Raw genomic sequence first — 144,179 nt, 5'->3', positions numbered from 1 at the left:
GCCAACATGTAAATATTCTAGCACGTTTAATTTCACTGGACGAACTTCAAGTTGTAAACTACATCACATCTACTAAACCCTGTGTTATCGAAGTATTTCATGTAATATCAGGACTCTTCAGTTTAGCTGGTATACGGTAGATCTAGTAGTTGTTGAGACACTACTCGTACTGTCAAATTAATTGAACAATTTTTTTTATGTTTGAACTTATTTAAATTCGTGAATCGTGACATTAGTCAATGTTATCAAAGTTATTAGCCACTAAACCTAATGCCAGGATTTATCAATATAATACAGTTTATTTAAATAAATATAGATCTATAGATCTTCTCTGATGAAATTCACTTTTGTGTAAATGTACCAAAACAATTTCAGTATTTGTAATTATTGTTTCTATTTCAGTGACAAAAAATCCAAAAAAATCTCTGAAGAAGTTTTTCCACCGTTTACGAAAATCTGTTTCTCGTGAAATGGAGAAATATTATGTTTCGTCATTTTGAAGATCTAAACGATCATGTGACACTGAGGTAACCAATGTGTGACGATCTGTAAGTATCTGGTTTTATGATTTTAGTAGGATACTGAATTTTTATACTGCGTGTATAGAACGTGATGTATTGTATTACAAGAAGCAAATTTTAATTCATTAATTGTAGCTATTAACAAGTGATCAAGATATGGCCTTACTGGCCTTCTTTCGGCCTTCAAAAACCAACGTTACTGAGTACATACGACTAAATAGTCATTTTTCTTAATGAATTGTTTAGACGAAGGTTAAATACTAAAACTTTGGGGTTAAGTGGCTTTTCGGAGAATGCTTGGTGTGTTTTCTGTACTTTTCTGATAATACTGGAAGTCGTACTGACTACTTAGATATATTTTACCTGGTGAAATGACGATATTTGGTTAGTAGTCAAGTTATTACATAAAGTGTTCTTTATACAATAATCATTATCTGATCCACAAAATGGTATTATTAGCATGAACATTATCGGGGCACCAGTGATCTAGAAAAAACTCCTTTTGAGATTATATGTGTAGAGAAAGATAAATTCTAACTTACAATGGATATTTAGTTGGTGTTTTTGGTTTTAGACTATCATACATTTGAACAGAAATATGTTAAAGGTCGAGAGTTCACAATTTTCCTCACCCTTCTGGAATGTCTCTGAATAGATTTATACTGATATTTTCAATTGAAATTACTTACTGGATTTATCTACATTTTGGCTCAAATTTTAGACACTAAGAGACACTTGTTTTATAACCATGCGGTGTTTTTGTGTTTTTACCAACATCCGTGTGGCATGACACTAATTGGATACTTTAACTTTTAATCCATGTTAATATAAAAGAAAAACAACAATCTGTACTTTAAGTACAACTGTTTTCTCCCCACGTGACGTATCAAACCCCACTCACGTCACTCTACACCGGAGGATACTAATAACATGATATCAATTCTCAACCGCTCTCCGAATACACGGCGGCTCTTTTTTATTACAATTGCGGTGTAAGAGAGCCTTTGGTGATGTTCTGTTTTAACCATTTGCACTATTATACTGTAGGGTGTTATCTGTCTGTCTCTCAGTCAGTAAACACTAAAATGATGCCATATAAGGTGTACTTAACGTTGTAATTTGTACTGTCGTGACGTTAGTGTAACGTGCAGATGCTATAAATCACGAAAAGAATTATAAACTGTACGATACAACACAACATGACGTATGAACTTGAAAAAATATTTTTCTTACTCTTCATTTTGCTTTTATCTGCTGTTGAAAGGAAACACGTTAGAGGTCGTTTCACCAAATATCTAGTTTATTAATATATTTCGTAGGTTCGAATTTAACGAAAGATAAAAGGAATATATATTCAACTTATTATTTTGTAGTTAATTCATTACAGGGAAAACAAAACTAACCTGGCAAGTATCACGGTATAATACCTCAGAAAATAAGGTAACAGATAATTTCAAAATACAATAACAACTATTTCTAACTGATGATTATGCCTTACCAAAGGTCGAAAGGATGAAATTATTAAAAGTCAAAATTTACCTATGTAAAAGTTACTGTTATTGTATTTTAATATTATTTATTCAACCTAGCAGGTTTCTTAGCAGATAGCAGTGGCCCGACATAGCCAGATGGTTAAGACACTTGACTTGTAATCTGAAGGTTGCTAGTTCGAATCCCTGTCACACCAAGTGGTTTTGCCCTTTTAGCTGTGGGGCATTATAATGTGATGGTCAATCCCACTATTTGCAAGAAAAAAAAAGGAGGCCAACGGTTGTCAGTGGATGGTGATAACTAGCTGCCTTCCCTCTAGTCTTACACTGCTAAATTAGTGATGGCTAACGCAGATAGCCCTTAAGTAGCTTTGCACGAAATTCAAAACAAACAAAAAAACAAACCTTATTATTTAATTAAATTATCCTTAAAGACAATAATATCATAGAATAAGTAAAATTAAAAGTATATGTCAGTATTAAGTTCCTAAATAAATCCCACACATTACATCTAATGAAACATGAACACATAACTGTTACACTGATCTAAAACCACTGTATTTATACTTATGGCCTGAAAATAAATACTAAGTACCAAATACCAGTGATCTATTGTTAACACTGTTGCTACAAATACAAATATTTAAAAACCAATTATTAAAGATGTATTTATATGAAAACGTTTCACAACAAAATCATTAACAATTATACTATTATTATCTCTTTAGATTTTTCTTTTGCCATCCAAGTAAGTCTGACAGAAATTAAATAAGTATTATGATATTTATTCAATCTGCAACCCTATCCCAGCATATTTGGACTTGGATAGAAGATTGTCACAGTACGTTAGAGATAACAACTTTCCTGTTGTTCTGCAGACAACTGACCTGTCTCTTGAAGAGGTTCAGAAATTAATCAGTATCTTATCCAATGCACTTTCTAATTTTACTACCTTATTGGAAGGCTTTACTCCGAAATTTAATATACATCTCATTGAACATGTTATCCAGCAGTTAACAGAACTGACAAAAATATAAACTGAAAAATGTTTGTTCTTTGACAGTCATCATCAGATTGAAAATACTCGAAAGAAGAGACCAGATATTTCACTGTTAGCTTTTATCGGTTTGAAACATCTTTGTCAGCCTCTGCATGGAGATGTTGAGCTGTTGGATCTCACTGTTATGAGAGCTAGCCACACCATACACTGTTTCCAGAATTCACACACCAAAAAGTAACTTAATGAATTCAGTTAGGAAAGCTGTGGAAGCAGTAAAGCTAGTTCCTTCCCAAAGATGGTAATCAAGAGCAAAAAGTTCAAGAAACACATGTGATGAAAACGATTCTCCAAATCTATGTGGTAGACAAGAAAATGCACTAAACAAAGTAAAGCTGGCTAGTTTTCCAGTTGTTTTGTTAGACAGAATGGATGTTGAGGCAGCTCAAACAAAACTACAAGAAATTAGTGTGCATTAGTGTGAAGTAAGGAATAGGAGCAGAATTGAAGAACACTCTCAAACTCCAAACCATCATACTCCAAAGAAAAGTGTTATTTCTTCAGTTTTGAAGAGAGCAATTAGCACACCTTCTGGTGTGATTAGCAACAAAACCTTTCAAAATCCTCTTGATGTCAGTGATATTCCCTTTATTGAACCAAATTGTGAGAAAACAAAAGACAGATAAGGGAGAAGACAGTTCAACTCCTTTGATTCTTCTCCACCTACACTCTCCAGAAGTCCTTTGTAAGCCTTGAGTGTCGCATTTGAAAACGTGAACTTAATATGAGAAACAAGGAACCTTGGTTTTGAGTTTATTGTGTATGTACATATTTCATGTGAATAGTGTTTAGAATGGGGACACCTTAAAGATGTCTCACTTATTAGGGTTTAAATGATTTTTAAAATTCGTGCCGATATTAGATTGTGTATTTTTAAAGTGTAATATTTGACTTTATAAAAGTGTAGCGTGAGGGAATTTCTCAGTTTTTAAATAAAATTACTTTGAAATTTGGTTCTCGGCCTGACCTGAATTTTCAGTTTTGTTTATTTATGCAGATTACCCTTACTCTTTCCCTGCTACTTGTCTCAGATTCCTGTTGCACGTTTCCTCACTTATCGACATGTTCTTCTTAAGCCTGTCCTTATTTCTGAATATTTCTCAGTTTTTTTTTTTGTTAACTGTGTTTTGTCTGTAATAGTTCTGATAATCTTCTTCATTCTTTTCATCTTCTTACAGATTTACTTAAGTTATTGTATAATAATTTGTCACTTTCCCCGCATAATCTGTTTACTCTCATCATGATTCTTCGCTATGGCCCATTTATCCTATCTTATTTAGTCTTTTAATAAAAATAGCTTGTTTCTGTCATATAATAATTTTAAGGCCAATTATTCTTGATTTTACGTTGTTTTTAATGGTGTTAAAATATATCACATGTTATGACGTACACATAAGCGTACAAGAAATGTTAAGTACATAATCTGCAGCATATATTTGAAATTATACATTGTAAACAAATTTATTATTTTTCCTTTACAAATCCTCTAATACGAAAGTATTAAAACTGCAAACCAAAAATATATTTCTCATTTTGAATTTTTCATTAATATTCTCAATATGACAAGAGTAGGTGTTTTTTTTAATAATTACACCACCATCTAACTCGTCAGCTGTAGAGCACAGTAATAGAATGAAGTACATCTAGTACTTTATATTTACAGTTGAAATTCAGATATTTTCACAAGTACCGTCAATACATCATATAACTTAATAACTGAGATTGAAGATTGATTTATTGAATGTCGGTGAAGTGATCCAATAGGTTCATATCGTCCTAGTCAACTACTGTACTGGGTTACTCACTTTATGTGGGAAAGATCAGTTTAAAGTGGAGCACATTGCAAAAATATGTATTTATATTTTAAATTTACAGATGAGATGCTATCTTAAGAATGCAGCTTCCTTTAATTTAATAGCGTAATTTTCAATAGAGCCTGAAGTTATGCATTTGTAAAAAACAAACAAACAAACACAATTATAATGCCAAAACGCAAACCAAGGATAACTATTTTAACAGTTTGTGTGAAACTGGTAAGAGTGAGATAAAACATCTTCCAAAGCTAAAGAAATTAAATAGAAAACCTTAAAAATTAACTAGAATTGAAGTTGCTCGTTATCATCACTTTTACACAAAGTTAAATCCAAATGATAACCTGACATTAATATAAATAAAAAAGATTTAACCTGCTGTAATAAAAACACAAGTTACCAAAATAAAAGTTTAGTGAAACATTACTAAACGATAATAGTGTCCTAACTTCAACATTGTCTCCAAACAAAACAGGAACAGTCATTTTTTACATGCTGCTTATATTAATCATCTTCCATTACCCTGAAACGGGCCTCATTCAAATAAGTACTAATAAAATCCTCAATCTTACATGATTAAAACAAAAAATAGACTTGGTGTAAATCTAACAGTAACATTTCATGCTCATTCATAATTATAATACATTACTTTATACCAGACTTGAAAATGTTTTCTCTATGAATTAATACCTCGCATATCCAACTTCCAAATGCACGAAAACATCAGCGGAGGCCACGACCAAACTTTTGTTGTTTTTTATTATTTCTCTGTGTAAGACTAGTCATTACCACTAACTCTTGCGCTACTCTTTCACCAACGAATAGTTGAGTTGACCGTAACATTATAACGCCCCCACAGCTGAAAGGGCGACCATGTTTGGTGTGAAGGGGATTCGAATCCTCGACACTCAGATTACAAGTTGAGTGTTTTAACCACCTGGCCATGCTTCAAACGATCTCTATTAATACTTTGAAGTACGAAGTTTTACAAGTTAGCTGTCATTAACTGGGAAGAAATCAGAAATGCAAAAACGGTTATCAATGAATTCACTAAAGCCATTAAAGAAATAGTAAACGAAATTCAACACAGCTATGAAAGACGTTGCCTACGTCGATCATGTATCAACGTGACAGGACAGTAGAAACAAACAGAAGAAGAATCCTAATCAAAAACCAGAAGAAGTGGGTACAAATTGATAACATGAGAATCATTCACCCCGCTTCTAGAAGTTACGATATCTTTACTTTTAAAAGTTTCCAGAGTCACGATAGAAAAAATATTTCTCAGAAATTTTTAATCTCTGTTTTTTGAGAATACTAAGATTATTTAAGGATATGGCTTGTAGCTTCATGTAACAATTACTTATTTGATAGCATGAATCCATTTTAAAACCCATACAAGTTCAAATTACACAAAAGTAAAAAAAAATTAAAGAAAAATGTAATTAAACATACAGCTTTGATAATGATAAGTGGAATTCTTTGTAATCAGTGACAAGTGGTAAATTAGGTTTCAAGTTTTTATCATTTTAAACAGCTTGTTTGGATGAATAATTCGCAACAATAAGTGAAAGGCACCAATTTTAAATGTTCTAGAAATTTCAATAAAAATATAGTTGTATGATCAAAAACACCATCCATAAAATACTCACCACAACTCTTGTTTTCTTTTATCTTTTTTAATGGTCACAATTTATTGATGAGGTTTGGATTTCATTGAAACAGATATTTCTAGGTGACTGTTGATAAATCACTTGGTTTCAGATACTTTACTTAATATTTTAAACAGATTGGTTGACTGAATGATTCACAAAAATGAATTAGTTACATTAATGATACATATTATTTACATTCCTGTATAAATGTAGGATTACCGGAGAAATAACATACATTTAAAAACAACGTACATGTACTATCAAGATGATTTTTAAACTCTAAGTCAGTTTACTAACATTATATTTACTGCGATATGTCTGCGGACTCTCACCGCTAGAACAGTAGAACTGATGTAGTGAGGGGTGAAGAAGAATATGATGAAATACGTTTTAGACGTACTCTTTAGACTGTGTAAAAATACCTGGATTTCATTACCAAAAGAGCTGTTCTGAACTGTATTCTCGCCGAGAGCAAAGCGCAGAATGCTCACTGTATAGAATTGTACTTAATTCAGAAATCTACACTACAAAATAAAAATAATTGTGAAAAAAATTATTAATTACTAGAGTAATTGAATCTTTTAAATACTTATTGCAAAAAATCCAAATCTGTTTTTTAAAAAACGTGTAGTTATTTTAGTTTCTTAATTCTGTTTGTCCGGTCATACGCTACATTGTTACATTTCGAGCATTTACTCTGTAGTTATTACATGTGTGTGGACCTAAACATTAATTCAAAATATATAAAAAAAATATTTTTATCCAAGACTTTAGCATCTCATACTTTGAGGGCTAGGCTACTCATACCATCAGCATAATTAAACTATTATATAAAAAAGTACTGTTACACTGGATAAGTATATCGTGATATGTTTGTTTTGTTTTCAGTTTTTCGTAAAGTTACACAAGGGCTACCTGCGATAGCCTCTTCTCAGTATAGCAGTGGAGGGAGGGTAGTTAGTCATCACCTCCCAGTGTCAACTTGCTAACGAATAGTGATATTGCACGGCACATTATAACTCCACCATCTCTGAAACGGCTAGCATGTCTAGTGTGACGGAGATTCGAATTCAAACCGACTACGTGTTCCGACTTTACGCTTGTCTATCTCTTTATTTGCTGTTAAGGTACTTGTGCACCCAGCATCTTAACATGTCCATGTCATTACATTACATAAATAATGTAAGCTTTCGTTAATGTATTTTTTGTTACTGTGACATTTCAGTTTTTGAAACGTTCTTTTACATTTCTATAAATGTTTAATTTAATAAATACCGTCATAGAAACTTCTCTTCGTCTTTGAAATGTGTTCATGGTTCGTAGAGTGACATCCTCATAACTTATGTATTGTTTTACTTTAATTATGTATTTGAGAAAAGAAGCATCATTTCGAATGAGAGTTTGGTTGTTAGATATCCAGCTCCTCTAATCGCTACAAACTTCATAGAACAACAAGCTACCACTATTGCTATCAGACTGTCATATAAAGTTAAGGTTTTTTCTTTGGAGTCTTCAACAGAATGTACTTCGTAATCACGAGAAACCTACTTGAAGTAACAATGTATTTCAATACGGCTAGTACGGGTATTAAAACTTTTATTAAAATAAAGTAGACAACAAGGCTTCGAACTTCTCAGGTCATCTTCAGGTAAACAAAGGGAATTGGTATATTTCTGTATATTCTTTACAACTATGTTTTTGAAGGCTGACTTAATTTCTGTGTGTCCCCTTCATTATACACATACATTTCATAATAATATTTTGCTACAAGAAACACAGTATTAAAGCTACACAAGTTACTAGTTCTATCACCTTCCATAAATGCATGATATTTAGACATCACCAAGGTTTTAACATACACTGTTTTCAGACTTCTTTTTGTTCCTTTATCTTTATCAAACCTGTGGATCATTCATTAAAATTAAACATCAATATGATAAGTTGTACCTGAGGGTTTGAGACTGGACTTTAAATTGCTGTAAATTTTGTCATAACAATGAAGATGAGTGTATATACTTTTAATTATTGAATTCATATTGTTATTTAAGCATACACGACTTTCGAATCATGCAATTCACCCCAAAACCTAAGATTTTGTGTGATTGAAAATTCGCGCAAAGATAGTCCAGAGCTATCTGTCCTAGACGTTCCTAATATAGCAATAACGTATTACTGGAAAGCAACTAATCAACATCACCAACTGACAAATTGTGGGGTTTCTCGTTTACAAAAGAACTGTTGGATTGGTTGTCAGTTATAAAGCTTCCATGACTAAAAGGGTAATCATGTACGGTTAAGTGGATCCATGCTCTCAGTCCACAGATTACGAGTCGAATGTACAGATTCCCAGGCTGTGCAAGGCCCTAAAAACACAATAATTAACATCACAGTCTGTTGGTAGTAACGACAGTACGGTCAAGTTGATGCTCATGTGATGTTTGTAGCGGTGAGACGAGTCGACTGTTTAACTCAATTAAAATTGTCATATACAGTAGGAATGAAATTATTATTAAAACAAGAAACGTTTTATCAGTTTCTTTGTACAATTGAGCGATATATTATACTCGTAATATGATAGGTTGCCATGTCGGAGATATTTAGTGATTCAGGTTTAAGAGACTATAATTTTGAATCAAAAACCAATAGAAAGGCAATCAGTTCACATCATTTACCGTATGAAGAGTTATCTTAAAGAAAAAGTAGGATTGGCTGTAACTTTTATGACGCACACATAGTTAAAAGAACGAAGAATGGTTAATAGCACCGTTTCTCAAACACAAGACCCAAACAAAATAAGAACATGGTGGCCATTTCGGTCATAAATGCGTTATAATCTAACCTTTAGTTTGTTACGAATAGTCCACATGTTGGCGGTGATTAATGTTAACTAGTTGTTTTCCCTCTAATCTATCACTTCAAAATCAGGGTCTCCTGACACAGAGTCATCACAGAATTAAAAACAACCAATCAATCTCACAGGTATGGATTATGTCGCTTCTTTACAGACCCTTCATATCGAAAACGTAATTCTCTAGAAAACAAAATGCAAGAAAACTCATGGGGTGAATTACCCATAATAAAACTAGCTATTGAATATGTTCCAAAAAAGTGCTCCAGCCGCAGGTGGTGAAAAGAAGCCTCTTCCATATTATCTGCCTTTACCAGAAGTCCATTGGGCAGCTCTTCCGCAAACTGCCTTTCAACAGGCTGATAAGAAAAATAGCTCAGGACTTCAAGACTGATCTGCGATTCCAGAGGTACACCGTCACAGCTCTTCAAGTGGCCAGTGTGGCCAACTTGGTGGGCCTCTTCGTAGACACCAACCAATGTGTCGTCCATACTAAAATAGTGAGAATCATGCTTTGCGCGAAATTCAAAACAAACTTCTACAAAACATCTCTACCTTTCACGGAAATTATGGCAGAATATACAAACCCTACAAATACCAACAGTCTCACAGACATAATAGTTAAAATCATATTGAAAAACATACATAAATTTCTGCCGCAAATTTTAACCTCCATCATAAACTCCACTAAACATGGATAACTTTACAGTTCTACACATCAATATCTAGGGTGCTCTTGCTTCCGAGAAACATGAGATTGAAGATACAACAAACTCCATAAAACCAGATGTCATTATAATTAGTGAAACTCTCCGCTATAACTACCATCGATTCAAATTAAACTGCTACTCCATTATTAGGCATGACAGGAAGGATAATAGAGATCCAAACAGAGGTATTTTATTATTGTACAGGACTGAACTAATAGTTCAGGAACTTAGTATCCCTTCCAGTAACGAATCTATAGTCATCAATATAAAAACGCATAATCATACAGACGTTACTGTGGCGGGCATCTACTGCTCGCCTAGTACAGTGCTAGATGCAAATCTTTTACATTCATTGTATAATAGCAATCCCAATCTTATTATTACCAGCGATCTAAGTAGTAAACATATAGCATTCAACTGTCGAAGTACAAACGCAAACGGCAATATAATTTTTGGATGAATCTAACATGACTTTATTAAACGATGCAACACCGACACATATCTCGTACGCACACGGCACCAGTGAAATACTGGACCTATGCCTATGTTCGTCTAATATGAGTCGCAAATTCGTAAACTTTCATGTTGGTCACGATTTGGACAGTGACCACTTCCCAGTTTGGTGTATCTTCAATCTCAACCCCCACTTAAACAAAATTGAAGTTAAAGATCAACTAAATTACAACAAAGCTAATTGGCCAATTTTTCAAACTATCTTAAATCAAACCTTACCTACCGAAGTACTACATATTGCCGCGGACGCATCAGATATAGATGCATACTGTCATATCATCTCTGAGTGTCTAAAACATGCAGCCAACAACTCTATATCGAAACAAAAACACTTCACAACAACTCACTCATGGCAACCACATAAAGACATAATACACTTAATAAAAGACAGACGTATACTCCGCAGACAGTACATACAAAATCGCAACCCCACACTTAAAACAAAGATCAATACTATAAGGAATAAGATACGACATTTAATCCGACAACAAAAACAAGAAAACTGGGACACCTGTTCCGATCTAAATCACAAAACTGATCCTAAACAATTCTGGACACACTTAAAAAGATTTACGAATACAGGAACAACAAACACAGTATATCCACCACTTGAACTGGATGGAGAAACAGCATACACTAACACAGAAAAAGCCGAGATATTTAAAAACACATCATGAACAGATACTTCTATAATACAGTTAATAAATTTATTGATCACAACAGAAGCATTTATACATCTATATATTTTCAGTCAACACTATTATACACCAAGAAAAAAACAAAAGACTGGAGCACTCATCATCTGATTAAATATATCACTGTAACGGAAGTCGAAACTGCTATTAACAACACAAAAAACAAAGCCCCTGGAGAAGATAGTATTCAAGCTATCCTCCTAAAACACGGCACTCAGAGATTATATGAACACCTAACAGCTTTATTTAATCTATCACTATCAGCAGGATATATCCCCGTTTCTTGGAAGGAAGCAATAATATTAATGTTCCAGAAAGAAGGAAAGCCTGCGAATAAACCAAACAGCTACCGCCCGTTTAGCTTAAACAGTTGTATTGGCAAAGTATTAGAGAGGATAATTAGTAATCGTCTGTCAGTATATTTAGAAGAAAATTCAAAATTACCAGAAATTCAAAACGGATTTCGAAAATACCGCCAAACTTCAGACCACCTGATTCGACTTACAGAATCAATTAATGACATCATCAACAATAATGAATGCACTGTAGCTTGCTTTCTCGATATTGAGAAAGCGTTTGACACAGTGTGGCATAATGGTTTACGTCATAGGTTACATGAAATGGCCTTACCCCAGGAAACTATTCGCTGGCTGTCCAACTTCCTGGAAAACCGTAAGTGCAAAGTAAATGTAAATGGGACCCACTCAGGGCCCTTTTCACCCGAAGCAGGAGTCCCGCAGGGAGGGGTTGTTAGCCCTATATTATTTATCATGTATGTGAGTAATATGCCTCTGTCGGACCTAAATTTAGGTTTTGCATCACAGTTTGCTGACGATGTAGCAGTCTGGAAAAGTGCCCCCACTCTTTCAATTGCAGCAACGAACCTACAACCAGTCCTAAATAACATCGAAAAATACTGCCAGAAATACAGAATCAAAATCAATATTCCGAAAACCCAAGTGATATTATTCAGCAGACTCAATAAGCTGAAAAAAGATCCACCAAAGCTCTATATGAATGGATCACTTTTACTGACTGTTACTTCTGCTAAATTTCTAGGTCTAACCTATGACTCAAAATTAACGTGGTTACCGCATATTAAAAATATACTGATACGAATCTGGAAAAGAGCAAACTATGCAAGAAGTGTTTCAGGTAAAATCCAAGGAACATCACCAGACAATATACTTAAAATCTACAAAACGTACATTAGACCCATAATAGAATATGCATCACCTGCCTGGATTAACATAGCACCCACACATTTACAGAAACTTTAACGTATACAAAATTCAGTACTAACTTCAGCATATAAAGTACCACGTAGCACCTCAACCACATTCATGCACAAGTATGCAAACACAGACACAATATCTGAAAGACTCTTGCATAATTCTCTAAAATATTTCAATAAGAATTGGCATAAGAATGACTTAATGTGTGATCTCGACAAATACCACGTACATGATGTAAATAGTCCTAAATACCTCTCCCCTTTTAACATGTATTTAAGGAATGTTGCACAAGCTGGCCACCTTGCACTAGACACTTAATCCTTGTTTATCTTTTCATGATCCTAAATTTTCTCATTATTCTTATTATTTTTATTTTATTTATTATTATTATTATTTTATTTTACGTTTAATTTTTATTCTATGGTTACTACTAGTAGTACTAGCATTTTCTCCATGGAGAAAAGCAACAAAAAGAGAAAAATATATAAAAAATATATATATATATATATGAAAAATAAAAAAAAATAAAAATGAAAAAAAGAAGGAGAAAAAAATAAAGAAAATGTATTAAAACAAAAAAAGGTAAAAATTACCAAAGGAAGAAAAAAACAAAAAAACGTGTGCGTCCATGCATGGACTGTGCCCTGAAATGGGCCAGAGTATGGTGTTATACTTTTACTCTGGCCCAAGTTATTATAAAAGAAATCCTGAAAGACAGACGTTCGGGAGGGAGGAAGAGGTCTAATGCACCTGAACCTCCTGGGTATTTAACATCAATACCCAAACACGAACACAGCGAAACTCGAACTATACCTTTCATATTTAATCTTGTACCCTAAACTGTGCTAAAGTGAAAGATATCAGTATTCAATTATTTTTTTTAAAGTAGACCAAGTTTCACTGTATCACCATCTTGTGGTTTAGATAGGCAAGAGATTAATTAAATTCTACCAATACTGCACTTGGTGAAAAGACGATCACAGATATTAGACGAATATAGATTTTTGAGCAAATAAATCGTATTTCTTTGAAGTTCGGTATATGGAACAACCTCTATGTCAAGCAAGTCTAGGATGTGACGTTTGTAAAGAAATTCTTTGAAGATATGTTAAACTGTCCAATCTGCGCTTGGGGAAATGAATGCAACCACAAGTGTGATTTTTATGCTCTTCAAACGCTAGAGACGACTCAATGCGGCATAACTTAAATCCCAAACATGTAAATAAACAACCTTACAAAGTTTTCATCACACTGTAACTTATATTACCAAAAATACTAAGTTTTAAGATATAGTGCTCCATTTTAAAAGCATATTTACAAAACAAGTGTACCTTATAGACTAATTTTTTTATATAATATAAGCAATATTTTAATATGACGGATGAGATTAATACATTTCAAGTTTAAAGTATCTCGATTAGTTGTAACAAGCATATAAGATTAACTTTTAGTTATGAAGATTCGAGACAAATGATAAATTACAAATAAGTTATTGAAACGCAGTAGTGGCATTATGTGAACGCAAAAAGTAAGAAAAACAAAATAGTTTTGGTTAAATATGTTAGAAACCGGATAGATAACAATGTTTCATTGCTAAAAATATTTATTTACGCAGTAGGGTGACCTCTGTTTGAGAGCTATATTTGTCTATAGCGACATTTGGCTCATGATAGGTATTTAATCTTACAAAGTATTTCATTAAGCTTACATTAACCTTAAAAAACAGACAAATGACATGTATATGCTCTTCCCTGTAAAGAAGAAAGATTGGGTTATCAATTTGTGTGCGAGAGAAAGTCTGTTATCGCACGAGCGATTTTCTAAATTTTGAGTAGCTTCATGAAGTCTGCGGTAAAAGAATGAGTAAAACTACAAATACAAATAGTACTTAAAAATACTGTTTACTTTTTAAACAGGATAGAAAACAAATACGTTTAAGACATATGTTGAGACGATGTTCTTATATTTTGCCTTGATCAAACGAGTTAACTTGTGTTAACTATATCACACGAAAATATTTCAAACTCACCTAGAATAGCGGATGTAATGACGCACAGAGGTTTGATTTCCCATCACCTTCTGGTAAACGTTTAAAACTTTCACGCTCAATCCTGGTTCGAGATTTTCAGCTTACTGCAAAACTTCTCTGAGCAATTATCATATGATATGAAAGGATAAAAATATATGAAGATAAACACTTGTACAAATTATCTTTAAATTTTTTGTTAATTTAAAAGTAGTTTCCAGCTTTAGAGAATATGTAAACATAAAATGTCAACCGTAACGCTAAAAGAAAACTATCATTTAAACTTTTATTAACAGAATGTTATTATTTTTCGTGTTACCTTTCGCCATTGGTTCTCCTTCCATGACCATTTAGTTCATTGTTAAATACGAAGCTTTCAATTTTACGATTTCCACTTCACTGTGCGACTGATTAGTCCACACCACATAAACGAGCGACATTCATAACAACATATTTATCAAATATGCAGACAAAAGCCCCAAAACTTTGTGCATGCAAATTGCTTGAAAGAGAGAGAAAAATTAAAACCGTTTGATGTGATCCACTTCAATAAACGATTGAGGGAAATCTGTAGCTGCCACTCAATAAACGTCATGTTCGACGACTGGCATGAGATGTAAAACTTCTTGACACAGAGCCAATTTGCAATAGTAAAAGGGAGTTGTTCAGTGGTGGCATTAATCTTTATATTGAAAATTGTGACACTCTAAACACAGCCCTGAGGGACTCCAAGTTCCTGTAGAAAAGAACGCAAAAGTGTCGAACCTACACGACTTTGAATCGTCTACCCATTAATTTGTTCAATAAAATGAGTTTGTTTTGGTTTGTTTGTTTGTTTTTGAATTTCGCACAAAGCTACTCGAGGGCTATCTGTGCTAGCCGTCCCTAATTTAGCAGTGTAAGACTAGAGGGAAGACAGCTTGTCATCACCACCCACCGCCAACTCTTGGGGTACTCTTTTACCAAAGAATAGTGGGATTGACCGTAACATTATAACGTCCCCACGGCTGAAAATGCGAGCATGTTTGGCGCGATGGGGATGCAAACCCGCGACCCTCAGTCGCACGCCTTAACACGCTTGGCCATGCCGGGCCTATAAAAATGGGCAAATTGCCACATAATACATATAAGTAGAAGTCTCGCAAAATGCTATACATCTTCGTTGTATCATAAGCCTTCACAAGGTCTAAGAATATTGGTACAAGATGTTTTCATTTCAAAAAGGATTCTCTGATCGACGCTGGTGAAGCGATGTCGTCAGAACTCACGCTGAGTGAGCGAGAGAAAGTTTTTTTATTAGAGGAATCAAACAAGATGAGCATTAACCAGTCTCTCTATGGTCTTACAGAGACAGTTCGTCAGAGCAATTAAATGGTAGTTTGAAGGGATCTTGGGATTTTTCCTAATCTTAGAGAAAGGTAGACAACAGCCTGGCACCATGCACCAGGAAAGCATTCTCCTGCCAGATCCGGTTAAAACAACCAGAAGAATAGCAAGAGAAGCAGGATACAGACGGCGAAGCATCTCGTAGAGTATATCATCTGGTCCGACCTATGTACTGCCAGACGAAAAAGGACCAATTTAAGTTCCACCAGTGTAATAGGACTATTATGGTCATGGAGTTGATTAGCCCAAAAAGAAAGAAGTGATAACTCGGCCTAAATCTTGATGGCTAAGAAGGTGGAGGATGAAGCAGAAGTGCTAGGTACCCGGCAAAAGCTTTCACGGGAAGTTTCAGCGATGCTCCGGGCATCAGCTATTCTCCAGCTATGAGAGAGCAAGATCGAAAGGAGGACAGAATAATATTACCCACTGACCTTTCAATTCTTGTCTCTTATGAGACGTCTTACTTGCCGAGCATGTGCACGTGTCCGCTGGAAAGCAATGTGGTTCGAAAATGTGGGATACCTACGAAAGGTATTCCAAGTCTCGTTTTTGAGCCTTTCGTGCCATATGACAGGAAGAATTCCATTACGGATAAGGATATCGTGGGAAACGTGTCAAAGATTTGGGAATACATTGAGCAGCTGCTTCTATAATACAGTCAGACACTGCTGTCACGCAGTCATCTATCGATGGCTTACAGATGATGAAAAGATCAAATTGGCTTGATTCAGCTTCTACTGGGGTACGCGGGACGGGTGGCATTGATCACGACCATTCTCTCTCAAAATGATAGGGAAATTATCAATGCATCTTGAGTTACTCTCAACCCTCCACGGAAAGTAAGAGAAGAGTGAAGGAGATAAAACTGAGAGATCAATAGCAGTAAAAGACTGACTAGGTGCATGTAAATATGTATAAGAGCTAAATAAATATAAGACCCCTCCCATCAATATCGGTACCTCTCCAGAAAGAATTATGTCAATTAAAGTTCTTCAGGATTTAAAAGGGAGATGGCAGCTGTTCAAAGAGAGCATCAAGGTCTGATTGATCATAGGTCTCTTCAAGAGACAAGTAGAGAGAACAGACAAGGATGGTAACACAAGAAAATACAGATGGCTACGACTTCCATGAGTGAGTCGAATGGTAACATGCTGAACCAACCAACAGTGTTACCCCTCCATTTACTCGTACGTCACTCAACCTGTCATTTCTGTATAAATAAAACTGCCGAAAGGTGACTGTATCGGCATGTTTCAGATAAGTTTCCCGTAAAAAAAGACATACATAATGATAGGAAGCAATCAGTGCTTTGTTGTCATCCAGATTATAAAGTAAAACTCGATAGTTCCACTGCATCAAAGTGGTCATTTTTATTTATGTGTAGGCGAATTGGGTGGAGAGCTTTTCTGTTTTTGATAACGTTTTTTTCTTTATTCCAGGAAAGTCTATCGGTCTCCAGATCCTGCTCTGGGTCGATTAGGAATGTCCCTGTCGTTAGAAGAAGAATCTAGCGACTGGGAGCATGAACGAATGATTGTTTTGCGTTTCTGGGACAGAGAAGATATATCCCAGGAAATTCCCGTACCTGAGACCAAAGAAAGTGGATCTGTGTATTTGCTGGAATTAATGATAGGAACAGAAATGGGTGTTGGCGTTGATTCATCAACTTTCTTTACCATAGAGGTCAAAATACTTTTCATATGGTTTTAGAACGATTTTTTAGAGGTACGGAGAGATCCGTGTGCACTCCCACTGTAGTAGTGAAACAAAGTGCAGCAGCACACGTCCAAGGTAAAGTGGTGGACAATAACTTTTGAACCTCAGTGTAAGTAAGGCTTTGAATCGTTTTCAAACACTGAATCTCTTTTTCCTCCAACGACTTAGAACAAGAGCAAAAGTGGGACAGGTGAGAACCATTACAATTAACGCAATGAAGTCTGTTTCACACTTATAGGCATTGTGGTCCTTGCCACCGTAACGAGCACGCGTCAAGGACATGATGTCTTTAAGTGACCATACTGCTGACATTGGAAACATTTGAGAGGATTCGGAATATATGGCCATACTTGCAATTTAGATAACCTATCTTGATGGTGGCAGGAGGACGCAGTGATGTAAATGTCAAAATTAGGACATTGGTCGGCATCATAATTCCATCTTTGCGAGTGAAGATATGCCTCACTGCATAAACGCCATGGGTGAAGAAATCAGTGAGGATCTCTGACTCGGGGATGTTCTTCAAATTCCTCTCAACGATAACTCCTCGTAACGAATTCAAAATAGCATGGGGAGTAACTTCAATGAGTATATTCTCAATCACCTTCGAATGCAAGAAGGGTTCGCTATGTTTAGGAGTGGATGTTTCCAACAATATGTTACCAGAGTGAAGCTTTTTTACTGACTTACGAGAGCCAGCAAGTTTTTCTAGTCTCTTCTGAATAAAATGGGAGGCATTTGCCCTAAAGGTTTGTCTGAAAGAGAATGTAATATAAGAAAATGAGGTACAACTGTTACAGAGCTTGAATATTGCTGCTCAGAATCTTCAAGACGTGGTTCTTTAACTATGGACTGTTTCTTTTACCATTTTATATAAATTTTTATTTGTGGGATCCATAATAAAGAAAGAATATTTTGGTGCCTACTGACCCCACCCATCATGGAGCCCTACAAGGGGACGCCTTATAGTGCCAAACAAGACCATGTAATAATGCCAGGGTTTCGTGAGCACGATACCCAAACACCAGCATCGGATACAATGTCCACAACACTTTTGGAGAACATCCAATACTGGTACCTGGTTGGCCCTAGCCCAAGTGACACTGCTGGGCCAACCCTATTACATACCACAGAATCACTTATACTCACGTGACCTGTAAGGATTCAAATTGTCACCATATTGAGTGTTAGTAAAGATTTCTACAAGATAGTATATTTTGGAGGTTTCTCTACCTCAAAATGACATAAGGAAAATTGTCGTTTTCATACGTAAATCTCGGATTATGGGATACTGCACCAAATAGGGTTTGATTTAGTAGTACTATATATAAGCTCATGTCCGCCTTTGTGATATTAAAACATCATTCCTACCTGCTCTGGCAACCAGGAAGTTTAATAAAAACACGATCACATATAATGTGAATGAATATCGTGTTTTAAATTGTTTACTAGGTTTGCTTCTATTTTTCTTGTCTCAGTTCTTTTTTTATAAAACATTTCATCACGCTATTCTACAGCTTATTGAAATTGCTAATAAAATAATTATAGAACACCACAGTAACAGAAAAACAAATCATGTACATGTGGTATGACTTACTTTGAACCTGGATCCTACTAACTAGTATAATTCGTATATGAGGTGTTGTTGATGTAAGATCTCACAGTCAAGATACGTTAGCGTTACTTTTTCTGATTCGGTGTTTCTATAATATGTTTATTATAAAATATGTAAATAATTTTGCTAGCATAAAAAGGAGAGATGTGGGTATTTTTGATAATCGCCAAGTGTACTCTAACGGTCAATTAAATACTAAATAACAATATAACAAAACCTCAATTTTTTTATTTGCAACTGATCAAGACAGATACTTTTAGAATTCAGGCATATCTGTCTGTAATTCTAAAGTACTAACTACTTGAAAGGCAGGCAATCAGCAGCATCCGATCTCACAAATACTTCATTCAGCTTTGACTCCATTCATTGTGTTGACTGTCATTCCTATAACACACACAAAGAGCATTCATCACTATTGCACTTATATTCCTGGATTATTAATAGAATTATCCAATTTTTATATGTGTTGTAAACCGTCCATGACTGTGAAAAGTGTGCGAACTTTACGAAACTGGACAATAATTATAGAAAACAATAGAAAGAGTAGATTACGTTTCGACTAATTAGAATACTACAATCCCTGGCTGTTCACACATCCGTAAGTGATGACATGATAAACCTCTGTTGATCCTAACAAGGCCTATATATTCTCACAGTTACCGACCAGCGTGCACAAAAGGTTAGTTTTGAAACTAAAAGTCACTAATTGTGTAACTCCTCACAAAACTACTAGCTTAATTCTACACTGCTGTGAACAAATGAATTTATTGCAAAACTGATAAGATACCAGTCACTAATAGTTTTAGATATGTCGCATCGAACGATGTCTGCAGCATGACATACCTTAGGTATACCGTTATAGTCTTCTGAAACTGACTACTAGTATGCGAAGCCGATTCAGCTCAAGAACTGGACTGACGATGAATGGAAGTCGTGTTCATGTAGTTAGAAAGCCAGAACCTAATGTTAAGCTAGTGTTGGAGATTCCCACACTATTGTATTCTGTAACCGAAAAGCTAGAATGTTCTTGTGAATGTTGCAGTACTCTTTAAAGAATCTGATTGCAGGTGTACGGACACTTCTGTTGCACACTGGTCAAACACTAACTCAAAACATGATAGATGGTGCTTTAAGTTTTTAGTTATAAGAATCTGAGTTAATAGCGTTGAAGTTTATAAACTTTGCTCAAAAATACTTTGTAACATCTTACATCTTTCTATAACTGAATAATCACTTAACTCTGAATCCACTTCTAACTATATAATAAAACACAAAAGCTTCTTCAGTATAACTCCTATTTATCCGTAATTGAATAATAAAGTTACAGCTTCTTCAACATATCATACATTTTCATATAACTACACAATAGATAAAAATTTGTTTAAAACATAAAGTAGGTTTATTCTTCAGTTATTAAAATTAACTAATTCACCTATTTTATATACAATTAGCATAAAACATCTACGGCCTTTCAAGGACTCTTCATGATTCACAGAGGACCCAATTTATTACTTAAACTCCTTCATTACATCAAATTACTTTTATATCTGTAGATACAGTACATAAGAAAACAAAACCGTTTGGACAGCCATTTGTGTTATCTGTGCACGTAAGTCAAGTTTGGTTTCGCTGGCTTCTGAGTGGGTGTATAAGCACAGTTTCTAACATGGCGCACTCAGGATCCGGGAAGGAGGACAAATAAAAAAATACATGCCAGATTTACGTAGAGTGACCCTCGAAACTTACTCTTAAATCTATTCAGTTCGTGTTATTACCCTCTCATTCCCTCGAGAACTAATAAATGTTTGGTAACTAGACGTTATCACATAAAAAAATGTAATAGTTGGAAACAGTTAAAAATTCAGTTTGTAACTAAGATGACAAAACAATGAAATTCTACATATTTTGTTTCTCTTTTGTTTGTAGTAAGTAAAATTCTACTAAATGGCTAAATGTGCTGTGCCCACCACATATATCGAAAACCGGAGTTTTTGCGTTGTAATGTTTTAGATGGCCCAATATGGCCAAGCGTGTTAAGGCGTTCGACTCGTAATCCGAGAGTCGCGGGTTCGAATCCCGGTCGCACCAAACATGCTCGCCCTTTCAGCCGTGGGAGCTTTATAATTGACGATTAATCCCACTATTCGTTGGTAAAAGAGTAGCCCAAGAGTTGGCGGTGGTAGTGATGACTAGCTGCCTTTCCTCTAGTTTACACTGCTAAATTAGGGTCGGCTAGCTCAAATAGCTTTCGAGTAGCTTTGCGCGAAATTCAAACCAAACAAATGTAACGTTTCAGATTTACCGCTGAGCCACTAGAAGGGTATAAAATATATTAGTTGTGGTAAGCCAAGCATATCTTGAACATGTTGCCGAAACTAAAGTTTGAAAACCTTTTTTTGGTTACCTGATAACCTGATGTAGATCTGTAGTTTTCAACTCTATGTAACAGGTTTTTAAGGTTTTACCTTCAACCAGTCAAGAAAGAATGCCAAATCACGTGACAGAAGCATTCTTCTTGTTCCAATATGGCCAACACAAGTAGTAAAACATTTTGTGAGAACATTTTGTATGATATGCTAGAAGATTTATAAAACGCCAAAATCTGTGTCTTAATAATGAAATATTCTTAACAAATAATTCAGCTTTATTTTACAACAAAAATAAATCAAACTTTAGCCACCAGGTTTAACTGTCAATTTGTTTTTCGTCTGAGACGTTATCTCACGGATGTTAAAGAAGACTCTACCAATAAGATTCATAATGTTAATTAGGCAAGACAGATGATTGATCACTTAATATGTTATTGGGAAATAAAACCTTTATTAAACTATAATATAGATTTTATAGGTAGACCCACTGAACGTAGTGGTGGAATTGTTGTATATACAAGCTCTGACCTAAAGTATAAATCTAATTTTAATTGTATTATTATCACTTATCACATTCAATTATGTACATTTACTATAGAATAATTTCATACCGTTATTTATATTTATTATTCATCTTCTGATAAATATAACGATTTTGTCGTCGTTTTGGAATCACTTGTTGATAAATCAATTATGATAACTCTGAATTCTCTTTAATTGATGTAAAATATTTTCTCAACCTAAACAAGCCATTTTTTGCATATATGATTAAAATATGATTTTTCCAGTTCATTTGGTTAGTAGGGCTGCTGTATCAACACTTGATAATGCTTTTATAAATTGTTGAGATGTTTCAGTTAATTATGTGTTAATACTGTCATTTTCTCTATAATTAATTTCATCTACGTTCATTACAAGACAATAAAATACTTGTTAATGGTAAAGGTGAAAAATTTTAACCTTGCTTCTAAGTTACGCTAATTATAAGTGGAGAACCAATTGTTGATTCAGATTTTTCCTTTTTTTGTAGAGCATCATTGTAAACTTCGTAATACGTTTTCTACTTGTTGGAACTATTAAATTGGATGGTGGCAATTATTCTTGTTGGATGAACCTAAATTTATTACCTATGGTTAGAAGTAAGCAAAGACTATCATCCCTTTGAAACATGCAGGTAATCTTTAGACATACAATTAATAGTTAGAACTAAAGGTGCTTCTTCAGCATCAAGTACTTACTTGAACAGACGCTTTCAAGATAATAACTTTTACATGTGAGGAACCACAAATAAAAAAACACTTGTAAATAAACACGGTAATGTGGATATAATACGTATTTATAACGCAGGTTCTTGTGTTACTGATCCTGTTGGTGTTGTTCATATTTTAATGATTGTTTTACCAGGCAGAGTGTTACTCCTACTAAACAAATTTAAGGAATACGGACCTTTAACTATTTATCAGGCCTATGTTCACCACTTCATTTGTATTACAAGAGATATTATAAGACTTATCATTGAAATAAATGTGTTAACCTCTTCTAAGAATAGATCATATTGGTTTCGTTTTAGAACACCACATGTTACTGAAGGTATAGCGACGTGCGTGGATTTACTCCATAGTAGAAAATATAACGACTTATCTAAACTGATTATGAAATTTATAAACAAGGATATTGCAAGAATATCTAATCTGCAACGTGTAAAATTATCTTATAAAAATAACAGTTTAACTACTCAGTCTCTGTCTGTTTGTTGTTAAACACATAACTAGCGAATGGGCTCTTTGTGCTACGGCCGCCAAAGGTGTCGAAACCCACATTTTAGTGACACCTTTGGCCTGGCATGGCCAAGCGCGTAAGGCGTGTGACTCGTAATCCGAGGGTCGCGGGTTCGCGCCCGCGTCGCGCTAAACATGCTCGCCCTCCCAGCCGTGGGGGTGTATAATGTGACGGTCAATCCCACTATTCGTTGGTAAAAGAGTAGCCCAAGAGTTGGCGGTGGGTGGTGATGACTAGCTGCCTTCCCTCTAGTCTTACACTGCTAAATTAGGGACGGCTAGCACAGATAGCCCTCGAGTAGCTTTGTGCGAAATTCCAAAACAAACAAACAAGTGACACCTTTTGCTGAGCCAGTAGGAAGCACATTTGTCATTAAAGCTATACTTTTACATTTCCTGGTACATATTGAAGGATTGAAGATAAAATAAACATAAGACAAACTGTAAAAAGTTGTGTTACAAACAAAACTTGACATTGTATAAAACTTTTGCAAGTTTTTGTTTTTCTAGGTTCTAGAAGAATTAAGAACAAAGACGCTCAAGCGATTATTAATGTTAATAATAAGAACAGGTTATGTAAGTCAGTACTCTGTTAGACTTACACTATTAGTATAATATTAATGTTAATAATAAGGACAGGTTATGTAAGTCAGTACTCTGTTAGACTTACACTATTAGTATAATATTAATGTTAATAATAAGAACAGGTTATGAAAGTCAGTACTCTGTTAGACTTACACTATTAGTATAATATTATTGTTAATAATAAGGACAGGTTATGTAAATCTGTACTCTGTTAGACTTGCACTATTATTATAATATTAAATAACATCGCAGTTGTGTTTTCTAATATTTAATGTATCAGTTTGCAACCATACCATCTCCTTATACAAATAAATTTTAAAAAGTTTTAAGTTGTTTTGACTTAATAAATCGTTTTGTTTACCGAAAAACTACAGAGAGGTCTATCCGGCGTTGTATCCGCCAAAGTACTGTACCCATGTTCAAGACATATGGACGAGATATTGTGCTTTGATTCGTTTGTTTTGAATTTCGTGGAAAGCTACATGAGGATTACCTGCGCTAGGTGTTCTTAATTTAGCATTGTAAGACCAGAGGGAAGACAACTAGGCATCACCACCTGCCGCTAACTCTCTGGCTACTCTTTTACCAATAGGATTGCTTGTTACATTATAATGTCTCACGGCTAAGAGAGCGAGAATATTTGGTGTGATGGGGATTCGAACCTGCGATCCTCACATTACGTGTCAAGTGCCCTAACCACTAGGCCATACTGGGCCTACCCTCTTTTGATTTGCCTATTTTCATTTTGGAGTTACAACTGCGCAGTTTGACGATGTGAAATACAATAATGAGCCAGCAAAGTTTTAGATGCAAAAAATCGATAGATGTATTAAATATGTCGTATATAATTTTATTTAGGTAACTCAAGAAACTGTTATGAACTCTAATAAAATTTCTTTAGTAAGTGTGAAGCCCCAGACATTTGTCCATTCGGTAGAAGTGATAGCTAATGTTCACTGCCGAGGTCATGGTCGGAGTTACGGCAGAGCTTGGTCTGTCCACTACCGTTCACAAATCAACAGGTGTGGGGAGGCGGGCTCTACATATATGTATATATGTGAGCAAGTTTATCCTGCTAAATTCTTTCACATCTAACTTCAGGTTATTCGATGTGTTTACTCTCCCAACGGTGTAAGGTGCTCTACATCCATTTATAACAAAAGTAAACCGATATGGCTGTACTAAGTGTCGACTATACTCTGCTTATCCTGTTTATAACTTAATTCATCTTGTTTTAGATGTGTTTGGTTGGTTTAATTTACATTATGCTCACTTTGTCGTGTGTCACTTTCCAATACCTGAAAAAAATATGTTCGTACATTACTTACAAGTGTTCAGTATTTCTGTATCAATATAATTAATACCTGGTAAGTGGCAATACATTCTCTGGTAAACAAATGCTTACCACAATGTATGTTTGATCTAACTCACCAGTTTACGAACAAAAGAAAGGATTACTGCTCCAATCCTTGAACAAAGAATAGAAGTGCTAACCCCATAGTTCAAATATCAGTGGAGAACACTTCTCTTCAATAAACAAAACTGATATCAATGGCTAAGAACGTTTTTCCTATCACAGCGAGTGAAATCTTTGTCGCCATCGTATCTGTACAGGAAAAGATTAAAAACGAGAAAACAGACATAAATAACAAGATAGCCATTAAATTACACTGATAAGTTAAATACATATACGACATCTTAAAACTTCCCTTGCATAATGAAGTTTGTGGCTCTTACAAAGTTACTACAGGAAGGTAAACTAAATACACATTCATATATGACTAAATGCTTTACTTTTAAGTTAACACTCGTTTGAAATGCTTGCTTGTTACACGTAACATGTAGTTGGAAACATTAAAACTCTGGTAACAATAATGATTTATGATTTTCATAAAAACAAAGGATTTTCAAGAAATTTTACACAAACGTTCCGGAACAACTATTACCAGAACACAGAAAACACAGGTAATTGCGAAAGATAATATAAACATCGAATATCAAGCCATAGTATAGAAACAAGATATCAAAAAAATATTAGTAGTAAAAATATTTTGTTACTAAAACAATTATTACACTTTCTTTAGTTATCACCAAAGATCGTGTAAAACGTGTTTGCGTTTTATTTGATGACGTATAAACACCGGTTCTCAATTTGTTGTTTTTTTTTTGTGGGAGTTAGTTTCACTCTTTATCAAAATATACACATACGTACAAAACGATATATACAGATTTGACATATAATCAATGTATTTTTTAAAATTTCTTCAACCAATTTTGTATACTGAATAAACGTACAAAATTGGGCTGACGAGTGTATTTTAAGCAAAGCCACATTGGAATATCTGCTGTGTCTTCCGCAGGATTCTAATACCCAATTTTAATATTGTAAATGAATAGATTTATAGATGTCGCACCAGCCGTAGGAGCGTTATAATGTCGCGACAATTCGTTTGTAAAGGAATAGTCTAATACTTGACAGTGGGTGGCGATGACTAGTTGCCTTCCCTATAGTGTTACACTGCTCAATTAGGGACGGCTAGTGCAGGTAACCCTAGTGTAGTTTTGTGCGAAATTAAAAGAACAACAACAACACACACAGTAGAAGACACTGAACTCAGGGAAGAATTAATATTTAAGAGAAAGAGAGCCTAAATTCTGACAATAAATATTAACAAGTCCTCTCTCATTTGTTAGATTTATAAGATGTTAAAATTATTTTCAGATACAAGAAAAAGAAAAACATCTAGAATATTAAATATATTACTTACTGCAGAAACATAATTCGGAAATGAAAATGAAAAAAAAACAACAATTCTACTTAGAAAAACAAACACTCGCGTTTTGTATGCCGGTTACAACCATCGCTGAATAAAACCGAGTAATGTAAAAAAATGACAACTTCGGAACAGCTGCGCCTACGTAGCTCAAGATAACAGACAGATACAGGAAGCACACAAAATGTTGTTGCTGTCAGTAGATTCATTAGAAGATTCACAAAGAATAGGAATTATAGTTAACTGTGTAAGGTAAGGTCACCCTTAAACATCACCGAACAGCAATGTGGACTTGAACTTCTGCTGCAGAATTAATCCTATGATCGAGATGCAGGACGTTAAACTATGTGAATGTTTCGCGCATTATCCTACATCTGTACTTCTTTATTCCGTCCAACTTGTTTAGGGGCTAGAAAACACTCCACTAACAATCTTGAAAACAAAAAACACGTTTATAATGGAATTCATGGTATGTGATACAGTTGATGAAAATTGATTATGATGCATCTTAAAGAGAGATGAGAACAATTCCGTTCTTCAAGGTCAGTTGTATCACTTATTATGTCATACAAGTCATTACAAATTCCTATAGATCAATGACATTGTAGTTCCACTGCTAACGTGTTCTTTAAGGATTGAATATTCGAAGATTCATTGACACACCCAGTGACTGGATGAAGTTGACATAACATCAACTGAAAACTATTAGTGAAATTACATTTATATTGGACTGTGCTTTATCTTATATCCACCATCCAATAATAATATTGCTTACGTAAGCTTTCCAACATTTTCCTCTCACCTCACTCCTGCTGTTCATTGGTTACGAGCATATTAAGATACACGTTTGGCATCATTACCTTTCATCCGTTGCCTTCCTGAGAAATATAACTGAAACAGAAATTCGAGTGCTTCCTGAACAGATACTTCGTGCTACATAACATCAAATCTTGTTGTCAGGACGAACATAGATAGTGAAAACGATGATAAGAACATTAAATGATTGCTTCAATGGCGGCTCTAACATATTTTTTGCAAAATAGTACAGAGGTATCCAAACCTTTCTGGACAAGAGCGAGAAGGTAGATCTTATAAAGCTTCGCGAACCGGAGGTATCGTGTTAAAATGAAGTAGGGATGTAAACACGATCAGAATACATCATCACTAATTTATTTCTCACAGCAGCACATATTGAAAATACCTACAATGTACAACAGTCTTTTTTATCATTGGTGAAAAGCATGAAACTAATGTTTTTCTGACAAACTTACACTTAATTGAGGTTAAAAATTAGCTTTCTATCATCAAAGTAATTACAAATGCTCATCAGATAAGGTTGATTTTAACTATATATCACGTACTTCATCTTTGAAAATGTATTACACGTATCACAAAATAGGTTGTGTCAAAACTAAAAAGAATCCAGCAGCAAAGAGTTTTAAATGAACATTGATCACTTGGAAAGCATTTATAGAACTCTGTCTGTTTCCTTCTTTTGTATTTGTTTTCATCATGTCGTTAGATTGTAGATCAGTCACTTCAGGTGGCAGTTCATCAATAACACAATCAAGTGAGTTTGTAACTCTTCATTTCTGTTACACTCGCATCAAGGTCAGAAAAATGCTCCTTGAACTGTAGTTTTAGGTTACAAAAGATATCTGTGGCAAACTTGCATTTGAATGGGGATCCTGCTTCTTGTTTGGACTTTTACAACATAGCAAATGTGTAAAGCAAGACCTCATCAACCGGGACTCAACAATAATTAGTTTTTACCGAAATGCTTTCATCTCGGTGTATATACCACACGCAAGCGTGGTTTCGCCTTGTAATTGAAGATGGAATTCATTCAGATACATGGTCAAGCCTTCAGAGAAAACCAATTTACAAACAGTAATAGCTGATTGCTATTCTTTTGCTTTAAGAAAATTCCAATCTCATTTCTAAGATCAAAAAATCACAACATGACTTTCCAAAGTTAAGTGTGGTGGGGCGATTGGGATAAGATGCTTCTATTTCCACCAGAAATCCGCAAATGACGATAGTTGAATCCAAGAAAGAGAATGAAATTCACTGTTGAATCTACTTGTTCCATGACACGTAACAGATTCAAATATTTTACATAAAGTGCCTGCTGATGAACAGTGCAGTAAAGAACAATGTGTTTGGAACAACCCACACTTCAACAGCTTTGTAAAATTACCCAATTAAACCTTTTCTTGCACCACACATATATTTGCCATCATTTGCTGTAACACACTTCAATATTCCAGGTTGTACTGAGCTAGTGATTTTTCGACCTCTTTGAAGATGTTCTCACCTGTGGTTGTTCCATGCATACAGTGCATGGAAGCTAATTCTTCAGTCACTTCAAAATTAATATTGACTCCGCGAATAAATAACAGCAGTTGTGAAGTGTCGGACACATCTTTGACTCATAAAGGGCAATGGAAGAGCACTTGAACTCTTTGGCCTTGTCTTTCAGCTAAGACACAATATTGCTTCCAATGTTCTCGACTCTAAGCGCAACCATATTTGCCGAAAGGCTAATAGCCTTAAATAAGTCTACTTTTCTGGGCACATTTCTTCGGCTGTTTCAGTCATACATAATTTAATTAGCTCTCCATCGGTAAATGGTTTTCTTGCTTGGCTAACAGGTATCCTACTCACAAACTTGCTCTTGTTACAGCTTCATTTTGGCTTTCTTCCTCTTAAATAAAGATGTTGTGATGATAAGTTACGTTTAAAGGTTTCGAATTTTTCTGAATGTAGCTTTCCTGTGAAGCGAAAATAATTTGATGAGTGCTTGGTTTTGTAATGTCTATGAAACGGAATAGTCAGTTAAGAAACAGTTTTTAAATAAGTTGATACTTGATAAAAGAGACTATTATAAATCTTAATAACAAAACATAGATCAGATGTTTACTTATTTTTATATTTCATAGGTACAAAGATTTAGAACAAGCTTTATCTCTATACGTAAATCTATTGGAATTTTACAAACAAATCCACACAATGGCATGTAGTAATTAAAGAGTTTTAATAAATTTTTAACAATGCTCGATGTAAAACAGCAGAATAAAAATTTCCAGTGTTATACTTAGTTATAGAAATTGGTAACTTTAGACGCATCTTTTCACATATGTATTAATATAAACAACAGGCAGACATAATTAATATTACATTGCACGTAGTATTTTGCTGTAATCATGTCATTGCGCCATTGTACACTGATGCAACTCAGAAATTGCATATCCACTTTTCTTCTGAAGCATAATTTGTGCACAAATGATCAAACTGGCGGACAATAGACCCTAAGGACGAGATGTAGACCAGAGAGAAAATAACCATTTAGTAGTACCTGCAATCACAAGGGCTTTTCCCAATTTCGGACTGAATAGCATGACTTCCTGCAAATATTATAGCTCAGTTTCAGCTCATAATACAAAATGGTATCACAACATTAATTTTGAGACTTCCCATCTGTAATTCAGCATATTTTCGATTGTTCTCTCCCTGACCAACTCAATTTGTAGTCATTTCGTTGTCCTGGAGGCCCGCGATGGCTAAGCGTGTTAAGGCGTTCGACTCGTAATCCGAGGGTTGCGGGTTCGATTCCTAGCCGTTCTAAACATGCTCGCCTTTTCAGTCGTGGGGGCGTTATAATGTGACGGTCAGTCCCACTATTTGTTGGAAAAAGAGTAGCCCAAGAGTTGGCACTGGGTGGTGATAACTAGCTGCCTTCACTACTAAATTAGGGACAGTTAGCGCAGATAGCTCTTGAAGTGCTTTGCGCGAAATTCAAAAACAAACAAACAAACAAACAATTCGTTGTCCTGGTGTCAATTTGATTTCGTAATTTGTGTTACTATTTTTTCCTATCTTTAGCCAGCCTCACTGATGGAAATTCCATATTCCTACAACTCTGCCACGAACCGATTTAGAGCTTGGTATAGATTTATAGATAAGTAGTAATCATTACAAAGATATCGTAGGCAAAATTTCATATTTTTTAATTTAAGATTTGTTGAACGATTTGCTCATTCTTTTTCTTTGCGTCTTGACAATCCGTTGTGCAAAGTAATTATCATTTTACGATGAAAAGTAACTTTATGCATCAGAAAATTGTAAAATTTAATATGCAAAATATTTATAACATTATCAAAAAGTTTTTAGAGAAAACTATTTTATCTGAGACTAACATTTTCAACACCTCTGAACGGGTTTGTTCGATTTGATCGACTTCGTAACCATTATAATTAGTTTGAAATATATACAGGCTCTGTTTTTCGTTCTAAAATTACTATACATTATAAAACAAAATTCAAACTTTAGCCTGATCCGCTTAAATCTCACCACATTAGACATATATATATATTAAGTTATTTATCTTTCATCTGTACTCGATTAACAACAAAGTTACAAAAATTGCAATTAGGTGACGCACGTGAACCCTTGTTACTGTACCCTAGAACATAAATCTGCCTTTGCAAAGTGACCTATGTTGTCTTTTTTTTTTTTTAAATACAGTAAAATTTCTGTTACAATTGTGTTTACAAATGAGTTCATAAGATTCAATCATTTTCTTAAAACACAGAACAGTAAATAAAGAAAGACAGAAAACAATTACCTCTTCTAGTTACAAACTAGAATTCCACTATTATCTATCAAGCTCAGTAACTAAGCTGCACTTTGAGCTAATAAAATACGACTTTTCACGCTCACCAATATTTTACATCGCAGCTTAGAACCTACCATGAAAAAAAGAATATTTCTCAGAAGCTGTGAAAGCCAGTATGGGATATTTTGAGCATTCGATTGGTTATACATATGCCATTGAGTGAAGTAGGTGTAATAAGAAAGTTCTTTCAAAAATAGAAGTGGGTGGGGATACTTGTTAATTCAAAGAAAATAAAAGGAAAGAAGGTTCTTATCTTATATTCTATTTTTTCAATATCTGTCATTTAAGTTTATACGCTATAGGTTTGTATTCGGACATCAGAAACATCTTATTTGAATCAATACTGCATTCAACATACCATCTGACACATTTCTTTTTTTATATTTAATTTCAAATTAATGGTTAATACTAAAATTGGAAATAAAATCTACAATATGATAACAAGTTTATTAAATTACATTCATAAAATACTAATTAAATAAGATATTGAATGCGAGTTTACAACCACAATGACGTGGCCTTCTGCTTAGAAGAAGAACAGATATGTATGTAATCACATGTCATCGTGTGCTCTAATCCTTTATCCAAAAGATATGCATCATGTTAGCTCAGTTATACGTAGTGCATTGAAAAACAACATGTAACATGTTCTTGGGAAAGGTATTTTTTTTATATTTGTCATTCATTGTTTTGTGCATTGGCAGTGTGGTAGAAAATAGATTTTGTTTTCAGTGCCTCTTAAAGTTCCGCGGCTATTGAGGATTCCCTCTTTTGTTTTTGGTATACACCATTATTTAGTTTTAAAACACGCTTCATATTCAGACCAATGGTTTAATTAAAGAACTAAACTGTAATTTGTTCTCTCCTTATCAATAAAAGTGTTAATACCCATACCAGCCGTTCTGAAATACATTTTTATTTCAAGTGGGTTTCATCATCATGAACAAAATGAAACTATTTCTTTTGTCTCATTCATGAATGAGGGTTTTTATGGTTTCTCCAGTAAACGCTTTTATTCGAGTCTTGTATCTTAATTAAGTTTAAAACAAATTCTCCTCAGAAGTAAAGATATACATTTGTGGTCTTAAGCCAGTAAAAATGGCGTTTTGATACTGGTGGTGGACAGAGCACAGAGAGCCCATTTTGTACTCAACTAGAAACAAATCAATGTGGTAAAAGTTTCGTGTGTATATACATATATAACTAAATTTTATGTTGTGATATATTTTCCTGATATATTTAAGTTAAGATTAAACGATATTACAATCTAAATTTCGCCACTCAGTGGCTCAGCGGTATGTTTGTGGACTTACCATGCTAAAAACCGGGTTACGATACCCGTGGTGGGCAGAGCACAGATCGTTCCTTGTATAGCTTTGTGCTTAACTCAAAACAACAACAATCTAATTTAAAAAAAAATCCCTTTTATGAGTTTGATGAAAGAATTAATTAATTTATTAATAATTCATGAAAGCGCTGTCTGTGGGCAACGTAAACTACGTGTTTCGTTTTTTGGATCAATTTATTACATTGAATTTCATAAAAATGGATTTTATAAATGCAATCGTTATAAAATATATCTTAAGGTTGGGTCGTTACCAGCACATTGATAAAAAAAAATTATTTAAGACTTTAACAAGTGATGGGTGCAAATCATACATCTTAGTTTAGAACGACAAATACTTTTAATTTATAATTGGTCTTCACAATCAGAACGGTTCGTCGTTATACGTGATATAAAAGAACAAATCAAACATCTCAGGCTTTATATGTAGCCAAAACTAATTTTGAACTATTTATCAAAAATGGCAAGCAATAAGTAGCACCCAGCGCTCAGAAAACTTTGAATATATATAGGGTTCGGTTGTCACTGTGATAAAGCCTTCCAGGTGTAAATACTGGTTGGCGAAGATCAAACCTTAGACTTTCTGATCCATACGTAAGTAAGAAAAACAACAAAAGGATAAACTTATAAGCATCAAATGAACAAATCTATAAATAACAAGAACGTATTTCTTCGAGCCTAATCTCATTCAGAACTAACTTTTTGTTACTTTTAATTATGTAATGAGTTTATTTTGAAGTATCATATAGTGTATCTCTAAGTTTAGTGTTGATAAATTTGTACTTTATTATTTCAACCTTTTTAAATGTTAATTTAATTTGAATTTTGTTATAAAATAAGGGAGGAGAATGTCACAATGAGTTTATTATTGGTTTGTTAAAAGTGAATGTTCTGTACATAATAAAACTATTAAATTAGGAATACCAGATGTTTTAAGTTAAATACCTATGTACATTCTAATGGATATCGACTGTAATATATGTTTTATTGTGTTTCTTTTGCAGTTAAAAGTGATGTCTTACATGCTTGCTGAAATAAAAATAAAGTTGTGCGTGTGATTGTACTGTTGTAATATTTCAAACTGTTCAGACAAATGAATTCATCTGTGCCTCTACTATGTCTTGTATATTTAAAATTGTGTAAAACTGTTTTTCCAATTTGTTTAGACCTTTAACTGTTCAGTATTTAAGAATATGGTAGTATTGCTTGTGTATATTTATTAATGGCTGATATTTGGTACATTACGTGAAGCTTAATTTAACATAGGTAGATATGTGTAGAAATAGAAATATATTTAGTAGCATGTTTACAGGATAAAATAAAATTCCTGTGTATTATATTCAAACATTAAAAACACAAAATTATATTAATAAATACAGTTTTGTAAATAAAGTAAATTCACATGTACAAATTCTGTGAAATTGTTGATAACTTGTCTCTTTTATCTCACTAGAGGAGCATTTGACCCCTAAGGAAGTGTAATGCCTTCATTGTTAAGTGTCTGTTAGAGTAAATGAGATCATTTTGTATATAAATGTAGAATATGTTGTTTATCTATATAATCGGTATGAAAAACTTGTGTTTAGGGACTGTTAGGTTTTCAGCCTCCAGCAGTTATAGGTTATAGAAGGAAGTAAATTTTACCAAATTGTAGACACTTCTTTCTTAGTCATTTAGGTTATCATAGCTGATGGATAGACATCTATATCGTTACATAAACTATTTGATAAGTAGTACAGTTACATCTATATCGTTACGTAAACTATATGATATGTAGTACAGTCACATCTATATCATTACATAAACTATATGATATGCAGTACAGTTACATCTATATCGTTACATAAACTATTTGGTATGAAGTACAGTTACATCTATATCGTTACAAAAATATTTGGTATGTAGTACAGTTACATCTATATCTTTACATGAACCATATGATATGTAGTACAGTTACATCTGTATCGTTACATAAACTATTTGATAAGTAGTACAGTTACATCTATATCGTTACATAAACTATTTGGTATGTAGTACAGTTACATCTATATCTTTACATAAACTATATGATATGTAGTACAGTTACATCTGTATCGTTAATAAACTATATGATATGTAGTACAGTTACATCTATATCGTTAATAAACTATTTGATAAGTAGTACACTTACATCTCTATCGTTACATAAACTATTTGATAAGTAGTACAGGTACATCTCTATCGTTACATAAACTATTTGATAAGTAGTACAGTTACATCTCTATCGTTACATAAACTATTTGATAAGTAGTACAGTTACATCTTTATCGTCACATAAACTACATGATATGTAGTACAGTTACATCTATATCGTTACATAAACTACATGATATGTAGTACAGTTACATCTATATCGTTACATAAGCTATTAGATATGTAGTACAGTTAATCTACATTGTTACATAAACTATTTGATAAGTAGTACAGTTACATCTATATCGTTACATAAACTATATGATATGTAGTACAGTGACATCTATATCGTTACACAAACTATTTGATATGTAGTACAGTTACATCTATATCTTTACATAAACTATATGATATGCAGTACAGTTACATCTATATTGTTACATAAACTATTTAATAAGTAGTACAGTTACATCTATATCGTTACATAAACTATATGATATGTAGTACAGTTACATCTTTATCGTTACGTAAACTATTTGATAAGTAGTACAGCTACAAAGGAAAACATAATTTATAAATTTTTATTTTATCATTGCTGCTTTTATTTTATTTCATGTTTTTATTACTTTAAAACAAACAAACCTGATTTATAAGGATATTCGTTTCATCTACTATAGCTTTGTTAAAATGTGTAGCAAACAAACAATCAAGAAATAAAACTAAAATCGCTGTAACAAAAAGAGAAATGTCAATAAACAGTGTCAGTATAACAAAATTGTAGTGCTGATCCCGGAATTCGTTTCAAGAAGTGAACAGAGTGAAGATAGGTGATTGTGTAGCGTTCTGTTAAAGGATAGAGAGAGAGAAAAGGAATGACGTTAATCAGAACGAAAGAAAAGCTGTTTATTAATACATTAAGATTTCGTTTTCTCTAAAAGACGATATTTCTGTTTTCAGTTTTTATTTGTATGTAGGATTGTACATCAAGTCCACAGTAAGAGGAGAGTACACAGCAAATACACTGACAAAACACAAACATCCAACTATCAAGTGAAGAAGCCTCCATGGTGTACCACCCCAGTAGCCAAGAGTTGGTAGATGCTAGGAACTCCCTTACACCAGTAAAAGAATGAAGAAAATAGTGCAGTACCAATTGAAAAGAAATGTATCATTGTAGAAAGTGCAATGGATTACCATGGAACCCTATTTTGAAAAGCAGGCCCAAACTAAAGTGTTAAACAGGAACAGAGAGATGGGCTGACATACCTCTCTTTCTTTATACATAATAGCTTATAAGTCTGTGTGGTCTGTGATGGGCTTACTTATGATGCAGTATACTGTGAGGATGAATCTACTAGGAGTCTTGCAAAACACTGCACCTTCATGGTTGGCATTATGGACCTGAAAGTCCATAAAGTACATATTTGATGGCTGGTCTAGCTTACATCCAGAATAAGACCCCTTGGAGTCTATATCCAGAAGTAGGTACAATAGAGGCCGTCAGCCAAAGGGTATACCTGGTCAGGCATCACTTCCCTCAGAATGGGATGGGATCCAAACTGAAGTATAGGGTGACGTAAGAAAAATAGAAATTTATTCACTCGCAGTCAAACTGAGGAATGCAAAACTGCAACAAGAGGCAGACACTATCTGGTTGATTAGAAGACAACCAAATTATGTTCATAATAGGTAGCAGTGTAAATATAAATGAAAAATGGAAGGTAGGGAAATGAGTCTGAAAGTAAAACCATCCTCATGAGTCTTGGAGAGGAAGGAGCAATCAGGATAAAGGAAAATATATGTATTGTGGTATACAGTATGATACATTGAATGCAAGTACATGGACTAATGATCACCACAGTTCAAGAAAAAGAAAATGGGTCTTAAATTAAAATTGATATAGGGAAAAGAAAGATAAGGGTTAAAATGATGGAAAAGTAAAAGCATACAGAACAACATTTAACATTTTAATCCTGTAAGGGTGTGGGGGGAGATGGTTGAGAAGATTAAAGGATCAAAACAAGACGGAGGAAATGAGATACAAAAATATCCAGCAAAAGCAGGTGGAGAACAAGGTTGCCCTGTGACCCACAACAGTCAAAGCCATTGCCAAACAGCCAAAGAGGTGAGGTATACTGAGACGTGAAAAAACGGAAACTTCATTGAAGAGATCAATAGCAAAATATTCACAATTTCCTCTGATAAATCAGCAAGGAAGAAGAACAGACCACACTGGAAATAAGGGAAGCTACATATGCAAAACGTCCAGACTACATCACAAGGGACTGAATGAAAGCTAGTGTGTGGGAATGGTAGGGTAAACCACAAATATGTAAAGTTGGCAGAGAAAGGATGTGGATAGAAGAAGAGGCAAAGGAGGTGATGACTGAAGCAGATCAAGTACCACAAACTATGATTGGGCAGGCCAGAATGGGAAAATGAGAAAGTCTAGAGATGGAGTGGTTTGGATAATTAAACCCTGGGAAGGAGACAGATAGGCAGGTAGGCATAAAGATAATGGATCATTTAATCATGAATGAAGGAATGGACCACCAAAGCCAAAGGATGTAGAATCAAGGACCAGAAGAAAGGATGTTTGGTACTGAACAGAACAGCATGGAATGAAAGACTAGACCCTTAAGGACAAACAGAAAGTAAAAATGATATACTGGAATAATGGAGATCTGAAAGTATGCATCCAATGTCTACCTTTGTCATTTAAAGATCTAGAGTAAAAGCTTTGTGGTGAAAGAAGGAAAGTCTGTGACTAGACACCAGTTTTTGGTCTTCTTTAAAACAATGAACAACTGGGAATAACATCCTAAAGTAAAGTGACCAACAGGTTTAATAGTATTCTTGAAAAGATCCTGAGCCACCTTGGAAACACATGACTGGAAATGGGACCCAGAGGAGGAGAAAAAGGAAAAGGAGAGGGTGCTAGAAGATGATGGGTGAGAAAATGGAAGCCCATTTGACAAGGATTGATGCTGAATGTGCAATAAAACAAATTAATCTGGACAAAGTGTCTCCAGTGGTATTCATACAAACTGGATTGTCAGTCATACTGCTGGCTGTATGAGGATAAGAAATGAACAATGTATCAACTGATCACCTAAGACTGTGATTAAGTCACAAGCAAGGGAGAGGAAGGAGAAGGGCAGAAAACAAGAACAGTCGTCGGAGAAAGCTGCGAGTATGCTGGTGAGTAGCTTTGACATGAGGCTCCAATGTATAGAGGAAATCCTCATAAATGGACTGACTCATAAAAATGTCTGCACGTAAAATGATGTGGATAGAAGCACCAAAACTTAAATATTACAACAAAAAAGGTACCAGATATGAACATAAAGTCTATGAAATCCTACGCAGCCCTGGTATGGTTGAGGCAGTAGACGTCACAATGGTGGTCCTATCCCGAAGGTGACATAACCGGATGTAGCGATCTTGTGCGGGCGTGGTCACACGAGGTCTGCCGGATCGTGGATAGTCACGAGTTGATCCATGTTGTTGGTGACGATTCATTAGCCTTGTGATGGTGCTTGGGTGGACAATCACAACTCTGGCAACATCTGATCGAGATTCGCCTGCTTCCAAGCGACCAATGGCGTTGTTGCGTTGTGCTTCAGTCAGTCTTGGCGTAACTGTATTGTGTGTCGGTGGCTTAACACTGAGCTGTGGAAACTGAGAACCCGTCACATTTATAGGGATTTTGCACATGTTGCACTTGCAGAACATGCAGATCTCTCAAACAAATTTATTGGATACGAATGCGTTTTGGCGAAAATCCGATGTTTTTCTCCGTTTTCAAAGTGCACAACTTTTATTGTCATTTTGGTCTGACAATCAGTGCCTTAACACGTGTAACTTCACATACTCTGAGCTTGTAACGTTATTACATATATTTCTCTTTAAAATAAAAAAAATATCCCTTTTGTGTTTCTTTTTTTGAAGAGTATATTTTCAGCAGTCATGCACTCATGAGCCTGTACATCAAATTAACTGATTAATGTTAATTTCAAGATTGTGTGAAGCCCGACCACTGGAGGTCCTATCAGTGCATTAAAGCACGAAATCATGTTGTAGATCCTTTCAGTAGATTTATCTTCTGTTTCATGGATCATTTACCATTTTTCTTACTGGTTCATTGTTACTGAGAAATTGTCACCCCTCTAATAATGTCTGTGTGTTAATGAAATAACTGTTTCTCTTAACTGAATATTTTGGTTATAATGGACTAATATAAATTATATTATGTATATGACTATATTTGTTTTATGGAAAATTTCTGTGTTTGTGTATATTTGGTTTTTAAGTCTGAATACCAGAGATATATCCAGTGTTTGAAACTATTCATACTATAAAAAATGTAAGGTACTAGATTTCTTGAATGATTATACTTAACTTTGAGTTAATTAAATAATGTAACTTCATATTTCAGTTTTGCTTAACTGGTAAACATGTGGATAAGTAATGTGGTCGATGATATTCATGTAAGGGAATAGATGGTTTGTTTTGAATTTTGCGCAAAGTTACACAAGGACTATCTGATTTAGCTGTCCCTAATTTAGCACTGTGAGACTAGAGGGAAGGCAGCTTGTCATCACCACCTATCACCAACTCTTGGACTCTTCTTTTACCAAAAAATAATGTGATTCACCGTAACTTTATAACACTCCCACGGCTAATAAGGGAAATAATGGAATTCTTATATGATTTAGTTAACAACAAATTAATACAAATGTTTATATTTAATTGAATTTTTTCATTTATTATATGTTTTAATGTCAGTTATGCTTTTATTATTTAATTAGCTAAGTGTGTTGTCATTAGATTAATGGTGATTTCTATGATTTTGTGTATTAAAAACATTTGTATGTTAATGATGTTTAAAAAACAATGTTTTGAAATTAAAACGTAAATACTGGTGAAATATTTTGTTGGCAATATTATTATTATTATGCATGTGTTCTTTAATATTACTAGTTCTGGTATTTATTTGTATATAAATAGCCAGTAACTCTAAAGAGACGCCGTGCTGTGAAACTGTTTGAAAATAGCACCTCCCCTAGTGGCTCAGTTGTAATCCTGAAGACACATAATGCTAAAAAACTCTGTTTCAATAGTTGTGATGTAGATCATTGTGTAGCTTTCTGATAAACAACAAATCAAACAATTATAAGATAGAACGTCTTAGTTCTTGTTAGGATAGGAAACTTGTTGCCGTATTAGTTTAGGTAACTGACTTCTTTTAATTAATAGTAAAAAGACTAGATAAAATGGCTGATTAACTAACTTCTGAGTATTAAATATTCAACAATTAAACTTTATAGTTTATAACTAATATATCTTAGTTGTCAACATGTTTTGTTTATAGTACGGAAGCTAAACTATTAAATAATAAATTGTTGCTAATGCTGAGTTCACATGTGAATGTAATACATGTAATCAGCTAAAGTTCTCCTGTAAGTAAGTACATTTTCTCGCTTACACATCTAAATGAAGTGTGGTTTGGTTGAGTGAGCTTTATATTAGCTTATGTATGAGAGTGATGTGTGGTGAACAGTTTGGAGTTCCAGATGAACAATAACTCAGTGGTTTGCTAGGAACCTTGAACCTGTGACTTCAAGAGATAATTGTCTTTCATCTTTCAACAGATTTTACTGACTTCATCAAAATTCCGATCGTTATTGAAACTTTAGAGAAAACTCCCAGATTGTTTCAGGGGACAAAATGGTAATATTATCTTCTTCTTTCAAGTTCTCTTTAATTCTAAACTATGTTTAAACATTTGTTTATATCTGTAAGAATCAGTTGTTTTTGTTGGCTTTTTTTTAAATAAATGAAAACAATACCAGTAAATTAATATTCAGTAAACTACAAAAAAAAGGAACCATTAAGTTATGTATATATATGTATCATAAAATAGTAAGTTGAACGTTTGTAAAACATTTAGTAATTTTTATGTCATAAAAGGAAAAATAATTCACAGCCCTAAATAAAAACCAACGTTACAACAACAACAACGTGTGTTGCACATTAACCAATAAATTGATTTATAATAAAAAAAGAAGCTTTATGTGTGTCTACATATATGAAGTATCTTTGTCCAATATAGACATTTTATTTGTCATACAATTTATGTCATTCTGTATATTCAGTTAAGGGTAACTTATTTACTCGCATAATTTGTTGTATTATGTGAAACATGAAACTTAACGAACAGTATTCTTAATAACTCTCATAATGTTTGCTATATACGTGTAAATAAAACATTAAAACAAACCTTTTTATGTAAGTAGTAATATGTAGAAGTAGTGTAAAAAGAAATGTAATTTCTATATATTTACTGTTTTTAGATACTGAAAGACTATTTTTTGAAGATGAAACTACTTAAGTTTAGCACATAGAACAAACAAATGACACAATGTTTGTTAACGTACTTACAGGATGTAGAAGTTGTGTTATAATAGAGACATTTTATAATAAATAATTGTATTTGCTTGAATCACTTCAGACACTTGTGTACAGAAAAAAACCTAAAGATCTTCAATTAATAGACTGTGTTTGAACATTGTTTGGATCATTTATATTATATTGCAGTTAATGAACATATAAATGTTATGGAGTACAGAGAATCAGTAGTTTCATATGAATTCAAAAGCAGCAAGATAACATAAAACCATATGTTGCTTATTATTTACTGTTAAATACTAAAAGTATCATTTAAACAAATTAATTAGATTGTTTACAAAAAAACAAGGAAAATATGAAATTCTTAATTAATGTCCTTCTGTATCTATCATAAATAACTTTAGTTACAAACATATAAATACCTAAATTATTAAACAAAATATATTACATGGAAATGCCACAACAAATATCCTATTAGTACAGACAGTTGGCATTTTATTAGTAGTGTTATTTTATTTCATTAAAGGAAGTTGGACATCACGTGACTTTGAGGTATTTTTCTCTGAAAGCATGTTGATGAGGACAAGGTAGTTTTCTATTGTAAACTAAATGTGTTTTGTGAAATCAGATACTTCCTCATTTTAATTTTCCTTTTTTGATAACCTCAATTCCTAAGGCTGTACTTATTTTCAAAGTATATACCAGCTAGTAAGAAGATACTTCAAATGTACTTATTGTGTCAAGATTTTATTATGTCCTCAATAGAATCCTAGGAACAAATATTTCTATCTTCATACATGGTTGTTGGCTCTGATAAACTTTTATGTGATCATAGGAGGTTGCTGAGCTGACAATCACATGGGAAAATAGTAATGTTGTAAAATTTCATGTTTGCTACAGATATGAATGTATATCTGTGTAACATTATATGTACACTACATATATAGTTCTATATAGTAGTCATATATATAGACTACTGACATATAGTCAGTATGTATATGACTATATATATATATATATATAGTAACAATTGTTACTATAACAATAAAGTAAGTTATGTGTATCATAAAATAGTAAGTTGAATGTTTGTAAAACATTTAGTAATTTTTATGTCATAAAAGGAAAAATAATTTACAGCTCTAAATAAAAACCAACGTTACAACAACAACATGTTGTAATATTATGTAATTATTTTCATATTATAATGAAAAAATATTATGTTTTCATGGCAGTTGGACAAATCCAACACTATATTATTATTGATAATAATAATTATCACTTTTACAATAATTGTGATAATTATTTATCTCTTATAACCATCTTGTTTATTTAATGAGATTTAACATACGTAAATACAAAGTACAATTAAAGCATTTTTTATTGATTTCATGACAACAGAATTGAGTACTTTAAACTGTTTAGTGGTAAGTACACTGCTTTTGAATAGCAACTAACACTTTTGTTTTATCATTCATTTTGTATGCATTGTTCCTGTTTACAGAAATAAATATATAAGTCTCAAAGTTAATGCTGTCATACCATTCTGTATTGGCAGCAAGTCCTGTTATTCAGACCAAAATTGCACAAAGCCCTTGTGATGGCAGGCACTACTAAATGATTGCTTGCCCTGTGGTCTACTCTTCAAAATCATTGCTTGCTACACCTCATCCTCAGAGTCTGTTGCCCCCCATTTTGACTGTGTGTGCACAAATTATGCTTCAGAAAAAAAGTGGATATGCAATTTCTGAGCTGCATCAGTTTACAATAGTGCAATGACATGATTACAGTAAATTGGTAACTTAGTATGACACCAGAACTTCTTTATCCTGCAGTTTCCAAAAATTTATTAATTGTATTTAATTACTACAGGTCATTGTGTGGATTTCTTTATAAAATCCCAATAGATTTACCACTGGAGATAAAGGTTGTTCTAAATGTTTGTACCTGTGAAGTAAAAAAATAAGTTAAGATCTGATCTACATTTTTGTTATTAAAATTTACTGTAGCTTCTTTTATTAAATATCAAATTATTTAAAAACTTTTTCTTGACAGACTATTCAGTTTTCAATTTTTTTAAAGATTATTCGTCAAATTGCAGGATATTTATTTAACCAACTGTGTCAAGTCAAACCTAAAAGCGTATAGTGTGTCTGAAGTAGGAAGAAATTTGTCAAAAGACAACAACCAAAATAAAACATGGAAGTTACTGACATCATAGGTGATTTAGGAGGTCTGCAGTGTTCCATAATAATCTCACTCGTTTACCGAGGAGTACCGACGACATGGTAGATTTTAGCTTTACCATTTTTGGCTCCTGGTACTGACCACTAGTGTGCCAAACCATAGTGGAAGAATGTCTCCATACCATTTGACACCATCAAGCAAGAATTCATCTAGTTTTAGAGCTACAGTTACAAGCTAGTACAGTTACCTGATAAAAAATTACATCCCAGGAATTAGAATATCATGGTTCCGTGTAGAAAGTGGGGTTACAGCTCTGCTGACAAGACAATAATAACTCAGGTATGTTGTTAATCATAAATAAAATAGCTTGTTTCAACTGTCAGTTGTATGAAAATGTAGTATTAAACCTGATAGGGCAAATAAAAAAAATCTGTAACTTAATAGTTTTTTTTTTATTTTGAATTATTTCGATATGTGGTAAACTAAGGATTCTGGAACCATTTATTTTTCATCTAAAGGTGGAAGCACTATAATTCATTTAGTGAATATTTCGATATTTGTTGGAAATAGTTATTTCATTGGCATAATCAACTACGTTACTCCCCTAAAAACACACTATATTATTTAATTCCTCTTATACTGGAACAACCATATTTTACGAGGGTTTGGAAATCAACTTCTTTTAGTGGAAGTAAACTATTTTATACTCTGTATACTAGAAGTACATATGTGGACTAGTAGCAGTTGAGGGAACAGAAACTTTACTGAACCTAAATGTTATTTCTGCCTAAAATGTAAAGCAAAATTGGGTCCTTATAAATACAAATTACACAGTGTCATATTTTAGCTAAATAAATGTCAAAAACACTTTTTGGACAAAATATTGGCAGAAAGACTTGAAAATTAGTTTCTGTATATGCATGTGTCCTCTTCAGTCTATGCAGTTTTCCTGTGTTTCATTATTAATTACAAATATTTTGATTTTATCACAAAAAATATGAATAATGATTTCAGAGTTATGAATCAAAATAGAAACTGGTTTTGAAAAAAAACTTTTTCTTATCAAATATTATTTTTCTGTAAAGTTTCCAAACATAATTTACAATAAGCTGTAAATATTATGATGTTTTAAAAATCCAACAAACAAATGTCCCATTAACTTTGAGCATATAAGTTTTTCAAAATCTAAAATCTCTTCCATACTAATTTAGGTCTAATTTTCTTTCAACCTATTCTGAGGGCTGCAGGTTTGAATCCTTGTCCCATCAAACACACTCATCCTTTCAGCTGTGGGGGCATTCTAATGTTATGGTCAATCTCACTATTTGTTGGTAAAAGAGTAGCCCAAGAGTTGGCAGTGAGTGATGAAGACTAGCTGTCTTTTCTCTAGTCTTACACTGTTAAATTATGAACAGCTAGCGTAGATAGCCCTTGTGTAGCTTTCCATGAAACTGAAAACAAACCAAAATCTCTTTCTACCCCAGTGTCACATCAAAGAATCTCAAACATAATGTGAGAAACCTGGTTTAAATAAGTGTAGTAGGCAGAGCACAGATAGCACATGCGCTTAACAACAAATACACAGACGAAACTAATATTCCGTCATTCTTGATGATGAGAAAAATGTTTGAAGTAAAAAGGTGTTCTATAGATGACTTGTGTGAGTACTAAACTTTAATTAAAATAGTTTTAATACCCAAGCCAGATGTCTTTAGAATACTTTAATATTCCATCATTTTCAAGGAGGATTGTGTTCGAAGAAATATTGTCCATACATCTGGTATTTCAAAAGTTTATATAATACCATATAAAGTTTGTATATACAAAAAAGTAAACTACAGAAACAAGGGTAGACATTAAAATAAAATGCAACATTAATGATGTTGTTAAGTCTTCTTCAATCACCAATAAAGTAACCTCAAGTAGTGTAGGTATTTTAATAATGTTAGTGCTCATGCCTAAATCACCATTCCACATTGTACATCGGACCAAGTATTTGGAAATTTTAGTTTATGAATTTACTGTTCCTCTAGAGCTGCCATAACAGCATTGCCTGAAACGTATTGTGTGTATATATATATTTGTGGTTATTTTATTTCTGGTGGTTAATATATCAATTACTACAGGGTGGCCCTTAAGTCCCTACCCATCCATATATTTTATGTATCCAGTGTATCTGTATGCTGTTCCTCATTCTTGCTGCATAATATTATACAATGCCATGTTCTGTGAGACACTTTCCTCAACATAGCAGGGGTTATTGTTCCAAATGCTGTGGTAACAGCTGCCTTCAACTCATCATCATCATAATTGAATATAACATAATAACATATGGATTGGTAGGGAATTACGGGCCAACCTGTACAATAAAAGAGACAGTGAATTAACATTTCACGCCATGTTCGCCTCCCAGAAGCTGTTAAAGAATGATTACAGTTACTCCTGTAATACGATATTGGTATTAGACCTATTACATTTCTAAACATTCTTTTCTTCCTGATATTTGAATTTACTTGCTCATTAATATAATTTACCATCTTCTTACTTTTTATAACATTTTAATTATCTATCTCATTCCACTAACTTTTTCTTCTTGATTTCTTTTCACTGTTTCTTCAACTCTAATATGCCACTAAGTTAGTTAACAGCATGTTTTCGGATTTATAACACTTAAAATCAGGTTGGTAGGCTCAGCACAGATATCTTGTTCTGTAGCTTTGTGTTTAACTACAAACTAACAAATAACTCCAACAATCTTATGAGGTCATCTCGAAGGTTAAAGTATAATTAGTTGCTCTTTTTTTTATTACCTATAAAAAATTATCACATCTGCTTTATTTTAGGATGAAAAAGTCGGTTTATTTCTGTCTTCATCTGCTACAAGCTTGTTAACCTTGAAATTTAGTTTTACATTTCCTGTCCATAAATTTTTCAAAGTTAAGAAGTAAATATAAACTTCCTGTATCATACTTTATTGATCTTTAAATATATGTATTTATAAACATAGAGTTTGTTTGTTTTTGAATTTTGGGCAAAGCTACATGAGGGCTATCTGTGCTAGCCATCCCTAATTTAGTAGTGTAAGACTAGAGGAAAGGCAGTTAATCATCACCACCCACAGCCAACTCTTGGGCTACTTTTTGACCAATGAATAGTGGGATTACACCATCACATTATGAACTCCCCACAGCTGAAAGGACGACCATATTTGGTGAGATGGAGATTCAAACCCGCAACCCTCAGATTACGAGTCATACGCCTTAACACACCTGGCCGTGCTGGCCCGCTGTTTGTGCTAGCAGTCCCTAACTTAGCAGTGTAAGACTAGAAGAAAGGCAGATAGTTATCACCACCCACCGCCAAATCTTGGGCTACTCTTTCACCAATAAATAGTTGGATTAACTGTCACAATATTACAACCCCCACAGCTAAAAGGGCGAGCATATTTGGTCTGATGGGGATTCCAACCTGCAACCCTCAGAATACGAGTCGAGTGCCTTAACCACCTGGCCATTCCAGGCCTATTAGCTATGTCATATCACAGTACATTAACATATTCCTATAAGGCAGTATTTTCTCCACCAATGATAAGAAGGCATACCATTTCCCTGGGTGTTGTATTAACAGAATAAGCCAGTTTTCATGATTCTTCATCTCTATTGGAATAAGAATTAAAATGTAAATAGAAAGAGCTCTCAGTACATTTGTAATGTATGTTAGCAGCAAATGTAGATGTGGAAATGCCAGTAGTGATGTCTAAAAAGATCTGTATATTTAAGAGACTGAGAAAAAACAAAATGAGACCATCTTTTACAAACCCTTCAATGACAATCTCATTCTCTGTTTAAAGAAATTCAACACAGAGAGTATAGAAGAAATTAACAAATCTTGGTAACAGCTTTTAATATGTGTTACTTGTGTTCAACAGGAAGTGATGCTTAGAAGTGGTGGCAACTGTGTGTCTCATGTTTGTTTAGGTTTTGTACCAGCTGTTTACCATGTCTGAAATTTGTTGAAAATAACTAATGTTTAGTTTTGGTATCAGCTGTTTAACTCCAAGATTGTACAACATGAACCAATGTTTAATCTTGAAAGAAACTGTTTAACATATTCCTAGACTTTTCAACAGGCAACTGTTAATGTTACATCACTTTTAATCTTGATGATAACACAATTTCTGACTTGTTCAACAGGAACTGATATAGAAATATATTATTTTTAATCCTGTTAACAGATGGATGGGGTTATTTAGTATGCTTCAACATAGTTTAACAGGAACTAACATAAGAATGCTAAGCTGTTGTTAACAAACAGTTACAGACACCATTATTTCTTTCAATACGGCATACATACAGATTTCTTTTGATCTCTCCTTTCATTAAACAACAATAATGTCAATACTACTACAAAACCATTCTTAGATACATTGTAATGTTTTTCCAATTACTGAAGTTGTGAAAATTGGATGATGCCTCTTCTTACTAAACAATGAGAAAAGAACTTTTATTGAAATATTATGCAGTTGACATGCTGGCAGCTGCTTGAATGATGCAATTACTTACTGCCTCCATGCAGTTGTTAACAGATGGAAGACTAACGACTGCAGGACCAAGTTCCAAAAGAGAGGTAAAAAAAGTCAGTTAACCTGGTCCAACTTCCACCATGGCACTCAAGTTAGAGGGTGCTGACCACAGCCATTCTCTCTTAAAACAATGGGTAGTTTCACTGTTCTGCTTACCATTGTCAACTCTCCAAGAAAAGTGAAGGGGAACAGATAGATACATAGATCAACAGCAGTAAAAGAATGACTAGGTGCATGGAAATAGGGAAAAGAACCACTACTGAAGAGAGATGGGTTGTGATCCGAGAACATATTTTCAATGGAACAATCCCTCATGTATATATTAGTACTACTCCACAGGGGAGTGTCTATTAAAATCTCCCAAAATGAAAAAGGGAGATGGCAACTGTTCTGTGACACCATCAAAGTGTGACTGATTGTCTCTCAGGAAGACAAGAGAACAAACAATGATGGTATTCTACTTACAGTTGGTTGTTGGTGTGTGTGTGTTTGTGTGTATATATACACACATACATGTGTATATACTGGTCTACATGTCCTATCCACAATCTTGTGATTACAAATGAGTTATAGAATCTGTCCAGTTGAAGGTGAGAAAGTATATAGTTCATTATACTTACATTTATACATGGCTAATGCTTGCACCTATTGATTCATTTTTCACACATTCTACTTTAATTTCAAACTTTCTGTCCAAAGAGCATACCTGTTCCAGAAGTACCCCATTCTTTATTTATCTTTATTCATCTCAGAGTGCACCTGTTCATTCTGGATAGTTAGTTATTCTGCAGTGCTTCTTAACTGACCCTTTTACCTTTACAGAGTGGAGATAATATTATATCAGAAATTATTTTTTAACACCAAAATATAATTTCCTATAAGTAATTCACACCCACCCTCCTCATGGCTGGTGTTCATCTTTTAGGACAGGTCAATTCTTGAAAGTGAGGATTAAGAATGAATAGTAGAGGAAGACAGATGTGCCACTACTGGTGGAGAACAGTCACATGATATGCACATGTTTAGAAAAAGCATAAAGTTGATTGGGTATAAAGACTAATGCACTGATTGCAAAAATATTTTTTAGTAATGCTTAGAGTGCAAAGAGTAATTGAGATAGATTTGTGTGATAGGAGATAGGAACCTATCAAAAATACATTTTAAGTGTAAAAGTGTTAACGTTTGAATCTCAGCACAAGAGATTTGCATGTTTAACTGGTTGGTGAAATAAGTAAGAACTTCAACTTTTTTTCACTGAGAATTAAAAGTATTATATGAATTTTTGTCTTTGCAGAATATTGCTATTGAGATCCTGATAACCTTAAGTCATTCATTTGAAATATTTTATCAAATGATCCTAGAAATAAAGACAAAAATAAGAAAGAAAAAAAGAGCTGTTCCAAAACAACAACAACGAACTTGGAGACATTTTATGAGCCATTATGGTGAGGCTAAAATTTAAACTTTTCTCTTCAGTTTCCGTAATAGCTTTATATCTTGTTGAACAACGTGATCAAATTTAAGGGGTCAAGGTTTATAACTACTGTTATTTCAGGTGGATGGGGGGACTATACAATTTCCAACAAGATAATATACAACTCTCCTCCCATATAATGAATACAGTGTTAAAATAGACTCTCAGTGGTGGGAATGATTTTCAATAACTTCTCGTAATGCCGTCTCACTCGCATGTGTATGTTACCAAATATTAACGTGGTGAACCCCAAACCACGTGTAAAGTTACCTGCATTTAGAAAACTGATTACCTTTACTGTAACCATTTTTGAACGTATTATATGAATATTATTCTCTTTTAACATAACTCCAGTTACGACAGAAAGTGTTCGTACCCCCTGCGTCCCGAGTAGTTTTTTGCTCATAACTTAAAAAGTATCACGATAAGGCGAATAGAAGTATAGTATATTACAAATATTATACTAACACACACCTACATAAATTATTATGTAAATTAAATGACAAATAAACTGATTGAGATATGCAAGAAAGCATGTAGATAAACCCTTTACCTATTGGAAGAGTATTCTTTGGTCAGACGAGACTAGCATCGAACTTTTCGGCCACAATGATGTTCGCTATATTTTTCGTAAGATGGGGGCATGAAATCTTCAAAAGAACACCATCCATGCACTTAAACACGGAGGTGGCTTGATCATGCTATGGGGTTCCTTCAGTTCTTCTGTTGTAGGCAGCCTTCTCTGCGTCAACGAAATCATGAAAAAAAAAGAGTACGTTGATATATTAGCCACTTATATCAAGAATGATGCTCGGAACTTGCGGCTTGGGCGTCGTTGGATCTTCCAGCACGACAATGATCCTAAGCACACATCGAAATATGTGCAATCCTGGTTGCAGAGGAACCATATAAGCGTTCTGGTATGGCCATCGCAGTCACCCAATCTCAACCCAATTGAAAACGTTTGGCATGAGTTGAAGACCAGGGCTCATCAGCGTCATCTGAAAAACTTGCAAGAATTAGAGGCCTTCTGTAAAGAAGAATGGAAGAAAATACCAGTCGTGTACTGTCAAACGACCATGGAGGGCTGTGAGGAGTGATTGCGCCAAGTAATTCACCTGAAAGGCTACACAACTGACCATTAAAGTAGATGCACGAACACTTTCTGCTCCTCCTATGTTTAATTATTTGTTTATAAACAGTTTATTTGTCGTTCAATTTACATAAAAAAATATGTAGATGTGTGTTAGTATAATATTTATAATATAATCTTGATACTTTTTAAGTTATAAGCAAAAAACTACTCGGGACGCAGGGGTACGGAACACTATCTGTCGTAAATGTAATATTTTATAATATTTATTAAAAAATCAAAAACATAAAAGATATCACAAACAAGCATATTTAAGCCTCATAACTAAAATATATATATTTTAAAAGTAAAATATGTCTATTCATTACGAACTTTACAGCATGTAAGTAACTGAGGAATTATAAATTTTTCAAACCAAAATAAAGGAACATTATTATCACGAGAAGGAAAATCGTAAACGCAGACAAGAAATTACGAACTCGTGTCTAATATATTGGGTATTTAAACTTTAAAAATCTTTATAACAATTTAATAATAAATTCATATTGTGCTAAACGAAGTATAATAATAATGAGTGGAGAAACGGCAATAATTATAAATGTTTCTAATGTGCTTAAAGAAACTTACTATCGTTGCTGAGGCTCTACCACTAAACAGTGCTTAAATGACAATATTTATAATAATGTGCTTAAAGAAACTTACCATTGTTGCTAAGGCTCCACTAGTAAACAGTGCTTAAATGCCAACAATTATAAACGTTTCTAGTAATGTGCTTAAAGAAACTTACCGTTGTTGCTGAGGCTCTACCACTAAACAGTGCTTAAATGACAATATTTATAATAATGTGCTTAAAGAAACTTACCATTGTTGCTAAGGCTCCACTAGTAAACAGTGCTTAAATGCCAACAATTATAAACGTTTCTAATAATGTACTTAAAGAAACTTACCATTGTTACCGAGGCTCCACCAGTAAACAGTGCTTAAATGACAATATTTATAATAATGTGCTTAAAGAAACTTACCATTGTTGCTAAGGCTCCACTAGTAAACAGTGCTTAAATGACAACATTTATAATAATGTGCTTAAAGAAACTTACCATTGTTGCTGAGATTCCACTAGTGAACAGGAATTGTAAGAACTTACGAATGAAAGCAAATAAATAATAATAATAATAAAATCATCAATATATCTATAAGTTAAAGGGAATACTTTTAAATTAAGTAGAAAAACTATGCACTTATACATACCTCAAACGGTATATCGCATTATGTGAACTTGATATATGGTATATATAATGTTGGTGTAAATCTTGAAACCTAACGAACAACAGCACTGTCAAAGTTATTTGTTAACTCTGCACTGGTTACTTAACCATTGTTTCGTTGAATGTAGCCAGCAGTAAGATTTTTATTTGATGTAGATAAGAGTTGCAACAAAACTAGCAATATAATTAAACAATAATAATTTCCATTATTAAAGTGTTTATTCGTTTTTTATTTTAGAAAACTTAGCTTAAAGCATAATAAAATTTCTCACCTGTTCTATTCGAGAAATTACTTCTCCCATAAAAAAAAAAAAAAAGATTAGATACCGTGAATTCTACACTTTTGAATTCGTGTGACATTATTTAACGTGTTATTATTTTTGTAATAATTTCTTAATTATTCATTATTTACATGCTTGTTAATTGTTAATCGTTGTCATTTTTGTTATTTCCAGTTGGATGCGTTGTCCCACTCAAGCACTTTATTTGAATGGAGAGCTCAGCAAAGTATGTTAGTTAAATATTTTCGTTGTATGAAGTTATTATAACGAAACTGAAGCACCCGTTTCAAAGACGCCCGCAGAAATTTATCCAGGGTGGGGTGATTTTGCGAATTCAATAGAAACTTACGTAAATATGCTGAATGAAGAAAGAAAGAATTGTGTTTCTAATGTTGCAGGGAGGAAATGCCCTTCTTGACCCCTCCACTGCAGACGCAAATGACATACCTTACCTCACGCCCATTATATCATGATTTATGTTGTTTACAGTTAATGTCTGAGTTAATGTACTCTGATTTTAGATTCCGAAATACAGATACCTTGATTTTAGTCACCAGAGTGTACAGATTTAAAATTTAGTTTCCGGAATGTATAGGATAAGAGTTTGACATGTGTGTATATCCAATAATATGGACAGGTGGTTAGGGCGCTCGACTCGTAATATGAGGGTCGCGGGTTCGAATCCCCGTCACATCAAACATGCCTGCCCTTTTAGCCATAGGGGCGTTATAATGTTATGATCAATCCCACTATTCGTTGGTAAAAGAATAGCCCAAGACTTGGCTGTGGGTGGTGATGACCAGCTGCCTTCTCTCTAGTCTTACTCTGCTAAATTAGGGACGGCTAGCGCAGATAGCCCTCGTGTAGCGTTGCGCGAAATTCAAAACCAAACAAACCTGCTTTAATAAATATAGTTTCTTGTGCTTCCTTCCCCCCACTGTGACTGAATTAAGAGACGAGGCACGTACATTAAATTTGTCTGTTGTAGTTCTTTCTTATTATTTCTATTAATTAAAAAATAATAAAACTCTTCATTTTGCATTCTCACGCTATTGACATTACCCTAACCGCTCGCTCCCTATAGTATGCGAAACGCTGGACTAGATTATAAAAATCGCAAAACGATAAGAATTTGAAAATATAGAGCTATCAAAGACACTGTTCTTTTATCTAGGCGATTACGGAACGCAATTAGAACAACTGAGGCAAAACCGTGCGGAGGAAATACAAGAACTGGATTCGAAGCTGACAGCAACGCACAAAGAAGAGACCGAAACGTGCAAGTTTTCTTCCAAATAGTCACATTAAAGTCATTCTCAGTATGAAATAAATCTAATGTATGTTACGAACATTTAGATGGATAGCAGACCTAACCGTTAATTTTGAGTTTATAGCATATTTTAGGAGAGTTAGAGTTAACAAAATAAAACAAAAGATCACACAATGGATTGTCTCTACTCTGCCCTCTGCCCAATGACTCACAATCTGTGAGCCACTGGCTCAAATCTCAATCATCAAACATGCTTTAAACTGTGTGTTGGATATAAAGAGACAATCAATTGCACTTTCCGTTGGTGAAAGAGTTATTCAAGAATTAGTTGTGGTTAGTATAGATCTATTTGCTTCTTCTGTTTTCGTTACTATAAATTTTGTAAGCTTAATACCTTACAGTAAATGGATTACAGGTTCTTTAAGGCACTTTATTTCGGTTGAAGTAAAATGTGTGTCAACAGCAACAACCATTATTTATTTTAGTGGCCTTTAACCACCATGAAGAATTTAGAAAATTACGAGCTGAGTATGACGAAGAGATGAGTTTAATAACACTTTCAAAGTTGCTGATTTCTAGTTACCAATCATAATGAAATTCTTAAACTTATTCGTTTTTCTAAATTTTCTTTTGATACTTCACTGGTCGAATACAACAGATGTTATATTTTTGATGTTTGAGTATTTAGGCTTAATTTAACGAAGTGAGTTTGATTATTTAGGCTCAAGTTAATGAAGTAGGTTTGATAGATGTAACTTCTGTCTGTTCTTCGTTTTTAATTCCCTTCACACCAAACAACCTCTCTCTTTCAACCATGTGAGCGTTATAATGTTACGGTTAATGTCACTATTCGTTGGTGAAAAAGTAGCTCAAGAGTTGTCGGTGGACGGTGATGACTAGCAGCTTTCCCTCTTGTCTTACACTGCTAAAGTAGAGACGATTAGCACAGATAGTTTTTGTGTAGCTTTGCACAAAATTCAAAACAAATCAATCCAAATCATTATTAATTTATTCAATTTAATTCATTTTTGTGAAATTTGTTTGTTTTTTTCGGAATTTCATTTAATCGTTCGAACAAAAGAATTAAGTTTTTTCTTTGGATACCACAATTACGTCTTTACTTTCAAACACTTAGATTTATATAGAAGGAGCTTTGAACCAGCATTAGCCTGGTATAAAAGCTGTTTCTTAGACCATATTCTAACAATGATACAAAATAATTTTGTAAGACAAAGTGAATTTATGAATTGTGACTCGATTTTAATTTATATTTGAGAGTTTATTCAGTTTTATCGTTTTAGTTCCTAGCAAGTTGACTTAATGAAAGAACCGCGATCTAAAGTTGTAAACTTATCCTGAAAAATTGGTTAGGCCTGGCTCTCGACTAGTAATCCGAGAGTCGTGAGTTCCAATTCCCGTCACACCAAACACGCACGCCCTGTCAGCTGTGGGGGCGTATATAAAGTGAATGCCAATCCCACTATTCGTTGGTAAAAGAGTAGCCAAAGAGTTGGCAGTGGATGGTGAAGACTAGCTGCCTTCCCTCTAGTCTTACAGTGCTAAAGTAGGGACAGCCAGCGCAGATAACCCTGGTGTAGCTTTGTGCGAAATAAAAAAATAAATGTGGTTACTATAAAATTTTAGTGGTGTCATTTGTTTTAAAATACAAGCAACAAAACATATTATTTATGATTAAAAAACACTTGATAGCAGTTTAAATGAATTGCATTTCATATTTTCCTGAAGATTGAAGACTTGAAAAATATTCATGCTCAGTCTGTCAGAGATGCCCAGGACCAGAACAGTCAATTAGTTGCAGCTTTGAAAGAACAACATAATCGTCAAATTGAAGGTAACCTTTGTTGATATTCAAACATAAAAACTTATGTGCAATTAAACTCATAAAGCATTGTTCTTGTGGATTAAAGGATCAAATACTATAAAGCTACCACTCATGATATTGTTTTTCCTTTCAAATTCTACTCTCCTTATAAATAGAAAAGGAAGAATGTATTAGGTTAACATATCTAAAGCATCGTTTTAAAAATAGAAATATTAGTATAGGTAGGAAGATTTTATGCGTCATTGTGTTAAAATATTGGTACATATTTTTGTTCATGATGGAAACTTTTCAGACCAAAAGTTAAAAGACATACAGAATATTTCATGTATCAAAATATCGAAACACATTTCAGATTTCTAACAGCAGTTGGAAATAAAACATTAATTAGCTAGTTCAGCAGCATAATACAGAGTAATGAGTTCACAAAACATCACCTAGTGGTTATTAAATGAACTAGAATGTTGTTGTTTTTGGCAGATTTCTCTCTTATCTAATAACGCATTATTGTTGTTGTTCTTGCAGCAATTGGCTGCAAACTATAGACTTACCATTATAATATTATAAACTATGTAAACATAGTTAAACAAAATAGTACAATTGTTACAATCAAATGGCTATGTAGATTTATTACCTATGTAAGTATAGTCAAATAAAAACAACATATTGTTAGGATCAGTGAGCCATATAGACTTATTACATTATTGGAGACTATATATATGTTGTTAAACACACTATCACATTGTTAGGATCAAAGAGCCATCTTTTAGAATTGTTACATTATTATAGAATATGTAAACAAATTTATTTGTTTATATTTCAAATTAAAGTTTAATTTTTTTATTAAATCACTAGTTGGAGAAGTTAACATCTGCATTACAAGAGATTCAGAAGCTGAAGGCAAGAAATGAAGATTTACAAGCTATGGTGGATGAGAAAGTTCGAATTGAGAGGTAATAGGAGTTCCAGCAAATAGACGACTGCTAAGTCCAAAGTGAACTAAATCATTTGAAGTTGTGATCAAATACGATTACCAGTTTACAGTTTAACAGTAAAAGTATGACCAAACAGCAAACAACACAATCATAATTAAGGAGTGTCTTTTAATTGTCCTAATTTAATTCCAAGTTTATTTGCATTGATATCATTATTGCTTGTACAGTTATTGTTAAAGATTAAATTAAAACAACAATGATTTATAAGAACCTTTTAAGATTTTAATTTGATATTACATTTTATTGCTTTCTTCTTGACACAAAAAGCTGGTGCCAGCTGTTGTTATTCATTTTGTGAACTACATTTTCCTTGACCAAGTGAATGACTTTACAAACCATAACTATGTGTTTTTGTTTCAATTATAATCCATTAAGAATATATCCAGTTTAGATTAAGTTACTTTTTTGTATCTAATTGTTTAACATAATCATGGGAAACAGTGGTGTTAACGTCTGTAATATGATTTATTTTATCCTTATTTCATCCAACATAATGTCATAATGAGGCTTAACATATCCCATCAGAGTGTCATTAGAAGTGATTCAGTCCATTATGAGTTTAACTTTTGTTTTTTTAGAACAATAAGTGTTTCTAGTTAGCTAATTGTCTTAAGTAATCCATGAATTACTTTTAGTTTCAATCAAATAATTCTATAATTTTAATTTACTTTTTCAGTATCTCTCTTAGACCATAGTTTAACCATGTTCTGACTCCATTCAGTCTTCTATAATTTGACAATACTGAAAGTAAATTATAGAAACCTTAAAACTATAATATTTATTAAACATAGAATCACAAGTTAATTCTAAAATAAAACAACAGCAACTTTTACTGTAGACAGGTTCTAAGATCAATTATTACGACAGCTCAGCAGATAGTGACATTTTAATGATTACAACAGACAGTGCCATTTCAATGATTACTCTCTTGACTTCTATAAAATTACTGTTAACTATATTTATGAATTAATCACTTAAGTTGTTCATCAGTAAACATAAGATCGTAAACTTGACTTATAAGTTGTTAATAGTATAAACTCAAATTACTATATTTCATCTAATCTAGTCAAAGACTGTCTAATCTGATAAAAGAACTAATCATAATTTAATCGAGCATAACACAGTTCGAAGCGTGTTTTGTTAAAGTGTGTATAGAAATAGGACACTTATTCCACCAATGACTTTGATTATAAACTTGTTATTATGAACTATGTAAACATGACAGCTCATTATTAGAATCAAATAACTACCTGGACTTGTTATGTGGTTACAGACTATGTAAATATCACATCTTTGAGGTTTAAATAATGTAATGCATGCATGTGGAGGTTATTTGTTTTTAATAAAACTATATCTACAGAAACATGAAACGATTTTAACACAGCCACCAATATAAAACAGGTTTTGCTCTGAAACTGTAAATTATACATTAAGATATGATATTTGTCCCATCACTGAAAATCCCTTAGTATAAGCATTGGCTCAAAACTGGGTATTTTCAGCTGTCTGACATACCACAAATAGTTCTATACCAAAATAATTTGTACCTGGTTTATAATCCATCAGTTGTCAGATATTATTTCTGACAATATATGTCATGAAAATAAGAATAAACTAAGATTAATTTGCACAAAGAACAAACTAGATCTGTTTCGCTTTGTTCAAGAAAATCGTTAGATAGTAACTGTGGTCTGACTAAGTTTGACTTTCATATTTCAACTTGCAGACAGTTAAAAAGAGAAAGACTACAGCTAGAGGAGGAGTTTGAGAAAGAGGTGAAGTCAACGTCTCGATTATCTATGGAGAAAGAAGAACTCCAGTGGAGACTGAAGCAAACAATGGAAGCAAATGCTTTGCTGTCAACAATATCTGATTGTATGTATTGTTTTATTGTACTTACAATTGCTTTGCTGTCAACAATGTCTGATTGTATATTTTGTTTTCTAGTATAAAATGAATGCAAGTGCTTTGTTATCAACAATGACTGATTGTATGCATTGTTTCACTGAACTACAATGGGGACAACTGCTTTGTCATAAAAAATGATTGATTGTATGTATTGTTTCACTATACCACAGTGGGTAAAATTGCTTTGTTGTGAACAATGTCTGATTGTACATTTTGTTTATAAGTACATAAATGAAAAAATTTTAGCCCCAAAACAAATACCCAGTACTAGGACACGAATGTGGTGGGTCATTATGTAGCACGCTAGGGCGTTTTTTGCTTTTTAAGTACTAGCAGAAGTAAAACACAAATTGTGTTTGAGGGGGAGGGAACATCCACTACCTAGTTTAACCTCATATGCATAGTATAAAAGAGAAAAGGAACAGTTGCATGTGTTGAATGAACAATTCTATGTTCATAATATCCTGCATCTTTAGATTCTTTCACTGTTTACAGAGAAATGGAGGTTATTGACAGAAAAATTGAATGAACATTTAGAACATTCAAAAACCTTTAAGATTCATTTATGATTTTTAAGTATATAGAACATTATAAATATTTGATCTTTATGAGCACTTTGAAATCTTTATCTAGCATCATCAGAATCCTGAATAAACTTTCACATGACGAGTTACTGTTGAAATGTCCAGTTCGAATGTCTGTGTTCCTGAATGAACTCGATACTAGTCAAACACAAGGTCCTCCGAAACAATTTCATTCAAACAAATCAACACAAGAAAGGAACAGAAACGATAATTCTAGTGTCACTGAAGCCCTTGATGAACAAGGTACAAGAAAAGGACATACAGAGAATGATGATCAGACATCAAAACAACAGAGTAATCTCAATTTGAACGTGCCTCACCCAAGAAATGATGAACGTGAAGAAGAAGAATCTCATCCAGTGACAGGTCATCACCATTATTCTGTAAGATCGGATGCCTTTTGCCCAAAGAGTACGACATCTTCACTGAGCGTTTGTCTAGATTAAGGTTCCAGACTAGAGGGAGAGTAGCTAGTCATTACCACCCACCGCTAACTCTTGGACTACTCTTTTAACAACATATAGAGAGATTGACCGTCACATTATAACGACCCCACGGCTGAAAGAGCGAGCATGCTGTGGTGTGACGTGGATTCAAACCCGTGACCCTCGGATTACGAGTTGAGTGCCTTAATCATCTGGCGATTCCAGGCCAGTTAGATTCGAGGGAAAGCACCTAGTAAACCGCACCTATCTATAGTATACCTATAGTAAACCCCGCCGACTCATAGACTAATCGAATAATGAAATTTTAAAGTCACTCTTATGACCCCTAAGGCTTTTTCCATAGAATGTTTTATTCAACTGAGTAGTCATGACTAACTAGATATGTGTGATATACTTGGTTAAGGTGTGACTTTTTAGGTCTCCAAATGAGAATGTATATTATTCAAAATACATAAAATACAAGGGCAGTAGTCAGTTGCAAGAATGCTATTAAACTAACTAGATATGTTGCCATATCCGTGTTAAAAGTTAAAACCTAAATGTTATTTAATGAAGATAAATAAAAGTATTATAAGTCATAAATGCAGCACTGTTAACCTCAGAAAAGCAATGTTAAGTAATTTATAATTAAAGCAGAAGTCAACTTTTCCAAAAATCTTTAATAAAACCACTTGAAAGCTGAAAGTTACTTCCCTAGAAAATAATAATGTTTCAACCAAAGGTAAGTGAAAACCACGTTAAGTTAAACAATACTGTGGTTAAAGGCTTAAATTAACTTACAACTTTAGGAAATGTAAGAAACTAAAAAATTATGAAAAGTTCCTAATTCTAATAAATTATTTCTTTTCTTTTACAAGGACAAACTTGACTTTATACTTGAGAACATATTGGCATTAAAAACAAGCTCAGATCTGCACATGAACGCACCTAGCACATTGATCCTTGTTCACTGTAAATTAATTCTAGCGCCTGGACGCGGTAGCCTATCATTGTTATTCCGTGATCGATTCGCTGATAGGGAATACAGCTTTCAATTTCTGTTTGAAACATGTTATCTTCCCTGCACGAAACTTGGCTACTTGCTAAATACTGAACTCACATCTTGTGTGCACTCAACGAAACAAGGAAGATTAAAGAGCCTATTTGAACAACTCTTTGTGTCCACGTAGTAAAGTATTAAAAACAACACAATTTCGAAAAACTCATCTCCGTTTAAAAAAACCAGTAGAAGACACATGGTACTTACCTGTACTTCACCCCAAAATGTAGAGCATGATAAATATTTAGTGTTTTTGATGATCCAAAGAAATTAAACGTAATTATAACCAAGCAATTCTGACAAGGAAAAACTAATTGCCAAAATAAATTTAAATCTAAATACTTCGCAAAGAAAAATACTTCAGACAGTGAATAAAGTTAGAACTGTTGATATTTTTGTAATAATATCACGTGCATAAATGTATACGGTAGTTTAGGTATTCGACTCGTAATCTGAGGGTCGCGGGTTCTAATTTCCGTCACACCAAACATGCTCGCCCTTTCAGAGGTGGGGGCATTATAACGTGACAGTCAATCCTACTATTCGTTGGTAAAAGAGTAGGCCCATTGGTTAAGGTAAGTATTTATTCGTAATTTTGTTCTAAACTGAGAATGATTTGTGTAAAATAAATATTTCAAAATTAGAACCAAGAAACATAAGTTTTAAAATACAAATTATTTGAAAATTTATAAATTTTCTCCAAGTAAAGAGAGCTATTTTTAAGTGTTAAATGTTCCCATTTGAAATTACCTGTGATATAAAAATACAAAAGTATATGTTACTTATAGGCAGATGGCGTTCCAATTTTTGTTTTGTATTTTCGATAACAAATTTTCCTTTATGCCATTTTTTGATTTCTGTAACTGAATAAGTGTTTATTGTGATTTGCTTATTTGTGTTGGCGAAATCAGCTGTATCATATAAAATTTTATTTGTGATTTCGTATATTTTCACCATAAATAAAATTGATAACATAATCTGTGAAGGAGTCACTTTGGACCTCATTTTCATCTATTTAAAACTCCTCAATATTATTCACGCCTAAATTAATTTAGGTTATTATAAAGTGAGCTACAAAAAGAGTTAAAAACCCTGATGAATATCGTACATGCATTGCAATTATACTAGGCTTAACTGTGTATCTTTGGTATATTGTATATAGTTCTATCGATTGCAAAGCGGTTGCATTTTAAGTGTAATTTGTAAAACAATTACAAATTCATTCAGGAAGTGTGTGTATTTTTCTTTCAGCAAAGCTAAATTAGGTTATTTGCTGAGCCCATCGAGAGTAATGGAACCCTTGATTTTAGCGTTATAAAGCCGTAGACTTACCGCTGTATTGGCGGGGGCTTCAGGAAATAATTCTGTATCTTAAAGAAAACTGAAACCTAAATTTTCTCATGAACCGAATCACTGAGTTAAGGATATCTGTATTCGATTCGGTCAGTGAATCCTGGACTATAATACTAAGTGGAATAAGAAACATATCAAAAATTAAAAATAAAGCGCCATTTTTATACTTGCAGCAGTTATTTACTAACAGACGAAATATGGTTTATTCTGTGTTGAAAATAGTAACTTCTTTTGGAAATTTGTATTTTATTTACGACCAGTGTTTTGAAATATTTCGGATCGTTGTGTCTATATTAAGCTAATCGTCTCAACAATAGCTTGATATCCCATGAAGCTTGCCATATTAAACATGACATTCTAGCAGTGTGTGATTAATTTTCACTGGAGAAAAAGGTGCGAGAAAACCACTGAATTTTCTTAAGGAATGTTTTATTAGTTTTTACAACAATTTAACAGAAGAAATAAATACAACAATATCAACAACAACACTGTTAGATCACAGAGTCCAAATGAGAGACCAGAAGTCACTGAGGTTGAAGAGTCAGCGGAAGAGGAAGAATGAGATAATAGTCGAAGACCCACCATAGGTCACTGGGATGGAAAGAAGAAAAGATGTCCGCTGAGGGACGTGGAGTTCTGACTTGATTTGTCAGACCATCCACATCTATACAAAACAAACAGACACAAACAAAAATCAGAAAATCAACAGATCCTTTGTATTCGGTCAAATGTTTAAATACTTTTTAAACGAAACAAAAAATAGAATTTTTAATTAGTTGTTAAATTTTGTGTTATCCGTTGTTTCCAATGCTGAACATAAAAACTAATACATAACTAACCTCATCCCGTGCAGTAGATCGATTCCTTTAGTGGTAGATAAGGCCGCTTATCCGATGTATGAAGGTGTAGCAGTTCAGATAATGTTGAATAAACAAACAGAAAAGATAATAAAGATTGTAAGTTTTCTATAAATTGCATATTCGAATATATATTACTTTCTTATTTTTCACTTTTTTATACCTAGAAACTGCTCTTCTCTTGTTTTTGTACTTCTAGCTTGATACGTTCTGGTATTTCAGGCTTAGTTTGCTTTTATACTTTCAGCTCGGCTTGTTTTTCCGTTTAGGTTTAGTGTCTTTGTAATTTAAGCTCAGTTTAATTCTGAAATTCGTTTTCTGAAGCAACTAGAGAAATATTCCATTGCCAGGTAGTTACGAGAACTGCGTGTTATTTAGTGTGCACTAAAATATTTAATTCACAACGACCTTTAAAAATCGTGTTTGTGCATTTTCTTCACATTCCTTTAAATTAGAACTTTAATAAGATTAAAATAAGAGTGAAAATTACATTTAAATTCAATTTTTGTTGTTTACATCTTCTGTGATGAATTTCAAAATAAATCAGTTATGAGGTATGTGATTAAAACATTGCACTTAAACAGAACTTTCGTCACCTTTCATAGGCTAAAGAAGCCTCAAAGCTTCTATTTACAGGTTATGATGGCTGTTGAATAGTGTATCCAGTGTAGTTAAACAGAATGAACAATTGTCAGTGTTAGATTTTACTTCTTACAGTGGAGTTACTCTGGGTGTAATGATGTCTTCACTAATAAATAATATGAAATTGAAAAGTCCCATTATTCATTTGTTTCTGCTGTATAGTGCTATATATATAGTACAGTATATATGCACCACTTACATATTGGATTTGCTTCTTTTTATATAACTTCTGTTTGTGTATGTATATGGTTTATTAAGAAATTCCCAAATTTTAGTAATATGTGCATTGTTGAAACAAGGAAAATATATAGAGGATAAAGTAATTTAAAATAATGTATTCACCAGTAATTGATTCATTGCTATTGTGATATAATGCAGATTGAAATTTAATTATTCATATATGTTTATATGAAATGTAATAGTCGAGTCACAGTTATAAAAATAATTTATATGATCTCAGTGAATTAACTTGCAAAGTCCATCTAATTTACAAGATTTAAATTGGAAAACGTTTAGCAAAGTATACTGATGTTTTTTTAAACTATTGTGATACACCAATTGCTTCCACAAATTCTGAATAAACTTTATCATAAACCTAATTTTGTGGGTGAACAATAAAATATTAGATATAACTGCATGTGTGTGAAAGTCAGCATCTGTGTGTGTAATCTTATAGCAGAAAGTACATTTGTTTTTATTCAGGACATTTACTTTTCTTGTAACGTTTTCAAATGCATTTTGGAACACAGACTTATCCACATAAGAAAAAGCCTTGAATTAAGACAAGTAATATTTTTGTTTTAAAATTTATCTGATCATCTTTTCAGGTGAAATTAAGAGCATGGTCATTTCTACACATAACCAGAAAAAAATTGTTTCCATAAAACTAAAATGCAGAGATTATACAATTAATCTGAGAGTTACCAATGGGGTCATCAAATCCATCAGTTGCAAAAAGTTGGGTACACTATAAACCAAACATCTGAGTAAACTGAGGGTTCAGTACATTATAAACAAAAATTTAAAGTATAAAGAGGGTTGAGTGCATTTTACTAAGATAATTCTGAATAATTACTTCAAGAAATGTTGCAATAACCATAGCAGATATAAGTAGTATTTGAAAGGCATGTAAGTGAAGGACATTTATAACTTGTTTGGTGTCATAGGAACTACAATGCTACCAAAAAATGGTCACTTTTAGAAAGATTATTTAACACCCCTTTTCTACACAAAATTTTGACATTGGAAAACAAAGCAATACATGTACAGATCAACTTGGAACGTCAAAACCATCCAAAAAAAAGACCTGAAAGAAGTCATACCCCTCACAGAAAGTGCAGCATCTTGCAAGAGATGAGAAAACATCAACATGGATGTCAGTCAGTAACAAAATGCATCTTCATCAGCATGTAACATAATAAAAGAGTATGCCCATCTCAAAAGTGCCAGAAGTCACATATACACATGTTATTTCACAATAAATCCATTCAATCATTGTATATCGAAAACATCTGGAGACAAACAATGACATAACAGTCAAATCATCCATAGATCAGACTGGTGGATAATTATCATCCTCATACACTGAGATTGATTACGGAAAGCAGACAATAAGTAGTGGTGTATTCTTTACACAACTGTCTTACAATAGAAACTTTTCCAATAGGAACTGTTTGACCATCAGACATTATTTGACTGTAACAATATTGTGATGTATTCAACCTCTCCATAGTAAGATAATTGTTTTATTCTAATTGTTAGAGATCATTCATTATTGTTAGAGGCTAACATATAAAATTAATAACTACTTCTCACATTCTGTACAGATCCTGGCCTAGCATAGTGGTAAAATCCCTCAATTGGCCAAGTCTCATCCACTTTCGCTTTTGAAGTTCGGTGCTTGTTTCTGCATAAAGAAATCACAACAGACCAAAAATTTATTTTCTAAGGTTTCTAACATCGTTTCTGTCTAAAAGTTTTTCCTATACTATTTAGTTACTACATTATTTAATATAGAGTGAGAACTTTCTCGGTTTACTCAGGATAAGTTGGTGTGTGGGGGTAACATTTGACAACACACTTACGTATACTCTGACGAACTGCATAGGTTAATATCAATCCACTGAGGTCTTTTTAAGATTGTTTCTAATACAAAGCTGCAATTCTCTATCTTGAATTGTCTCCCAGTAAGACAGTGGTATGTCTTGGGATTCACAGCACTAGAAACCGGATTTTCGATAACCGTAATGACCATGGTGGAGCTTTGTGCCTAATTCTAAACAAACAGTCTTGAATTGTAATTGCATTCTGTGTGCTGTATTTGTGTGTGTATTTAACGTTGTTAAAGTGTATATTAGAATAACAACAAGTATCTCATCATATACTGCATAAACATTTCAGAATTATTTAACTTACTGTTGATAACTTAGCAGAAACGAACATTTTCATAAACTACCTGAAGTAGTACAGCCTCACCATTCGAATATTAAAATTAGTCAAGGTATTAAATCATTCAGGTTTCGTCATTCTTCATGTGTTAGTAACAGCTGATTTAGATATTTTATATATATTGCTTATGCAGTATGCGATTATTATTTAGCTTGAATGCAAACTTCAGAAGATACTTTCGTAGATTTTTTTGTAAATAGAAACCTGTTTTCTTATATATTTAATCATACTTCCTCACTTTTTTGTATTATTATGGATTGTCAGGTTCATGGGACTGTATACTCTGTGGTTGGTGAGGAATTTGAACAATAAATGGACAGAACAAGATTCAATCATTTTAAGAATAATATATTCCAAACAAGTCAAATGAATGTAAACCCACACATATGACAAAAACTTGGTTCAATGTTGTGTATCACAATTGTTCATAAAGCTTCAAATAATTCTCATTTCCTCTAAAGCATTCGTACACGTTTGTTTAATAACTTCAGAATCCAACTGACAAGGCCTAACATGCACAGGTGATTACGGTGCACGACTTGCAGTCTGACAGTTGCGAGTTCAAATCACCATCCTACCAAACATGCTTGTCCTTTCAGCTGTAGGGAGCATCATAAAGTCGTGGTCAATCCCACTAAGCATTGGATAAAAGAGTAGACTAAGAACTTAGAAACTGAAATAAGACTTCGTTTGTTTACATAGAATGTTTGTTTGTTTTGGAATTTCGCACAAAGCAACTCGAGGGATATCTGTGCTAGCCGTCCCTAATTTAGCATTGTAATACTAGAGGGAAGGCAGCTAGTCATCACCACCCACCGCCAACTCTTGGGCTACTCTTTTACCAACGAAAAGTTGGAATGACCGTCACATTATAACGCCCCCCACGGCTGGGAGGGCGAACATGTTTGGCGCGACTCGGGCTCGAACCCGCGACTCTCAAATTACGAAGCGCACGCCTTAACGCGCTAGGCCATGCCAGGCCCTTACATAGAATACGTCAAACCACTGTAATGTCAAAAATATGCTGTTTCAAAAGATAATCATTTATAAAATTATGTTAACTAAACAACACAATAGTTGTGCTTGTACTCAACAGTAAAGCCAATATACCATCAGGGGGGAAGTTGTCATTGAATAGTATTCTTCAACTCACCAAACACGTTAAGGGGTTGACTGTCACTCTTATAACAAGCCCATACCTTAAAGTGTAAAAATAATCTGTGGCTACAATGTAGCATTGTTTCTAGAAGGTTCCTAGGCTAATTTATGAATAAAAGTATCTTGAACAGTTTTCAAAAAACCTATCTCCCTAACGGATTGATTCTAGTCTCTCCCGATCTATATGCCTGAAATTAAATCACCCATAATTATGATTTCATTAACTCTTTCAGCATGGGTTTGATCACGGAGACTGACCTTATAACCATTTCGTTCTGCTTATAGTGTTTATGCTATATTTTTTATTTATTATGTATATGTTCACAAGAGTTTGCATATTAACAGTAAATATTACAAGACTTGCGTACTCAAAAGTTTTATTATTCTTAAGTGTGTTTTCTTATAGCAAAGCCACATCGGGCTATCCGCTGAGTCTACCGAGAGGAATCGAATCCCTGGTTTCAGCGTTGTAAATCCGTAAACTTGCCGCTGTACTAATGGGAGACTTATAAAACTGACCTTCACAAAATGATCTGTCTCGGCTGTGTTTTAGTAGATCAACATTTTTATTACTGTTTACAAATAAGTTCTTAAACTTTGTTGTTGGTTTTTAAACAAAGAACAGTAAATAAAAAGGGTGTGAGGCAAGCTTAGAAAAGTCAGCATTAATCAAGACAAGAAAGAAGCCCAGAAAGAGGTAACCCGTATCGAAATGGAAAGTAAACATATCGAGGCTGAACAAGACTATATCAAAGCCAGGAAATAAAATGGGCCAAAAGAAATATATTTTAGACTCAACTTCAGTTGACAAAGGCAAAATGAGAACTCTGAATTCAGTCGGCATATTAAGATACCACAATTTAATGAAAATGAGGTTGATAAATATTTAGAACATTTGGAGAAAGTTGCTTAAATCATGGACTAGCCTACCGAAAAATGACTATTATTGTGCTACAGTGTTTTGACTGGTAAGACAGACAGCCAGATGTGGTTTTGCTATAAGAAGACGCACACACACAAGAAGCTTATGCTGCTCTCTTTCCAGAAGGTTGCACAGATTATGATAATACTAAAGCAGTTATCCTCTAAGTATATGACCTAGTTCCAGAATCTTATCGCCAAAAGTTTCGAGGTTACTACAATCATGATGGTCAAACTCATATGCAATTCGCCCATGAAAAAGAGGTTTATTTTGATAAATGTTGTAATTCTATGCATATTGACAATAGTTTTGGTAAATTAAGTCAATTATGTTTAATTTAGGAATTTAAATGCTGTACAAGTTACGATCTCAAGACTTATTTCTACAAAAATAAAGTTAAAACATTACATGAAAGCAGCTTCTCTTTCCAATGATTAAACTTTAACTCATAAAACCACTTTTCATAAAAAGAACTTTCTGTCAGCTAAGCAGAAACCTGTACCCCTAAAGTTGAGAATACTATTAAAAATGCAGTTCCTTTAGTTCAAAATCTTCTGGCAGATTGGACAAAAACTTCATCAAAATCATCAAGGCCTGTCTTCCATTTCTGTAAACACCTTATCATATTATGCCCTGTTGATGGAATTTGAAAAGGAAAAAGAGGCAACATCCAGTGCATCTGTGTCCACATATGGATGTAGTTTTACCAGATCATTCGATTTTGTTGATTTAGCCATTGATAGAAGGGCTAACGTAGTTACGGAGGAATTTAAACTTTTTGTGTCTGTTGGTTCTGCAATTTCATAAACGACACCGCTTGTTTGTTTGTTTTTGAATTTCGCACAAAGCTACTCGAGGGCTATCTGTGCTAGCCGTCCCTAATTTTGCAGTGTAAGACTAGAGGTAAGGCAGCTAGTCATCACCACCCACCGCCAACTCTTGAGCTACTCTTTTACCAACGAATAGTGGGATTGACTGTAACATTATAATGCCTCCACGGCTAAAAGGGCGAGCATGTTTGGCGCGACGGGGATGCGAACCCGCGACCCTCGAATTACGAGTCGCACGCCTTAACGCGCTTGGCCATGCCGGGCCAACGACACCGCTAATCTCCTACCCGTACGTATTTTACGTGATACCAGAGAGACTAAACTACCATTGTTAGAGGGTATATTGACTTTAGGTTCGAGTTCTGCCATTGCTGGTCTATCATCACTCAGGGTATTGAAGGTAGCTTTCATAATGTTCCTCTTCATAACATTTATTTAACATCAAACCTAGTTTCGAGACCAGTTGTGGGTGGAGTGAGACCTACTATGCCAATTAATAGTATGTCATTATTGTAGGGGAAAGGTTTGGCCAGGGGAAAATTTGTTAACAAACCCAAAATGGTTAGTGAGTCGATCACTGTTTCATATAAAGATGATGTTGTTGTTGAGGATAATCCATAAGCTTCCTTCATGTGCTGTGAGTTGAGCTTAGGCGAAGAAATTAAGTCAAAAAGAAATGTTTTGGACCCAAAGAGAATCCTGTGAATAACTGTTACTACACTGATTGGTGAGTGACAATGATGAAAGTGAGGAATCTGATTCAACTGGTGAAGTTCATTTGCGAGAAATAAACTGATCATTGAGCAGGAAAACGATCTGCAGATCTCTTCATTACTTAAATTCGCACTTCCAAAAGATGAACTGAAGAAAAATGGTGTGCTCATAAGAAAATGGAGATTACCAAATAAACTAGTCTCAGAGAACTGGGCTAGTTTATCAAATTGTTTTCCAAAAGTGTATTGTTGTGATATATTGAAAGTAGCCCATGAACTCTCCATGAGAGGTCATTTAGGAGTCAGCAAGACGTGTGACAAAATTACAAGACATTTCTTTTTGCTAGAAATTAGGCAACAGATTTCTCGGTTTTGTAAAACTTTTCATATCTGTCAATTGGTCAAAAAACCTTACCAGAAAATCCTCATTGCTCCTTTAAAACCTGTCCCAACGTTCGAAAAACACCTAGATCATGTGATTATTAATTATGTTATGACAAAAAGATAACATTTGTGTCTGAGCACATTCACGTGCTGTGTAAATTTAGTCTCATACGGTTGTTTGTATTAACTGTCGTGATATTTGAAACTGTTTAATTTTTTGACAGTGCATTGTATTTAATGTATGTATATATATATATACATATATCAGTAAAAATTCTCTTACGTCAATTTTTAAATGTCTAAGGAATGACATACAACGGATTTATCGCTGTACGTTTACTTTAATGCCTACGCTTATTTCACCAGTTTTCTTTTTGCTCGTGAAGTATAATTTAATAGTCTGTAACAAATTCTCACTAAAATTATTTGTCCTTTATTATGATAAATAGAAACCCAAATGGATTTAATCCCCTTGCTGTTATCTTTGATATCCTCAACTTCAACAGGATCTAGCTCATATTTTGCATATTATGTCACTCCTCTGCCTCTTTTGTACTCTACGAGGTCTGTTAAAAAAATACGCGGACTGACGTCATAAAACAAAATGTACTTTATTTAGAAGTTACAGGTCTGGAACCCCTTCAAAGTACTCTCCTCCCCAACGCACACACTTATCCCAACGGTGTTTCCACTTGTTGAAACAGTCCTGGTACGCTTCTTTTGTAATGTCCTCCAGCTCCTTCGTCGCATTTGCCTTAATCTCGGGAATTGTCTCAAATCTTCTTCCTTTCAAGTGTCTTTTGAGTTTGGGGAACAAGAAAAAATCGCAAGGAGCAAGGTCAGGTGAGTAGGGGAAACAGTGATCGAGTGTTTGGCCAAAAACTCACGAGTTCTGAGGGCTGAATTTCGCAGCAACGCGGTGCATCTTCAACTTTTCGATCAAAATCTCGTAACAAGATCCAACTGATATCCCACACTCTTCAGCAAGCTCCCTGACAGTCAGACGTCGATTTGTCCGCACCAGGGTGTTGATTTTGTCGACGTGTGGGTCGTCAGTTGACGTGGAAGGACGTCCAGGACGTTCATCATCTTCAATGGACTGTCGACCTTCCTTAAAACATTCATGCCACTTGAAACATGCCGTACGCTTCACAGCAACATCACCGTAAGCCGTGTTAAGCATACAAAAGTTTTAGTCGCAGATTTTCCAAGTTTAACACACAATTTCACGGCAAGTCGTTGCTCCTTCAAGTCATTCATTCTGAAATCCACCAAACGAAAAAATCGCACTTCACTTAAAACCGCGTAGCTAATACACAAATGAAGATATCTGCAATCGGGAAATGGCGTCGTAATCAGCTGATCTGTGCGAACCTAGCGACACCAAGCGGATTCCCCTGGAACCAACTGGAGCCGCGCAATTCAAACAGTCCGCGTATTTTTTGAACAGCCCTCGTATTCCTATTAAATAGCCTGTAATCCTATATTTCAAAGATTTTGTGTCATAAAAACCATTTATGTTTAGCCATTTCTCAGTTATCTCATTATGTCAAATTTTCCTCTTTCAACCATGCTTTTGGAATTTCGCACAAAGCTACTCGAGGGCTATCTGTGCTAGCCGTCCCTAATTTAGCAGTGTAAGACTAGAGGGAAGGCAGCTAGTCATCACCACCCACCGCAAACTCTTGGGCTACTCTTTTACCAACGAATAGTGGGATTGACCGTCACATTATAACGCCCCCACGGCTGGGAGGGCGAGCATGTTTAGCGCGACGCGGGCACGAACCCGCGACCCTCGGATTACGAGTCGCACGCCTTACGCGCTAGGCCATGCCGGGCCTTCAACCATGCACTGCTGTAGTAATCAATTTCATTTTTTATACGTCCACCATTATGGCTACTTCTACAGAGATGCCAACAATTACGATTTGAGCGTAATCATTACGATTTTGGTGCATACATTACGACTATACGCTCATACAGACAAATATTAAGACTTCTTGCAACTCCCAAATTATTATATATTATATAGGCCTATATAATAAAGTGATAAATTGTTCCCACAGGGCTTGAAAGGGATGAAAAGAAAATTTCTAGTGAGATACAAATAAATTTTGATAATAAATAAAAGACATAGTCCAAATGGCTACTTGCAATAATCATGTTTATGCTTGAAATAATAAAAAAATATTTGTATCTCCGACGTCTACCAATAGTTTGAGTGCGGTGCTTCTTAATATTGGATACGTGGGGAATCCATAGTTACGTCATCAGTACTTGTCAGCCAATCAGCGCTAGCGTAGATGGGTATTTCTCGTTTTCTAAGCGGCATGGAAACACCAATGCGATCGTTCACAAATGGAAAAAAAAGAGGCTTCGTTCACCAGATTGTCTTGTTTCTGGCAAATGTAAAAGGACTAAAACTGTGAATCACAAATTTAGGAAAGAGTATAGTACAAAATATCCGGTCATTGCATCAAAAGTCAGTGACAGTCATGCGTTTTGTACAGTTTGTCATATCGATTTTTCTGTGGCGCATGGCGGGATAAACGATTGTTCCAGACATATAAAATCGGCATCTCACCAACAAAAGGCTGAGGTGAAGACAAAAGCGATGCAGATAACGACATTTATGAGTAAGAATATGAAATCATAAATGCAGAAGTGATGTTCACGTCATGGCTCATAATTTACCCCTAGCTGTAGCCGATCATGTAGGACATCTATTCAGAAAAATGTTCCCAGACTCTGATATAGCGAAAAAATATGGCTGTGTATGCAGTCAAATGGACAATGTTGTTATAACTCTCAAGCATCCAGAGACATTCTCATGAAAGCAAAGGCTGCAACAGCTGCAAAACTATTACAATAAGTGTCGTAAACATGATATAAACTAGTCGTTACAGAAAGGCTTTTTCTGCTCACTGTTTGTGCATGTTCAATGTTGTTTTACCAGTATGTTTGTTACTCTGAACTAAATAAAAGACATAATTTCAAAAGAATTTTTTAAATTTATTTATCAAATACACAAAACACAGTCATAAATGAGCAATCTATAGCAGTAATAAATAATAATAGTTATAATAATAATATAATAATAAACAGCTTAGAAACATTGGTCAGGCCTAGTGACTGCAAATGATAAAGGGCTCTGTATACAATCATTACGCTCAGTCATTTGAAATAGTTGGTATCTCTGCTCTATTCCCATTTCTAATGCGAAACGTTTCTCTGCCTCAATTTCTTTTTGCATTCAGTTTAACTTAGCTCTGACCCCTATCTCGTATACATGCACCGCAAAAACTTTATCTTTGCTAACCCCTTTATATCGCCTGTCCTGTCAGTTATATCCTTCACCTGTTTTCCTAAGTGGCAAAATCTGATTCTTTTCTTCCTATTTACCCACGTCTTGTCAAGGAACCACCTATAACTATAGCCTCCTCAAGTTTATCATCCACTTCCTTTTCTGATTTTTTTTTGTTTTCCTTCCCTCCAAATGGCGGCCTGACACGAAACAGGTAGTTTAGGCACTTGACTCGTTATCTGAGGGTCACGGGTTCGAATCCAGGTCACACCAAACATGTTCGCCCTTTCATTCATCGGTGTGTTATAATGTGACGATTAATCTCACTATTGGTTGGTAAAAGAGTAGCCCAAGAGTTGACGTTGGATGGTAATGACTAGCTGCTATCCCTCTAGTCTTACACTGAGATAACCCTCATGAAACTTTCAGCGAAATTCAAAACAAACCAAACTCTCCAAATACAAGTGAGTGGTCTGCTGAAGCTCAAATTTGTTGCTCAATAGAAGAGACTCATTACAATTAAATTTATTACTTTTAGTTCTAATAATGAATCATTAAAACACAATATTTTGAATAAACTAGTTTAAAGATCACGAGAATTTAACACGTTTAATGATTTACCAGCGAGTTGGAATATGCCTAAGCCTAAAGCACGGTTGCTACTGCAGCCTGTGTTTTTTAACTCTTCTCATAAACACATTATCTGGGACTTTGAGAAAATATTATTTTTTTATCTACTGGCGGTATTTCACTGTTATACATGATAACTTGTATAACTATCTCTCCTTATAGGACATTTGCCTCTGGCAAAAAAGGTTCAGAGCAGGTGTACGATACATTAACCCTTATTTTTTGACTGTTAAGAAAGTTGGAATGTCATTACTGAGATAAAAGTTATTATATTAAATTAGAGCCAATTCTAAACGTTAATTGGAAAAAAAAATTTTAAAACCATGAGATACGGTGCATAAAAGTACAATCTACTTTACTCTCTTTCCAAATCTGAAGGTATTGATAAATTTTCTACGGAAATTCTGTGCCATGATTCTTTTCTAAATTTATTTAAATGAAACTTGTTCCTTAGGGACACGTGTGTTCTACTTTGACGTAATTACGCCTTCTAAGGGCCATTTTCTAATACCTTTGCTTACGAAGGCTACAAGAAGCTTTAGTGATTTACAGTAGCTTGTTCACAGCTGCAACCACTGGGCCAGTGTATGGCTTACTTATTTGTATTCTGTATATTATGAATGAAACAGTTAGGGTATGTGTTATTTACAAGGGAACAATTAATATGGTTTTGATAAACATTTCCAAAAGTGTAGGTGGAGGGAACAATAGCAGTTAGGGTGCAGTTGATTGTGTAATAATGCAAAATTAAGCATTGTAATATAATTTTTTATTAATGAAGTTATAAGTAATTGCAACAACACATATAACATTTTAATCTGTATGTGTGTATTGTATCTCTTCATTTGAAAAAGGGTGTGTGTGCAAGAAACCACATTTATTAAAGGGGAGATGTGGATGACAAGACTTCAGGAAGTGCTAGTCTAGATCTTTATTTCTTTGTTATGTCTACACATCTAAATGTTAAATGAGAATCTCTTTTTCATAGAAGTGAAAGGAAAGTGAAATCACAACATAACTAGTTGTAATTTGCTAGAAAAAAGTAGTTTGAAGTTCCTGGATTGGGTCTTCAGTAACATAATTATGAAGTGTCTGTTTCTTTTGCCATGAAAGTGATCAGTTTAAAACAGTTTGCAGGAAGAAACTTGTTTCTATCTATATTTCAGCTTAGAAAACTTCTTTTGTTACAAACAAACTGGATTAACATCCTTGTGCCTACAAACTGATAATTTTGCTTTTTAGTAACAAGTGAAATTTTAATTATAATATTTTTGTCTGTTCATTTGCAGGTTTTTTCTTCTAATAATTGGTTAATATTACATTAAAAATTCATGGAAAACAGTAAAGGCTTTGACACTGAATGATTTTGGTGTTGTAGTCTTCTCACACAATAAAACTTGAGTTTGAAGATATATACGTAAATTAGATGGCCTATATATCAATCAGTCTGTAAAACTTACTAAATTCTGTAGCAATACTGAAAATGAAAGTTAAACATGAAAAACTATTGATCCATGTTTCAGAACTTGTTTTACACTTGACAAATTTACTTTTAGTTGCTTGCATTCATCAGTGGTATGATTCCAGATTATAATATTACTCTTTATCATGCTAATACTTACATTGACTTTTCATGTGAAACAAGCCATTTTATTTTGATCCAACTCTAATTTTTACTTTTAAATATTTGCTAGAACATGTCTTTATAAATAAAAGTTATAGGCAGTGGGCCAGTCATTTGTGTAACTATCTATGGTAAACTTAAAGATTAATGTTATGAAGTATTTTCTTTAGTTAAAACTTGGATATTCTTCACAAGTACAAAATGTAAAACATTGCCTGAGGAAGTATCTCCAGTCTTAATTAGTTACAGCATGCCTGTTTCGCTATGACGTAATTTTTGTGTAACTTTATTGATGTGATAAAGAGATCATCATATCAAAGTAGTGAAATATAAAATTATAGCAGTCTGATGAGCAACGTTACAGTAATTATTCAACCATGAAGTTATAGTAAATCTTTACAGTCATAGTTTACTGTAATGTCTCGCATTTAGATACAGGCTATTTGGATCAAAATTATTGTGTTAGCTTATTTTATTAAATAACTTTGCAATCATTTTGAAAAGAGTCTTTTATATTTTTGCTTACATTTCTTTAGTTTATTAAAACTGTTGAACTTAGCAAACAATTTTGAAAAATATTATACATCAAGCTTATGTTTTAGGAAAGATATAGTTGTTATCCTACTCAGTGTCCTCAAATTCCAAAAAAAGTGTGTGCATAATAAAATGAGATAAGTTTATTTTGTGTAAACATATGTCTTTGTTCTTATTTAAGTAACTAAATATGTCATTGTTTAAGTTCACCAAATTAGAAAAAAATATATTGTTTTTATTATTTCATGTTTCCAGTATTAAATAAAGTATTTAATTAAATACTTTTTATTGTAATAGCTCATTTAAAGTTGACTGAAGTTATCAAATTTAACAAAGTTAAAGATGGTCCTTGAATATACTGAAGCCAAGAGAATGATGTATGTCATCTGTAATTTATAATGTATCATGTAGACATTATGAAATATATACTAATGCATAAAATTCTGTTTAATTAAATAAACACTGAAAATAAGGTAACTAAGATTATCTTCTTGTTGCTTACTGTCACTCAGTTTTCAGTTCAGAAGAATTTCTTCCAGTTGTTAGTTTTGTTCAGATCACAAACAGTACATCAATATTCATAAGGTAACTTTGCTGATTTGAAGATCAGTGGAAGATTCATTTTAAATTTTCAATTAACCCTACCAATGAATTACACTATTTTCTTTGTAGAATGACTAAACATTATAATTTAAAAACACACAGGTTTTGTTTGAATATCTTAAAATCTCATAACATTATCCATTTATACATATGTTTATACTTTTTATAAAATTGACCCTACAGCCGTTTTTGACTGACATTACTTGAGATGCTGTGATGCAGTACACGTGCACTCGTTACTTTATCCAAGAACCTAAAACTCGTCTCTACAAAGTTACCTTTATTGGCTGTATTTGTATGAACTAGTATTTTGTAAAATAGTCACAATTGAGTTATAAGTTATAAAAAGTTCTTAAAGTTAAGTTTTCTTAAAATACAGAACAGTAAATAAAGATGTAGAGTAAACAATAATATTTTCTAGTTTTGAACTTTTTACTCATTTGGGGCTTGACTCAGTACTGAATATCAAGTCTCACAAAATTTTACAGTAGGATGTGAAACAAAATAACAATTATCTTTTAGATTTGGCATGTGTACATTTCAAAATGACAAAAGGTCATAAATTACTATATCAGTAGCTTAGAATTGCACTATAATTTACAAAACTCTAACTTAGCTCTGTTTGAGTCATATTCAGAAGTAAGTGTACATAAGCAAGTGCTTCCAAAAATAGAAAGAGGTAGGTAGGGGCACTGAGACTAATTCAGTAAATGTAGCAAGCAGAAAAGATGGGAGATTCAATTTTCCATATAATAACTTCTCAATATCAGTAATTTGAGTTCCAAACTCATAATAAACTATAGTCTTGGTATTTGGACATCACAAACTCTAATGTGAGCACATCATATAATGCATAAAAACTGATATTTAAAATTTTTTTTCAATATTTACTTTTAAATTAAAAATTTAATTAAATTAATACTAAAATTTGAATTATAATTTCCAATTTAAAACCAAACTCATTTGTTTTGAATTTCGAGCAAAGCTTTATGAGGGCTATCTGTGCCAGACTTCCCTAATTTAGCAATGTAAGACTAGAGGGAAGGCAGTTAGTCATCCCCACCCACCACCAACTCTTGGGCTTCTCTTTTACCAGTGAATGGTGGGATTGACCATCACATTTAACATCATCCACAGTTGAAAGGGCCAGCATGTTTATTGTGATGAGGATTCAATTCTGCAACCCACGGGTTATGAGTTGAGTGCCTTAACCACCAGATTTGAAATTAGTGTTTTGAAGAAAATGTTTAATGAAAAATTTTGTGGTAAGTAAATTTTTTTTATCCAGCTTTCATCACTGAGTCATAGAAATTGAAATGAATGTTATGATATTAAGCCATTCAGTAGACATGTGGTATCAGAATATGTATTTTCACCACCTTAGTTTTAAACTTCCAAAAGGAGTATGTAAAAAATAATATGTATAAAAATATGTGAAAAAGAATATGTATTTTCACCACCTTAGTTTCAAACTTCCAAAAGGAGTATGTAAAAAAAAGTATGCTTTTTTATGTAACCATTTTTAAATAATACAAAATCATAAGTTATTTTATCCATACTACAAAATTACATTGTAATTAATCATTTTTATTAACTGTATCTGGTCTAAAAAAAAGCTTTTGAACATGAGACTACAACAACAACAACAAGTTTACTTGTGAATACACTTTGCAAAGCCTGAGAAATTGTGCAGGAGGAACTGTGAACTTTCGACTGGTTATGCTGATTTCTCCAAGCCAGTTCCCTTGGCTATGGTTTTGCTAGATAGTAGATAGGGATAGTGGGAATCTTCTTAATCCATTCATGCATGTCACTAATCAGATGATGAGACATTTGGCTAATCATTGAAATTAAATTTTCAAGTAACCATGGTTTGTTCTGTTTAGAAAGCACACCAGCTGAGCTAGCACTCAGTTTATTAAACTAAGCCTCAGATTGACCTTAATGTGTGGTATTCAAGTACAGTAATGCTATCACACAGTTATAAGTAGCTGCAAAATACAAATCCATAAACGTTTTTCACAGAATTGTTTCAAACATGAACAATAAGAAATCCAAGCTAATATCATTGTGCAATCACCAAAGTAATCATTACTCAAACATAAAGTCTCCATCCAACTACTGTCTTGTAGGTTTCTTAGGACTACAACAGGCTCAGGGAGAATTGAATAAGATGATGTGTAGATAGAGATGAAATCAATAACTTGAATACATATTCCACACTGTTAATTCTAACTCTGAACCTAGTGCACTGTACTACAGTCCATTTCATTGTAAGGAAGTACTAATTATTGTAATGATTTAAAATAGCCTCACTTTAGGATGACATGACAATAAAAACACAACTACAAGTGTTACCACACAACAGATGCAGCGTATAACGGTTGTCTAAAATAAAAGATCAGTATTAATTTAAGACTTGCATCTGATTTACATAGATACTTTAACTGCATTTAAAAAAGTATGTAACAACAGAAAATGTAACTACTAAATAAAATAAGCAAAAAGATTAAAAAATCTGAAGTGTTAAAATTATGAATCAAAACCAATTTATGAAAAACACTATAAAAAATTTATCATACATCTGGAATGGCTGCTGTAGACCTACTACATGCAGTGAAATATTAAACTACTTATGTACGACCAAACTGCTCCCCAAAAAAATTAACTGTGATTTTACAGATGGGTAAAAAATACATAGTAATGTTTTCAATTATTTATTAATAGAATTAATTATACTAAAAAATAGGTGGTAGAAGTATAGCACCAGTTCACCACAGGTCAATAGCTGTTTTGGCATGTGGCAAGTGGTGACCATGTTGGACACCATGGGTCTGAGGGATTCAGAGCGTGTGAAAAACAGTATTCTTTTCTCTCTTCACATGTCTGGTAGTAATGAATGTGTTTAAGGAAAAAAAATGTAGTGTTACAAGTTGGTAATTTGATTCACCCAAAAACAGCTTACATCAATAAGGGTTTGTATTCAGTTGTAATTATTTCAGTCCCAGCAAATATAGTTGCATAACTCAGAAAGTGTTAAAAATGTGTAACTAAATAATTGTACATTTTGATTTAGAGAGGAGATTTGACAAATTATGAAGAGTAAAATAACAGTATAGAAATATATTATTTTCAAGGAACTTTCAAAGTGTGATCACAGTAATGGTTACAAGGTTTATAGATCAAAATAATACATGGTGTTATTAATATTGTGAGGATTAAAACCATACATTTACTAAAATGTATTAATTTCTGCATATAATCTTAGCAGAACTGTTGTATTAAATATTCAAAAGTAACATCAAATTATGAGGATGTTGTGAATGTAACAACTACACACACTTCCAAAAGGTTATTAATATAACTTGGAGGAATGGTGCTTACTTGTGTGAATATAATGCACCATTTATTTTTTATCATTATTTTAGAGTAGAAATCATATAAGTAAAGAGTAATTGTGGACAATTTTCTAACTGCTGTATAATAAACTTACAAGAAAAGTATACAGTTCTATCACCTTACAAAAATATAAGACTAGAAACATGTATGAATCCATTACTTTTTAAAAGGTACAATAATTTTATAAGTAGCATGTGGTAATATGTTCACGTACTAGTACATTACAAATTCTAATGATACTTTTATTGTTTCAGTGGTTCAGAAACTATCTACACAGCCATAGTAACTGCTACTGGGTCTTAAGTTGCAATTAAAGAGATCAATGTAAACCAGCAACCAAGAAAAGAGCTTATCTTCACTGAACTTTTAGTAGTGGACAAAAATAAACATCCAAACCATCGTCAACTATTTGGATAGCTATCTTGTTGGTGATGAACTTTGGGTTAGTGTTGTTAATGTTACATTTTAGTTAATTTTTTATTTGTAATCTTACCTGTTATGGAGTGTACACTAACATATTGTCTTTATTTAATTAAGTGGTCAATTTCAAGCAATTTTACAAGTTTAAGAATATTTTTATATATCACTCTCACAGATTTGCTTTGTTTAAATTGTAGTTGTAAGTAATAGGTGACAGTTTTAGTGTGGGAGGTTGCAGTCACATTTGGTTCTGACACAATGACTTTTTTAATTTATTCCATATATAAATAACTTTAAAATAACTTTATATATTTCTATTCTAAGTTTCTACCAGTATATTATCTCTAACCAGCACTCTTTAGTTTTTATTATGCTTGATTCATCTTCGTTGTATGTTTCACACAAAGTGTTATATACATGGTTATTGAAATTATTTTATTCAAGAAAGGTTGAGTTTGTTAAATTATTTGCAGCTTATACAGTACTCTCAAATGTAGCGTTATTTACAAAACTGTAAACATTGTTTAGTGTGTAATACAATAAATATTAAATTATTAAATTTTCAGTCTCTTACACAAAATACAATCCAATGTAATCTTTTATAACTGTTGGGAATCAGATTACAGCATTAGTTACCAATATATAAAAAGAGTGTACTTCAAAAAAACGAAAAACATCTTTTTAGGTAGAAAAATAAAAGTTAGAAATTGAAGAAGTAACTAAAAAGTAGAAAAGTGGTCTTTGCTAATTCACGTGCAGATAGCCCTTGTGTAGCTTTGCACGAAATTTCAAAAACAAAGCTAATTCACACTTTCTTAACACTTGAAATTGAGTTTGTAATATTTTTTATGAACCACAGATCTTTCTAGATAATAAAAATCTTACACTTAAATAATGTTAAGCGACTGTTGTTACCTCAGTTCCCACTTCATGAACAATTGTTTGAAAAACTTTTCTTTTTTTATTAGATATATGGTTACTTACAATATTCTTAAAAGAGGAAAATAAATTATTTTGTCTCATTATTATGTATAATTTTATTAAATAATAAAATGTAAGTGAAATTTTAAACTTTGTTTAAACTTTAGGTAATAATGGAATATTTAGTAGTTGGCTCTATGACTGATGTTCTTGCCCAAACCTGTGTTTATGAAAATGAAATAGCAGCAGTTTGTAAAGAAGTATGTTATATTGATTGTTATTAGTAACTATTAAGAGGTTTTATTTGTAGAAGAGATCTTCTTACCAAACCTCTGATTACTTCCATAAACTTTTATTTCTCTAGTCATGACAAAAATTTTAAATAACATTAGAGATAGTAATAATGAATTTACATCCAAAATTGGTGAGGTTATCATATTGTAAACTGTCTGTGGTTCCTTCTAGAATTACAGAAAGTTTCATCCCACCAATGCATTTTATGGAGGCACATCTTCAACAAGTGTACTAAAAATCAAATAAAACTTGTACCTTTGATATTAAATATGTAGCACATTTTTAATATTCTATCATACAACTTATTAATTTGAAAAAGAGTAACATTAAGAAAGAACTGATTGTTCAAATGATATACATACCATATAAACTTTTATTCTAAAGTAGGTTCAGAATATACACAATAACAGTAGCAGAGGTGGACTGGACTCCTTTTGAGGAGCCATGCCACTTCATTATGAGTTGAGACCCATACCATCTTACCAGCACTGAGTCATACATAACCTGTACACTTCATACAAGGGGACCCATGTCCCTTGGGACAATGGCTATTCTACCTCTATCACATAGAATATATTAACCTAATAACCTGAGCATAGCTGGGTACTTTTGTTTATATAACAGCATTTAATACATGGAAAATCTAGTGTGTTTTGGAAATGGTGCTTTCCTGCAATGGCCTTAGTTATGTTGCCTAGCAACAAAAGCATAGCCTAATATTATACTGTAAATATAAAATGAAACATATAAATAACAAAAGTAGAAACTATTTATTGGTATCTTAATTTAAAGCCTGCACTGATTAAAGAACATTTTTTATTAAAATCACTGGTGACATAACACCAAATACCTTAATTTAGAAATGATTAAGTTTAAAATTACCCAGGGGTAGTTACTCAAGGTTGTTGGTGTCAACCTACAATGCCCACACTTTACTCATGGCCTGCTTTATTTTGGATGTTGTTGTTAGTAAGAACATTTACCTCTTAGCAGCAAATGGTAGAACTTATATATCACCCTAATAACCCCATCAAAGTATTGAATACAATAAGTGCACTGAATTAACATTACACTAATATCTTAAGATATTTGCCTTTGAAATAAATTCATATTTCATTTATATTCTAATAGTTTTTACACTTTAACAACATAATTCATTGAGATATTAGAAGTGATAACATTTTACTTGGAAAAAGATTGCACCATAAAACAAGGTATGTTTTCAGACATATAACGTCTTCATGAACATAAGCATTTCTATGTATCTTAGGTTGTTTGTAACAGTTTCCTCTTAGGGTACATGTTGTGACGATGTGAAACAACACATGATATCAGTGATTTACTTGATTATTTATTTATTTCTAAGAAAATATATCCATGTTTTTGTTTTATTTATCTTAACTAATTGGTGTTACATTTTATGTTTTTAATTCTATTTTGTGCCTGTTTATTTCTTCATTTTTACTTCAATATCAATATTGAAAAATAGTATTGAAAAAGAATTCCTGACCAAAAATAGACTTTTTCCGGATGTATAAAACACTGAGTATTTTTAAATCTTAATTTGATTTTTTCTGTAAACTTACAACATGAAATACATCCAACTATGTAACACAGCTACTTATTGTACTATTAATCAATAGGACTATAACTTGACATGAAAGACAAGTTTTATGTATACATATTAACAATAGTACAATTTATGTCAAATGAACTACTAGCCCACTTTGTTGTAAGAAATCATCATAGTTTATTTTCTAATTTCATTCATAAAAGTTTATAAATGTACAATCCACTTGAGGAATTCAGAGGTAAATAAGTTACAAAAAGGAAATAATTTCACTTTCAGACTGTATTTTTAAGTGTTGGCGTTAGGTAATTGTAAAACAAATTATATATTTAGTTGTATTTGACATTTTTAACACCAGCAACTTCAGAAAATACTTTATTACAAACTATTTGTTCTAGAACAAAGCAAGAAACATATACATAAATAGCAGATTACTATCAACTTTTTGTATGCTGACAAGTTTATTTGTGCATTTGGATGAATAAATATTTCTATTTTACAGTCAAAATTTGCAATAGGAGCAGAAGAAATCTAAATTAGAGTTAATTTCGTAAGGCTAACCAGCAGTTATTTACAAGTTATTTCTGTTTTCTTTTTCTCTCACATGATAACTTTATTGCCTGGTTGGCACTTGTCATTGGTTGGTTCCAGAATTAATAAAAAGGAAAGAGTATGGACCAGAGGTTAACATCTGGTTCCTTGGTATTTCATCAGGAAAATTCTGACATGGTAAGTGTAGGTAACCAGTACTTACAGCCAAGGAATAAGAGTTGATTGAAGTTTAGTTTTCTCCTTATTTGGGTATCTTGTTTTTCTCTTTGGTAAATTGTAATATAAAAATTTGATTTAACAAATCTCAAAGAGACTTCCAGTGGATAAACTTAGTCTTTCACTAATAATTTCAAGATCTTTTAATAACTTGGGTGTATTAATGCTTTGCTTTAGTTAAACACAAATATTTCTCTCATAAAGTTTAATAATAAAAATTATCATTGTTTCATGAAACCAAAATTCTTAAAAGCTACATTTTTGTATTTTAAAATACAATTGTCTGCTTTGTCCAAAATGTCTTCACCAACCACAGGTAATAGATATAATAAAGACAAAAACAAGAATGTTCACATAATTGAAACAAGTAGATGTAATGAAGGTAATAATGAACAGTGGAATGATGACAGCAACACTGAATATTTAACAAGACTATATACAATTACAAACAGTTAATTATTGAATCTTGTGGAGTGTATGATATAATAATCTTTAAAATTCATAAAGTATAGTGTTTTCTGCCACAGTATCACTACCATCTTGTTAAACCCCTATAAATAAATAGTAACATGTTAGGTAATTCACTCATGGTGTTCTGCTACTGTAAAGTTATATTTTTTGGAGATATTTAGACAGTATTAGGGAGTATTATCCAAAGATTTGTACATTTCGATGTCATGGGTGTCAAGTGACATGAGTCAGTAATAGTGCATGAAGCAGATAGTATTTTTGTGTTTTGTAAGTAAGGTATATTCTATCTCTGTAATGCTAGTGTCATTAACAGTATTGGTTATAATTTTTAATATATATAATTGTTTTCATTATATATACATGTATATTTTTATTATCAGAATTATTTTGTGTTGTTAAGTTATGTTATTGATTAAGTCATCAAGTCACACTTCTTTTTCAGGTACTTGATTTAATATTAACAAATGGGAAACCAAACACTATAAATAAAGATAACCTGTCTACAGGTTTTCAAGACTTCCTGGACAGGTGTCTAGAAGTGGACATAAATAAACACTACATTGCATTTGAACTATTATTAAAGATGTATAAATTACTGTTATTTTACTCAGATATTTTGGTTTACTCTGAACCTATTATCCTGACAACATACACCAAAAGCAGTACCAGTATGTTTAGTTACATTTAGGCCCATTCTACAGTACTGTGCAAAAGTGTTAGGACAAAGTCAAAAAGCAGATTTCAGGCAACTTTCAAAGAACAGTTGAAGATAAATCACAGATAAAATATCAATATTTTATTATTATTCACATTTAGTGCAACAGAAATATAGTGAGAGTTTAACAAACAGTGAATATTTGTTGTGTCCCCCCTTTTGCTTTAATAACTATGGAAAGTCTTTCGGGCTTTGTTACAAGATGTTTAATCACAGTGTCCTTTGGGAGTTTAGTCAAAATGTCTCTGATACACTCCCATATAGTTTCATTAGAAGTAGGTTTTGATTTTTCAAGTTTTTGATCTATCAAAACCCAAATCTGCTCATTTAAGTTGAGATGGAGGCTCTTAGGGAACCATTGTATTATTTTGAATAACTCCAGCTGCTTATTTCTCAGCTAAGTAATTTCTGCATACATTGGATGAGTGTTTGGGGTCATTATCCTCTTGGTAGTAGAACTGCGTCTGCCATGATGGATCAGTATTTAGTGGTCCATTATTCCACCTATTTTGCAAAAATTTCCTGTCATTTCTGCAGAAAAATGTCCCAAACCATCCACTGCCTCTCTCATGCTTTATCACAGGTGCTGTGCATTGACATAATAATCTTTCATCTTTCTTCTACTGGATGTACAATGTACACTTTGAATAAACTATTTCAAACTTTGACTTATCCATCCATATTACTTCTTTCCAATTATCAGCAGTCCAGTTTCCCGTCAATATTTGGAGAACAAAGTAAAGGTTTTTTAACTGTTACATGATCAAATATTCTATTATCATTGACTCATCTTGATACTGTATATCTGGACAATTTTCTTTCATTTTGTACATGGTCGTTTATCTCATGCTTGAAACCAGTGTTCCTTCTGTCCAGAAGGTTGCATAAACAAAGGTACTTAATGCCAGCATCATTGAATCTAGGTGTTCTGTTTCTTCCCTTCTTATTTTAAAATTTATCTGTATTGTTTTCATTATTTGTGGTGTAGTTGACAGTATTTGGGGAAAATGTCAAGTCTACAGCAATTAGATGAAGAGTCCAACAAGCATCACATAAAGCTTTTATGCAAAGTCTCTGATCTACTGACAATTCTTTCCTCTTTTGAGTTGTGGAATGATAACGTCATATGTGTATTATTTCTGTTTTTATCAAGATTTATTTGTGGATTGCCATTAAATTTATTCCTTCTAGCATATACTTGTTCAATACGCTAGCTTCTTTCTACATAGTTAAAACATTGTGTGTAGTACCATGACATTTATTTCAGGCCCTAAATTTTATCACTATATTCATTCACACAGAACCATTGTAACATGTCCAAGGTACAAGTGTAGGGAATTCTAAAATCTGAGTGTTCTCACCCCAGCTTGTTTAATTGTTAAAAAGTGATCAGAGAATCACTACCATGGTGTTGAAATTTACAATCAGTAATAACATGGAAGAATTAGCCCATAAAATGGAAAGAATGACAAAATATTCTTTTTCCCTTACACTTTCACACAGTACTGTATGAAGAGACTAATTAAACAAACTGTATGTGATGTACAGGGTGTTCGGAAAGTCACTGTGCAGTTTTGTAATCATATGTCTATTCAGTCTATTTCAAGCCAGCAACTAATAGCGATGTTTAGAAACAAAATAAGAAGGATCCAAGCCTGTATTGATGCCAACAGGTGTCACTTTCAACATTGTTTATAATTGTCATTCATATTTACCTCCTGCATTCTATATTGAAACATGTCTGTTAATAAATGTATAAGTGCACAGTGAATTTCCAAACACCATGTATAATAAGCACTTTTGTTAAATGTTTCTTTTATTATTTAACACAGCATCCATTCATTGAAGTAGCTGACCAGTGAAAGCAATACAGTTCACTACAGTGATAACTAAATACACATTAATAGCTCAAAAACCAAATATCCCAATATACATGTTGAAATATATTGGCCATGAAGACTGGCATCATTTTAGGACAAGAAAATTAACAGATTGTATTTCTTAGATTTCTCCAAGAGCAGTAGTATATTGGGTGCTACGACTTCCTATTATTCAGCTTCTTCGATTTTGAAAATAATATCCATTTCTCCTCCATATAAGAATGTTGTTACGAATTAGGAATAAATAAAACTCTTGCTTAGATCAAATTATTATTTTATTTGCCACAATGAACATTTTTTTATTATGTGTTTTGATAAAAATAAAAAAATGAATAAATGAGAGGAAAGTTGATGTCAAAGAGATATGCATTCAGATTCATCCTGATATTTTTGTGAAATCTACATCATTTAGTGTCAAAACTATGTGTTAATATATTACATATTGCAATTTCAACTCGCAGTCTGTGAGTTGTGTGTTGAATCCTTGTCCAAACAAACATGCTTGTTTTTTCAGCTAGGTAGTCATTATGATATTATAATCAACCCTACTTTTCTTCAATAAAAAGTAACCCAAAAGTTGACAGTGGGTACTGATGACTAGCTGCATTTTCTTTAGTCTTTCATAGCTTATTTTGGGATGGTTAACACAGATAGCTTTTGTGTGGCTAAATGAAAAATTTCAAATAAACAAACAGACTTAGATATGTTTATTTTAAGTCAGTTTCCTAATCTGAGGCTAAACAAATTCCTTTAAAGTGTTGCTTCTGAAATTGCTGGGAATTCCTCATACAGATGCTTGAAACAGTCATCATCTTTGTTTAAGATCATTACAAACTGATCTATCAAGCCCAGATTTATATGAAATGAAGGTAATAGGACATTCTTTGTGTCAACCAGACTTTCACATTCAATGTTTTCAATTCTGGTATCTGTCTGACTTTGCGTGGCCATTACTTCTTATCCAGCACTGATTTTGTGTCATTTATCCCATTTCACACACAAAATGTGAAAACTTTATCTGACTGGGTGTTTAATACAACAACATTCAAAAGACTTTCAAGTTTCAACAAAATAGCCAGCCATGTTCTTTGTATTAGACCTTATTAATTTTGAATAGAAGAATTTTGAGAGTTTTGTATGTTTACTTCAAGTGAATTGATTGATTAATAGGAACAGATACATATATGTTAATGTTTTGAAGGACAACACATTTTGGACCTGTATTGAAGGTATCAGTGAACAATATCCACTCTTCATTCACAGGCTGCAACTTGTAGTACTTATTATTAATTCATCAATATTGTTTCAATAAAGCAGTGAACATTCTTGCTAAATGTATAGAATCAATTGTTTCTCTTGATTTCTAGAAGCTTTGGTTTAGAGTTATTTGGCATTATGGCCATTTTCAGAAAGTAACATAAGACAAGTTTTAAAAAACTTGCAGCAAAATTTTAATAATTATAACTCACCAGGATGAATAATGAGTAGTTCAAACAGCACAGCATTAGACACCTGAAGTTGGCCTTTCCAGTTCTGTTTTTGAGCTATTGGATGTAATGGCCATTTTTTAATTTCAAATTGAACTACATGGACTTTGATTCTGAAAAGAGAATTACATTAAAAAACATGTAATGAATAAATTAAAAACTTAAATGGCATTAAAAAGATTAATGGCCTTTAGAAAACTAAAAATATTTGTAGTGTTATTGATAAACCATGGGACAAAACATATTTAAATTGGTGCTGTCGTTGAAAGTCATATCCTTCTATTCCTATGTATATGGATGGTTTGAAATCAGGTGACTCTGTGGGTTCTGCCATGGTTTGTTGTGGCTCAGTAGTTGCACACAGAATCCCCTCAACATTTTCTGTGTTCACTGCTGAACTGTACGCCATTTCTCTTGTCCTGGAGTACATGCTTTTCTCCAATGATTTAAAGAAAGACCACATTTGGGGACTGTAATAAGCCATGGTGAGATGGGCTGACCAGTGAATACTGCTATTTTATCCAAAAACAGACCCAATGTTTTTTGTAGCTCTCCAACCATTGTAGCACTAGCATGTTTTGACTCAGTTGAATGGTCTAAATACATATATATGGATTTGAAATTTTTTATTCATCAGAACTTCAAGCGCTCTATAGAGATGAGGAGCCCATCTTGTTCCTAGGATGTTCACAGGATTTAATTTTTTTCTTCTAGAGCATCACTGACACTTTTTTAATTCCCTGCTTGCTTTGGCACTCAAATGATACTGTTTGTAAAGTCCTAACAGAAGGTATTTTATGTTTGATAAAAACTTTTAATTCCTTCACAGCATCCAACAGTCCCCTTTCAAATAATTGGGCCACACACTACACCCCAACTAACCATGGCATCCCATCTCTAGTAAGAAGTGCAATTAGTCCATTTTCTGCTCCATTATTGATGGAAACACCATCAGTACCTATAGTGGTTGCCTTTCTTTTGCAGTTCTTCTCACCAACTGCCTCAAATGCTTTTTAAATTGCTGTTTTTAATCCTGTGGCAGTATCATTGATTTATTGTGATATAAGTGACTCATTGTTAATACAGAGCGTAAGGTTGAGTTTTATTCTAACTGGTGGCATGTTCTTACAGTTTCACACCAAGTATACAGTAAGGAATTATTTTACCGTGAATAAGATGCTATTACTGCTTCATAAAGAGTCCACATATGTCAGTTATTGTAACATGTGATATGTCCTTACTTCTATAAAATTATTTGCTAGTTGATCCTACTTGGTTGATTTCTGATTTCAATCTGTAAATGAACAAGCTCCTTCTCATAAAGAGACTTCATTATTGGGTCTTATTAAAATTTTTGTGTTTTGAATGAGTCGTATATCACATTATTTCAAGGCATGTTCAAATACACTCGTTATAATAGGGAATATAAAACTCGTATGGTATTTTATACTAGTGAACAATTTTAATTTAGTAAGTGCAAAATAGCCTTGTTGATAACAGGAATAAACAAGTTTATAATCTGAATTTGGTGAATTTAAATGAGGAATATTTACCTTAAATTTTAAAAAATGTAAGCAACAATTAGGTTTAGGAACACCTTAATTATACTCGAAGTACGTTTTTAATAAACACAGAATATTTACCTACTTATGACGAAGTAAAAACAACAGGATATTTCGTATACATGGTTTGTTTCGCTTTTTTAAATAGCCACGAAACATTCTATCAATAAAGAACTTGAAAAACTATTTTTTATAGAAGAATTCTTAGATGTTATTTAACCTTTTCATGTAAAACTTTATAAATGCTGGACATTCTATATACACGATGGAACAAAATTTTAACCAATTTTAAAATTAGATTAAAATTTCCAAGTTTAAAAAGCAACGCAGTATTTTTTCAATAATATGTACTTCACTTTGGAAGTGGCTTTTATTGTTATTAACAAAGGGTGTCAACTGTGAAAGTTTGTGATCTTGCTGGTGTTCCACCCTAGAAATTTATATTTCTATGTCTATTATTCAAGTATTCAAAACAAGAAAAGCTTGATCAGAGTAATTAAATATGGTAATCGTGTCGTCCTTTGAACGATAGTTTTATAATAACTGTTTTTCTTGATACAAAAATAAACAGGTCAAAGAGGGTGCTAACGTAGAAATCTAGTGACTCCATCATTCTGACAATAAAGGTTTGCCATGCAGTACATTATGAAATTCCGTGGTAGGAAGGTTTATTAACTTGAAAAAAAAAAAAAAATGGAGATGATCACATTAACACAGTTGTTATAAATCAAATCAATATTTAACTGTATAATTAATTCTAATAGTATATTTGTGTAAGGTGATTCAACATCTAAGGTGACTCAACGAGGAGCCGCCCCATAGTAGCATAGCGGATTGTCTGCGTACTTACAATGCTGGAAAGCAGGTTTCGATAGTCGTGGTTGGCAGAATACATATAGCTCATTGTGAAGCTTTGTGCTAAGTTCAAAACAAGTCACCATATTAACGATATTTTAGGCGAAATGTTTATTTATAAAAGTAAATTAAAATTTTTAGTTGTGTTGGATATATATATAGGTGCTGACATCGTTTGGAAATCATTATAAATAAAGCGAGTCTTACGGGAAGAACCGACTGAGACAGCTAAATTATTCAAACTACTAAAATAGACTCATGTTAATAGTTTATCTTGAAAGTGGCGCTGTCATGACAGTTATGTTTTTTTTTGTGTTGAGTAACAGTGAAAGTGAAACCTTTATTATATTTATGAATTTTCTCGGGATTGAACTTTGTCCAAGTGACATCAAACCAGTTCTGTCAACATTTTGCATGCTATAAGATACTTAAAACAATTGAAAGAACATAACTTCAGTTGTTTTTGTTTCTTCTTTCGATTGTTAGTTTCCTGGGCCCGGCATGGCCAAGCGTGTTAAGGCGTGCGACTCGTAATCTGAGGGTCGCGGTTCGCATCCCCTTCGCGCCAAACATGCCCTTTCAGCCGTGGGGGCGATATAATGTGACGGTCAATCCCACTATTCGTTGGTAAAAGAGTAGCCCAAGAGTTGGCGGTGGGTGGTGATGACTAGCTTTCTTCCCTCTAGTCTTACACTGCTAAATTAGGGACGGCTAGCACAGATAACCCTCGAGTAGCTTTGTGCGAAATTCAAAAAAACAACAAACAAACAAAACTTTGTGATTTTAGAAAACAACAAAAAAATAATATTCAAATATTCATGATCTAATATTCAAATATCGTTTTTTATTAAGAGTATTTTCTTTTCTTAGTTTTAACAAGTACATTTCTATTTTGGGTTCCTTAAAATTAATAAGATAATGATTTAACTTTGTAAACTTAATAGAATCACATAAAGAGTCGTCAGTTTTTCGTAAATATTCCTCTAGTTAAGGTATCGTTTCTTTTATCATATTTCAAACAATAAGACTTAGATTCGTCAGAGATGTAAATTCCTCTGAACTTAAATTTAGATACCTTTTATATCCGCAACTGTAATTATTGAAAGAAGTTAGCACCATAAAACTAAATTAAGTTTTATCATTATTAAATGATTGCCCAGAATTGGACCATATTGGTTGATTTGACAATGAATACAAAGTTGAGCAACTCGTACTAAATAACATTCAAAATCATAAAATAAATCGCAGGTTCGAATCTCCATCCCACAAGACATGCTAATTCTTTCAGCTGTGTGAGCGATATAATGTGACGGTCAATCCCACTATTCGTTGGAAAAAGAATAGCCCAAGAGTTGGCGATGGGTGGTGATGACTAGATGCCTTCCCTCTAGTTTTCACTACGAAATTAGGGACGCCAAGCACAGATTTGATCGAAATTCAAAACAAACCAAAGAAAACTTGCAGTATTGGTTTATTGCAACATTAGTGACATATTGTTACTCATTTATTAGAGCGTACGGTTGTTATTTGACGTAACATCAGGAGCAGGCTGTTACTGCTTCATCCAGAAAGTGAAGTTGAAATTTATTGTAATCTCACTAACAAGTTTTGGGTGCGTCATACATATATAACATTATTAACATGCTGTTACTGCTTCATAAATAACGTGCAGTTGTAATTTATTGCAACATTAATGACAAACTCTTAATACTTTATATATAGTGTTCAGTTGTGAGTTGTAGCAACATGAACCATATATTGTTACTGTTTCATACATATGTAATATTAGTTACACTTTATTGCTTTTCCATACTGACTATACAACTGTAAGTTATTGTATCATTAATAGCAGACTTTCACAACTTTATACACAGTGTATAGATTTGAGTTATATCACTGGTGACGTGTTACTGCTTTATACATACGTATCATTAATTCACTAGTTTTTGTTTATTTAAGCTTAAACTGAACACTGGGGCTGGAGAGAGAGTTTTCCAAAGAAACTTCCACACATGACAAAAAAGCTTAAAAATGGAGTAAAGAACTGGTGATAAGGACGTACTGACAAAATAATATATTACTTTCAAGTAAGGCCAAGATCTTAGTAAAGTTTAAAGAATCAACAGTGAAATAACTTATTTCAAATTAAATTAGTCGCAATTCACACGATATTTAATTTCTTTAATAAGTAGATACTATGAGAGAAGAAATAACACATTAATTTAAGCTATACTGGTGAAATATCCAGGAGGCAAACATTACCAAACAAGATGTAAGTTATATGTCTAAATTTTATTTTATATATTACATAAATCCAAAACTATTCTTATATCTGATATGAATTATGCTAGGAACTAAGTGAAATCATAAAATAATAGAACTCCTTTCTTTTGGGTATAAGTTTACATTATTCAATTCTTAAAGATTTTTTACGTTTCCTAATATGCTCTGATACTGAATTTTTTTTAATCTATGGTCTTAAACAAACTTTCAATAGAGAATAGTTTACATCTGTCTTGCTCATGACATTTCCTTTCAAGTCACCGTGAACATGAAAGATAGCCTAACAGGTATTACATGTTTCAAATTGGAGGAATGATAAGGTCTGGAGCTATCTCAACTTCTCTTATTAAGGGTCTGTTTTCAGAGTATCTTTCTTGACTGGAGGCACTTGATGGGATGCAACGTACTTCATCACTGCTTATTCCATTTCATACTTCCATCGCTATATGTATCTGGTCGTAGAGTCTCTTCAAACTACTATTATACTTGTTATCTGATAACAGGGTGAAGCACAACCCACCTGAAAAAAAAGAATATTATTCACGGTAGTTGGTCTTCGGTATAGGTCATTTGTAGTATTACAAGTGAATTAATTATTATATTGCTTAATTAAGCGAAATGCATTTCGTTGTACATCTGTCACATAGGCCAGGAACGAGAGATCTATCTCTAGCCTTTGAAACGACGTCCATTTCTTCCTACAGACAACTCATTAAGTTTCATACTGCAGTTACGAGTCAGAATTGACATACTGTGGCCACTTTCTTTTATTGTGAATAATTATTTGTCTTGTCAAAGTTGGTGTTGGAGCAACTGTGGCATACGCTTTGGAAACGGTTCAATATCCTATTAGCGACATGTTAGTACATTTATAGCTAATTCATAATAACCTGCTGTGATTTGTTAGCTTCTGTTCATTAAATGACTGTCCATCTGAAAAAAACAAAAACAATACCACCATCCAAAAAACTTCTTTAAAGCCTAGCTCATTAATAATTTGGAGCACTTAGTACTTTGTGATTTACATGAAAAGGACAAGCTGAACGACCAGTCATTTGTAGTTCACGTACGTAACTATCCATCAAGTGCTTGGTTTGCTTAACAATGAAATTAAAATGTACTAGCATTATTTTATAACAAGGGTTTTGCCCTATTATATCTGGAATATTTCGAATTCCATTTTTACTTTAATTGTTTTTCTCATTGTATATTTCTCTTTTTATAATAATAATAGGAAACGTACCTGATGAGATAAACAATTTTGATATGAAATAAGTTATCAATTCTGCTATTTCTTGATTGTATACTTTATAGTTTGTAATTTTAACACCCCGCTATATAATTCACACCAATTTATTTTTCTTTAATATAACAGCATTTTTAAGTCTAACGATTTACAACACTAAAATTAAGGGTTCGATTTCCTGTGGTGAACACTGCAGATAGCCTATTATGGCTTTGTTATTAAAAAATAAATACACTTGTCAGAAAGAATACGAATTATATTGTTTATGACTTAATAAACTGGGGAAAGGGCCATTCTATATTTTGAGTTTAAATGTCTTGTTTAGTGAATATTAAGCTCTTAATAATTTTGCAGAGCTTTCGAAACAGTATGAAAAGTTTTACTTTTTGTTTTTTATTAAGCATTTTACATTGTCATTACAGTATTTTTATAATTAAATTCAATGATCAGAACTGATTAGATTCTCCAGTGGCTCAGCTGAAAACTTATGATGATAAAAAGTGGGTCTCGATATCCGTGGCGAGCACAGAACATGTTTATTGTATAGCTTTGTGATTAAATCCCAAACAAACTGAACTGGTTAACATTAGAAAGCTTGCACTCATAAAAATGAAATCCCCCACCCCAGTAGCACAGTAGTATGTCTGTATACTTATAACGCTAGAATCCGGCTTTCGATACCCGTGGTGGCCAGTGCACGGATATCCCATTGTGTGCTTTTTGTTTAACTTCAAGAAAACAAAAATGAAATATTGAAAACTAACATATTTTTTAAATCTACCATACTCATTTCTTACGTCAATTCTCATTGTCTGTACATTTGAATCTGAGGTAACTCTTATTTTTCCTCTCAGTGACACAGCGACATGACTTTGGACTTACAACGTTAAAATCGGGTTTCGATACCTATGGTGGACAAAGTACAGATAATCTGTTGCATAACTTTGAAATCAACTCCAAACAAATACAAAAAAAATATTAAATATTAGTCAAACATTATGAAGATTGCACGTTACATATTTCTTAAATATTTGATGAATTTCTTTCAAGATTTATGTAACTAATTCCGACTCCAAAATTTCATTACCCAAATTTGAATTCTTAATTATATCACTATAAATAACTTGCAACTGCTCATCAAATTATGAACTTTATTTCTAAGCGATGCTGTTTGTGAATTACTAATTCACAGGTAGCTTTTTAATGGATTATTTTATAAATACAAGGACTCCACTAAAATATTTCTAGTTGTCGGGTTGGTCTTTATCGACAAACGTAAATAACGTCTACTAACTTCCTTTTTCAAATTTTAGTGGTTATAAAGTACTTTTTAAACGATTCGTGAAATTCTACAATTTACTGAAAAAAGAAATATTGTTTGTTTTTTAATTTCTCGCAAAGCAACACGAGGGCTATCTGCGCTAGCCGTCCCTAATTTAGCAGTGTATGATTAGAGGAAAGGCAGCTAGTCATTACTCCCTACCGCCGCCTCTTGGGCTACTCTTTTAGAAACGAATAGTGGGATTGACCTGACGTTATAACGCCCCAACGACTAAAAGGGTCGAGCATCTTTGGTGGGACGGAGATTTTAACCCGTGATCTTCGAATAAGAAGTCGAGTACCTTAATCACCTGGCCATGCAAGGCAATGAAATATGTTGACTGATGTCGGAAAATTGATAACAACAGAGAGTTCATACAGCTTTTTTTGTTTCTTTTTATTTTGAGATTGACCAAATATTGAGCAGCCACAGTGTCAATTGAAATGGTATTTGTAATTCGAATGTTGGAAGTTATTTCGATTACATTATTAACATACGTGCATTGTTCGGGTATTCTTACAGACATATGTGCTCCCCAGTAGCACAGAGGTATGTCTCCGGACTTATACTGCTAGAAACCAGGTTTAGATACCCGTAGTGGGCAGAACATAGATAGCCCTTTGTGTAGCTTTGTGCATAACAAACAATAAACATATGAATTTTACGCGCATCATATTAATTTGTAGCTAAGATTATCTCTAGTGAATACAGCATTTTATAATGTAAACTCATAATTTAGATCAAATGTATGTAATGGCTTTATGTTTATTTTCAGAATTTTCGCATAGAGCTACTCCTAATTTTGAAATGTTAGATCAGAAAGAAGATAGCTAGAAAACACAACCCACTGCCAACGCTAGGATATTTGTTTTTTGTTTGAAATTAAGCACAAACTACACAATTTGGGTATTTGTGCTCTGCCAACCACGAGTATCGAAACCTAATTTCGAGCGTTGTAAATCCGCAGACATACCGCTAGCCACTGGGAGGTACAAACGCTTGGATAACTTATATTTGAAGAAACAGTGAGGTTTAACTGTCACTCTTATAACATATTTACGGTCCCAAAATGCATTTCGCATTATTTTTTCGTTGCGGCAAGGAGACGTAAATCAGAACCATAGATATTCATAATTAAAGTTATACGTGAGGCGTCCGCCTACCAGACGCCTCGAGCTATTATAACAACATAAGCGTGTTGCACACTAAGCTGGCTTTAGAAGCTAGTTTGGTTTAATTTGCTTAAAAAACATCAAGATCGTAGTAAATAATCATTCTTCAAGTATTTGTTTATTTTGGAAATTGTTGACGCAGAGATCAGGTTTGATGAGATCTGGCGCCGAAAGTTCGAAAAGTATTTGCTTCCATAATAAAGACATTCATATGAAGCAAGCGGATAAAAAATTGTAATTCAGTTTCTTTCTGACACCGAAGAAATTTGAAACGAATTGCAGCTCAGCTATGTACATGCGCTTAGAGTTGAAATTTGGTGTTCCCTGTTGTAAGAAAACGCGAGGGTGATTTAATGTTATCGTGGTATATCAGTTGAAGGCAATAAATCTGTCAGCAGTGGCTTCCCTCGTTATTTCTTATGAAAGAAAAACCAATTCACAAGGGAAATTAAAAGGATGACTGCAAGTTCTAATGAACCTCGTTAAATATCGAGTTTGCTGTTCTTGTTGTTCTAAAATCAAACCATCAAAGCATATAAATCTTATACGAATGACGCTACCATGGATGTAGTCATAATTCGCTTCAAAACCCACTTTTCACCATACATAGCGTTATTACAAGTTATAAGTTTTTCGGGTATACTGTGTAATTAGAAAGTACGACATTTATAATCGCTATGCAAGTAAAAAATGAAAAAGAGTCGTTCAAGATTACTTTAAATGTTTTAATAAATGAGATATGTGTAATAAATGAGTTATGTATAATAAATTAAATACGTGTTATTTTTCATGTACATATGCAGTACACTGTGTTCTAAACGGATCCGATCAGTAAACTTTTTTTAAATTAGTGGTATTTATTTTTTCATTTTCTACATGTAACAACTGTTCTAGTTTGGAATGTGTAGTACATTGGGAATGAAATAACACAACAGTATTAAAACATTGTCCATAACCTGACATTGTGTACGTTTTTCTTATAGCAAACCCACATCGCGTCTTCTGCTGCATTCACCGAGGGAAATCGAACCCCTGATTTCAACATCGTATATATGATGATTTATCGCTGTCCCAACGCATCACCAGACAGTGGAGTATATTTAGAATCCACAAGTAACAGAAGTCAATACTTCCAACACTTTTACGTGAGTATGCAATTATCTTGTTTACGTACTATGAACATTAAAGTGAAACTAAACTACTCGTCACTCCATCGATTTTTATTAACAAATCCTCGTTAACTACAAATGTTTATTTTCCACGTTTCTTTTAACTTGCTGGTTTCGGATTGGCCCGGCATGGCCAAGTGTGTTAAGGCGTTCGACTCGTAATCCGAGGGTCGCGGATTCGAATCTCGGTCGTACCAAACATACTCGCCCTTTCAGCCGTGGGGGCGTTATAATGTGACGGTCAATCCCACTATTCGTTCCAAGAGTTGGCGGTGGGTGGTGATGACTAGCTGCTTTCCCTCTTGTCTCACACTGCTAAATTACGGACGGCTGGCGCAGATAGCCCTCGAGTAGCTTTGCGCAAAACTCAAAAATTCAGATTAATTTGGTTTCGAATTAAAAAATAGAGGCATGATGAATTTCGTTTTACATTTGCCCTTTGTCTCCCACAAATCACTGACTAGGAATCTTTTCGATAATTATTATAACTCATCGGACAATGAGAGAAAAATAATTATCGGAAACGCCCCGATAATAATAATAATCTTATAATTTAATTATAATTGATTAGAAATTTAGCAGAATAAAATAAAGATTCTTAAGTATCTTTCAATTCAATTTACGTATATATAAAACGTAATTGCAAAAAATGATACAGTGTCTTTAACATTTTGAATTTCGGAAAAAACTACACAAGCGCTCGTTTATTATTTCGTTGCCTTAAGCATACGGTATAATTCAAAGCATACATTTTCAACATACCCAGTTAAGGGAAAAGCGTGTGTGTGTTTTTCTTACAGCAAAGCCACATCGGGCTATCTGCTGAGCCCAGCGAGGGGAATCGAACCGCTGATTATAGTGTTGTAAATCCGTAGACATACCGCTGTACTTGCGGGGGGAAGAGAAAAAGCAATAATTCCTGTAATTTCTCTGGAACTTCATAAACGTTGAAGTTAACAGATAGTATTTAATTTAAGGCAATTCGTTCCAAATAATTTTTAGTGCAATTTCAGATTGAGCAAAGTATTGAAAAAAGGTATTACTAGAGAATTAGCCCAGTCATCTATGAGTTTTCTTCCTAATTTAAAACGGCTAGAAAAAGCAAAAAAAAAAAAAAAGGAAATATTTGGACGTATTTTCTGATAAACAAATACGTAAATTTTAGTAATTATACTGTAGTTTTTGTTTCAGACGATACGTTATTCATAGCTAATCACTGTTTAGGAAATGAATCTGCTAAACCTTCGCATCCAATGTTAGTTCACTGCAAATATTAACTCTTAGAGCTAACAAAGAATGAAAGACGTTATATTTCTAATCTCGATAAACATACATTTTGTTTAAATGGAATGATAGTACCATAAGCATTACGTTATTACAGAAGGAAAGTAATATATGATGTCAAATGCTTAGTTTGTAACTTTAGGTAATTTATTTCCTTATCTGGAAACTACTGACTCGCTGCTTTCTCTTGTTTCACTTCGTGTTTGTAGAGCCACACATTACATTAGAACCTTCTCTTATTTCTATCTTCCCTAGCCACACATTACATTAGAACCTTCTCTTATATCTATCTTCCCTAGCCACACATATCATTAGGACCTTCTCTTATCTCTATCTTCCCCAGCCACACATATCATTAGAACCTTCTCTTATCTGTATCTTCCCTAGCCACACATTACATTAGAACCTTCTCTTATCTCTATCTTCCCTAGCCACACATTACATTGTAACCTTCTCTTATCTCTATCTTCCCTAGCCACACATTACATTGTAACCTTCTCTTGTCTCTATCTTCCCTAGCCACGTATATCATTAGTACCTTCTCTTATCTATTTTGTTGTTTTTTCTTCACTCAGATTTCCCCCTCATCCCCACTAATTTTTCATACGAGATTAGATTCATAAAATCGATGGTTTAGAATGGTACTGGCACAATTACTTATTTGTCTATGAAATTTGTGAATTTTTATTCAATCAAATCACAAATAATCTACGAAACAGACATATTCTATTTTGTAATTTCTTTCTTCTAAGAACGATTTTTATTTAAGGAATAAAAGTAGAGAAAGTATAAGTAGGAAAGGAATGTCTACATTCTAGATGTGTGGACTGAATGGGCGATGCAGACCAAGAACTCCTTTTGACTTTAATATAATTTGTCTGGTTTGAATCAAGAGATGTGTTATGTAGTTTATCTCCACGGTCGTCAAATACTTATATTTGCTTAAAGGTAATGGATTTTTTTTTTATGTGGCACTTATGACCGTAAAGAAAACTGCCCTTTAATGTTCTGTATTATCTCAGCATATTTCAAAATTAATTCTACTGAACTTTATAGTTTTAGACGGATGCCCCTTGTAGTAGCTGTAGAAACGTACAAGAAGGCGTTTAATACATATTTTCTTAATTTTATTATTACAAAAGATAAAAGTTACGAAGTTTTATATTGCGTAAGATATATCTCTCTATAATAAAATCAATCTTAAAAACTCCACCAGATCAGCACACAACAAAATTCAGAAAGTCGATAAATCCATTTGCAGATATTTTACAGCATACTGAATCATTACGTTCTAGGTTACTAACACTGGTCAACGTTGTCAAAGCCGGATCTTTAATACGTTTTTGTATTTCGTATGTGTTTGTGTGTTTTTCTTATAGCAAAGCCACATAGGGCTATCTGCTCAGCCCACCGAGGGGAATCGAACCCCTGATTTTAGCGTTGTAAATCCGGAGACGTACCGCTGTACTAGCGGGGGGCTTTTGTATTTCGGGAAAACGATTATATTGGACAACTAATCAATTCTAAGAATGTATGTGTGAAAGCAAAACACTATGTAATAATATGTCAACGACACTATCTACCATATCCAGCACCGATTAGGTATTTGACCAATATAAGCCTTTCAAAAAATTCCTTGGTGAGAAATGTTTAAATTATAAATTATAAGAAAATATGCGAAACTCAAATTATGTTATTTTGTGCTCCTAATAAACGATGTTGAAAGTCTGTACTTGGATGAAATTGAACAATATTTTATCTTCAGTCTTTTTTTTACTTCGATACTCTGAGAACGGGAATGATCTCACATGATGAGGTACTGTCATGGCGGCAGGCAGCTAGGAGCCGTTAACAAATTGAATGGCGCCACAGAAATAGACTAGGTTCAAAATAACATACGGCCTGGCATGGCCTAGCGCGTTAAGGCGTGCGCTTCGTAATCTGAGGGTCGCAGGTTCGCGCCCGAGTCGTGCCAAAACATGCTCGCCCTCCCAGCCGTGGGGGCGTTATAATGTGACGGTCAATCTCACTATAAGTTGGTAAAAAAGTAGCCCAAGAGTTGGCGGTGGGCGGTGATGACTAGCTGCCTTCCCTCTAGTCTTACACTGCTAAATTAGGGACGGCTAGCACAGATAGCCCTCGAGTTGCTTTGTGCGAAATTCCAAAACAAACAAACAAACAAGATAACATACTGTGATACCTACGTAAAGGAAATCTTCCAGGAAAATACAACCACGACCTTATAACTGAAATGTAACTAGCGACTCTTGCAGTGGCTTCTACTCTGATAGATATTCGTTTATTGTTCTTCTTAGTAGTTTTAGTTAGTTTACAAGATGTGTTCTCATGATTTAAACTCTCATCCAAAGTAACGGAATATCTCTGTGTCATGAACATATCAACTTTCAGTTTCAGCTCACTCCTCCTTTCTCGCGAACTGTTGAAACAACTCTTCTGTATTTTTAATGAACCTTTAAGAGTACACAAAATGTGTATCAGCGCATTTGCGGTAAAGGGGAAATGTCTTGATACTCCCTCCTAAGTACATAATTTATTTTCAGAAACTCAAGAAGTGTGTTAGAGCTAATCATACAAAAACGTACATGGTTTGTCTTTGCCTAAATCTTGTATTATGTGTTTGAAATTATGTATTAGAATAACACATATATATGTATATATAAATACCAGATTCAGATCATGAAGAATGATAACATGTTTTTTAAATGTATAAGTAACTGTTTTTTATTCCACCTCTTGCGGTTAGAACCAATATCGACAACTGATGATACGCCGTTTTATCAAGGAAGGACTTAGGTCGTTATCACTGTGATAATTTGTGCGATGAAAGAACTTATGACGTGATTGCCAACAGTTTGTTTGTTTGTTTTGGAATTTCCCACAAAGCTACTCGAGGGCTATCTGTGCTAGCCGTCCCTAATTTTGCAGTGTAAGACTAGAGGGAAGGCAGCTAGTCATCACCACCCACCGCCAACTCTTGGGCTACTCTTTTACCAACGAATAGTGGGATTGACCGTCACATTGTAACGCCCCCACGGCTGGGAGGGCGAGCATGTTTGGTGTGACGGGGATTCGAACCCCTCAGATTATGAGTCAAGCGCCCTAACCACCTGGCCATCCCGGGCCCATCACTGAACAGAAAACACAATTTTGTTATATGAATTGTGTATTGTAGCAAAAGTACATTAAATCATTACGTACAGTCTCCCGCTGGTACAACGGTAAGTCTTTAGATTTACAACGCTGAAACTGGGGGTGCGATTCCCCTCGGTAAAGATAGCAGATACACTGATGTGGCTTTGTCATCAGAAAAACACACATTAAGTGCAATTTAATTTCAATATAAGTAACTAAAGATAATTGAAAAGTTTTTAATAAAAACATATGTTAAGTATAATTTGTTTACTTATAATGAAAGCAAACTTTTAGTTTCGAATGTTTTGATTATGCTTAAAATAAACCTACGTTCATAATGAGATATTCGTTGACTTCCAAAACTCTTATTTATATTTTTAATTCTATGTATTGGTATATACGATGCAAGTGCTATTGTTTGGAAAATTTTTAACTTCGAAAATCCACATGTGCATGACTGTCAACAGTGTTTTTATATTTTTTCTAGAAACTCCACTCTTTGAAAAGAGACGAAGAGTGTGGTTCTCTTGTTCTAACACTCATTTAATGGGCAATTTAACATGTTGTTATACCGTTCTAATTACTCACTATAAAACAAGCAGAAATTTAAGTCTTTTAAAATAGCCGAAATGGTAAAAATAATATACATGTTTGCATCTTATTATCTGTGCAAATCAATTGTGAAATTTATCACAGCCATTCCAAATGGTGAACCGACAGACTAAAAAAATGCAGCTGGTCAATAGCACCCACCAACATCTCTTAGGTTATTGTTGTTTCACCACTTATGATAGTTTACCTTATTCTTTATAACGCACTCCTGAACCTGAAGTTCCTATCACATTTTAGCGGTAAAGAGAAGACGCGGACCATAAATCCACGGGTTAACAGTTCATGCATGTTAAATTCTAAGATATGACTCGCCAATTACTGAGAGTAAAGACACGCATTCTTATTTGAAAAGATGCTAATTACATTTCTCAACACGCTAAAATTCGTAAAATGCAAGCTTTCACAGTAATGTAAAAGATGTGAAACTAAACATTGCTACAATGTAAAGATCACACAGAGTGTAAGTGATCTAATACTTTGTAATTGCATTTGTTTAAATATTAGGGAATTACTTCAAGCTGAGAATGAAATATACCACTTATTTAAGATGCACCTGCGTCTCAGAATTCCTTACTTTGAAAAGACCAAACAGGATTGGGCGGGAGTTATTTTCGCCACATGTCTTGTATTCCTTTTTTGTTATTACACTGCTGGGTTCTCAAGGTGACCGTTCATTTGTTATGTTGATGTCTTAATTTACCGAATGAACTTGCTTTGCTGTTTCACTCGTTATGGCTGACGTTTCCTAGGAAACTTCCCTGCGGCGATGGCTATCCTCCTCCTTTCGAAAACAAGATAAAAAAAACCCAACAAACTACCATTTTCCTATGGACTGCATTTTGTGTACACAGTTTTTCAGCCTTAAGGGAAACTCATGGTATTGTTACCGGAATATTCAAAATTAGCAATTCTGGATAAATGCGAAAAATTCAGAAATATTCTAAATTTTGTTTCTAAAACACCAAGTAAATGTAAAATGAATAACATGAACCAATAATGACGTTATATATCTTATCTGAATAAAGAGTATTTCGTTTAATAATTAATAATTCTGTATTTATCTTAGTATCTAATGCTGAAGAAGATAAAATACTTGTGAACCAAAGCAACACCATTTTCAAACCAATGAATTACACGTTTTTACAATCGTCGTAACTGATTGCCTCAATTAAAAGCTAGAAAATACATTTCATTCAACAGAAAGTGTATTTTTTACTATGGGATAATTTCCTTAAGATTAACGTGTCAGTGCCTTAACAGAAATTACACTAATCAACTGGTAACACTTGCTTACAATACATAACTTAATGTTAATGGATCATATTTCAACAGTATTGTTGGCTGGTTTGTTTTTTAATTTCGCCCAAGCTGTATAAGAGCTATCTGCACTAGCCATCCCTAATTTAGCGGTATGTGACTAGAGGGAAGACTTCACGTCCCACAGCTAACTCTTGGGCTACTCTTTCACCAACGAACAGTAGGCTATACCGTTACATTATAACGCCTCCATGGCTGAAAGGGCTAGCATGTTTGGAGTGACGGGGATTCGAACCCACGACACTTATATTACGAGTTGAACGACCTAACCACCTGGCCACACCGGAGTCGTTTCAACAGTAGATTCACTCTGACATTTTACCGTTCTTTAAAAAATAAGACTTTCACAATTAATTTTTAAACATTTATTTCTACTTTATACAAGACTGGTTTTAAAGATAAGTTATGTTTATAAAGACCATATTTTTTATTTTGATTCTCGGAATATTTAAACAATGATAACTTTAATTTATTCATGGTCGAAAGCTTTGGTTTATCTCTGATTTTGTTTGTACTAGACCGAAGCCTTCCTAATCCATCTTCTCTGTTCACCACGAGAATTTCAACTTCGAATTTAACATTATCAGTCGGTAAATTTATCGTTTTCCCATTGGGGCGGCCCGGCATGACCAAGCGTGTTAAGGCGTGCGTCTCATAATCTGAGGGTTGCGGGTTCGCATCCCCGTCGCGCCAAACATGCTCACCCTTTGAGCCGTGGGGGCGTTTTAATGTGACGTTCAATCCCACTATTCGTTAGTAAAAGAGAAGCCCGAGATTTGGCGGTGGGTGGTGATGACTAGCTGCCTTCCCTCTAGTCTTACACTGCTAAATTAGGGACGGCTAGCACAGATAGCCCTCGAGTAGCTTTGTGCGAAATTCAAAAACCAAACCCATTGGGGTATTTTACATTCGAAATACGATTACAGAATAACTTGAATTATTTGAATGGATACGATTATAAGTCTACTTTACGAAGCAGGTAAAAAGGTTTTTCTAAACACCAAATAATTAACAAAGTTACAAAAGAACACTAAAAATAAATTAAAAACCGAATTTCGACTTAATTTTTATCATCAGAATTTACAAAACATAGTTACGTTTGTTTGTTCATGAAGAGTAAAACATAATCTTTCCTCGAAGATAATTCTACAAACTTTGATAACATCCGTTTTCTTTACCCTTTTATTCTTTAAAACCCATTAAAATTGCCACTAAACGTTGTTCCTGTGACCATTGATAAAATATTGTTCTATGACATTGTTTGAAATTTATCGAACTGTCATCAATATAAGAATATTTCAGAAAGTACAAAAAATATAATATAATTACGATTACTAAAGGTAAATTATTAGCACTTTTTTATAAACCAATATTACAGCAGACAGAATACTGTGTAAAAAGTACAAACTAACAATGCAATCTTACTATAGTGTACTTAATAGTTTTACATTTATTAACGATTTTCGAAGCGCATTATCTTTGCTTTGTTTTTCTCTGTCATTAAATGCTCCACTTAGATATCTTGAAAATTAATAAATATTCATGTTGGCTCAGTGGTATTTCAGTGGGCATATAACGCTAAAAATTGGATTTTGATACCCACAGTGGACAGTTTACAAATAGAAATTTGTCCATATTTATGCGTTGCGTAGACACACAAAACGATCAACTTGCGTGAGCAGCGAAATGCAGCTTACTTGCATGAAGATTGGGTTGTCACTTTTGCTATTGAATACACACTGTAAACAATATATATATATATATATTCTCATTTCAGGATATCTATCTATTTTGTCGTACGTAAATTATATGTGCCCCACGCCCTTCACCCTCAGATGCTCAACAGTAAGCCTGCATGCTTACAATCCTGAAAACCGGGTTTCGTTATCGGTATGGGCATAACACAGATAGCCCATTGTATACCTTTGTGCTTAACAACAAAAAAAAAAAAAAATTCTCTGCATTTATATCTTCCTTCTGATTTTATTTGTTAACAGTTTCCTACTTGTTATCATTGTTCTTATTATAAAAATAAATATTGTATTAGAAGTTGGGACAATTAAAGTGAACCTTTAGAAATGTTTTGTTTCATAAGATATTATCCAGTTAGTTGCAGTGTATTTATGTTCACATCTCAAAGTTTACTTTCTCAGGCTTGAAGTCAAGAATGACCGCTTCGCGACTCGTTGCCGCACAAACGCACTCCGCATTTTGGAGTAGTAGAAGTGTTATAAACGTGACTGTCAATATTCACTATGTATTACATTAATCTATCTATAAACCATATTTATTCGTTTCGTCTTGCAGTAGAAGTTCATGCTATGTAATTTATAAATATTGAAAAGAAAAAAAAAACATTACACAACTACTTGTGATTTAAATCACTGTGATAACCGCTTTCCATTAGGGTCTTTTCTACGGGATTTCCTACTTTTTTAAAAAGACACCTAGTGCAGGAGGTTTTAACTATTTGCTGTTGTTTTCTAAACGTTTAAACTTATTTAATTATCAATGTGTTATAGAAATGGAATTTTGACCATGAATGACATCTAATACATATGTGATATAGGAATATACTTCATGTTTCTTCATTTCTTTGTATTAAACAAATCCATTTTTTGTTCTGAAAAATGTTCGAAGAAAGTTTTTCGTTTAACATGTGGTCAAGAAAAGCCCTTGAGTTTGTTTTGTTTCAAATTACCTTTGTTTATTTGTCATTCTCAAAGTTAGGTGATACCTGAGAACATTGCTACATATAACCACGTGATAAAATTAGGGCAATCTTCTTCTCTCTCACTCTCTCTTTTTTTGTTGTTGTTGTTATACAAGTAACATCTAGAATTCGTAGCCTTATCAGCATGTACTGAGAATGACCAATAACATGGTATCGCAGTCGTTTTAGGTCAGTATGAGACTTAGTTTTACATAGAAACCTCTTATTTGATTAATCTAATTCTGAACTATTCTTGGTTCTCTGAAGAAACAATAAAAATAAATAAGTACACATACTGTGTTTTATCTTTTATTTATATTTGATAAATATTGCTTTATAGTATTATACTGTGAGTTCCGTTTAGTTGTTTCTAGATGTTAAACTCAGCTAGTATAAAATCAACACTCATATCTTGTCGAATCTTCTATTTCAGCGGACTTATCGAAATAGCTGTCAACTTTATTCAGTTCATCTGAATATATCACACACACATGGACTAAACAGCACTAAACTAGTGCTCAAGTATAGCTATCTAAATTTTGAATGAGAAATTGAAGCCAGATAGTGACACCCATCTTTGTTTGGGCTTTCTTCAACCTTTTAAATTGTGTAACTGGATTTTTCACACTTTCATAAAGTGCCCACATATGAAAGTGCAAAGATCGTTCAGCTGCATTACGTCTCGAAACCTGAGAATGCGCAGCCCCACAAACTAACCAGTTGACCAATCCCAGCCAATGATGTATAATGATAATTCCTGTTTATAAAAGTATTTTTACCTTTTCTTTTGTAAAAGATTCGATTACATATTTTTTAATTTTTAGTTTTCTTAGAAAAATATACAATAGTATAAAACATATGTGGAAGGATCATATCTACAGATTCAAATGTATTCTCAGTGTTTGAGGCTGCAAGAGTTATTTGTTTTAATTGACGAATTCTTCCGTGTGATTATTTATTTTATTTTTCTACTAAGTGACTTCGAATTTTTCAGCAAACTCATCCACGGATGACCCGATCACATTTTTTTCTCACGACGTTGCAGAATCTCCTCGTTTTCTAGCTCAAATGATAATAAAGTACCTTTAAGGACGTTAATATATCAGAGAAAGCTCGTAAGTGTTTCGAAGATATGTTGGTCATTGAGTTAAAATTGTGGTAACGTAAATTGACAGGAATATTTTCAGAGCTTCTTAAAAAGACCAGAATAAAACATCGGATATGAATTATGTTTTTAAAAAATCTAAGTATTTAATTTGTTTATTTGTTTTTAGAGCAAATCCACTTTTGACTGTCTGCTGTGCCCACCTCGAGGAATTGAATCCTAGATTTAAGTGTTGTAATACCGTAGAGTTGCTGCTGTCCTTCCGGTGAACCATTGAATACCTTATGATTTATTTATATGGTTACTTTTACGGACACAAGATGTCGCTCTATATAAATTCCATGCCTGTGCCTTTCTTTGGTTATACAAAAAAATTAAATGTCGACATGGGAATGTTTTAGCTCTGCACTCGTGTGCTTGACATGTTTTAAAGTAGTTATTTTTGACTTAACATAACAGGTTTATATGAATATTATAGTTTATTCACGTACCATGAAGTTTTATATCCTATTTTGTATCATCCTATAAATCAGTCTTCGTTTAACTTAACCTTTTATTCTAAATGTTAAACCTTAAATTTAGCGGTATTGCTATGATTCCATGATGAATTGAATAAGAGTATATTGAGTTATAAAATTTACAATGAATAACGAGGACTCAAAAACTGTCTAAAAACACTGTGTTCTAAGTGTTAAAAAGTAATAAAAGAGACAGATAGATACGCATGAGTGATAAAACTGTGTACATATATATATATATATATATACATTCGACGCTTAATTATTACTCTTCTCCTCTCAAACATGAAATAAAACTAACCTACCTCCTGAAAGAACATTTCGTGACCTTCAACGTTACTGATGTGCTGTTTAGGTTAATATTGAGGCATTTTGCAGATTTTCAATATTGATTTAAATCTTCCAACAACTATCATTTTCTTATATATGAAGAACAAATAGAATTCTGACCTATAGAAGAGGTCATTAGCTTCTCAAGCTGATAATTATATGGATTAATAAACAAGTTCTTTCATCTAAGCCGATTAGTAACACAAGACCGCTTAGCGGAACCTCTCTCTCTTTCATTTTGTTTATTCCATTACTTAGGGCTCGAGTACAGAGAGTGATCCCGTTAAATCAGATATGTCTGGTTATGGCTTCATTTGTGGTGGCGGTAGAATGCACTGATGCTATAACTCAAACACGCCGTTAGAGGCAGTTCACACCTGTTTTGTACGCGGGCACATGAGTGCATAAGTGAAAATATTTTCGTTAGCAGACGTTTATGGACTTTGTTTTGCTGTTTCTTTAAAGGTGGACCGAATCAGGTTTTCTCTAATAATTTGATTATGTTTGTTTTTGAATTTCGCACAAAGTTCCTTAAGGGCTATCTGCGCCAACAGTCCTTAATATAGCAGTGAAAAATAACAGAGAAGTCATTCCCACTCATCCCAAACTCTTGGGCTACTCTTTTATTAACGTAGTTTATGAACAAAACGTAAAATCTCTGTTTTTTCTTCTCTTTCTTTCCTTCGACAGATTAAAAAAAATTGATTTATTTTGTAGTTTGTAAATAAAAGATAAAACTTTCATCTGTTATTATTGTTTGCTCTGTCTCTTTCTCCCAGTGAGTTAATGGAAAATACAAGTGAAACAAAATTGTGTAACGATACAACTGTACTGTGTTAATAAACCGTACTGCTCAGCCGTGTATACTGCTAATACTTCACAGAAGGAAGATATTTAACCCACAAACAAATACGAATAGTATCTGATGATTATTTACATTTATCGTATTCAGTTACTATCTTTTGAATTTATAAGAACAAAGAGATTTGGACCGAGGATGCGTGTATTTTCTTTTAGCAAAGCCACAACGGGCTACCTGCTAAGTCCACAGAGGGGAATCGAACCCCTGATTTTAACGTTGTAAGTCCGTAGACTTACCGCTGCACCAGAGGGGGACCCGAGGATGTGTCTTAAGACAAGAGAAAATACTTACATATTCAACTATATCAATAATGTATAGGATAACCAGAAATTTATAAATTTGATGTATAAATATATTGGGTTAGAGTCCTAAAAAAGGAGTTGAGAAATAAAGGCAAAACCCTTGACAATTTCCACATTGAGTGATACTCAAGATATATTAAAAGACGGTATACTGAGCCAAGCTCTGACAATAATTCCTAACTGTATGACAATGGTAATCCTAATTAAGACAAACACGACGAAATGTCTCAAGATACGAGAAGGCTATAACCCTTACAGTCAATAAATTTACAAACAACAATTTATAAGCATAATGAAGTGTAACGGATTTACTGTTATATACTTATTTTAATATTTTATGTATATTTCAGTTAAATATATAGTTAAGTGCATGTAAAGTTTATACTGTTAAATCTAAAAGGCAAAATTCCCGCCTGTTCACTAAAGTTGTAGAAGATTCTCGAATGTAAAAGAATCAACAATGCAATTACTATGTATATGAAAACACTAGTGATTGTTGTTAAATGAAATGTCTTGAACCTCGTCTAATATTTATAAAACGACGCTCCAAGAGACAGTATGTATTTTTAGTTTGCTGCAGTTGGCGTACCATGAAGCTAGGAAACTATAACTGTGATTAACACTTATTAATCGAGAAACTTCAGGAACATTTGTGTATTTTAAACATTACAAAGTATGTAACTTCAGCGGATTAACTTCGGACGTTAGTATTTCTACGAATACATTATGTAATCTCAGGTGTTAAAAACTCACGCGTGAAGAGCGAGGAAGCTCTCTCTTAAGTGAGTTGCACCTATATCAACTCGAAATTCATTCGCTCATCGTGAACCAGCGATAGGATATCAAGGAAGTTCCGGATCAGATAGAAGACTCAATATTGTTTATAAGTTTGTAAAAATTTTATATAAAATTAATATTTATACTAACCATTATTACTGATTGTATTATTATTTATATATTAAGATATATTTGTATTAGGAAAGAAAATTGTGTGTATCAATCTTATTAGCAAACATTTTGAATTTCATACATCTCTACATTTAATTAACTTCTAAATTTATATTATGGCTTAACTCAGTTTCAGGCTATTTTGATTTGTAATACACATGATAATGAGCCCACCGCTAGTGAAGCGGTATGTCTACGGATTTACAACGCTAAAATCAGGGGTTCGCTTCCCCTCGGTGGGCTTAGCAGATAGCCCGATGTGGTTTTGCTGTAAGAAAACACACACACACATGATAATAAATCGGAAACTCGTCCGTCCGGGATAATTTGTTTCTTTGTTTGTTTTGAATTTCGCGCACAGCTACTCGAGGACTATCTGCGCTAGCCCTCCCTAATTTAGCAGTGTAAGACTAGAGGGAAGGCAGCTAGTCGTCACCATCCACCGCTAACTGTTGGGCTACTCTTTTACCAACAATTAGTGGGATTGTCGGTCACATTATAACGCCCCAAAGACTGAAAAGGCGAGCATGTTTGGTGCGCCGGGTATTCGAACCCGTGACCCTCGGATTACGAGTTGAACGCCTTAACCCACCTGGCCATGCCTGGCCTCCGTCCTGGATAACTCGTAATTTGTAACAGAAGTGATTTATTTATAAGGAGAACGTACTATATACAGAACAGTGGTCTGTCTTCTTCAAGAACTTTATAAATCGTTAAATACCATCTTAATGTTATATTAGTGCTTATAACAGTAAGCTGGTATCAAGTAACAAGTAACACCTAAACACCTACACGAAGACTTCATTAAAAAAAATCTAAAATAAAGATATCTACTTTGTTAAATATTAAAATGTGAAGATTGCTTTGTTTGTTTTTGAATTTCGAACAAAGCTACTCGAGGGCTATCTGTGCTAGCCGTCCCTAATTTAGCAGTGTAACACTAGAGGGAAGGCAGCTAGTCATCACCACCCACCGTTAACTCTTGGGCTACTCTTTTACCAACGAATAGTGGGATTGACCGTCACATTATATCGTCCCCACGGCTGAAAGGGCGAGCATGTTTGGCGCGACGGGGATGCGAACCCGCAACCCTCAGATTATGAGTCGCACGCCTTAACACGCTTGGCCATTCCGGGCCGTGAAGATTGCAGTTATTCTTATTGTTCTTTATTGCATAATATTCTAAATTAACCTTATTTTAGATTATTTGTTATAAATTAAATGAAATCCCAACCAACATCCTATACTTGATCATTCTGATTATATTTAGAGCATCAAGTTTATGATAGCAACATATAACAAGATCTTAGGAGGCGGTGAAGCCGGCCTGATCCTGCTGGCCTGACCACATTTTCACAACATGTATAGCTATAACATGTGTATAAAACTTGTTTCTTTTAATTCAGTACATTATATAGTGTGTATACAATATTTGATTCAATCTCATAGCATTAATTTTTTAAACGTTTGCTAGGGCACGCTTAGAAACGACACTCTTTGCATTCTGGTAATGTGCTTTTCACATATCGTGTATCACATAGTTTAGCTGTGCCAGTGGCCCGAACACTCAAAAATTGCTTGTTACGGCAATGTATAAAATTATAAAGAGTGAAAATTTAATATACTAAATTATCCTTATTGCTACTTTACATTCTTGATGTAGTTCGTGTTAAGTAAATTTGTATATGTTTAGAATTATGTTATTATTCAATTTCGTTTTCAGTCATCCTATATATATTGTGAACTGTGGTGTCTGTTCGGACGCCCGTCTGTGTGTTTTCTCATAGCAAAGCCACATCGGGCTATCTGCTGAGCCCACCGAGGGGAATCGAACCCCTGATTTTAGCGTTGTACTAGCGGGGAGCCGGACGCCCGTCATCTCCCGTTTACAGCGGTCGCTTCTCGCACTGCGTTTGAAAAGTTGCGCACGTTGACAAAACTCGACATTCCCTTTTGAAATAACGGGAGAAAAGTCATGAATAATGTTGACGTCATATTTTATTTCATAAGCATGATATTCTACATTAAACTGTTAGTAATTAATCACACTGTTATCCGCCTTTCAAATGTGACGTAGCTTTAAAAAACTCTAGATTTACCGTATGTTATAGATGAGCAGCTCTTAGCATGAGTGAAATGTTCAACAGTAAATGTTTCCAGTGGGCATTATAAGTCTTCTCAAAGTCCAGGAAATGATTTAAACTGATAGATTAACTTAAACCTTTCCAGTCACTGGGGGCGGGTACTTTTGTTTGTAAGTTATCGGATAAAATGGACTTTTAGGTATGAAAGTGATAAAGTATTTCCGTCTCAGAGAAGAAGATATACACCAATGAATTGCTAATTTTTATTGAGTATCTTGTTCTAGAAATTTTTGTTTTGAAAATATACGAAAAAGATCTTAGAATATTTTATTAGTCTTAATTCACAAGCTATAAAATATGTCTAAGTTAAGGTGTTTTTTTTTAATCAAGTTGTGTACGTTCCTTCTAGAAAGGATTAATAATGATAACAAATCTTGGGGATTTAACTTTCCAACCTGGATATACAAATTCTATACTGCACCAGTACTGGAGAAATAGTGCGTTTTTGAAACATAGAATAAAAATTAGTTAGCATTCGTATTTAGTAATTATAAAGCATAACTAATTATTCTTACATCATTGTTTAGCCAGTATAGTCATCGCATATGACGGTGATCTCATTGCCAGATAGTATAAGCTCCTGATCACAATAATGATGTTTTATGACACAAAACAACTAGGCTATCTGTGCAACAATGATCTACTTTCTAAATCATATATGGTGCTACTAAGCACACAGGTGATTTATTACTAATTTTACTTTGTTTTGCTTTTAGAATGGAAATACAATATCAGTGGATAACTGTATGTAAAATAAAACGATATTTTCAACATATAATACTAATACAATTGGAAGCACAAACTTATTGTTTCACAAAAAAACGTTATTAGAGTTATGCCTTCTTTACATTCTGTTTTAATTAATTTTTAAGAGTTTTCCACTTGCCCTTTTGAACAAGAGTCAATTTGTTTTCCTCTAAAAATAATAGGCCTACCTATTTGGATTTCTAGAAATGCAAAGTGAAGAAATGTACGATAGAATTGTGGCAAAATGACATAAAGCAGTTGAGCCATTAAAGTCGTATTTCTCGTGTAACGAATTAATAACACAGGAAAAGGGCAGACCACAAATATTCTACGTCACACAAGAGTATCAAAAGGTGAGCACCAGTGCTAGTGCTAATTGTTTTATTTTACTCTGATACTTGTCAGTTGGAAGCATATTATTTATATTTGTTGTTTACTTTCTTAAGTTTTAGATAAAATTATTATTTAAGTTAGTTAAATAATAGTTATTGAAATAGACTCTGTTTAAACTGCTCTTGCTTTGTTTATCTCTTGGGTGCAACTTCCTGCTACCTTAGTTCATATAGTTTAATAACTTTAGGTAAATTTTACGTTTTATTTTTATCTAAGCTAAGACTGTCTTGCATTTAATGATTTCTGATGAGTTTATAAAACCTAATTTGAAATATCGTACAACCAGAAAAGTGGATTTGTTAATTTGTCACTGAATAATAATCTGAGGAACATTCATTGCTTTATGATACTACATTTGAATTGAAAAGTTTTATGTTAACACAAATTTTTTATCAAATGTTGTTTCAAGGAAATTCTCTTCTGCCTTTTAGCATTTTCAATACACAAAAGAAAATCGTGAAGCCATAACAAGATAATTTTTAAAATATATCTTAATTGAAGACTTAAAAACCACTTATATATCAGTTGTAAATATTAACGAGAAGTATTTTGAACATCCACTATCGACATTTTTGTCATCTCCTCAAATTTTGGTTTGTGGGAGCCACATTGAAAGTTACGTGAAGCTGCAACCAGAAAGAACTCAGTAAAATGTGTTAATATGTTGGTAATATTGACAGAATACTTTCGAACAAAAGTTTTTGTTGTTTTGAATTAAGCACAAAGCTACACAATGGGCTATCTGTGCTCTGCCCACCACGGGTATCGAAACCCGGTTTTTCGCGTTATAAATCCGCAGCGCAGACATACCGCTGAGTCACTGCGTGGCTCAAATAAAGGTAAAGAGCATTATGTTTGTATTCTACAGCAAGATAAAGATATAAACGTTGTCATAGTATTACGAAAGTAATTTTTAAGAATGCACACTAACATAAACTGTTAGATGGTTGATAACTGAATACAAAGTTTATGGTCCTTAAGCAGAACAAGCAGCATCACCGCTAGATTCGTTGCTAAACAAACAAATTAATCAGTACTTAGATTACTTCATAAATTGTCTGAAGCATTCCACGTTGGAGTTTCGTTTTACTACTTGCAGAATTATTACTTAACAGAAATATAAAGAACAGGAAGAAAGTAGGTAACTCTTGATGACAAGAAACCGACTTGAAGTAAAAATGTAGTCTAAAGACGGCTGGTATTGAAACTTCAATCAAAATAAAGTACAGAACAACGTTTCAATTTTCTTAGGTCATTTTTAGGTTCTCTTTGTTAACTGAAGATAAAGTAATTCAAGTACTTTGTTTTCAAACAAGGTTTCCAATCGATAGGCTGAGGATAAAAATTGCCTTGATCTTACTCCCTTTTTGAAAGATTTCATGATGCAGAATGCTCAGCTGTGGCTTAAGGAAGAATGTCAGTGTCCGTCAGTAAGTGCTTCCATATTCTGGGCCCGGCATGGCCAGGTGATTACAACGCTCGACTCTCAATCTGAGGGTCTCGAGTTGGAATCTCCGTCCTATCAAGAATGGTCGCGGGCGTTATAATGTTACGGTCAACTGTTAGTTGGTAAAAGAGTTGTCGAAGAGTTGGCGGTAGATGGTGATAACTAGCCATCTTCCCTCTAGTCTTAAACTGCTAAAATAGAAACTGCTAGCGAAGACAGCTCTCGTGTAATTCAAAACAAACCATTCCATATTCTGGTAGCAAAACGTGAGCATAAATTTATACGCTAATAAAGAAAGACATATATTGAGATTCTTATCATATCTTAAAACACTAGAAAAAGGTCGGATAGAAAATACCACTCATTGGAGTTGCAGACATAATACCAGCTGTAATCAAAGACATTGATATTGCGATATTTATAATTAAATGACACAGACAATATTTTCAAATAGCGCAGATCAAAGTACTCACAAATAATGCAAATAGCATATGTTTTAATTTCGGCAAGCTAGAAACTATGTCACCAGAAATAATAAAAAAAATCTTGCAGATTACACGGGTTAAAAGCTCTGCCTAGCATATCTTCGTCTCACATCAAAATAAATCCTCCAATCGGGCATCACTTAGCGGAGTTTGTAGAATAATAAAACAGCTTTCCAACTTAAGGGCTTTAATGACATGCGTTTAGTGTCTGTTAATTCTAGGATCAATACCTTATAAAAGTCTTCATAAAAAATTCCTTTACGTTACGCGCGATGGCGCTCACAATGCTTTTACTGCGAAGTGATTAAGGATTAGTAATCAATATTATTGATTCTCTTTTAGCTTTCAAAAGTCTTGTTTGTTCGTTTGTTTTTGAATTTCGTACAAAGGTACAAAGCTACACGAGGGCTATCTACGCTAGCCGTCCCTAATTTATTGGTGTAAAATTAGATGGAAGACACCTAGTCATCACCACTCACTGCCCACTCTTGGGTTACTCTTTTACCAACGAATAGTGGGATTCACCGTTACATTATAACGCCCCGACAGCTAAAAGGGCGAAACATTTTGGTGTAACGGGGATTTGAACTCGCAACCGTCACATTACGAGTCGAGTGCCTTAACCACCTGACCATGCTGGGCCCTGTTAATATTGTAAGACAAAATAAATAAAGAACTTAACCAAATTAAGCGAATGGCAATTATTTTGAAAAGATAAAATTGTGTAAATGAGGTAATTACAGATGCATCAGATGAAACTAAATTTAGAAAATTAGACTCTAATCCCACAAAAAGAGATCAGGTACAAATATATATTTTTTAAATTATAAAACAAAAATATCAGTAATGATAAAGCGTACAAAGAATTACACCACTGTGTTTACAACGTGATACTTTTTCACGGTTTGCCAAAAATTCAAACGACGTTAATAGGGTCGAATACAGTCAGTTAAAACCAAGAAACTTGCAGTTTTTCTACCTCTTTATTAAAGCATTTGAAAATAATTAATATACGTTTAAGAATAATTTTGCGATAACGAAACTGAAGCGTCGGATTTTTCTGCGATAAAACGAAAAAATTTTCGAAGATTCTGTTAAAGATTCAAGCCATTTTTTAATTTTTTTATTGTTACACTGTATCGTATAATGGGCTGGGCGTTGTCATAAACTCAGCGTTCCCAGACTGAGAATCTGAGATTCATAGTTTCACGTCCTGTTGTTGCAAAAATACGTTCCTCATTTCATGGACGTAGGTGAGCTATAAGATTGACAGTAAAATCTCATTATTCTATTAGACAAAATTAATCTAAAAGATAGTAGTGTAGGGTTATCAATTAATAGCTACCTCTTCCCCTCTATAGCCTGAGTTCAGAATTACGAATGGCAATACGAAGAGAGACCGTGTAGCTTTACGCAGTTTTTTAAAAAATAAACTAAAACGAACAGCATAGCACAATAAAACTGACTCAGTACCATAAACGATTTTAATTCCTCTACACAGATTGTGTATATTAAAGTGTCCACTTAGTTTCTTGATCCTGACGAAGATATACTTACATTTATGTACATAAAAGTAAGAAAATGGTAATTTCGGAAGTATTTTGTCCTGAAAACATACTTTTTGTTTCGAAGCTGCTTTTAAATTTTCAGATACTTTTACATTTTAAAACATAAACAAAAACGCCAGATATCAAGAATAAATGTTTTAGAATTTTCGCGCGAAACTACACAAGGGTTATTTACTTACAGACAACTAGACTTCCGAACTGATAGCGGGAAAGCAGCTAGTCAACAGTAGTCATCGCTAAAGATCTTAACATAAGCCTTAAACGCTGTTAGTTTATTAGATAAAAAAATACAATTTTTTATCTTCATGTTTTTAACTACATTACCATAAAAGAATAACTGAAATATTTTGTAACTTTTAATTAGTGTAATCAACTGTAACTTTAGGCTTATTATACATAAATTTACTCATTTTTGCTTTGTTTTTAACCACTTAAAATCCTTAAAGTTTTAAAATATATAGAAAGAAAATTATTTTGCTTTCCTTTTATTCTGTGTGTTTGTGTTTTATTTATATCAAAGCTACATCGGGTTATCTGCTGTGTCCACCTAGGGGAATATAATCCCTAATTTGTAAATCCTTAGATTTACCTCTGTTTCAGTGGGGGATCTTTCTAATTTTAGGAATCAACGATCACGTTCGTGATGACGAGAAACCACTTGAAGTAAAAAATGTATCTTAAGACGGCTGGTATGGGTATTAAAACTTAATATAATAAAAACTTAAGAGTTTGCAACTATCTTTGTTAACCTGAGATGACCTAAGAAGGTCAAAACGTTGTTCTCTACTTTATTTTAATACCTCTACCAGCTTCTTCAGATACAACAATTGCGTTGTATTTTCAAGTGTTTAACGAAATCTTAAACTTCCATAAAAGTATCCACAAAAACGTAACTTATACGAATCGTCTCCAAATACTGACAGAGCTGTAAGATTCGATGTTTCAAGAGCTAGAATTGCGCGAATCACGTTTCTGCAACGTTAAATATTAACTGCAACGTTATCGTTTTCACGAGTTTCTTTCAGCTGTTGCTTAAGTAAAAGTTTGCTTTCAAAAGACACGTGTTATAAAATATGATCAAATCTCCCTTACATTGCCTTCGAGTCTAAACAGTAAAAAACAACGAATGGCGATTTCTAAGAAATTGTTTTTCATTTAACATGAAAAATTAACCAATAAAAACAACGGTTATGCTGACAGGTTTTTGTCTAACAAAACTCTGGGAAGGAAAGAAGAGAATTATGATTGTATCCACATGCCAAGAAAAGTACATGTAGCTTTGGGATGAAAGTAATTCATTGTCTGCAGAATCATTCTGGAAACTTACCCCTTGTAGTTCGTTCTCAGAATCAGTCTGATAAATTCAATTACATAAGGAGCTGCCGCCCTTTACACGATGTGAAGCAGCTTGAACAGATGCACCTCTTTATGGCTGGTTTCAAAAGCCATTTAATATCCTAATTGAACAAGGACCGAAAGCAAGCCACTTAATGCCCTAATTGAACAAAGTCTGAAATAGGCATTTTTTTTAGTTAGAATTATTTTAGATGGAACTTAGTTTTATTATAGTGGAACGACAGTAACAGCAAAACACATTAATATGAGAAAAAATATATATACATTAACGTTTGTAGACGAACCATGCTTCAAAAAATCTAAGTGTTCTCAGAGGGTAGACTTTCATACACATTAGGATAAAATGTGAAGTATGTAATGTTACACTACAAAACACTGTTTAAAAAATTTAATTGTTTGTGACGTTTTCGTAAACACTTTACTACACTAATTTATTTCATTGCATGTTGTTCGAACCGTTTTAGACATTTGTGATTCTAGCTGTAAGCAGTTTTAATACAGTCAAACAAAACAAGTCCGTTTTGTTTGTTTTTTGCAATGAAACTGACTTTCCGTTACTCTCGTTCTAGGGACCTGAGATGGCCAGGTGGTGAGGGCGTTCGGCCCGCAATCTGAAGGTATTGATTTTAATCCCGTTCTACCAAATATGCTTGTCATTTCAGCCGTGGGCAATATAATTTTCGGTCAATCCCACTTTTCCTTTGTAAAAGATTATCCCAACAGTTAGCGGTGAGTGGTGATCACTAGCTGCCTTCCCTTGAGTCTTTCACTGCTAAATTAAGGACAGCTAACGCAAATAGCCTTGGTGTAGCTTCGCGCGAGAGTCAAAACAAAGAAAGAAAAAAATACTTTCTATGTTCCCTTATTGACTAACGGTAAGACTACGGACTTGTAATGCTAAAATGCAGCGTTCGATTCCTTACTGTACACACGCACACGTATTTCTCTTTCTATTATAATATCTCGCATTATACTGAAGAGCAGCAAATCTTGCCAAAGTTCGCAGAATTACTACATAAACTTTAACTTTCATCTCACTATACTTGTTTATGTGCATTAATTGAGCTTCCTTAACAAGTGAAAAGCTTTAGATGGTTTAGAAACTATAGTGTTTGGACTATTCAATCATTTTTCTAAACTATTTGCACTTGGTTTGGTTTGTTTTCAATTTCGCGCAAAGCTACACAAGGACTATCTGAACTAGCCATTCTTAATTTAGCAATGTAAGACTAGAAAGAAGGCAGCTAGTCATCACTATTCACCGCCAACTTATGGGCTACTCTTTTACCAACGAATAGTGGAATTGACTGTCACATAATAACGCCCCTATGGCTGAAAGGGCGAGTACGTTTTTTGTGACGGGGATTCGAACCTACTACCTACCCTCAAATTACGAGTTGAGTGTCTTAATTACTTGGCCATGTCGGGCCGTGCTTCTTGATTCATTATTCCATCTACATACTTGGTTACTATCTTGTTTTTAACTTAGAAAAAATAAATTAAGGTAATTTACATATTATAAAAAAATCAAAGCGGAGTTGTTGGTTTTTTTTTTGTTTGTTTGTTTGTTTATTATAGCTCGGTACACGATGGGCCAATTCTACTAATTCCTTTAAAATTTCAACCTGGATAACACTTTATACGATATATGAGTAAACAACTAGATGATGAAGTTCAAGGCACAGGAAATAAAAGTTAATTCTTTATGCGTCCTCCAGGCTCATGTAGCCGGTGCTTAACTCTGGGCCCAATGGCATAAACAAATGCAAATGATAAAACATTTCCCATCGATGCAGGCCAGTTTATTACAGGTTAACCCCCAGCTAAAACTTCTTGCTCAAAGACACAGTGACTAAACAAAAGCAACTTTCGAACCTGTAATCTTTTGATTACGAGCTTAAAGCACTAACCACCAATTAGGTCAAGACCTCCTCCAGGTTCAGGTATAAATAATTTTAATTTAGAGTATCTCAGTAAAAGGTGGGAAAGTTAATTGCACCTTCTCCCACCTCCGTAGGCCATTACTTTAAACCGACTGCCCGGTGTGTCAGCCATAAGTTTGTGTGCTTGCAATGCTAGAATCTCCTGGTGACCAAAACGCGTATAACGAATTGTGTAGCTGTGCACTTAAATAAATACATCAACGATTAACCGAAAAACTGATTGGTTGTCAGGGTTATAATACTCCCACAGCAGCAAAATGGAGCATATTGAACAAAATATCGCGACTCTTAACCTTGGTTTCTTAGATATACAACCCGATACCCTAACCATTTGTCATGCTTGGACAGTCAAATTAGTAAACACGAATATTTCTCGACAGCTCATAAGCATGGCACACAGGCTGACAACAGGCCACTTACGTTTGTTGCCACAGATAATGTGTCATCCACACACACACAAAAATATAAGTATGGGAAACGAGCTTTTGGGCAATACAGTGTTTAAAAAAATCTCAGATAAAAACTGCTTTACCGTCAGAGAATGTGCATCATAGAAGCTTCCGGTGGGAACTGAGAGACTGAAAACAAAAACAAACGAACAAACTGTAAATTCTTAATTTTATTTCAACCTCTACTGGGCAACAATGATAGAGCTACGGAGCTTTTAAAGGTATTTCGAAAGGATATAACACTCAATGGTCTTATGATTGCCATGAGATTCTTAAATAATACATTTAAGCTTATTCTTATGTAAAGAATGTAACCGTATATGACACGTTCATAAAATTACACCACATTTAAACCTTTTTTCTTATTTATTTTTTTAGAAATCAAAGGCACTTTCTAAAGCAAGTAATTTTTTGAGAAACAAAATAAAACGTTTTAACTCATTGGAGGATTAAAGAAACTGTTAAGTCACAGTGCCTAATATTGAAATATGTTTTTGAAGCTAATACGCTAAAATTGCCTAAATATTGTGTTTGAACACCGATTTTACACTCTGTTGAGAATACCTCTAGTAATTGAGTGTACAACTCAGCATAACACACAAAATATCTGAGAACTTTTAGGATAATTGCTATCTTAAGAAACTTATCACGAGTGGAAATATTGAATAAAATCCATAAAAAGTATTTTTGTGAAGATAATAGTATTATCTGATAGGCATATGTGCTTAAGAGATGGAATGTTTTGTTTAATTATGAACTTTATTATAGTGTGATTGAAAGTATTGTTTTCAAAGTCTTCACAAGAAAAATACTGACTTTTCTAAACCTTGTAAATACATTTAATGCTAATAGTATAAACTGTATTTGATGTTATAATCAGTAATGATGCAATATTTATCTTAAAGCTTAATATTGTTATTAGGTTGTCATTAGGATGTGAAATTATATTTTTCGAGTGTTGAATAACAGATGTGCTCGTTTTAAAGTTTAACAAGCTAATTAGTTGACTAGAAAAAAAAAAAAAAATTCCCGTACATACTAAGAAAAGCGGATTTATGAGTTGCCAGCAAGTTATAAGTCGTGACTGACGCTGACAAAAAAACACAGTAAGCTGGTCATTGTACTCTCTTGACTGTGGACGGGCAGACTGTGATTTATGTTGACCTCTAAGTTTAAGGCAGGTGTTTGCTGCTGAGTCGATCAAGTAGTTCCTAGGAGACTGGATATGGCCAAGTTGATATTCCGAAAAGGATTCAATTATGTTCAAACCTTAAGAACTGTGATTTTTTGTGCTGTTAAAATTTTTGTTTTACGCATTTAAATTCTACATATAATTTGATAACAGGAAGTACGATATAACCAATCCTATTACCTAACTTATCTCTGATCAAACTCTACGAAACTCAAGTGCACTTGAACGATACTTAACTATACAAACCATAACAGTTACATACAAAAACTATGAACAATATTTACAAATGGTATCCTATCGAGGAAACATTTAACTTCCAAAAGCACCAAAGCTATTTTTCTATTTTGTTTTCTTAAACTATAACTACGTGTGTTATAAAATTTAATGTCAATAAATCCAAATAATATCTTCAATACACATATAGGTTTAATATAACGAAAAACTTAAGATATATTACAGGAACGAAATGTATTGTTATCATAATTAATATTGCTTGACACCAGTAATTCTCATAATACCTGTATCATTATATATGTATATAATTAGAAGTATATCTTCTACTATGGGTGTCAGTCATTACATTTAATCTAATATATTTTTAAACAGTTGTGTTATAAGATGATGAGTAGTTTCTGAAAAATGAAGATTTATATTAACAACAAGAAGAAGAAGAAGTAGAAGTTATTGTAGTTGATCTCTCTCTCACTAGAGGGAGAATGTTAATACTTGCCGAGATCCTGTTAATTAGTCGTGGAACAGTCATCGGCAAAATGCTTCTGAACACTCGCAGCCACATTTACCCTAAGCTTCGGTTTAGGTCTTCGTTGTTTTTGTGGTTTTTTTTCTTTTTTACCTGACATGTCTACCAAAGATTTTACTTTGGTAAGTAAAGATAGTTACAGTGAAAAGTGTGAAAGGCAAAGGGCTGTCAGGCACAAGGGTTTACCTAAACCTCTGCTGTGTATACGAAGGTCGTAGGAGTATTACACTTGTATAGGAATATTCGGAGAGCACATTTACGTAGACAAAGCCCAGTATTGGTATAAATTTTCGCCAATAAACATCTGTTTGACTGAAGTGAAAATTTTCACAAACATGCAGAAAACAACTTGTCTCTAGGAAACAATACTTGATTAAAAATTTATTAATGTTTGCTGTATTTTTATCGTGAAACACAGCTTACTTTAGATATAATGTTATCTAACACTCATCATTAGTGAAACCTAATTGTCTTTCAACAACAAAATAAAAAAATGTGTTATTCTTGTTGATGTTCTATACACTATTCATCATCTTTTCATTGAAACCACAGGTAAAAATATCCATATTTGATACAGGTTTAATTAAAATATGTGTCAAATTGTAACAGGCTTAACTAGAGAAATTGTAGGGTGACAATGGTTCTCAACATAGTCCGTTTTAAGTTGAAAATATATCAATATTGCACACAGATATGGCTGGTGGATAAATTATTTACGTCTTTGATAAACTGAGGTTGAACATACCATTAAGACCAGTCCATCTTCTTCACACGACACGAAAACACATAATTCAAGAGATGTTATTTTATACACCAAATGACAAATGGTTTATTGTAAACCTTTAAGGCATGACAAGATTAATTTAAATACAATACTCACTTCAGCGTTTTGAGATTTGTGTAAGCAATTTCAGTAAAAAAGAACTTTGTGGTAAATCCTGTAAAAAATCATCTAACGTGACTCATATAAAGGCATGGACACCAATTTACAACAACCTTGTGCTTTGAACTGAAAAAGACGATCCAAGGTGTCCTAGCAAATATACACGATAACAGTTCAAAGGGAAATACCTTCTAGTGGGTTATTGGTTGGTCACAAAAGCGTGAATTTAAAAAAAAAAACGATTCCAATGAGTGACTTAAGGTCAAAATTTAATCGAACTTAACCAACTATATAACACAAAATACAGTGCAGTTTGACGCCAAGGAAACGTTCTCGCTGAGCTTCAGTGAAATTCAATACCCCTAAAAACCTGAAGAAATTCCGGTTTCAGTGGTTGGTTTTCACTGAAGTAAAACCTCATTCCTTTGATCGACCATGTATTTCTTTTGCAATGAAGGCCATTTCAAGATTTAGAATAAAACGTGGAATAACACTATTCCAAAGTTTAATGCCACTTCTTTTCGTCTCTATGATATTTCGGTATTGCAACATATATGAATATTATATTTCATAAATTAATATTTTTCATATTTAAGTTTTAATACGTTAACAGCTAACAACACTTCGTTTCATTTTGAATTTGACCATCTTGATGGCGATATGAGAGAATCAGGTGCCATGTAGACCTCCTCCTCTCTCCAGCACTGATGTTTTTTCATGTAGCTAAATCACGCGTAATTGGCCATGTTATCTGGAAGGATCAGGCTTACCTAGGCCTTTGCCTTACTTTGGCTGTTATTTTGGTTTGTGATTGTCGTGGACTAAGCCCACTTTAATTATTCGGTAGAATTCGGCCAGGTAGCTACGAAAAGCTATAATACATCACGCGTCCACTGCATGCGCATCATAATAGTTACTGTTTCATGCTCGCGCATCATAATAGTTACTGTTTCATGTTCGCGCATCATAATAGTTATTGTTTCATGTTCAACTCGTGTGGTTTGAATTTTGCGCAAAGCTACAAAAGAGCTATCAATGCTGAACGTTCCTAATTTAACAGTGATAGACTAGAGGGAAGGCAGCTAGTCAACATTAACTCTTGAATTACTCTTTTATCAACAAACAATGTGATTTGTTGTCACATTATAACGCCCCCACGGCTGAAATGGCGAGCATATTTGGTGCCGGGGACTCGAATCCCGATGCTCAGATTGGGTGTGTGTGTGTCTTTGAATTAAGCACAAAGCTACTCAATGGGCTATCTGTGCTCTGCCCACCACGAGTATCGAAACCCAGTTTTTAGCGTTGTAAGTCCGCAGACATACCGCTGAGTTACTGGGGGGGGGCTCTCCATGTTGAACTGGAAAAAACGACCAACTGTTCAATCATTTGCTATATTTCTGTTAAAAATTAACTTCATTCTTTATAAGAACAACTTGCATTTGCTATTGTATAGGCATGTCGTTTTATACAAACAACAACGAAATATTTAGCACCTATGTATTTGATTCACAACGAATGGCACATTATTTGATAGTATGATTTTACTACAATTAATCATGTAGCTGGTGATTTATATCATAATCTTTACCAGAAGATATATTGATATGGCAAGAGAGATTGTTAAACATTGAATGCTAAAGGCATTATTTAGAAAAAAGGAGCTTTCAACCCTTTCCATGGAAGCAGAAAAACTAATAAAAAAGAAATTATGGACAACATCAGGCTCCAAAAGCACACTTCAAGTATATTCGGAAAACATCCTCCTATATAAGATGATGCTGGTGATGCAAATAAAAACTCTTTCACCCCTTCAAACAAATAGTAGGCAAAAGATAAGCAACGTTGCAATAAAGTTGGTTGGTTGTTCGGTTTATAGGTGCAAAGCAAGGTAGCCATGGGTTCCAGACATCTTGTGGAAGTAAAAACATATCAAGATGGTCCATGTTATTTCCGTGTAGAACCGATGTTAAAAATTATATCAAATTAAAAAGGCAAATGACCAGTCAAAGGTTAAAAATACGATAAACCTGGACATAGTAACTATTTCCAATGACCATGTTCAGCAGCAAAGATAAACCACAAGATAAAATACGACTAAAGTGATTACTACAACTGGCAATTATAGGAAGGACATGAAAATATAATATGTACAGATGTGATCTGAGTGTCATAAGAGCTATACAGTGGTGGATCAGTTCCTTCTAACAGAAATCAATGAGTGATGAACTGTGGGCAATGCAAAGTCTAAACAAGAGAAGTTCCTCTCTCTCCTATATAAACTAGGTGGTCAAATCACAACAACAGGTCTTATCTGAAAAAGTATGTTATGATGTTGCTCACCCTATACTGACTGCAAAATTGCATAAAGCATTGCCTTGGTGATACGCCTGAAGTCTATATACAGAACATGCAGGGATGCAGAGCAAGTGGATGTAGCTACAGTGTCAGCAAGCTTATTCTAACGAATACCAATATTGCTAGTAATCCAGAAAAAAATAAATAAAGTTGGACGAGAAAGAGAAGTGGGTTTCTCTTTTCCTAATATCTAAAAGAACTGGGTGAGAACTTTTATTAAATGATTTCATGGCCTTCAAAACGTTACGCGAGTTAGTACAGATTATGCACCTGAGTTTCAACATGATCCAAGGCAAGTGAACTGGCATATAACTTACCAATGACGACAGCATCTGTAGAGAGATTTCTGTAAGTAACAGGTGCTTATTTGCTAAAAGCACAGTACACTAACATATGAATACAATGCCATGAGAAATGTTATGCTAATGATCAAATCTTCAAAACATACTCTAAAGAAGGTTGCAAATATCTTAGGTGAAGTGAATGTTCATATGACACAGTGTAAAAATTTTACACAGAACCAGTGAAGTACAAAAAGTGCTTGTGTAAAGTCAAAACCTCTGATGATGTACAAGTGCTTAAATCCTCAAGGCAGATCCTCTGCTTGAACTATCGTCCACAGATCCATAGTTCAGCATTGAGTGGTTGAGAATTTAATAGATCTTCATCATAGAATATCTACCTACTCACAAAGAAGGAAAATAAAGAATAAAAATGACATTTAATAACATTGTACACTTGCCACAAAAATGAGTAATGTGAGCAACAAATGTCAGCTTAAGATCAAAGTGCAGTTCTAAAAGATTTGTCTCATCTACTTCTGTAACAACGAAACCTGCTAACTTGAGCTATGGATCAGTTCCACTGGTAGCAAAAATGTACAAAATCACTATTAGATGACAAGGATGAAAAACTTTTTGTGCATGAGGGAAGTATGAAGATGCCACTAAATAAACTACATGTACAATGGCTGAGGGGGAATCTTAAAGTCATTGACATAGAGACTTTTTGTAATTGTAGGTAGCGGTTATACAGTGAAGTCAATGGTACTAAAATTGAAAATTATAACAGTCAAGACACAGCCTTAAAGGCCTCCAATTTCCTGTGTGAAGGATCGAGATAGTACTGAATTCTCACAAACTGAGAATGGAGTTAAAAAGTTTAGAATGAAAATGGGTAAATGGCCATGTAACTCATAAGAATTGAGGTCCCGTAAGATGTCAATTCTTCTCAAGATAAAAACAAAACAAATTGCTCCCTCTCTAGGAAGACTTCACTGATTAATGATTCAAGTCAAATCAGGTGGTTCATGATGGAGAGTTTTCTACTGAGATTACATTAAGAGGGTGAGAGGGGATTGTTTGATTCCAGGACTCAAATAAACAACAAAGCAAAAACCGTCCTCTCCAAACCTTACAGAGATAGCTTTTCAAAGCAATTTATCTATAATTTTTATGGGATTTGGGGCTTTTCCTAGGCTTAGGAAAAGGTATGACAATATTCCTACGCCATGCATCTGGGAAATTCTTCTTCTGCCAAATTCAATTAAAAACAACCAGAAGAATAATAAGCAATCTTGGAAAAAGATGGAAAGACACCTCATAATAAATATCATCTGAACTAACTAATGCACTGCCAAGCTAAAGTATAATGATCTTTAGTTCTAGGATTTTAAATGGTCGATTATAGTCACATAGGCTATTTGTTTGAAAAGAAGGTGAGAATGTTTCAATACATAATTGATAGTCAAAAACATAGGGAAAGAGATAGATGTGCTGAAATAGTGAGAAAAGCACTCTCCATCTTGTAAATCAACAAACTCTTAGCCATTAAAATACAAGATCAAAAGAGAATATGATGTAAAATTTCCACAAAACTTTCGAATATTACCGCAAACGACCTTGAAACTAGGAGTCAAAGAGATACTGTTAGTGAATTTAATATAACCTTTTTTCTTTCTTTGATTTATGACCTCGAGAAAATAGAATAGTTGCAGAGAGTCTGTTTCTGAGCTTTTCATGTCTGTTGACAGTCAGGAGTCCACCATGAGCGAGAATACTTTAGCAAATGTGTCGCGATTTTAGCATTTACATGAAGGTAGTAAAGTAATAAGTACTGTGATGATTAATAATATTAGGATGAAGTTCTGAGAGAGTTGTTAAGAAGATCCAATCAACTTGCTTTAGCTTCCACCATAGCACACAAGTTGGATGGCTTTGACTGCAGTTAATCTCCCAGAATAATGGAAAAAGTATCATGCCCATAGGTCATTATCCATCTTACAAGTAGGAGGAGAATGGATATATCAATGATGATAAAGTGGTCACTGCTCTGTGAGTCATTATTCACCTTCCAAGAAACGCAAGAAAGGTGGAGGGGGAATAAATGGATAAATCAATAGCAATAAAAACTCATTTTGGTTATGAACTGGTATTGAAGAAAAATACAAGAGCACATGTTCACAGAATAACCTCTCCAACTAGTACCACACAAACTTAGAATGGATTGTGTCTATTAAAGTTTCTCAGTATGAAAAAGGTGACTGCTCAATAAGATCATGGCGGTCTGCTTGATCATAATCCCCCCCTAATGAAACGTAAAGAAAACAAACTGTGATTGTATGACCAATAAAGAGACGCATGTAAAGAATTCCAAGTGGTGCATTTATTGGCTGAGTCATAGTGGATGCATAATAGTCAACCAGTGTTCTCGTCTGCCTCACAAAATGTCTTTTTGACAAAGGAAAACTACCAAACGATAACATTTACAGGTTTTTGGAACGTCTTCTATAAGGAAAGAAAAACAGGATGGTAAGAATCAACCAAGATTTTAATTTCACCTAGATAAGAATGGAAACCTCGATGGTTATATTTTATCAAAACGCCCATTTTTACTTAGAAGGATCTAGAGAATGGGTGAAGAACTTTTTTGTTTTCGGCCCTGACGTTTTCCTTTAGTGGAAAGAGGTCTATCAGATCTCATAGATTCTGTCCTGGATCGATGAGGGAGCCCCCTCAGATGAATGAGCGTTCAGTGATTAAGTGACCATGTAACTAAATGACAGTTCTGTATCTCAGGGTTGGAACATTCACTGAATAGTGTAATAGGGACAAAAATATACAAATTGAAGCTGACTTATCTGTTCATAAAGGAATTATGGCAGAATATTTTATATATGGTTAGTGAAAGACTCTGACAGGGGAATGGAGAGATATGTTTGCATCCTCACTATGGTAGTAGAACCTATTGCAGCAGTACAACTCCAAGTTGGAAGAGAAGTGATCATTTACCAAGTCTCGGAATAACTGAGTTCAAGATTTTAAGATGCTGCACCCCCTTCTCCTCAATATATTTCATACAGAAACATTCAGAAGGGGTGAGAACTGGAAGTATCGACATAGTGAAGCTTTAACTGGTTCTTATTTATATCATGGGTTTTACTAACTCAAAAGCATAAGTTAACTGACATTGGTAAGATGTTTCAGTGTGTTCAAAATGCTGACTGTAAAATCAATGGTGAAGACTGGGAATATATGACAGTAGTATTTAACAGTAGTATATGGGGGGTTAAAGATCAAAATCAGAACCCTAGTTGGCTCATATATTTAGTTTCTGCAAGTCAAGACATGGTTCACTATCAATTCTCTTTGGATAGAGATACTATCAAGTAACTCCGACTTTGGGATGCCATAAAGATTCCTCTCCACAATTACTTTAGATTAATTCAAAAATCAATGGAGATTAAATTTAAAAGTACATCCCTAATACACTTTGACTTTTAGAGGAATTCACTGTCATGTGTTTGTAATGTTTCGACTAACAGGTCCCTAGAACTTCGTTTCTTAGCTGTCTTTGGAGAGCAAGCATCTCTAAGCGCTTTTTGATGTAAAACGGTGATGTCTTGGATGAGGGCTTCCGAAAAGTGTGTGTAAGATCCAAAATCGAGATGCAGGAGTGACAGGAGAAGTAGAAAGTTAGTAATAGGATCATCTATCTGTGGTCGTTTACCAATAATTTGTTACTTTGAAAATCCTTAAGAAACGAAAATGGTTCAGTGCCTACCGACTACACCCACCATGATGTAATAAAAGGGCATGTGCTACACTGTCAAACAAAGACAGGACATCCATGCCAAATTATTGTAGACACTGTACCGAAAGACCAGACATAATGTTTGCAACACCAGTTTAGTCACGTAAGGCAAGCTAATTGAATCTGAGGGTTACTCCAGGGCCACACGTCTACAAAAATTCAAGGTTGAATTGGTGTGTTGCAGTATCCCTGACACCACTCAACTACTAGATTTCTATTTTTTCATTTATGAGTCGCCACACATGGTAACACGTAGGTGGATGTTTGGATCCTAGGGAAGGTAAGATGTATAAACAGAACCTTTTCTGAAAAGGTCTCCCAACATATACAATACTGGATTCCGTATCGAATGGCGATGGCGTTGAGAACATCTCTTGGTATTGTCAATGAAATAATAAACAAATATTAGACACTGAAAAGGCTCACACTCTTCTACCCACATACTGATCTGAATCATTGATTTCAATAAGAAAGTTGTGCATGAAAACTTGGGTCACAGTCTTACCATTAAACCACAGATCTGTCAAATCTCCATGATGTAGGTCTAAGAGAATAAGCATAGTTTTAAAAATCGATGTCCACATACAGTTAAGTGTCTGTGAAAATCTTTATCAAGATGTGTGGTTTGAGATTTGCCTCTCTATCCTTTGTATAAACGTGTTATTGTAGAAACAGAAAAAAAAAGAGGGTCTAGTGACAAAAATCGACAGATAGATTTATTAGAAAATCGCCTTACTAGGAATGCTTAATGGGTTAACCTTGTAACTCAGGTTTTCGAGTACTTCATTTGGCAATTGTGAGGTCAATGGCTCGATTTTGTGAATAAGAAGCATAAAAAACGTACACACACACAAACACAATACCACAACCTTCATGTAGCCACATTATCAGTGTCTAACGACCCTGAGATAAAGCCCGAGGACAGGCCTTGTTCGTGAGAGGAGAAAGAAACTGGTAGTTTAAGTAATTGAAAAGTGTCTTTATACTGAAGGTATGTTCTTCAACGAACAATAAATCGAACACATAAAGTTATTATCCATTTTTGTTTTCTAAGATTAATTTAAATAATTCTATATGTAACCCATTATGGATGTTTCAGAGTACCCAGTGTGCTGCTAAGTTGAAATTACTTTTGATAAATCTCGGAGATAACAATACTAAGTCCTCTGAGTTTATCATGAATATTGATCAATTTGTTCCATTCCCATGGGGCCCGGCATGGCCAAGCGCGTTAAGGCGTGCGACTCATAATCTGAGGGTCGCGGGTTCGCATCCCCGTCCAACCAAACATGCTCGCCCTTTCAGCCGTGGGGGCGTTATAATGTTACGGTCAATCCCACTATTCGTTGGTAAAAGAGTAGCCCAAGAGTTGGCGGTAGGTGGTGATGACTAGCTGCCTTCCCTCTAGTCTTACATTGTTAAATTAGGGACGGCTAGCACAGATAGCCCTCGAGTAGCTTTGTGCGAAATTCAATAAACAAAACCATTCCCATGGAATACACGCGCGATCTTCCTTTAGTTAGTGCGGACTCAAATAACACCTAAAATTGCAATAAAAAGGTTTGTTTGTTCTTTATAAAGCGCAAAGCATCACAACGGGCAGTCTGTGCTATGCTCTGTCTAGCACCGGTTTCCAACTCTGACGTATAGGGTTGTAAATTAACAGACTTACCACTGAGCCACCGAGAAGTAACAAGTAGAGAAATTCTAGTCGTGATTTTACCCTTTTCTGATATATAGTTTTCCCTAAATAACACTTAAAGTATTTTCAGAAATTTGCTTGTTTTGAATTTCGCGCAAAACTAAACGATGGCTATCTGCGCTAGCAGTCCATAATTAGCAGTGTAAGACTAGAGGGAAGACAACTAATCATCACACCCACCACCAACTCTTGGGCTACTCTTTTATCAACAAATAGTGGTATTGGCCGTCACATATAACGCCCCCACGCATAAAAGAGCGAGTATGTTTGTTGTGTAATCGGGATTCGAACCCGTGACCATCAGATTATCACTGGAGCGTTTTACTTTTATTCTCATTGTTAGTGTTGGCTTTAAAATTATTTAAAACGTTCAAGTTAGGATTTTAGTGCACTTTTTATGCATAGGTAATATTCTACGACTTCGAGTAGCAATGAAAAAATACATTATTAGCTTAATACAAGAAATAATGTAGTGAACTTTATTTGCTCTAATATTACGACTAAAAAAAGTCGAAGTAATTGAATAACGCTTTCAGAAGTATGTGTTTACTTATGGTCACGAGGATTGAAGTAGATGAAAAATAAGGCAGAAAAAAAGGCTCGCAAAAGATAAGATACATTATTGTATAGTAGCAAGGATAAAAGGATGAGATTTTTGTTGCCAAGCTGTTACCCCATTTAGAAACTTCTTTCGTTACGCCTATGACTGAAAGCACAGAAATTTCTTTATGGAGCTCACTTTCCTGGTGATATCACACTGAACTGGCAAGCCAGTGACGTTATATGCACATAAATTTCCATATGTAGCTTAGTTCTCTAGTAAGATTACACTGAACTGGCAAACTTATGACGTTGCATATACAGGAATTTCCGTACGGTGATCAATTCTCAGTAGCTGCCTCAGCGGATAATGGTAAGTTTACGAACTGACAACGTTAAAATTCTTGGTTCGATTGTCCGTCGTGACTGGAGCAGACAATGCTGCTTTACTTAAATCAAACAATCCACACTTCTAATGTTAAAATGTACAGAAATTTCCATATAGAGTTCAGTTCTCAGCTAACATCACAGTAAGACTTAAAAGTCTTCATCCATTTTTTAAGGTTATCTGCGAAGGTGAAAATAATAATTTGTATAAAACATTTTTATTAAATATCGAACTGGCATTATTCACGATTTGGTTAACTTGTTATGGCTTAAATGTAACCAACGTGAAGTTAGATGTTTTTTTTTTTTTCTCAGAAATGGAACTGTGATCACATGGAACATAAACTCATCCAGTCTCCTTCTGCACGGGGATTTATGGCTCGCGTTGCGATGCGATTCACACTTGGGGCTGTGAGTGCGTTTGGCGATCAGATACTACTATTTCTTCAGACAGAAATAGCCCTAGAATTGACTGTGGGTGTTATTGACTTATTGCCAACCTTCTAGTCAGCCAGTTCAAAATTAGGTATGGTTATACGTAAACAATCTTTTGTGCAGCTATAACTTAAATACTTAAGAAAAGGTTTTAATGTTTTAATTTAAACATTCGTATGTATATTACAGTTCAGAAGGTCGTGAGAAAAGCATAGTTGTTTATTTATTTTCAAATAACACGAGAAAAACTTTACTTGTGTTACTACTTTTCGATATACAGTGTAATATCACTTAACAATACTATTGTTGATAGAGCCTCTTCTTGAAGGTTGGCAGGTGTGATGGCATATCTTTAAAAAATATAAACTAGCTGGTTTGAAGTGTCTCCAAGAGCCTTTTATTCATTCTGAAGGACACCACTAAGAATAAATTGCTCCAGTAATCGAGTATATCGAGAACCTTAACAAAGTCGTCGGATTGTGTATTTCATGCCCTCCAGGTGTTGTTAACTTTTTTTTTAACAAAGCAGCATTGTAAAGTATAAATGTTAAGCAAAAAGTATGTTGAATCTTGCAGAATTCGTAAACTGCCGTGATGCGAGTATAATAGCAAACATTAATTGGGTTAATTTATTGACTGTACGATATGCGTCGCTAGCAAAACATTCATCTAACATTATATAATACCATGTAAAGTTAGAATGTTTCTGCAAAAATGAGTTGATAGTGCTGCTTAAACACTACAAGCGTAACGAAATAGCAAGAGAAGATATTAGCGTTTATAATCGTATTCAGACTAGAGTTAAACTCCGTATCTACAATGGTCTCAAAGATGATCTTTCAAGAACGAAATCCGTTGCAGGTGAAAACCAATTTGCTAGATGGTTGGTTTTAATTAACAAATGTCTTGAAGATACAGAGTACATGGTATGGGAAGATGTGGTATCATCATAGACATTTTGTATGATGCAGAGGAAACAAGTATAGATATCAGGAGATTGAGGAATAGTTGTTTCGCAGCTTATCGTTGAGTTAATAATATGCACTGCAGTTTTAGCCTCTAAAACTTGTTTCACGATTAAAGTCATAATTTTTTGCGATAATATTTTAATTGTCTGCTTTCTTTTGCTGACACTACAATTATCAAGATAATTTAACTCTAGAACTCTTCTGTTTTTTTAGAAAGAAGATAATAAAGAATTAACCAAGATAAATCACCTCTGACGCCATGAATATGTATAATGGTGCCCTCTATCTTTTTTAAATCCATAACACGGGCTTACGTAGCTGACAGTGTTAGCCGTTCCATTCTCTGAAACGGATTTCCCTCTCTGTAACCAAATCAGTTGTTACGTAGTCTGAATACAGCTCTTTTATTGATTGACGTCAGTGTTACTTTTCACAGTCAAGATTTATAATGTATTTGCTAAACAAGGTTTTATTTTTTATTTGTTTAGCACCATTATTGGTTTGTTTGTTTGTTTTGGAATTTCGCACAAAGCTACTCGAGGGCTATCTGTGCTAGCCGTCCCTAATTTAGCAGTGTAAGACTAGAGGGAAGGCAGCTAGTCATCACCACCCACCGCCAACTCTTGGGCTACTCTTTTACCAACGAAAAGTGGGATTGACCGTCACATTATAACGCCCCCACGGCTGGGAGGGCGAGCATGTTTAGCGCGACGCGGGCGCGAACCCGCGACCCTCGGATTACGAGTCGCGCGCCTTACGCGCTTGGCCATGCCGGGCCACCATTATTGGAGTGGAAGAAGTCTTATGATTGTACTGGATTTAAAACAATCACCCCAAGTTTCTAAATATTCAGTTTTCAATGTCACGAGATTTAGTTGTTCATAATTAGTTTGAATTTTGTTAAGCAATAAGCTACACAACACAATGGGCTACCTGTTTTGTGTCCACCACAGGTATCGAAACCAAATTTCTAATGTTATTAGCTTTCAGACTTCCAAGAATAATAGCAAAGAGGTTGAATCCATCTGTGTTTATATTAATGGATATAAAGGGAAAAGATTTTCATTGCGAATTTGTTAAAGACCAACAGATGATTTTGATGAAATTGTTTTGTTTGTTTGTTTTTGGAATTTCGAGCTAACCGTCCCTAATTTAGCAGTGTAAGACCAAAATGAAGACAGCTAGTCATCACCACCCACCGTCAACTCTTGAGCTACCCTTTTACTAACGAATAGTGGGATTGATCGTTAGATTATAACGCCCTCACGGCTAAAAGGGCGAGCATGTTTGGTGTACGGGGATTCAAATCCGCGACCCTCAGATTGCGAGTCGAACGCCTTAATCCACCTGGCCATACCGGTTCTTCTGATAAAATTAGGGAGAAACTTTACAGTGAAATTAAAATTTCAGCTGTTCATGAAATCATAATTATTGATGATTCTAATTTCAGGCAAACAATGAGAAATGCAAGAGTTAAGCCACGAAGAGCAAAGACGAAGAAAAGTTTTGGAAACTGTTCAACATGTTTTTCTTCAGGAATTGGTCAAGGAACGTACTAGAAACAATGCAAAAGTAGATTTATTGTTATCTTCTAATATAAAAATTGTTGATAGAGTGGAATTGGGCATCATCATCATTTCTTTATTAAGTTTGATGTTTTGTTTCATGTGGAAATCATAAATAATGATATATTAGTTATAAGTTTCAGAAACTCAAATTTTGAAAAGATGCCGCAGCCCAGTGAATTTAAATTTCATAAAAGTTGTTTTGGTTTTACTAACGAACTTTCCATAATTCAACTAATTTTACCTGTCAAAGAGGTTATAATGTAAAGTTTAGTGTTGTTTTTTACAAATCAAGAAGAAAAACTCTTTCTTAGATCAAAATATTATTTAATTTACCTCAACAACCATTTTTTTGTTATTATGTTTGAGTTCTAGAACGATCAAAGTCTCTCACGTTACGATTGGTCTAGAGAAATCTATAACCAGTGGTTATCAACATTTTAAGCATGAACAAATGTGACCCAATTTAAATGAAAATGTTTCACATATTGCGAAAACTCTTTAGGTGACGGAGGAAAATGAATATTATTTTCGAATTCAACATGCAGGAAATACTGCACAAAGTGTAAAAAATATTAAGATAATAAAACCACTGCATGCCTGTTTTATCTATTGTAAATTGGACAGCTGCATTATTTGGAGATATTAATCAAATGTGGAAAAAGTTTCAAGAAGAACTTTTAAATATTAAAGATAAACGTATTTTTTCAGAAATAAAAGGACGACTACAAGTAAAAAACAGATTGGTTCACAAAGGATACAAGAGATAAAGTTACAGAAAAACATTACAACTTAAAGAAATATAAATTGACTGGTATGACAGTAGATTTAGAATATTACAGAAGATCAAAACAGTTGTCAAAATGGAAATTATGATATTAAAAAGGATGTATGAAAAACATTTTGCTCGAAATGTAAAAATTAGCAGTAAGGATTTCTCTCAGTACATTAAAGGTAAACAAAATTTTACGGTTGGGGTTATACAAGAATCCTTGTATTGATTATTATGAGATGGTTAGGTTGTTATATTCAGCTGTTTGTTCAGTTTGTACCGACGAATATTTAAGCAGTATTCCTTATTTTGAACAGTTGATACGTGGCACTGAGGTAGGACAAGAATATTAATTCTGAACTTGTTGAGAAAAATTAGGAAGTTTACAAAATGATAAGGCTACTGGGACAAATGATAATACCCAAACGTTTTGAAGGATGCTGAGGATTAGACATGCGAGCAACTTGTTACCATTTTTAAAATGAGTCCTTAAGTAGTTGGAAGGTATCAAAATATTGGTAGTTAGCTGATGTCACTTTTCTTTTCGAAAGAGGAAATAAAAATTATTCCCATTAACTATAGGCTTATTAATATTACATCAGTTTTGAGAAAAGCTTTGGAAATTCTGACAAAAGATGTTTTGCAAAGTGATTTAACAAAATTTAATGTTTTATTAGATAATCAACATGGTTTTACTAACGAATCTCTTGTCTTACAAATATTTTGACATTCTTTGAAAATATTACTGCTTATGTATATTAAGTGTAAAAGTGTGGATTTGATACATCTGGATTTTCAAAACTTTAAAAGGGTTGTAAAATGATATATTTAGGTATGGGGATAAGCTAGCAAATTGTATAAAATAGTGGCTGTATGGGAGAAATCAGGAGGTTGTCATAATTAAAGTTCAGTCAAACTGGAGTAATGTCACAAGTGGGGGAACTTAGGACTCAGTTTTAAGACCTTTGCTCTTTTTGTTGTACGTCAATGACATAGATGAAGGAATATTCAATAAATTATTTAAATTTACTGATTATACTATGGTCTTGGGTGTTGCTAACTGTGAAGAGGACGTCACAGCATTACAAAAAGAATTAGATTATTTAGTGATTTGGGCAACTAAATGGCAAATGAATTTTAATTATAATAAATGCAAGATAATACATTTGGATTATCATACTTTATATTACAAGTATAATCTTGACAGAAAAAGCTTTAACAGTGTTCTGAAAGAAGTAGATCTCGACGTAATCAGTCAGTATCTTGAGTGTGATGTTATTAGTGGTAGAGCAAATAGGATTTTAGGTTATATTTGCAGAAATACTGAATAAAAGTTTAAAGAAGGCTATAATTTCACTGTATAGGTCATTGATTAGACCACATTTGGAGTACTGTATTCAGTCTTGGGCTCTTTACCTTAAGAAGAACATTAAATAGTTGGAAAGGGTTCAGAAGAGGGCTACTAGATTGGTGCATTGGATGGAAAGGCTGTCATATGAACAAAGGTTAAGATCTTTGAATTTTTTCCCCTTAAAAACAAAAGAGTTAGTGAGGATCTGAATAAGGTATTTAAGATTGAACGGAGAATTGATATTGTTATGCATCATCCTTTTAAAAATTTAGCGACACAAATAGTAGAGCTATGGGACAAAAATATATAAATTTTGGCAGGGTAGGAGTCAGAATCAGCTAAGACACTTTCATTTTTCTAACAGAGTGATTGGCCTTTGGATGTTGTGAATGCAGTAAATTCAAATGAATTTAAGAAAGAGCTTGGTAACTATATGGATGATAAGGACTAGTTTAAAGGTTTTATTTGTTTTTAATCAATTTAGGTAGACTAATAGGTCTGTCGTTGTCCCTAATCATGATGTTATGTTATATAATGATTTTAGAGCAAAGTAGCTTAGATATTATTTATAAGTCATGTACTTTGACTTTTATTGTTCTTTGTGACATCCTAATTTAGAAACACGATTTAGTGGAATAGCAGTGAGTCCTTAAAATTATATTTTAAAGCAAAGTAATTTAACGATGCTCATTTGCAAAAATCATGTTGAAATTTACTGATTGGTTCTGGCTTTCGAGTTATGATAGATGTACTCAATATATTATTATATATTCTGCTTTGATACAGACAAGTCACGAATCAAATAATTTAGCTCTTCTTGTGTGATAAGCGAGGCAGCTCATCTTGAGCTTCAACAGTAATAGATCTACTAAGATTAAGTTGATTCATTGTTGGTTTTTTTGTTGGATAACTTTTCTGTTTCCCGATTTGCTGGTGAATGTGAAACTGGAAAATTATCCCCATAAGCGGTAGTTTCGTTGCAGATGAAATGTCTGGATTTTTAATGTATTGTTAAGTTTCACTTAAATATCCATTAAAATTAGTCATGCAAAAATATCAGTCAGTTAGATGATCTTTGCGTTCATGTCTTAACATGTGAACTGCAAATGGCGTACTTGCTCTCCTACTATTCAGCTACTGTGTCAGGCCAAATGTTCAAACTGTGCAACACACATGTTGAGCCCAGTGTTTCTCTTGGTCTCCAATCTTGTTCTCAGAATAGTGGAAGTAAGCTACTTTTACTGTGTGTGTGACGTTTTTTATCAGTGAAACTGTAATATATTTTATAGAAATGTAGCAGAAACTGTTTATGTGATTTTTATACTTTCAGACTTTTCAAATGATTTTATAAAAACCTGTACAAAAGTTATGTTTACAGAACTAGAGTTAAAAAATAAAAAACAACGAAGTTTTGTAGAATGTTATTATTTCATGAGTACAATGCAAGTAATGAGATCAGACTTCATTTTGGCTGTATGAAGAGCGAGGCGACGTGACCAACAGTTTGAGTGAGAGGCAATTCAGAGAGTGGTGTCTGACGTCACACCTTTTATGCTCAGTCAAGAGATTTCTCAGTTACTCTAGCAGATTGAACATGTGAGGTTTTTGTGATTCTCGGGTGGAACAGGTGAGCATGGAAATGAAGCAAAAGTGTTATAATTCGTTACAATTATATCGAGAAACAAATAGCATATATGAGCAATGTATTTAAAATTTCACATCAATGTAATGCTGTCAGTATGCATGCGTTTTCCCATTCAACTTTTCAAGTAAACTTCATTTCAGACTTTACAGCTTAAATCTATCGTACTGATTTGATTACATGGTATTTTATATAGTGTTGATAGCATATTGAAATATTACAATATCTCAAAATAAAGAAGCAATAGGCAATTTCTGATTACATATTTAAAACCTGCACCATCACATTACTCCGCATCACCTCAAACAAAGTTTCTGTTGTCCAGTATAATGAATAAAATATCAAAGATACTAACATGGAGCATATCTATGTATTCTTTTATCTTTTGGAAATTAGACTTAACCAAAGCATTTTAAATTTTAAACCGAAGTTCAAGATCTACCTTGTTCACATTTTCACACTTTTTTTAACATATTCTTTTCTCTTATCCCATTTATTTCTTCTTTCTAACATATGTTGCGTTCCATCCCCTGATACTGGAGCTTTCTGTTGTGCGTAAGTGATTTACCTGTGTTATAAGAATTATTTTGTAAAATAGAATACCATATCACAGGCAAATTAGATGATGACGAAAATATTCGTAGTTGTCTTGTTATAATAATTACAACACAATGATAAACACACTGTGACACTTAAACGATGAAATCGTTTCAAAATAGACATATATAATTTTTGTCCGTACTTAAATCGGGCAAAGCCCTACTAAATAACAATTGCCAAAGATGCTTATTTCGTTGGTAGTTTCATATTCATGCTGTTAAATAAACACTGAAAAATAATTATTGTTGCGTAAAGACCGAGAATGACTTTTCCTAGTGCAATATTTCTTTGATTTTGCTCATCGATGCTTGGTGACAGAATGGTAAAATAAGGATAACTAAAATGTATTAATATTATCTTAATTACGGGGATAAGTTTCTTAAAGAAGGTTGCCTCGTCTCCTGCAGAAAGGAACATTCAATTGTAATTAAATAATGTCGAAATTCATAATTAGAATAGAAATAGTGTACAACTTGGAAATGAAAAGTGATAGTAATATATAATATATACATGCATTTTGAATATTCTGTAGCCTTTATCTTTGTGAACAGTAAGATGAATAACTTCTATTTGTAACAATGAATTTTAGACTTCAGTTTTGCATGTATTAGTGCTGTCGATTTTAAGCTGAAACTAGAATAGGCCGTCCTCTTTAATACCTTATCATATTATTAATTTCTAACTCATGTCCTGTGGAAATCTATGTTCATGCAAATATTGTCTATCCCATAATAATAGTAAAAAGTAAGCTTATGATGTAGGCAGCGCATTCTTTGATGAGTAGTAAAAATAGCTGTTAACAAGCAGAGTCACTGATGAAGAAATTATAGCAGATGGTCAATAGCTTTTTCTCATACAATTTATGTTTTGAAACAAAATAGAGCTATAAAACTGTTGTCAGCTAAAATTTTCTCTGTTCGTCTTGGTTGTATTTACTGTTCAAGGTAATTTGTTAATTACTATCTCTTTTGATAGTGGTTATTGTTATGGAGTAAATTCACAAATGTCACCAATTTAGTTGTTGTATTCCAACGAAATGTTTCATTGATTAATTTGTTTCATAATTTGGAAAATGGATCTAAATTAGTTCTAAATATATAAAATATAAGAATCATTAGGAAATTTAGCCTTTTTCTAGATCAGTTAAAACCTGATACATTTGATAACAAACTAGGCAATATTTTATTTCTTACCAACATACTAGCTCCTTCCCATCAGGTAATACCTGTGTATCCGCATCACAACAACTTATTGTAATTTACACTGATCATAACTGGTAGGTGTTTTTTGAATTAAATGAAGGGTAAAACCAGAAGCCCGTTTAATTGGAGTTTATCATTATAATAGTACAAGCTGAAGATAATCTATGTCAAAGGGGTTGATAACATTTGTGCTAATGCACTTTCACGTACTATGTAATTTTATTATATATGGTTATTTGTATTGATTTGCGTTATATACCATTATGATTATTGAAGTTGTATGATTTTTGATAATGTATTATATTTCATGTGTTGTTGTCAATATATGTATGCATCTTAGTTAAAAATTGGCTTTAGCCAATTTGTAATTCTTTAAGGAAAGAAGTGTGATGCATTTACTATTTTAATATTGATGTTTGTTTAAGTTAAATTTATATTTAGAAATGTACTTAACTTCTACTGTTAAACCTATGTTGCGAAACTCCCGCTTTTTCACTAAAGTTGTAGAAAATTCTTCAGTGATATTTATGTGTACGTAAAAACTAGTTCATTCTAGATACTCTTCTCATGCCGAGAAATGTAACCAACACGTCGCGCCAAGAGACAGTATATATTATCGGTTTGTAAAGTTGGTATACTATAAACATCACAAGGTATAACTGTGATTAATTCTTATTAATGGAACTTCAGATATTTAACCAGGAACGTTTTTAAATTTCGAACATTACAAACAATTTAATTTCAGCGGATTCACATCACACATTAATATTTTTACAAAAACGTTACACAATATCAACGGTGGAAAACTCTACGTGTGATTGGTGAAGAAAGAAGAATATAGAGCTAGCTAACTCCTGGTTAAGTGAATTGTATTTACGTCAATTCGAAATTAATTTGCTAAGCATGAACCCTCGATAAGATACCAAGGAAGTGCCGGATCAAACTGAAGACTCAGTAGTTTTTGTAAGTTTGTAACACTTTTGTACATAAATCATTATTTGTAATAACTGTTATTGTTATTTATGTTATTGTTTGTATATTGAAATATATTTGTGTTATTAAAAAAAAGAAACTATGTGTTTCTTGTTTGTTGGAATGTATCATAAATTATATCAATATCGATATTTACTTCACTTCTAAATTTAAATTACAATTTATCTTAGTTTTAGGCTACTTAAAATCGTAATACATAACAGGACCTTATAATCAAGATTTAGATATCCACTGTGGGCTATGCACAGATGGTCCATTGTGTAGCTTTGTGCTTAAGAGCAAACGAACAAAATCTAGCATATGTTGGAGTTGTAAAAAACTTTAATATGATAATATCACATTACAGGAATATTTGTAACATAATTTATGTTTAAAGTTCGGTTCGATGTCAGATCTGAATTTCCACACTTAGTAGATCGAGAACAATGGGATAATAACATGCAACATTCGTTAGAACTTGATTATGGTGTATAATAAGTTCCAATTCAGTAAATAATTGAGTTTTAGATGTTTTAGAATCGTTTATTGCAATTCGTGCACAGAACAAACTGCAATAATCACCAAACATTGTCAAAAACTCATGGGAAACTGAAACTTTATAGGATAATTGTAATTTACAAACTGTAAAACGTTTCAATGTTTGACATAAATGACATACCATGAATTACATACTACCTTTAAAATACAAGCTATTTATCCACACGTATAGGTAATTAGATTTAGATTCAGGCCGCTATCAAGGACTGTTACAAAATGAGCTGAAACGTAAAGAAACGTTTCGTTATGTATAAGTGAAAAAATACAAAAATTAATAATGATCGTTTACGATTACTGAGGCAGCTACTGTTTATAATGTGATAAACACAAAAGACTCATCTTGAAAGTGTTAAAAAAGATCATTTTCATACCAAACTACTGATTGACAGTACAGTGTATATCAGCTGTTCCTCTTTCATACAGAAAACACTTCAGTTCTTGATTTACATTTTAAGTTTCAGCTATTTTCTAGTCATTGCATTATATTTTAGTATCAGATATAACGATGTTACTTGTTTAGAAATTATCATAAAAGAGTAACATTTTATCGAAAATATTATTCAAAGTCTCAAGAGAAAACACTGCAGAAACAATTGTTTGTGTTTTTCTTATAGCAAAACCATATCAGGCTATTTGTT

At 33.6% G+C, this 144,179-nt stretch overlaps 1 long non-coding RNA gene across 12 annotated transcripts; it reads left to right on the top strand.

The window, feature by feature from the left end:
- Window positions 1–72,970: 72,970 nt before the first annotated feature.
- LOC143249227 (uncharacterized) lies at window positions 72,971–143,083 on the top strand. 12 transcript variants are annotated; one of them, XR_013027644.1, is made up of 5 exons: window positions 72,971–73,426; window positions 80,007–80,194; window positions 97,701–97,862; window positions 133,792–134,002; window positions 136,330–139,981. It is a non-coding gene; the product is annotated as an uncharacterized LOC143249227 (long non-coding RNA). The 12 variants fall into 12 exon arrangements; XR_013027643.1 differs by having other exon boundaries at window positions 72,979–77,618; XR_013027648.1 differs by lacking the exon at window positions 133,792–134,002 and adding an exon at window positions 114,126–114,274 and having other exon boundaries at window positions 72,980–77,618.
- Window positions 143,084–144,179: the final 1,096 nt, after the last annotated feature.

This window comes from Tachypleus tridentatus, chromosome 4, assembly GCF_004210375.1.
Source record: "Tachypleus tridentatus isolate NWPU-2018 chromosome 4, ASM421037v1, whole genome shotgun sequence".
In the NCBI taxonomy this organism is placed as follows: domain Eukaryota; kingdom Metazoa; phylum Arthropoda; class Merostomata; order Xiphosura; family Limulidae; genus Tachypleus; species Tachypleus tridentatus.
This window is presented reverse-complemented; position numbering and strand designations above follow the sequence as displayed.